The sequence below is a fragment of the Varanus komodoensis genome, unplaced genomic scaffold (assembly GCF_004798865.1).
Source record: "Varanus komodoensis strain SLA01 unplaced genomic scaffold, ASM479886v1 scaffold1, whole genome shotgun sequence".
NCBI lineage: Eukaryota > Metazoa > Chordata > Lepidosauria > Squamata > Varanidae > Varanus > Varanus komodoensis.
In genome coordinates, this window is record NW_025335268.1 from 106,659,033 (window position 1) to 106,803,211 (window position 144,179).

At 40.3% G+C, this 144,179-nt stretch overlaps 2 protein-coding genes across 2 annotated transcripts in view; one reads left to right on the forward strand and one right to left on the reverse strand.

The window, feature by feature from the left end:
- The window catches only part of SLC18A2 (solute carrier family 18 member A2), a 33,507-nt gene extending 26,885 nt beyond the window's left edge, over positions 1 to 6,622 (forward strand). The window contains exons 15-17 of the mRNA XM_044439641.1: positions 2,008 to 2,127; positions 3,431 to 3,564; positions 4,671 to 6,622. Coding sequence (XP_044295576.1) covers positions 2,008 to 2,127; positions 3,431 to 3,564; positions 4,671 to 4,778 — 362 coding nt within the window. The 3' untranslated portion in view covers positions 4,779 to 6,622. The remainder of the gene's footprint in view (positions 1 to 2,007; positions 2,128 to 3,430; positions 3,565 to 4,670) is intronic.
- Positions 6,623 to 9,369: 2,747 nt separating this feature from the next.
- On the reverse strand, positions 9,370 to 67,420 carry PDZD8 (PDZ domain containing 8). Its single transcript, XM_044439627.1, has 5 exons — positions 66,171 to 67,420; positions 50,192 to 50,314; positions 45,481 to 45,583; positions 25,437 to 25,599; positions 9,370 to 14,113 (listed from the first exon to the last, which is right to left on the reverse strand). The coding sequence occupies exons 1-5, from the start codon at positions 67,031 to 67,033 to the stop codon at positions 11,787 to 11,789; spliced, it is 3,579 nt and encodes a 1,192-aa protein (XP_044295562.1). The 5' UTR covers positions 67,034 to 67,420; the 3' UTR covers positions 9,370 to 11,786.
- Between the last annotated feature and the right edge of the window lie 76,759 nt (positions 67,421 to 144,179).

A 144,179-nucleotide genomic window follows, 5' to 3' on the forward strand; every position in this document is an offset into this window, starting at 1 on the left:
ACTAACATGCAAAGCCCTAAACAGCTTGGGGCCAGGTCATCTGAAGCATCATCTGATCCCATATGTTTTCTGGGAAACGCCTTCTCTGGGAACTCCTTCCAAAGGCAGTGAGGTGGGTGGCTACCAGGGCAGGGCCTTTTCAGTTGTGGTGCCCCAGCTGTGGAATGAGCTCCCTAATGAAGGGCCCACAGCACATGCTTTGCATTCTTTCCAGTGCCAAGTGAAGACCTTTTAATTTTCCCAGCATTTCCCCCAGTTTAACTTTTAAACTTTATTTTTAATATTGTAATTTATTCTGTTCCACTGCTATGCTTCTAGGCTGCTTCACTTGCAATTGCTATTGAGGTATTGTTTTTTAAGTTAATTTTTGTTTGTAGGTTTTTTTTTTTTAAGTTTTGTTAACTGCCCAGAGAACCTCAGTATTCGGTAGTATAAAAATGAAATAAATAAAATATAAGAAACCCCGTATATATGTTTCCGGTTAGGGAGTTTAGAATGTGCTTACAACAATAAAGTTGAGCAAACGTTTTCATTATATAGTATCAGAGTTGACAGATGGTATAATAATTAGATATTCAGCTGGTATTCTGTAAAAACACAAAGACTTTTATTAGCTGCAGAAATTACATGCTGACATCCTGACACAGCAAATATCTTACAGGATTATATTTTGATAAATCACTTCATGTGGTTTTCTTTTTAATTACAAAGAAAATACACCTCACAAACAATTGATAATATCATACAATTACCCATATTAAACCTAGCACAAGTGGTTTTATTATGATGATTTATTATAATAAATAATCATTATGTATTTCATTTCTGTACTTCCCCATAGCCAAAGCTCTCTGGGCGGTTCACGACAATGTATAAAACAAAGCAACAAAATATGCTACATATTCCAAGTGCTCCTGCTGTCTGGCATAAATAGATGGCAGTAACGTATGGTTCCTGAGGGTTCTGGCAATACACATGCAAGAGGATTAGCATGAAATCCTATGCATGTTTAGACAGGACAGTGGCTGGGGAATGCTGCAAGTTTTGTTCCTGTCCCTGCTCGTTCACAAACATATTGAATGGTATATGATCTCACATGTTAATAAATTAATTTGGAAGTACAGGCAGTCCCAGCGTTATGCAATAAACTGTGGAACAAGAGACAAGAGAAGGAAGATCAACCATTAGCAGCTTAGCTGTAGCGACAAAACTCTAGTAGGGATATACCAGAAAGAAATGAAATGTGGAATGCATTTACAATGATAAATGTCTGAGTTAATTGCTGAGATAAAGGAGGAAAAACACTTGGTATCTTTTCCATCTGCATTGGCTTCTCTCATATTAAGTATTGGGCTGCAACTGTTAGAGAAGGGAATTTTGACCTTTGGATAGAATATTGTGTTTCAAGATTTATTGATTTCACTAAAGGTGGCAGAATGTTTGCATTCCATGATAATCCTAGGGCAAACATTTGTTAGAAACCGGTTTCCTTTACAATACTTGCAAACTATGGCTTGCATACATGTTGGCATATCACAATATAGATGTTTTCCAAATACTAATTATATTTGAAGTATTGTTGAACTGAAGTGTTCTTTCAAGTGTATACCTGTGGAAACCTTAAAGAGTTTTGTGACCATGGAAGTCTGGTGGGCAGTTTGCTAGCCACTCTGTACTAGCTAGAAATTATTGGAAACAATAATAGTTACCAATGGGGCCAGGATAAATTGTCTGGACTGCTCCAGGTTTTGAATGTATTAGGTGCCGAGAGGAGGGTTGTTTTGCGGCTCTTGGAGATTAAGACAGTAGCACCTTCACCTTCTTGAAATCAAAACCTGTTAGACAATGTAAGTTAATGTGAACATATTTTATACATTATAAAATGAATTGCTAATTCACTATTATCTGTTTATTCTCTATGCGTATGTTTAGGTTGTATTACAAAATGTGGAAAGAGAAAAATTGAATGTGTTTCTTACAATATTCTGTTTTCTGCTTTGTGATCAGGAATGGTTGATTCTTCAATGATGCCTATTATGGGATATCTTGTTGATCTGCGCCATGTTTCAGTCTATGGGAGTGTTTATGCAATTGCAGATGTTGCATTTTGCATGGGATTTGCTTTAGGTAAGGATTTACTTGAATTCAGTGAGTCTTACTCCTGAGTAAGATGTACCAAAGCCTAAAAGCTTTGCACTGTTTATCATCTGCTATTAGTTTTGCTGTCATTTTATCTAGTCATTGTTGTTTTATTTTGATTGTTAGGTTTTTATCCTTTATTTTAAAGGGATGGGAGAATAAGCAATGTTTGTGCTCATCAAGGTGTTTACTTTTCATCATGATGCTCATCCCTCTTTCTCTCAAGTCCAAGTATCTGTTTTTCTACCAAACAGGAAAGTCACATATTCTTAGCATGAATAACAAGCACTTTTCTGAGCGTGCCCCTAAAATCTGCACTTCCTCCCATTGGCTAAAGTATAAAAATATGTTTGGGGAGAATGTGCAGTTTTGCAAATGTGCACTTGCAGTCTCGTGCACTGTCACAAGTGTGCATTTTTGAATATGAATAGACTCAGGAAAGTGAAAAATTCTGTGTACTGATTTTTCTGCCTGTGCTCATATTTGTAAATGGAATGTTATGGCTTTAGCGAACTGAAACAAATTGTAGTTTGTTATTTTTATTCCATAAGATTACTGAAACGTTTTAAAATACAGTAAGTAACATGAACAAGCAGATATTGCAAAGGCCTTGGAGCAGGCATTAACAATGGCATCTGCCTGGCAAGCTGCAGAATTAATGTGCCAGCTGCAGGGAAGACGCCTGAGAGCCAGCATGGTATAGTCATTAAAGAGTGCAGGACAGGGACTCAGGAGTTCTGGGTTCTAGTCCCCACTTGGCCATGAAGCTCACTGGGCCGTCCTGGGCCAGTCACTCGTGAGATTAAATGGAAAGGAGGAGAACCTTATAAGCTGCCTTATGGAAGGAGAAAGGTGGAATGTAAAAGTGATGTAATCAGTATAATGTAGATATCGTTAATATTGGAGAAGAAAGCAAGGGACATCGTAGTTCCTCTCCTCTCCTCCTTGGTATTACTAGTTGTATTAGGCAGAGGCCCCAGTCATGCGATAGATATTTTCTGAGATAAAGCTTCAGGAAAAATTGCTGCCTTGCATTCCCTTCAGTTCCTGAAATTTTGGCAACCTTATCACCTGTCGGCTTGGTGAGACAATAAGGACATTGTATTTAAACTCAGTTGTTTTAAACGTATATTTAAGTAGCAGTGTCTCTATTGACTTCAAAGGCCACTTTTTGTAAGTAATTTATGTCTATGCATATCCTTTTAAGCATATATTAATTATGCTTATGCAATGTTATGTTTTTTCTTGTAAGTGCCCTTTGTATTTTGAAAAACAATCTGTATTTCCAAAGGTCCATCTGTTGGTGGTGCCATTGCAAAGGCCATCGGGTTCCCATGGCTCATGACCATTATAGGAATTATTGACATCCTCTTTGCTCCCCTGTGCTTGTTTCTGCGCAGTCCACCTGCCAGGGAAGAAAAAATGGTAAGGACAAGTATTTTCCTCCTCCTCCACTGGATATGATGTAGGGCTAATTTGTCTTTTACCTTTGTGGCAAAAGGGATTGGGTGAGAGGTTTATATCTTCCCTACCTTGCACAGTGGTCAATATCTATGTTTGTATAAAATTAAGGGAGCACATTCCTAAAATGAGACCTATGAATGGTATGCTTGACCCTACAGAGGGAGGGCTAAAAGTTAGGAAATAGCAGGCCAGATCAGACCACACATTCCCAAGTGCTGCCTCATCATAGGCTTCAAGCATTGTGGTGGACAAAGCCAAAGTGAGAACCAGTAGACAACCAAAGTGTTTCATTGCAGCTTCTAGTTGAAAGCTTTGTAAAATAAGAATACTGATAGCACAAACAAATGGTAGATATTCAAACCTTTTCCAGTAGACTGATACATGTTAGTACACCAGCAATTGGATAATGAAAGACTTCTGCATTATCACATGCATTCAGTACTTACATTAAGGAAAATAATTTGCTTGTATAAGACCCAGAAAATTACTGAACAGGCTTAACTTTGGAAAGCAGAAATGGCAATGGAAAAATGCAAGTAAGGGGAAACATGATAGAAGTGTTTAAAACTATGCATAGTGTATATTTTTCATCTCCTTCCATAATACTAGAACCATGGGTCATCCCATGAGGCTGATTGGGCATGGGCGATGGTGGGAGATTCCGCACAGAAGTACTTCTTCACACAGCACATAGTTAAACCGGGGAATTCATTGCTGCAGGTAGTAGTGATGGCTAGTCAGCTTTAAGAAGGGTGGGACAAATTTGTGGAGGAGGGGGCTATCCATGGCTACTAGTCTTGTGGGATATATGCTACCTTTGTTGCAAAAACCAAAATGCCTGCATCGAGCAGTTGCTGAGGAGCTTGGGGAGGCAGAGGTCTTGTTCCCATCCTGCTTGAGGGATCCTGTGGACAGAGAGTGAAAGGAGCTGAAGGAGCAGAGGTCTGACCCAGCATGGTTTTTCTTGTTTTACGTTCTGTTGATAGAGACAGCAATAGTGTGTGTCTGTGTGCGCGCATGTGCATGTGCGCATGTACATATTAATATACAGCTCTGTTCTTTTATAGGCAATACTTATGGACCACAACTACCACTTTAAAACCAAAATGTATACACAGAACAACATCCGGTCACATCCAGTAGGTGATGAAGAAGAATCAGAAAGTGATGAGTAATGTATAAACGCCGCCTCAAGTAGTATGTTGTGTAAAACAGTGTTTCCTGTGAAACAGCCCATCAAAACATTTTAGTTGCATTGTCCTTTTAATAGTGAAATAGTTCCGAGAAACCAAAGGTATATTTATGTATTGCCCATGATTATGAAGCACTGCCTTATAAAAGAAAGAAAACAGATTTTTATAGGAGTTTGTTATAGTGTTGAATCTTTGTGTATTTAATATTATGCACTATATTTTTGATTAAATAAGTAGAGTACATGTGTAAATCTAAGTGCAGTTCTATGCTTTTGAAATGGTAATTTGCAACCACTTTCCTTACTATTCCAGATTTTTAATTTACATGATCAGAAATGAGTGCCTGAAAGTAAAAATAATAACTATAAAACATTGTCAATATTTTTGCTTGAAATGCCAAACTTGATTTATCAAAGATGTATCTTTCAGTAAACAAAATTTACCCAATATTAAGAGAAAATACTTTATTGTAGGATGTGGTATTTGTGAAGAAAAACTTTGACAGAATTATTGGCTCATATTTTAGCTGGCACTAGTACAAATACTTATAAACAGAGGACAGGCATTACCCTTCAAAATGCTATCTGCTTTATTCAGTTAACCCATATCAGCTCTTGTTTGAGCATTGCTGATTAAAGCTTTTACCTTCAAATTCTGATGTACAGTCCATCATGTGATGATTCAGCTTCCAAGGAGGTGTTACTGGAGCTGCAAGCCATGCATTAAAGCTACATTTTGTAGGAGAAATCAGATGCTTTGCTTTACACCCTTTTTTGGACACATGGGAACAAATACTCCCCTAAATGGAGTTAAGACTATTCAAATATGCTAGAACCAGATTGGCCAAAGTTTGAGCCTCTTCACATAGATTTTAAAAGAAATTAGAACAGGAACTCAGAAGCTTTATTTTGAAATTTTATTTTTGGCCCATCTGATTTATTTTTAATGTTCAAGTCACAAATCATTTTAACATCTCCTAATAGCTTTTGCATTTCTACACAAAATACTATTCATTTGAGGTTTACCCATTAAGTTCTGCTCTCAGGCACAAGCTGCTTGGTTCATTTACTGGCCCATCCCAGAAGGGATCCCTGTCCTTGGGCAATGGTTATGCTTACTGAATGTTGAAATTCTAAACAACTGATGATCTCCCTTCTAGAGAGAAAGAAAATGCAGGATGGCGGTTTGGAGAGGGCTGTGTAGATTGCTTGATGGGAGGCATGCATCCTGCCCCTTCACTATTGTAACTAAATGGGCAACTCTGCAACTTGCTGAGCTCTTTGGCAGTGTTTGCCTATGGTGGGGAGCTGAAAACAAAAATCTAAATATTTTAGAAGCTAGACCACATGTAAAGATCAAGTATTTATGTAGTGTTGTGTATATGTCACTTTGCTTGAAAAAACTGATCTCTGTGCCTTCTTTCATGTATCAGCAGATGGTTTCTGTTTTAAACCAGATGCCTGTTTACATAGTTTTGTAAAGTGTGGGCTGGATCCAGATCTAGGCTGGTAAAGCAAACATTCTTGTTCCCTCCTTCATACAGCAGTACCTCAGGCCCCCAAAAATGCTACATATAAGGGTCAGGGGATTCTGCTGAACAGGGTAAGCTCCAGTACATAGGAGAGGGAAAGAGCCCTGAAAATTGATCCAAGTCAATCGGATCCTTTTTATTTATGGAAGACAAGATTCTGGTTCCAGCCCAATATATATTTATTTTGGTAAAGGTATGAAATGCTGTAGATAAACTGTTCTTGTTCTGTTAATAATTATACAGAAAAATAGGAACTGGAATGTCATTACATCTCGAATAAAAGGTAACAATTTGATGTTTTGCTATAATTTGTGTATAAAGTAACAGAAAGACCTGTCATTTTCAGCTGGAAAAAAGTAAGGCTATGTTTCATCATGTAACTACAGTGTTAGGACAATTCATTACCTTTATGATAAAGTACAGGAGGAACTTCTGCAGTTCATATTCATCACACATGTAACTTTGATAGGGAGGGAAACAAGCCTTTTTTCCCCTTGGCCCATGGCCTCACATCCTTAAGGGTCATCTGGTCAGCCCCATTTCTGTAGTGCAGGAGCATGTCTCCTGGAAGAACATAGTAGTGTCTGTGTGGGAGGAATGCAGTACCAGTGACAAGTCAGTGACTCCTCTGACCCATATATTTTGCAGATCTTTCCTTGACTTGTAGTGGCAAGTCTTGATACAAAGCTACTTAATGGCAGTACAAGATTTAGCTGCACACACATTACTGAGATTACTAGACTTCTAATAAATGGTTAAAGTACCTGATACTTGGCACACTGGCTCCTAATTATGGTGATCAGTAACACAACACTGCCTTATAATGCCATCCTCATTGAGCACTCAATGTACTTCTGCCCATTCTATTTGTCTGACACGAGGCCGTAAAAATAGTGTTTTGTGTTGTTTGCTGCAATCACTATTCCAATTACATATACACAGGACAGAATGTCACTTGCCATGGTGCAGAATTTTAACTGATGAAGTGTTTGATCCAAATTTACCCAAGTAAACTTCTTTCCCTGGCCCCTGAAATCACTACACAGCTGGAGACTCTGCTGAATGGGGTGAACTGTGTAGTGCATTGGATCTCCAAAAGGCAGGCAGAAGAACCTTCATCAAACTGAGCTTTTCTGCGTATGGATAGAGCCTGCCTCTATGGAATCTAAACCATTGCATTTTGGTTTCTGAGTAGGTATGTTTAATGTGGCTTGCCTATCAAGTTCTAGAAATCATTTTGCTTAATTAATTAGTTCTTTCCACAAAATATAATGTATATTGACAAGTGTTTCACTCATTATTGATATGGTTTTCCTTGTAGTTTTTTTCCCCAAAACAGAAGTTGGTTTGCTTGGGGATTTATATACCAAACTACTATCAAAAGGAACCAAGGCCAAAGGCCTTAACCTACATTTCAAATATTTCTTAAACTTTCAGCTGTACATGCAGCTTTCACTGTTTTGCTATTGATCTTCAAACCAAGATGACTACCATAGTGATGACATTTGTTCCAAGTTAATCTGAAAATGTCACAGTCAGCAAATACCTTTGGTATATATTTTAGAAAACATAACTGGAAATAGTTCCTTTAACTGGGGTGATTATAGCCAGCAATGGGGGAGCCAGGAAGGTTATTTCTTTGAAATATAGTACTAAATTTAAAACTACAATAGATGTAAAATCTTCCTATTAAAGAAAATTTTAAAACATTTTGATATACCTGCATGTTTTAGGCAGAATGCCATCCTGGTGCTTCCACTTTCACTGAAGTAGCGTATACATAGATTCACACCTGTACAAAGAACGATACATTTTGCTTTTGATTATGGCTGTATCTTTCTGAACCTTATATATATGTGTGTGTTGAAGTAACAAGTTCCAAGTTAACCATATTGGTCTAAAAGACACTGACTTGATTTGAATGACATATTTCACAGTTTTAGGGTTAACTCTCCAAGAACCATCACTGGCTGTTTTCGCCACTGACAGAGTAAGCTATGGCACCAGTCATAATGGTGACTGCAGCTCCTTAGAGGTAAACCAACACAAATGGGCTATCATATTGTATGAACTGACCCACCCTGACATTATCACAAGAATGCAGATCTATTTATATGAATTGTACTCCAATACAGAACTCAAATACCAAAGCATTGTATAGTAGGCTCCTGTACAACCTTCAGTACTTCCATTATCCAGTACTATGACTCCTCTAATTAAAAACCAAACTAAAGCAGGATTGAAAAATCAAAAGGAACACCAGATGTTTATGTAAACATGCTTAATAACACTGAGTATCTTTTTAGAAATGTGATTTTCAAACAAGCTCCTTGGAGGTTTATCAGGAATTTCTCAATCAAGGGATTAAGACTGGTGGACAATGGTCTTTGGAAGACATCTTGTTTATCACTGCCCATCTTCCCCAGAAGGTGTAGCCATGGGAAGTGTGCTTTTGGGCTCAGGTTTAGTCCACACAAAATGACAGTGAGGTGCAACAAATATAGGAGAAATAAGCATGCTATCTAGAGCATATTCACAACACCTCTTTAACATGTACAACTTCCATGATGGATGTGAGGAAAACCCTTGGTAGGGCCTCTATGGAAAGACATTTAAAAAGTTACTTTATACAATGATCCATCTATCTCACTGTTGTTTACACTTGGCTTCCCAACTTGTTAACACCAGGTACTTTGGGTGACAGCTCCCATCATGCCTGACAAAAGGATATGCTGGCTGACTCTGACGGGAGGTTTTAGTCCTTAACTACTGGAGGGCACCAAGTTGGGAAAGACATCTCTACACTGGCTGCTAGTGACTCTCGGGGGTTTCCAGCAAAAGTATTTCCCCATGGTACCTAGAGATGGCAGGAAAGGAATCATGCTCTTTACCACTAAACTGAAGCCGTTTTGCAAAGCCTCCCCAAAAGTTCACTGAGAAGCCACTACCTTAAATACCTTTGTCTAAATAGGATGAAATGATCACACCTTCAAATAGTACTGGATGTATCCTTCACGTATTGATATCTTGCAACAAAGAAACTGAAAATTTATAAAAAAGTTTTATTAAAGCTTGTTCTCATGATAAAATCATATCTGACAATCATTTCAAGCAGATTTCCATAAATATGTGCAAGTGTCAAGTAGTTACATACCACTACATCAAGATAGTCTTGCTTTCAGTGGTATTTTTATTTTCAGCTATGTATGGTAAAGCACAGAAGCAAAGAATATAATAGGAATGTATTAATACAGCTCGCTTCTCAGGATCAGTGTTTATTATAATCATGTTTTGTATGTTTTCCTTGTCACTACCATACAATTATTTTGCCACCATTCTCACGCAACATTTAGAATATTGCACTACATTTAATTTATATTATACAATCATAGTATTGATACCCAACTTTTCATGCCCATTTACTTAAACAGTAAACTTACCAGATATTATTTTGGGAAATCTAATGTCTACATTATTCCTGCAGCTGTTTCCTCATCAGCAAGTTTTAAAAGGCAGTATCTGGACACAAGCTAAACACTTACTGAAAATTGTCCCAGAACAGCTTTGTTTAGTAAGCAACACAAAGAATAAATACGGAGACAGAATTAATTTAACACCATGCTGAACTTCTTTGGTTCAGTTTGGGACATAGTTAAGTTACAATTTTCTGTTAAAAATGTGATTTTTTTTCATATGAACTGTGTTCTCAGTTTAGCAACTATGCAGTTTGGTTATGTATTTAAATAGTGACCTGGTTTGAATGGGTTGTTGCTGAATCATAGAATTGTTAGTGAGTTGTTCTTCAACTGTTATTATCTGCAAACTGCAAAACAGTTTAACTATTGATTATTAATGGTGAAAAATCCAGGAAGAGAACCCAGAGTTATGAACTCTACGTTGGTCATTGTAATAATCCATAGTTAAACCATCGTGCGGGATTTGCACACAGTGATAACCCATAATTCACTGACAGTCCATACTCAGGATTGTCATTATGTGTGAACCAGTTCAGTGGGAATGAATTATTTTTAAGGTCAAAATGTGTGAGAAATTGTTCACCTCTGTAGTAACAGCAAAGCAGATTTAATACATACAGTAGAATGCTTGCCAATCAAAATAAGATTAACGAAACCTGTAATCCTGTATCCATTTACTTGGGAATAAACTCTCTTGAACTCAGTGGAACTTCCTACTAAATAGAGAGGCATAGGACTGCACTATTAGTGCAGTATGCCAATTTTACTATTTCAGCAAAGGTTTTATTTAACAGCAAAGTGCTAATATAATGCTGAATATTGATGTGGTAAATGAAACCTTAAGACACAGATTTCAAACCTCAAAATAAGATCTTCCATGTCAGATCAGAAGATGCTTTTCAAAAGAGTGGGCAAGTTTATCTTAATTTTTGTTGGGTTCATAATCCAGTGAAAAACCTACATGCTATATTAAAATGTTGAGCATCTGCCATTTTATTTTGCGTGATGGCATCAAAACCAGTGGAAAGTGAAACATTTTAGCAGTCTTATTAAATGTTACCTTTTTAAACAGTAAATCTTTGAAGATACAGATTCTGTGGCAAAATCAATGCTTAAGTAAACTGAAGAAGATACAGCTCAACTTTATAGTTTCTCTAGCAGGTGTTTAAGCATTATTACAGTATAGAGTGATATGTTCTCTAAAGCGTTCCTCTATATTTAAATCAGCATGAAAATTTTGCTGGCACATTCCCAATAAATTGCTATGCAACATTGGTACAATTTAGGTTTAGATGAAATCTAATGCCCATGGTTTTTCAGGAAAAAAAAATGAGCACCTACTGAGGGCTACTTTAAGAGTTTTAGGAGTTCATCCTTATGATTCTGTTAAAACTAATGGATATTAATGTATAAACAGATCTAACTGTTCAAAATTTGCAGATGAACAAAATTATGGAAAGCAAGTATCCTGATATGTAATAACAATTATGCTGAATAACTGAAAAGAAAGCCACAGTGTTGGCTATGATCCATGACTGACAACCCCCCTCAACTCTCTGAACATTGTCTGCCCACAAATATATTAAATGTCAACTAATGAGACAGTTGAAATCTTCAGAAGCTGGTCCCTTCACAGCTGCTTTAATAGTCAGAATTTTAAAACTGAATAATGAAAAAATAAAACTGCCCACCTTAATAATATCAAACTTTAGAAAAAAATAGAGTAAATTAAACATATTCCAGTATAAACCCCAAAATGTCATTTAACACAAAATTTGGACCAGCTTCTTCAACAAAAAATGGTGGTATTGCACCAAGAAATAAAGCTCTAATTATAATGTTACACAGAATTCAAAAGAAAAACTGGAGAAGCAGCTTGTATGCATTATACTGGTGTTTAATTACATTTTGCTGTATCTGATGTGTTTTGATTAAGTGCAAAATAGTTTCCCAGTTCATCATTATCAAGGCTAAATCTGTAAATCAGTCTATTGATTCATCTTGTGTTTCAAGTCTTTCCTCTTCTTTTAGTAGGGTTTCAAGTACTGGTGTCATCATCAGAGTATTCTCATCTTCATTCTCCATTTCTTCTGTTAAGTTGTTGTCATCATCATATTTATCTTCTTTTCTAGACTCCAAGTCTAAAGCAGTATTTTCCAAAGCTTCAATATCTTCAATTCCTGCTTTGTAATGTATCATAAGGAGTGTTAGGGCTTGTAGTCGTTCTCCTGATTTAGCCAATGCAGCAGACAAAAGCATTTTTTTCTTTGTATCAGTTGTTTCATGCTTTTCTCTAATTAATGAATTATTGTTCTCCAGTTCCTGGTCTATTTCATTTTGCAGTTTTTCCAGCATAACCTCTAATTTCTGGATTCTTTCTTCTGTAGGCAAACTTCTGTAAAGGTCTCGACCAATTTCTTTAACAGCAATGAAAACACTATCATCAAGACCTCCTTCTTTCCTTGCTAATTTTATCCCTGTATGCTTTGATGGGCTACTTGGACCACCAGTTTCAGTGTCACTACCTTCATTATCAGAAGGATGGGGAGTGTGCTTTGGTGAAGGTTCTACTGCTTCAGATCCTTGCTCACTAACACGAACTTTAGGGACTTGCCGAAGATTTAAAAATCGGGTGCTTGTATTGATGATGTGTCTTGTCAAACCTGTTGTTTTGTTTGCAGTTTTCAAATCTGAATCAATACGGGATGCTGTTGTGGCCTGAGAATCTTGGTTTTCTAATTTAAAAGGGCGTATGGCTCGCTCAAGACGTCTTGTGGCTCCTAAACAAAATGGGGCCTCAGTCAGACATTTTTCTTGACATTTTTTGTGGCAGACATATGCGCAAACAACACATTGTGATGCTGCTTTTGTCCAAACTTTCTTTTTGCAGTAGTCACACCATGTTGGATTCTGAAACTGAGTGTCTTGAAAATTATGCTTGTTTTCAGTGTAAATAATTTGTCCATAATAAGGATCTTCTTTTGGAAGAACATGTGCTGTTACTTCTTCTGAAATAGACTCCTTTTCTTTTCCCAGTAGAAAACTTGAATCTTCCGGTTCACCTTCTCTTAAATATTTAAAATGTACAGTAATATCACCATAGCAAAACTTTTCATTGAAACCCTTGTGTGAGGTCAAAGTACGCAATGCAGTTCTACTTACTGTAGCTCTAGGTGCAGGAGGATTTAATCTAAATTGTCTAATGAATTCCATAGAGGATGTTACAATGCAATCTAATGCTATTTCTTCAAGTTTTATACTTTCATATCCTAAGCAGAGTAGTCCCCCAAGTTTGAAAGGGTCTCTACACCAAATGGCAACATTTAGGTACTTATGTTCTTTTTCTACTTCAAAAATGTAGGAAGAGGCTTTTATCCTTGCCCATTTACCTAATCGATTACGGTAAGGAATTTCTGGTGACTCCCACGAATGATGATTTTCCATTGTTGATCTAGAACTCTGTGCAGATTGTGAATATTCTGGAGATTCCTTTGGTACGTCTGATTTGCTTGGAAATGATTTGTTTACAGTTGCTTTAGAACCCTGTAGAACTTCTGGAGGTTCCTTTACTATTTCTACTTTGCTTGCAACCAGTTTATTTATAGCTGTTTTAGAATTCTGTGTGGAATCTGAAACTTCCTTTGTCAACTCTGGTTTGTTTGGAACTAATTTGGATCCTGAAGATTCTTCCCCTGCTGCATCACTGTTTTTTGTTAGCTTTTCTGAACTTTTGTCTCCATTACTTGCAGGAAGTAGCAGCCTGTCTAGTTTCTCCAAAGATAAATCACCAGTTTCTAATTTATTTTGAACTTCATTAGTAAGTGGAGTAACCTTAAGCTGTGGCCTGGGTGGTACAGGAGGTTTAGTTACATTTGTCTGTGACTGTTTGTTTATTAGTGGAGGTGTGTCTGGATTCTCAGAATTTTTGAGAACCACTTGTTTAGCTGCTTCTTTGAAAAGTGCCTTTGCAGATGACTGCTGACTCGCTAAATTTGACCTGCGATTTGGTACTGGTGATAAGGTTCCAGGTGGCTTAGCAGTAAGTGACAAAGAAGTGTGCTTGGGGCTTGTTGTTGAAGAATCATCTTTGAATTCGTTTGATTTTAGTTCATTTGCTAAGTCTTCAAATTCTAAATCCAGGTCTTTGTTATCAGTGTCTGTTGCTGAATTAAATATATCATCATCTGGAAACAATGGGTCTTCCAAATGTATAAGACTAGAGCCAACAGGTCTCTCATAATATAATGTGACTCTCTCACCAGCCTGTCTGATGAGCTTTAGCACCTGCACTGTTGATGTAATTCTAACTCCTGTTAAAAGACAAAACAAGAATCAACAATAAGCAAAGAACATTATAAAATGGCTGAAAGCAATGACAACTGTCCAAACTCAGAGTGCTGCACATATAAACATGGCACTAGATCTCAATATTGCACATTCAGAAATGCATATACAGTTTACATCCCTGAATTGAAAAGGGCATGCACAGTGCCAACTCAGCCTTCTGGTGAAATCTGAAGGCATTAATGATCTATTGGAGGAGAGAGAAAATTGAAACTGGGCATTTTGTACTGGGGTAGAGGGAGAATAAGTCTGAATTCAATTCCCATCCGTCAAAACTCGTAATTGGTCCTGCCAAAGGTGACACTGCAAACCATTTGGTCAGTGGCAGATCATGAGCACCATTTCTAAATCAAGACTATTACAATTATTAAAATCTATCACCCTTGCAGGAAGAGATGGTAACTATTAACAAAAAATAGAATTTTTTAATTGTTGTCATTCTAGGGATAGCATCACTGCACTCATTTACTCGAGATGTATGTCTGCTTTAGCAAGGAGAAAGAATCAGTAGCTGGAGAAGTTAAATTGCACTGAAGGTCCTGCTGCTGCCAAGGAAAACAAGGATACCGAACAATATTTTTTTAAAGGAACCCCTAAAAACATTTTCCAGGAAGTATTTCTACTCCACTAAAATCTCAAATCTCAATTCAACCCTCAAATCAAAGTAAAATAGTTTAGCACAGGAGTAGGTGACATGGTGTCTACAGGCATCAGTGTGTTCCTGGACATCTTCACTGGAGTTTACTGGGACATGCTACTCCTCTCACTTTTGAAATTATGTTTGTATTTTCTTCCTGGCAGGTAGAATTGTTTCAAGGAAAAATGAGAACCTCCAGCTGCTGCCACCTTAATTTTCCATGAATGTCCCTGGCCAGGTTACTTGTCCATTAAGACAAGCCATGCCCACTTGTAGGAGCCACTTTATGGACAATTCCTCAAATTTCCAAATGCGCCTATGGACTCAAAAGTTGCCTTCTTTTTGCACTGCTTTACATAGTAGCAGATGAAAAGAGTGGCACTGGCCTTGTTAGGATGTAGTAATCATGGATTAACTTGGGGTTGTTTAACCCATGAACACCAACTACTGTTCAGATCCCTTGAAAACAACCTAAGAATGATAATCTATAGAAAACTTAAGGAAAATAGAAGGAGTTCGTGTGAAGTGTACATCCCTGTAATTTATGGGTTAAATAACATACAAATCAACTACTACAACCATTTTACACGCTATTAAAGCACCTAAGACTGTATGAAGTTGTGTGTTGCCATGCAGATACACTGCTAAATAGTACAGAGTAAAAGTTATGAGCACATCAGCATCAGTGAATTTGAGAAATTTAGCCATAAGATCCTATAGACTGCGAAGCAGGGAAGCTGAAGGCCTGGTTCTCCATGATAACACTTGCAGAGATGCTATCTTTTCCAAGTGAAGGATCAGCTAAACAGGCATAGTTCTGGAATATCAGTGAGGAAAAGGCACAGATAAGAATGGCTTAGATTAGAAATGTTTTAAGATGAATCAAGTTATTCCTAGAAAAGATTCCAACCAGACCAACTGGATGCCAGGATCATTGAAGGTGAGATGACTTCCTTTTTAAAAGGGAAGTCTTGACCATATGCAGAGCAAAAAGAAGCAGCACAAACTCTGACAAAATAAATGTGTACCAAAAATAAGGTAAGGGGAAGAGGGATTGAAGAGACTATTGCTAAAAACATTGACAAGCAATAAAGACATTTAAATACATCTCAGGAGGAGGAAATAAAACTAGTACATGGGTAGATGATAGTGTAAAAAGTAATGCTGAAAGATCTGCCGTATGTCCCTAGGGGAAAAAGTGCAAAGAATCTTCTGCTTCGGCCTTCAGATCCATGTAGGAAGTTGAGCAGACATGCCAGTTCTGGTGCATGAATTCTGTCAGCTATTTTCCAAGACCCTGACATGAGAATCAAATTATGTGATAATTGGCCAGAAACTGAACAAATTCTTTCAGTCAATTTGCATTGCTTAAGATCTTGGGTATATGCCTAAACTAAGAGTTAGGATCTTGGTATAATTCACAAATTTAAAATTAATAAGTCACTAAGATGGCATGTATTCAAGAATTCTCAATTCAAATGTGAATGCTGACTTTCTAAGAAAAATAAACAACTTTTCCCTAAAATTGGCCTGCTTATGGCTGATTGGAAGGTAGCTTATACAATATTAAAAGAATAAATAAATGCAGGCCTGTTCTTCTAACATAGAGGAAAGCATGATTAAAACTAGAATTCCTAAATGCAGAAAAGAACACTTTTTTTTTATTAAATTCCACCATGTCTCCTGCAACACCAATTTGCACACGTCAACCCATGTGAATAAGGGTGATCCAGCAGACACTGGCTTGGATTCTACATTAAATTAATAAGGTTCAAAGAAGGAAAATTCCCCATTCCCATCATCCAGCAGCAGTTCGAGCTCTATCCTACAGTTTTCAGATGGGCCCCACACCCTTCCAGAGAAGTTTTTCAAGGAGGTGCATATCACTGCAGGGATGAAGAAGAGATAGAAGTGGTTAGTTTTTAGTAGCTTACAAGTTTGTGAGCTTTAAGACTGAAATTTAAAATTGCCCTTCATTGTGATGTGTTGATATTATAGTTTTACAAGGTTATTTTGGTTTTTAATATTTTGTTTAACCTAATTATAGCTGAAGGTGATTCATAACTTAAATTGAGATGGTGGAGGTTCCAATCAGTAATGTGGCAGGTAGAGGAAGATATGGTGCTGGGAGGGGGACTGGCCAAATAAAGGGAACATGGCCCAGACAGCTATCAGCTGTGTCGTATTCCATCCCTCCACCCATGGAAGTGATGGATGCCATGTCATGGGTCCCTCGATACTCCTTTTAAATGCCAGACTGGTACAAAATAAAACTTCCCTCATCTTTGATTTAACTGTGGAATGGATGGCCGATCTGGTATGTATAACAGAAACCTGGGATGCTGAACAGGGTGGAGTTAACTCTACCAGTTGTGCCTGCGAGGGGGTACTTGGTTCAGCATTCTCTCCATCCAATGACTCATCTGGAATGTTTGCACCTTGTGTTAGGGCAACAGGACAGACTGAGGATTCTGCTGGTGTACAACCCACTCTCCAACCCATTAATCTCCCTACTTAAGCTGAAGGAGGTGGTCTCAACCAGTGATGGTGAACCTTTTAGAGACCGAGTGCCCAAACTGCAACTCAGAACCCACTTATTTTTTGCAAAGTGCCAACACTGCAATAAAACCTGAATTTGCTGACCACCAGCAAAAGGGGGCAACATTCCACTGACCACCAGCTTTTGGCCTGCCCTGAAAAAGGCATCTGAGTATAATTCCTACCTGAATGTATTTCCTACCTTTCCTACCTTTTGCAAAAATCACAGCCAGTCCAAGCAAATCCCTGGCAGCTCACTGACTGGCCATGAGAAAGCTTGGCGAGTCACGGCTAATGTCTGGCGCCCTTAATCCTTCCAAATATGTGCATGGCTGCTGGGGTGATTGCATGCCGACAGAGAGGGCTCTATGTGCTCTCTCTCAGTCCTTTTGTCATGGTCAGATCATCACCTTCTGAGGTCTAGACTGATGGTGGCTTTTCCCCTCTGCAAGGGTGGGGGACCTAATAAGATGGTTCTCTCCTCAGAGGTTAACTGATCCAAATAGTTTCTAGAGGCTTTGGGGGATTTTCCAGCTGACATGGCTGATGTGCCTCTTGAAGTCCTAATTGCACTGTGGAATGCAGAAATTATCCAGGTAGTTGTCATGACTGCTCCTAAGCACCCTTTCTGTTGTAGAGCTCATATAGCTCCATGGTACATCTCGGAGCTGAGAGTGATGAAACAACTTAAGAGCTGGCTTGAGTGCAGATGGAGAAAAACTCCAGAAGAATGCAGTAGAAACCTGGTTATGTGCCTACAACTGGGTGTATTTTGAGGCAGTTATTGTGGCAAAGAAACAGTATCTCACTCTTCAATCTTCCCTTCGCTGCCCAGTGCAGTTTTTCAAGGTTGCTCTATTACATTCTGGTCCCAGAGCCTTCTTGGGACCACCTCAGGCAAGCTGTAATTTACTTGTTGGGTACTTCTAGGAAAAAAACAAACAAAACTTGCATCCACTGGGACTTGGACTCCAGCTTAATCTGTGGAGATATCTAGAGCATAGGCTGGTCTGGTTTTATTGGTTGAGTTTCAGATGGTTACAACTATAAGGTATGGACAAGGTGCTTGGTCAGGTTTGTACAACCGTCTCTGTATTAGATCCAAGCCTCTCTTGGCTTATAAAAAGCCAGCAAAGAAGGAACCAATGGCTGGGCCAGGGAGGTAATTAAGGTCTCTATACAAGAGGGAGTCGTCCCATGCTTCCTGAAAGAGTCAACAGTGAGATCTCTCTGAAAAAGTTCTCCCTTGACTTAAAAGGCCTTAATAACTTTAAGCTGACAGGCTGGCAGTCAACATACCTTTCCAGGGCAAGGTTCTAGAGAGGGTGCTTGCCAATCAACTTCAAGCACTCTCGGATGAAACTGATTATCTGGATCCATTTCTGTTGGGGTTCAAGTCTAGTTTTGGCATGGAAACAGCCCTGTATGATGACCTATGCTGAGAGAGAGACAACGGGAGTGTGACCCTGTTGATATTCCTGGACCTCTCAGCAGCTTTTGATACCATCCACCATGGAATCCTTCTGAGTTGGGAATTGGGAACACAACTGGGGAGTCTGTTCTGGAATGCACTGCCATTAGTATGCTGATGAAATGTGACTCTTAATTTCTCCTTTTCATCTTCAGTGGGGGAGGCTGTGAATGTGCTAAACTGGTGCCTAGCTGCGACAATGGACTGGATGAGGGCTAACAAACTAAAGCGTAATCCAGACAAGATTGAGATGCTGTTGGTGGGTGGTTCTCTTGACTGCATGGCAGATGTTCAACCTGTTCTAGATGGGGTGGCACTCTCCCTGAAGGAGAAGGATCATAGCTTGAGGATGCTCCTTGAACCATCTTTGTCACTTGAGGCTCAGGTGGCATCAGCAGCTTGAAGTGCCTTCTACGACCTTGGACCAGGTATGCTCCTATCTGGACAGAGATAGCCTGGATTCACTAATACATGCATGCTCTGGTAATCTTTAAATTAGATTACTGCAAAGCACCCTACATGGGGCTCCACTTGAAGATTATTTAGTAACTCCAGCTGGTGAAGAAAATGGCAGCTAAATTAATAACTGGGATTCACAGGTCTGAACACTTAAGACTGGTCCTAGCCTACCTGCATTGACTGTTTGTATGCTCCTGGGCCCAAGTCAAGGTGCTGGTTTTATCCTGTAAATCCTTACATGGCTTAGGCCCACAATAACTGTTGGCGTACCCTCCATCCGGCAATCTACTTGGACACTGTGTTCAACCTCTGGAGCCTTCCTTTGAGAGCAAACCCCACTGGAGGCCTGGAGGGTGGCAACAAAGGGGAGGACTCTTTTCATGGTGGCCCCTCATCTTTGGAAAAACCTCCCTGCTGTGGTCTACCCGGCACAAAACTTGTCATCTTTTCATCATCAGGTCAAGACAGCCCTTTATGCAGGGGCATTTGAAGATTTCCTTGGGTATCCAGGGGCCTGAGGGGATTATCAAGATGATTCTTTTCCTTTGCATGGTTTTTTTTAAACTGTATTTTAGCTATTTAAAATTCATTTTAACATTGCTGTTTTTATACTGTTTGTATTCTATTTTATTGTTTTTTTTCATACATTGCTGTAAACCACCCAGAGAGTCTCAGCTATGGAATGGTATATAAATGAAATAAATAGCAGCAACAACAATAACAACAAAATAAATACAAAACTTGGTGCTACATTAGGGTTGCATCCTCTGTTTTTCTAGTAGGTTTCTCATGTTTAACGGTTTAATGACAGGCAGATACAACATGACATTCTCCATGCTACAAATTGGTGGGGTAGAGAGGTGAGAATTTTATCCAGTTCATATTTGATAAGAAGTTACCAAAATTAACACATTTACTAACAGAATAAAAATTTTAAAGAGTGGGAAAAACAAAACTGTGTTTCATTTCTGCCTACTTAAGAGTTCCAAGAAATTCACGAAGAAGGGGGCAACAAAACAGCAAATACAATTCAAAGTTATGTTCTATTGTGTTGGGCTAATTTCAAAAGGAACATGCCAGAGACAAAATTATGAAGGAGCTACAGTACTTTTCTTATTAGAGAAGCTTAACTATTTGGTGTTAAGCATTTGGGACCTTTAGTTTAGCTTCATTTTTTAAATAGCAAAGGGGATATATGAGTAACTTTTATAAAATTATACTTGATAGATACTATTAGAACTCTGCAGCACACAATGAAACTGGCAGGCAGTACTGACCTTTTAAAAAGCTAGTATACATGTGATGTCAGTCACTGGCTTAGCTAGCAATGCTAGCTAAATGGAACCTCAATGTTCAGAGGCAGTGTTATTAGTAGGTGAGGGCTTATTGCCTTAGTTGTAGGACTCCCCTGGATGCATTTGTCTGGCTACTGTAAGAAATGAGATGCTGGATTACATGGAGCTTTGTATGATCAGCAGCACTTTTCCTGTGTTAAAGAGCTGTTAGAGGCCAGATAAATAAATAAAGTGGATAAGGCAAAGGTGAAATAGTAGATGACAATTTCCTTATGGTTAAAGCACCAGGAAACTTTCTAAAGATTAATCAGTATTTCACTGTGCTTGTAAAAATTCTAATACTAATTCCTGTAGTGCCATGAAATGTTCTGCAGTTACATTTTTGTAATCAAAGGGAAAACTGACACTTTGGCTGGAATTACATCTTCACAGATCTGATTTGAACATTATGGCGATAAATCATGGGTTAATTAGCCCATGATTTGTTGTGATTGCCCACTATCACTATTCTGAATATACAAGCCTCCAGTTAGTTGAATCAGAGTTGCTCTATGACATCTGTGCCTGGATATAGGCAAAGCATAAGATAAACAATCCAAAGCTGTTTAACCACATTTAACACATATGGACTTGGATGTCAAGGAGCAGCCTCTAATTCAGCTGACTGGAGGCTGCATATGCAAACTGATGGTGGCATGTGCTTTGAGAAATTGTGAGTTAAATTGTGTGTGATTTATTGCCCTTATGTGCAAGGTGATACATGGTGTGAGAACCAGGAAAAACAAATCAGAATAGGTGGGTTCAGATGTCACACCCTAAAATAAGTCAGAATGGGTCGGTTGTTCAATCACAAACTCATGATGCACCCAACTAGATGAATGTGCCTATTGGTGGGGATGGAAGCAATGGAGAATTATCAGCTTCTTAGCAATGTGATCCTCTTATTTTTAAGTGTTTAACTAAAACTAATCAATTCTCCAGCCTCAACTCTCCAGACACTCAAGAAAGAGGAGATCTTACCTCCCCCCACAACTTTCACTCCTTTCACAATCATTGCACATGTGTGAATGTCCCTTTTATGTGTTTCCCAGCCTTTAAATTTGTGCACATAGTTACAACAGTCTTTTACCTGAATGAATATATTGCAACTAATTCAGTGCTGGCACCAGGAGTTCTTGCATTGCCCCTACCAAGGGTCCTATTCACTCTGTCCTATACAGCCACCTTGTATCAGGGAGATGTGTCCATATCCAATGAAGCACAGTAAATGCTCCACAAAGGAGCCATAAAATTGGAGTGGGGGAGTTAATATTTCCCTCTTCTGGAATAGCTGGCAACTGGGGGAAGTGTTGAAAAGGTGGAGGACACTGAGATGTATCATTTCAACACTTAAAAATGAGAGGATCAAATGGTCATGGAGAAGGTATTAACCTCCCCACTCTTTTTGGTGCAGTCACTCCTCTGGTGCTTCTGAATTGTACTAATGGAGTGCTCCTTCACCTTACCAGTATTTCACCTCCATTCCTTTGCAACTGTGGGCAAATTAGCCCGTATCTAGCCATGTCTGGTCAATTCTCCTTGTATATTACCTGCTCTATTTTACTGTTGCCTTTGACACTTGAAACACAGCAGACTATATCAAATAGCCATTAAGTGAACTCTAGCACAGTTGTGAAAGACTGGCAAAATTTAAGTTAAAAATTACAACCCTATCTAATGTCATTTTAATGAACATTTTTTTACACATTGTGAACAAACTATGGTCCTTCCAATGAACGGAAGCATCAAAGGAAGGGCAGTCACTGACAATGGAGGCAGCACAGTGAGATTGCAAAGAAAAACATGGGCCTTTTTTGTCATTCTTACCAAGTGGCTCTGTAGCTGATCCCAGCAATCCAAAATAAATGGGCTTTCCTAGATCTGGATGATACAACAACCAATCAAGTATTCTCAGAGTGGCTTGTTTGCAAAACTTAAGCCACCCTGCAAATAACGTACTGCATTTCTATCCATGACAACCCACCACAGGGAGTGAGCCATGGAGGGTTGTCGTGATGTACAGTGGATGGGACACAGAATACAGAAGGAAAGAAACTGAAAAGTCTGGTGCAGATTATGTACTGAAGAAACAGAATCCTGAAGTTAGGGTATGTGAAGAGTGATTTAAAAGGCAAAGAAAGCAGGGAAATGCTTTGTTAAAGAAGTGGTTCTGAAGAAACAACTTGCTTGGAATCAGGAGGAACTATATTCTATGTGCAGAGAGACATGAATACAAGGAAGCAGGAGAGATGTTAGCTAAACAAAGCATAATAAACAGTTGGTGGCAATACGAAGGAAATAAGAAGAGATGGAGACACAGATCTGAAGATAGGAGTGTCATAGTTCTTCTTGAGGAGTTCTCTTCTGAAGAACAGCTTGACTTACCTGGTTACAGAGATGCTAGTCTTCTGAGAAGGCAGAACAAGGAACCTAAGAAGGAAACATGCTGGCAATGGATCAGCAGGAGATGCATGCAGATCTTCCCTCTCAGACAGTGTACCAGTTTGCACACCAGACTAGTATAATTAACTGAAGCTAGCAGCAAAGGTGTATGCAGCCTACTCCTAGATAAAAAGTTGACTAATATGCCAGTAGTCCTGTTGGAAATGTTTGATCTTGCTTCTGCACCTCAAAACTTGTTCCTGACTCCTTGCTCTTGTCATTCTGACCTTTCATGTACAGGGTTTATGGACAAATTCTGTTCCTGAAAATGTCCTTTAGTAAAATTTGTATGTAAGTTGGATCACATGAATAATGATCACATGATGTATGTTTGTTTCAGTATACGTATATATTTTACCTTTCTATGTATATAAAACACTTAAGAAACACTTCTATATTCATTAAAACATCTTAAACACAATACAACATTGTAATAATGATAATAATGCACTACTAATAAAGTAACTATAGGTACTGGAGAAAGAGATAGACATATGGGTATGCTCAAGCTGACACCCAGAAGGAAAAGCTGTGAATCTCTTGGGAACTAGGTTGCCAGTGATGATGCATCACCAAACTCATTGCCAAACTCATTGTATCACATAGTTCCCTAGAGAAAGCTGTGACTATCTCTAGCAAATCCCTGTCTCTAGTGAAAAACCATGAATATCTCTAATGAAAAGCTGTGACTAAGCAGCCACTGATGACACATCACCAATAATGTTGCATAGTTCCCTAGAGATAGTCACAGCTTTTCACTAGAGATATTCATATAGGGTTTACAGCAGTCCACATACACATAAGTACAGGTTGTTCGTAACCCAGACATTCAAAACCTGGGGGATACCTGTACAAGTTTATGCATTTTACCTTCTTGGAGGATGACCTACTACCACTGCCTATCTCCTGGGCCTTGGCCAAATCAAGTTGTATTTTTACTTCCTCTAAAAGGAAGTTCATTTACTGTTCATTTTTTATATACACGGGTGCTTCCTATTTGTTTCTCCCTTTACATCTTCCCTCTTGGGTTCCTGACTGAGGAGCCTCTACATATCATATCTTTTTCCTACATGGTGGAAAAAGGTCTGGAGTTGGCTGACAAGACTGTTGCCATCTTGCTACTAGCTGCTCAGTGATGTGCTTTTTCTTGCCATAAATCCCTTGGATTAGGTAAACAGCATACTCTCAAGTCTCCTTTTCATCCTCAACAGATGAATAAAAAGAAAGAGTCAAAGACATGAATTAACTGAAAAGACAGAAATATCAACTCCTTCTGCTCTTAAGAACTCAAGAATAGCTGTGCTGGTTCAGTGCAAAGGCCCTGACCTGCTTATATGGCTGGCTTCTATTAGTGTCTAGATGATAAGCCAAGAACTCAGCCAACTATTTCATAGTCAAGTATAAGTAACACAATTCTAAGAACAATCCAATAGATGAGATATGATGGAGCCATGTGGCTAATGGAGTGCGCTAAAAATCCAATGAGTGAATGAACAAATAAACAAATGGTTGCAATTACCAGAACCTTCCAACGTGTAAGCCAAAAACCTTTTTGTGCTGCAAAAGTTAATTAAGCCAGTCGGCAGTCCAAGAATTCAGCAAAGGTTCGGTCCAAGGCTGTTCACAAAAATCAAGTTAGTGCAACAAGGACAAGGAGTCAGGAACAAGGTGCAGAAGTTGTTCAACCTTGTTCTTAACCAGTCAGACTGTTCCTTGTTTCATACCAGTCAGGCTGTTATCCAAATCTGCTAAATACTCCTGGTTGCAGTTGATTATCCTGACCTGGTGCTCTGTCTGACAGGAAAGACCTGCATGCATCTCCTCTCATACACTGCCAGCATATTCCCCCTCATGGATTCCTGCTTCTGCTTCCTCCTCAGAAACCAGGCCATCCTTGCAGTCAGGGGAGTCAAGTTCTTCAGATGCGAAATTCTCAAGCATGACAAAGAGAAGTCAAGGAGAGAGTAGGACAGGGGCTATGTAGGAAGCAGGAGGGAAGTGAATGGTAAAGAAAAGAAGACAATGTTTTACATCAAGAAATCAAGAGCACAGGCATATAGAGAGAAATTTTGCAGTTGCTCCTTGAATTGTCATTATAGTATTGTGACTTGATAATCCAAAGGAGACAAATTAGGCCAAAGCAGTTAGGGTAAGGAGGGAAAACTGAATTTCACATAACAGTTTGTACTAATCAGCCAATTCATTAGCTGCAGAAGTCTCATCAAATCTGTTTACTAATGCTATATTGTGACCTAGAGGGTGATCAACTGTCCATCCGTCCTTTAGGAGTGGCAGGTAGGTTCCCTAAATTGGTGAGCCACTATATATGGCCGATGGGGTGAATATAGATTTCATTTGATTTTCATGTAGGCCTGATGCACACTCTTATAAGTAATTTCACAACTTACCTCCAATTGCTATAAGCCTGTCCCCCCTCTGAAGATCAGCAGCTGCAGCAGCTGAGTTTGGTACAACAGTCTCAACAACTACATGCCCTGTTTCACCTTCCTTAGCTTGTACTTGGCGGAGAGTGAGTCCAACACCTGGTGAATTTCCTTTTATTAGTTCTACCTGAGAAGAAAGATAAATGTAAACAATTTGTTGTTGTTACCATTGTCGTCATTATCATTATCATCAGCATCTCTATACCACGCAACACCCAAAGCTTGAGAAGGCCACAACATAAAACTACAAACCACAATTACAGAACTTCTCTTATCAACAGCATTCAATTCTATAATCTACAGAATAAAATGTGCATGCCATATTATTTTTAAATGAAATTTTAATTATTTTGCTAACTGACAGGGATAATTAACCTAGAAATTAAATAACTAATATTTGTAAGGCACAAAATATGTCTTGCAATATGTGATATGCCTTGCTGGAATTAACCAATACAATGCTAGCTTCAAGTTGCATCCTATTGTTTGAATAGTTTTAGAACTATTATCCCCATCACATTATGTTCATCAAAAAAAACAAAAACAAAAAACTTTACTTGAAAATATTTGTGACCAAGTTTGCATAATCAAAATAAACTACAGTAGCTTAAAGAAGCCTTGGCATGTGCCAGGTGCTATTTCCCTAATTATCCACCTGGATGTGGCTTGTCTTGAAACCCAGGCTGCATGTCTTGCTGGGGGCAGAAAACAGCTCTCAATGTCACAACAGCCCATTTGAAGGGTACCCCAGGTTTGGATGACCAGAAAAACTGCAAAGGCAGGCTATTAGGTAAATGGTGCCCAGCAAACACTAGGAATTAAAACAGACCTTTGCAGCTTGTTTAATCATGCAAAACTGTGAACAAAAGTATATTTCAACTTTGCAGAAAGATATGCAGTTCACAAACTTAACTAATCCAATTCACAGCAAATATTTAAGTTTCACAAATATCTTATGCTGTATTGAAAGTCATCAAATAGCCTGCTTGCTCCAGTATTCATAGCCTTGATTAGCAATAGAACACAGCTAGTTGACAGAGACTCAGGCAGAAAATCCCATTCAGAAAACAAAACCAAAAATAATGCAGTTTCAAAATAATGAATCATTTATTACTGTTTGCTGCACTATTTCCCATTTCTTTTTAAAAAGCCATGTTATGTACTTACACGTGTGTTTAGCCTTCAGCTTATTAAAAATGAAATTGCAAACAGTTCTGAGGGAGTGGATGAAGGTAGAGGGCAAATATAGTACAACTGCTATGAGAATCAGACTGTTTCCTATATTTTCAGATGAAAATGGGGTTGTTTAGTGTGTTCTAGCTTGAAACCCCACAGAAGAAGTTTGACCAAAGAGTCAGAAAAAGATGTATATTTATAGTGAGCAGTGATGGTGTTAGATACTGGCCTTCTGCTTTGTGTGGGATTAAGCCAGTCTATAAGACTTAGAAAAGATCAATTTGCATTTTGGACAATGAAATACTTTATTTTTACTATCAGGATATTACTCACCACCACCACCACAATCTAATGCAGGCTTCTCTGTATTTTGGACTACAAGTCCCATCAGTTTCCCAAGCATGGCTAATGACTAGAGATCATTAGAGTTGAAGTACAAAATAAAGAGGGCATCCAAAACTGGGTATGGGTATAATACTGCCGCTCCTACTTTTGTTACTCTTGTATATCTATAATGGACTCACATGGAACAAGATGTTCCAGAAGAGTGTTTAGATGGAAATAGTTTAATACCTTATCTAAGAACTGAACACTTTCACCACTGGGGCTGCGGGTAGGGGAAGTAATGAAACTTGGTTAACATGCAAAATAATCACTAGTAGTCATATATGATTCTATAGGATACTAAGTGCACATGTAAAATATCATAGGTAAATACCACAATACATACAGACAAATATGAAAGTTGAATACTAGTGTAGCATAGTGATCAAGGGCACAACTGATGACCTGCAGGTCCCTGTCAAATTTCATTTTAGCAGAATGCACTTGAAAGGCCAAGACATTGACTTGGTTCACATAACTTTCCATCAAGGGGTACATTACCTGCAAACACTAAAACATGTAGCCACGTGTCATTATGAATATGTAATCCTGCCAAGGAACTGCCATGTTGTGAGAATGTGGCTGGTGGTAACTAAGGGATAAACAACCCTTGTATAAGTCATGGTGGCTGGATTCACACAACACAAGCGAATGATTTCCACCCCTCCCTCCGTGTGTGTGTTTGTGAGTGTAGATACACCTTACAGACATTCAGGCTCGTTGTGGTAACTCTCCTTCATCCCACCATATCCTTTGTCTGCTTGCTTCAGAAATCCCCATCTTGTACATGAGCAAGTGGGAAGGGCAAGAAACAGCTGGACATTGCTACAAAAAGGAGTGGTGCTGACCAATCAATTCTTCCTCTATATGAGCCAGTGGGAAGCCCTGGTGCATGAGTGAGTGAGAGGGTCAAAAAATCAGCTGGATGGAGGTGCTGAATGGTGGGAACACCTTTCAGCTGATTCTGCACTCACCCCCCTCCCCCATTTCTCATTGCTACTTGCCAGAGAGGCCTCTTCAACCCAGCACCCATGAAGCTGCCCAACTGATTCTTGCCCCTCCTACCTGAGCACAAGAGGGATGGCAGAGGGAATCAGCTGAACTGTACAGGCCCCATCCAAATGCCACCACCCAGCTTACTCTCATCCCTTCTGCTTAAGTGTGAAGAGTGATGGGGGGAATCAACTGAGTGGTACTTCTCCTTTTCCAGTGCCAACCAGTTATCACCTGTTGCTGCCCCAAAGCAGATCTTTAGGCCAGAAAGAGATTGTTGCTTCTGTTTGTAGTTTCTAAAAACCATGCTGGACTGAAATACCATGATGGCGTTTGTAGGACATGGCAAACCAACTTGTCCAAATCATGTCACTTGCACCTGCCCAGTGAATTAAATGATTTTAAGCATGTGCAGCCAAATCTAATGAAGAGCACTTTAAATTTAACAGACATTGTCATTATTACTGTACCAAACCCATACGTTAAGAGTAAATGCAACTGTCTGGGTGCAGCTATAGTTACTTCTTGTCAAGTAAATATTCATTAATTCATTTTTTAAAACAATTTTGAATTGAGACTAACATATGTACAGTTGCAAGTACCTAAATGGATTTATCTTGGAATCTGGTTTTAACAAATCATCTATCAGGTAGTTCAGCAGAAGCCCAGTGCAGCTGCAGAATCTGTGCCTACATTACAGCTTACTTTCTGCATTAAAATACTATCAGCTAAGAGAGTACTGTCCATAATCTTTCCCCTGGGGATGAAAGACAACAGGAATATGGAAATAGGTAGTGGGCTTTGATCAATAGCCAAAAGAGCAACAGAACATACAGCTGCATGGTCCTATTTCCACTCCTTGTCACTTCTGATCAAGAGGTTTCATGAAAGAGCTTAGGAAAGAGCTATAGTTCCATCTGCTTTGTACGCAGATGATCTAGAGTTCAATTTATGGGATTTCAGTTATGATCTTGGAAAGCTTCTGTCACTTGTAGTAGATTCTGATCAGTTTAAGGCAGCTCCATTTGTACAAACAAAGGTTTTTATTTTCACACACACTATCTTGAGCATGCCGGAAATAGCCTGTGCTCATTTTAGGATTGCAAAGCAGTAATTTTTCAGACCACTCAGAAATAACCAGTTCTTGTGACATGCAAGAAAAAAACTCTCTAGCAATTAGAATGAATTGCCCAGGTATTCAGAGTAAGTGGCAATTACAGGGGCAGAACAGAGAAGATAGAAAGAATTGCAGCAACAGGCAATCAGCATTTAAGAGGACAAGATTTACACCAGGTGAAAAAAAAAAGCGGGGGAGGGAGACAGCAGTTTAGATGCAGTCCTGTGGCTGCTCTTCCAAACACAGCAATTTAGCAGAATGAGGGTGTAGTTTCTGTTGAATTATTCATATTCACTTTTAGTTCTTATTAAAATCAGTTGTGATATCTTCGTAAGTCTTGAACAAATGGGAAAGAATGACGTTCTCCCTTCAAGGCTGATTATCTATTGATAGAAAAGTTTCCTTAGAATGGCACTTGAGCATGGAACAGTTAGTAGAAAAAAATTAGAGCAAAGGTCTAACATTAGACAGTAGCTGAAATTTGATCTTTAAAAAAACACCTCTGAGATTCTTTTTAAGTCAGAGTGATATAGGACAAGCAGTTTATATAACCAGGCTATTGTATACTATTTCTCAAGACTTGTTTTACAAACAAGTTAAAGTAATAAAGTCTTTGAAAAGGGAAATCATTGTGTGTTCGATTTTTTGAAGATTATACAACCTCCTTTTAGTAAAAAATAATTAGATAATCTTTTTGCTTTTAGAAACTGCATACAAATTAAATGACTATTGTTGACTGCATAACTTTTGCTACATATTTAAACAATTTAGTAATATGTATATTTCCATTTTAAAACATAAGCTGCTGTAAAACAGTTCCTCTTTTAAGACTATCCTTTTAATTCGGCTGTGTTCTCTCTCTTAATTGAGCAATAAAGTTATTAATTTCAATTAATTAATTGATTGTCAGCAGTCCCATTTCTTCAATACAAGTTCTTCCTCAAAGGATTTCCACTTATGCATTTGGATTAATACTGTCTTCCCTTGCTTGAGAGCTAATCAACATTTGGGTTGCAAATACTACTCAAAAACACTATAGCAGAGACATGAAATAATGTGCATACCAGAAAGGAGGATAGGTAGCACAACGTTCAAGAGTCACCAGGGAGAAGAATGCTTGCTTAAAAAAAAAAAGGAAGTCTTACCCAAAGGGGGGGGGGGGGAGCACACAGAAGGGACTACAAACGTGCTGAAGAGAGATGCAAAAGCAGACTAAAAGCAAAGCACAGTTTGAGGAGCATATCATTAACAACATAACATCAAGGCCAACATAAAGAATTCTTTAACTATATCAGAAGAAAGAAACCAGCTAAAGAAGCACATGGACCACTGGATGATAATGGAATTACAAGAGCACTAAAGGGGGACAATGAGATTGCAGAGAAGCTGAATGATTTTTTTCCCCTCGGTCTTCACAGCATAGGATGCAGAGCACAGGATGCACAAGGGATACCTGTGCCTGAAGTTATGTATTCTGGAAGCCACAAGAGTTAAGGCAGATAGTAGTGACAAAAGATGACGTTTTCAACCTTAGTACTCTGAAAGTCAGTAAATCACTCGGCCTAGATGGTATCCATCCTAAAGTTCTTAAGGTACTCAAATATGAAATTGTTCACCTTACTACCAAATATTTAGTATGTCCCAAAAATCAGTGCTTTGTACCAGAGGGCTGGAAAATGGGCAATGTAGCACCAATTTTTGATCCAGAGACTCACAGGCCAGTTAGCTTAACATTTGTTCTGAATAAATTACTTGAAAATGTTCTTAAAAACTGAATCAGTAAAGCACACAGAGGGACAAGCCCTGTTGAAAAAAAAAATCAACATAGCTTCTACCAGGGAAAGTCTTGTCTCACTAACCTTGGGGCCCAGACCATGCCTGTCCTCTTTCGATAGCTCTTTGTACCCAAGTACCCAGCCACATTCTTTTTTGGGTCAAAAAAGAAAAACAGTAGTAACTACTGTGTGGTCAGCACATCACTGGGCAGGAACTGCCAGCAAACTGCAGCCAATCCATGTAGGGCCTTTTATAGATCTCTCCAAGTCTCAGAAAAATGACAGTCCCTAGGTAGTCAGTGCTAGACTAGGCGCTCCAGTTACTTTATCAAAGTAATAAATGCTTACAAGCTGCTTGTAATTTATGGGAGGAGTGTCAAATGATCCTTACCCAGGCACAAATTTTATTACCTGCAGAACATTTCTAGTCAGGACTATATGCCTTTGTTTTCCACCACCTTGAAACTATAATTTTTGCTACTCTTTCCTTTTCTTAACCTTTCAGAAATAAAGGGTTTACTCACTTGTTGCAACTAAATTTAGCCTAACCTATCCCAGGATTTTTGTGGGATGGGAAGGGGAACCAGGCAAGCCACCTTGAGTTCCTTGCAAACAGGAAAAAGGTGGGATATGTCTTTTTCTGTATGTCCAATGTCTGCTATGTGTATACATGAAGGCAAAATTGCTGTATACTGTTACAGTGAAAAATACATTAAAACATATTTATTAGTGCTTACTTATTAGTGCTCATATATCATTAACGTTAGCATAAAGTATACAGAATATTAAGCCATGTTCATGGACAAATTGAACTGTAATTCTTTTGTCCTTAAATTTTTGTATAACAAACATAATTGAAGGTAGAAGAGATTATTCCATGTAGTGTGCTGCCACTTCATCTTTTTATATGCAACTGAATATATGTGCTTTTGATTTCTAAGCAATTTATCTTTCATGTGAGCATTCCTAAAAATAAGAAAAAAGTGTTCAGGAAAATCTGCAAAAATCAAGGCTGTTCTGGAGATTCTGAAAAGACTGTCATATTTTTTGCCCTTTTTGTTTCTGCTTGTGAACAGAAAGGGATATATGTTTCCTTATCATTTCAAGATTACGCAGTTCTACCAATTTCCATAATGCATCAGTAAAGGATTTTTATTTCCTACTGAGGAAATTTGTTAGCTTTCAAATGTCAGCAGAAAATGTTGAAGACTAAACCTCTATTTTCATCACCAAACTCTTGCAGCTCATATCCTTTGACCTATATATTTTAATATCCTCTAAACAGCAGTGTGGTAAAATAATTAAAAGTGAAAAGATCAACAATATGTTGGCATTTAAATTATTTGATAGTTCAGAAAGACAAACACAAAGAAAGGAGTTTCTATGTTATTAAAATCAACCTATAGTATTTAGAATAAAATATAGAAAATGGGTTTAATTTATGGACTTCTTTTTGATGGCAGATTCACTTCAAGAATGATAAATTACTATAGTACAGAACCAGACATAAGGGCATAACATTGCCCCCCACCGAAAAAAGACAGAAAGAAAAATGGGGAAACATTTAGTACTTAGTACTTAAAATGGAGTTTGTTAAAGTCACACACACACACACACATTTTTGTAACTTTTCCCACTTTTTCTTTCTTCACAATTCATATGCTGGCTTAAGTCTTTCTTCAGTTTTAACTTTCTGTCCTAAAAGACAGTATTTTTTCTAACCAGGTAAGGAAACTGATGTTAATTTTGTGATCAGTTATAAAGGATGGTGCTATGCATTTTTTTAATTTCTAGAAGCAGAAAAAATTACCAACACCTCTTTTTTGAGAAAAGATCTATCAAAACAAAAACTAGAAAAAATGCAGGAACTGATCTGAACAAATTAGATGGGTTTACAATTTGCAAGGTTGAGAAAAATGATACGAAAAATATTTATTACAAATCTGTATTAAGATTATGAATAAACAATGATAAACAATGATTAAGGGAGCAATTTGGTGTTCTCTCCAGGGCTGATTGAGAGAGGTCTGCTGTCCTGGTGACAGACCTTTCTGGTATTATGTCTACCCCAGTAGATGTGCTCCATTGGCATTACAGTAAAATCCAAGCACTTTAGAGGTATGTACTCTAGTATCAATAGGAGGTGGGGATCCATACAATCTTAGGATTCCTCAACATATATCCAGAACAGGGCTGGAAATTATGCCAACCCAAGAACTAGTGTAGTAAATAACCACACAGTAGAGGCAATGCCAAGGTGATAAAATGGCCACTTCACCCATTCTGGGTGGTACGAACCAAGAAGGCTTAGAAATTCTGAGTAGTTACATCACAGTATAGCCCACTTGTAAGACGATTCTGCCCATGAAAAATGAATGGGTTCAAACTTTGCACCAGTACAGAAAATGACACTTTCTGATTACTCTGGACATTTCTGCAGCTTCCACTCCTCATTCCTGACTTCCTTGTGTACTGAACAGGGAGTAAGTGAAACCTCTTTCTCTCCCACGCAACACAGAAATGCAGCAGGGAAGTGTGATCCATTGGGAGCCACTGCCCTGAGAGTATTAACAGTTTATCCTCCCTACTTGTCAGTCCAACAGGAAAAGCAGGAGTGTTTTACAGGCTGCTACTTTAAGGCATTCAGAGTATGTGAACATGTGTAAGTGTGGGTTTCAATGACTGGGAGGTAGGTGTCTTGCTGGCTCTAGACCCAAGGGAACACAGCTCTGAGTGTCCACTGATGCCACCTGAGGTTTTTATTTCTTCAGTTTAATTGTCATGTAAGGACAATTTCCAAATATGATTGCACCTGGGGGAGGAAAGGATTGATCAACCCAACCTTATGTGGCTCCCATCCCTACCCCAAATTCATCATATAGCAGTTAAGGAAAAAAGCCTTTCTTTGGTGTCAATGGAACCTTTCCTCCTCTAGGCTTCAAGGGGAAGGTCGTTTCAAAGCATTCATTAAAAAACAAAAATACCAGGCACTTTCTTGGTATTTTTTTTACATAGCTACTGCAAATTAAAAAGCAAAGAAAACAAAATACTAATTCAGGATTAATCCTAATGGGTGGTTCTCCACCTACTCCTTTCTTTTGATAGGCTTGGAAAGTATGGACAATGTGGAAGGGGCTGAAAATTGTCAGGACAACAGTGAAAAACCAAAGAATCACATTGCTGAGGAGTTACATTTGTCACCCCCTTCAGGGCAAAACCCTCTTTACCACTTTGTTTTTCAATTAACAGCTCACCAATTGACAGCTGTCTGGCTTGGTCAATGCCAAAGAAGTTACGTATTATAATCTGATAGCAGTCACTAGGACATTGGCTAAGCAAGATTCCACATTTTGGGCAGTTGTTAAAGCACACTTAAAAAATAATTTCAATTGTACACATTTCTGTTACCCAAGTATAATAAGCTAGTGGTGGTAACTCCAAAGTGCCACTTGGGCATCAGTAAAGTGGCCGTCACCCGATACAGCTAAGAGCCACATGAGATTTTGCCATTCCCCACAATGGGAAATCAATGGGATCAATCCCCCGTGTCTGGATGCCACAACTACTCATAATGGGTTTAACTTCTAATGGGTTCAACATCCCCAACAACAGGTTTCAAGGTGGCTTGTTGCCCCAGAACAAGGAAACCTGAAAGAACTAGCTTCCATATGCATAACATGGCAATTCACCATAGCTACCTATCCAGGATGGGTTGCCATGTGGTGCAACCTAGTCAACAAAAACATAGCCCTTTTAGGGGGGAAAACGCCCAATTATTAAAAACAGCACCCACTGTAACAGACTCACTTGACAGGCTAAAGGGGGAGACTATAGCTCTGCACCATGGCAGGTTTGCCATGGGGTTCCGCTGGGCTCTCCTTTGTCCCTCATGCTCTTTAACATCTACATGAAACCACTGGGAGAGGTCATCAGAAGGTTTGGGCTGCGGAATCATCAGTACATTGCCGATACCCAGCTCTACCTCTCGTTTTCCACCAATCCAGGTGAGGCAGTGGCTGTACAGAACCAGTGCCTGGCTGAGGTAATGGGCTGGATGAGGGTCAATAAACTGAGTCTCAATTCAGGTAAGACAGAAGTCCTGTTGGTGGGTGGTTCAGGTTTTCAGGTAAGCGATTTTGACCTTGCCCTGGATAGGCTAGCACTCCCTCTAAAAGGCAGGGTCTGCAGCTTGGGGATATTCCTTGATACGGAGCTGCCACTGGAGACAGCTTCTAATGCCTTCTAATGTTCTTCCTTTAACTTTTAATGGACTGTTTACAGTGTTTCTTTCTGCAGTTGTTTTGATTAAATTGCATCTGATAAGTAAACAAAAGGAAGTTCACAAAAACAAAGTATTCTGTTCCTTATGGCCATCTGCAAAATTACCATGTTTATTGTTGATTAGCTGAAAAAGGTAAATGTGTATTGAAGGCTGAGCCAAAAATATTTGTTTTTTAAGTTTTTAAAGAAAGCACCCCCTTTAGATATTTGGGGGAGGGGGAAGGGGGTCATTTCAAAGATTCTATTCATGAATCTTTATCATAGGATAGCTGCCTTAAAGCAATCAAGACTATGTCCATGTTGAGTGATATTGGAGAAACTTCTTTTTTTTAACCAACTTGTGCTAGTTCATCAGCTGAGGCCCAACTTGGAGAAAATATATATGTATGCCTCAATCTGGTACACATGCACAGTTCACATCCAGATGAGACTACTGAATGTTCTCTAATGCAGCTACCCTTAAAATTGTTTGGAAATTTCAAGCAGCTGCCAACATTTTAGCAGAAGCTAAGCTACTTATTTACAGGTACATTTTAAAATGTTAGCATTAATTTTTACAGACTTTAACAGTTTGGTACCAGGTTATTAAAAGAACCACAGACAGACAGACAGACAGACAGACATTGACCTATCCAGATCTGAACACTTACTTCACAAGCCCTGCTCACTGACCTACTATTAGGGAAGACCTTGTGGTGATGGAGACTGAACCATTTCAATGTGGCCCCACATTTTTGGAACCACCTAGAGATCCTCAGCTATTAGGTGGTATAAAAAATAATTAATCAATCAGACTTCATCTCCTGATAACCCTTCCTTATTTTACTAAGTCTTTTCCTGATTTTTAATTCTACAAGTAGTCCCCAGGTTAAGAATGTGGTTAAGTTGAAATTGTATGTAAAGTCAGATCATGTAAGCCAGATGTTTGCCTTAGTACATAGAAACATACACACAGTTTCTCTCTCTTTTCCATACAGTACCTGCAATTACTGTATTATTATCATTAGTACAATGTTGTATAATGTTTAAGATATTTTATTGAATATGGAAATGCTTCTGAAGTGTTGTTTCTTAAGTGTTTTGTATGCACTGTAAAGTATATACAACAGCAGCAACAACGGAAGAGTAGGGAGAAGTCATCTGGGCACCTCTGCTTCTGCCCTTCCCAGAAACTGTTTTGCTGTGGTTCTGCTTCATCCTTGAAGCCTCCACATGCCCCAAAACACATGGGCTTGGGTACACTCAAGCTGATGACATGAACAAAATGTCATGCTGTATCTTTATGAAACTGCACAGCCACTCATCATGTGTCAGGCAGTTCATTAGAGATATTCACTAGAGATACTCATATAGGGTTTATGGCTGCCAGCACCTTAGTAACTATGGGTTATTCATAACCCAGACGTTCGTAACCCGGAGACAACCTGTATTTCTTTGTTGTTTTAACCTCATGTTGTTTTAGACTCCAACAAAAACAAAAAATGAAAATTTAGAGGGTTTGTTTGGGGTTTTTTGGTTTTGCTTTTGGGGTTGCTTTGGGGTTTGGGGTTTTTTTTGGGGGGGGGGGATTTCTTATGCTCTAAACTGCCTAGTGAGGTCTTAACTGTAAAAGGCATGATTAAAAGTCATCGGGTTTACACAGTATAACAACCTGTTGTAGGTTGTCTTATTGTACAAATCTGCAGTCCTTCGTGCAGGATGGCTTTTTTGTGGGCAAAAAGCCACCATACCAACCAATGGCTTGTTGTTGGACCCATGATGTGTGGCCAAACCCAGGCAAGTGATTCCATTGTAAGTTCAGGGAACTGAAAAGTGACTGCTAGACAAAAGAGGCAAAATCACTCTTGCTGTCTCTCTTGCTGAGCTCCCTGGGCCACTAACAGTGACAGGTGCCCCACCAAAGGACAAGGTTTAAAAGTTTAAAAGGACAAGGTTTAAAAGTTTAAAAGGACAAGGTTTAAAAGTGGAGCCACTGTCATTGACTTGGTGTCACCTACTCGTTACAGCTTCCCCTATCCTCCACTTTTCTTTCAGTAATCAGTAATCTCTGAACTCAGTAATCCCTGCGTCAACAGATAGTGACAGCTCCTCCAAAGTGTCCAAGTGGCTGTTTCTGGTTAGCAACCCCTTTTTTTGCCCCAGTATGTGCAAATATTCCTATATTTTTAAATATATATTTAGTCAGATATAAGTGCGTAGAATTGTACTTCAAGGGGCCCAGAAAGCAAAACCATGCCTAATTTCCTGGGGGTGTCTGCTGTCAAAGTACAGCAGGAATATACCATGGACATCGTTGCTTTGCTTTCTCCTGACAACTGTCAAAAAGAAAGCTATGTGTTATCTCTGATCATGGAAAGGGTGGCCGGTGGATCACCCTCTTCATGGCAAGACCCTCCCCCTGCCACTTTTTTGGCTGGACCTTCTCTATATGTTGCATTTTTTCTACCTTTTACTGAAACCAGATGATGGGAAAATGTGAGCCAGTTCCTTTTTTGGCTGTCAAAATTCCATTATTTTTTAAAACTTTTTTGACAGGACTATCCAGAAGGTTTTTGACAAACACATACACACATTCATGTGCCCATGTTAAAACATGACTAACCCTATCTCCCCCTTGGCAATGTGATTCTCTGGCTTTTAACAATGAAGTTACACTTATCACTTTTTCAGTTCTTTGACAACTCTCCAACTATCCCTGAAAGGAAAGATATTAATCCCCACCACCAACAACTTTTTGCAGCCTGTTTTTGACACCTTTAGTACTATGTTCACTGTGGTTTACTGACAGTTTTAAAACTATCTAAGGGTTTTGTTTAAACATGACTTTTCTATACATTTCTATTCATTTCTCATTCCCAAAAAATTGCATAGATATGCCCACCATTTTTTAAAATTCTTAGAGAGTTTAAAAACTGTTAGGAAACTGAGTAACTGCAGCAGTGAGTGCTCTGAAAAGATACTGTAAAAGTATGTGAGGGATGCAGAGGTTAATCTAGATTTCCTGGAATAGATGAAGGGTCTGCCAAGTGCTGAGAAGATAAGGAAAACTGATAAGTATCAACACTTTAAAAAAAATGAGCCCAACTGGCAAGAGAAAGGTAGTTGTCCACCACTGTTTGGTGCAGTTACACATTTAGCTTCTATCCCCACCCTGCTAGTTTTCGTGTTTCTTACTTACACTATTGAGTTGGTCTTTCCTTCACTATTATTTCTTCCCTGCTTCATCAAAGCTATGAGCAAAATAGTCAACAGGCTGCCTCAGCTTGCTATTTTTTTATGTTGCCTATTAAACAGCTACCTTTGACAGCTGAAACAGGAAAGGGAATTCACCAGGAAAGACTTCATGCACTAGTGAGCTCTAAAAGTGCACCTGCAAAGGACCACTAATAATAATTATCCAGTTGCACATTTTTGAAGCTCTAAAAAGTAACTAAGCAAAGTCCAGGTAATGGAAAGAGGCAGCAATCAGAGAAGGGAACCGACCAGAATGTGGACACAAGATGGGTTCTGCCATAAATTGGAAAAAAGAAATTGAAGCTAACTGATTTTCTAACTGAATCCCTTCCTGGATGGGAATCACCTGAAAGCAGTAGTGCACACACTGGTAACTTTGATGCTCGATTTCTGTAATGTACTTCTCATGGACTATCTTTATGACTGCTCTGGAAACTGCAACTGGTACATAATATAGCAACCAAATTGGTCTCTGAGATATCACAGAGAGACCATTTATCACAAATATAAATGTCTCTGCACAGGCTGCCAATGCACTTCTGCATGCAGTACAAGGTGTTGGTAATCAATCCGTGGCAAACCTGATGGTCTGTGTACCTTATTTTCAGGAGTGGCTTTGAATGATGTAAAAATCTACCATTTGCTTACTCTGAATGGCAGCAGTTCCCAGTATTTCAGAAATAGGTACGTCACATCATCTTCCAAATGGATCCTTTTAAATGGAAATGCCAGGAATTAAACATAAGGCTTCTGTGTGCAAAGCATGTGTTCTACCAATAAACTACAGTCCTTTCCCTAAAGTCTTTACTTCTAACTGACTGTGGCTAGGTGGTTTCATCACTTAGAATAAATAATCAGCTGAACAACAACAAAGTAACTATACAGAAGTAAGAAGTAACCATCATCTGAGTAATAAAAGAAGGGGGAAAAGTCCTTACCAGGAAAAACGCATGTGAAAGTAGTAGCAGTAAATGGAAGCATAACATCAAAAGGATTTTTTAAAGGATTTATTTTATTTTCACAAGGATTTGGGGCAGGGAATGACAATTCTTCTACTCTTCCTCTCATATGCATGACAAGATTATAGAATATTATCTAGTCCTCAGAATTATTTCCTACTCTTGTTACAAATACTAAGTTTTACAAATCTTTGTACTTTTATAAAAAGTGGCATTTTCATAAAGGTTATGTTCCTTCTCGCTCTTAATCTCAGTTCACTTCTTTGATGGATTAAAGACTGAAATGGCAGACTTCAGTAGACTAAATAAATTGCTAACAGTATGAGATATTTGAACCTTGCATTTTATTACTTTACCATTATTTCAAAGTTGGTGTTGCGTATTAAGCCACCACTTTTCATTTCAGATATGAACATACAGAGATACAGGTAAATTAAATATGACTATTGGAAGTGAAAATTTTTATTAAAGTTTTGAGAAAATCATTAGAGAATTTATCACCATATCTACTCTAATTACTTGTACAGAAAAGAAATTGATAGTTGAATAAGAATAGAGATCATGATAAGTGACATACCATCATCTTGGTACATCGTGAAGCGCAAAGTCATGACTATGGTGGAGTTGCTCACAGTCATTTATTAGTCAAACAACACAATAGCTAAGTTCAATAAGTCACAGTAGTTGGTTGCCATGTCCAACAGTGGGTTGGCTGGAGTTCAGCAGATGATTGAGCTCACTGTGGTTACTTCCCTCCTTCCTAACTTAATCTCACTTATGGGGCATCCTGTCCCTTTGAGGCCAGGCCTTAAGTGTTTGTACCTGGTGTTGGCAATCAAGACAAATTAGGGATTCTCCTGGTGTACCATGCATCCTCCTGCCCATCAGACTTCCTGCCTGAGCTGATAGAGACCGTCTTGGATCTGGTATTGAGGACTCCCAGGATGTTGGTCCTGGGGGACTTTAATTTCCATGCCAAGGCTGTTCTGTCTGGGACGGCTCAGGACTTCATGGCTTCCATGGCAGCCATGGGGCTGTCCCAGCATGTCATGGGGGACTGATGTGGGAGGGAGAGAGCCACCTATGATAAGCCTGATCATCTGTGGATTGCTCAGCAAACAACCAGTCCCCCATTGCGTATCTGCTGGGTGGCTTACCAAGACATGCAAACATGTCCTATGAGAAACACAAACATCTACCACATGGCTCCTCTTATGACTTCAAAAACTCACTAATTTTAAACTGTCTCCTTCCAGGCTACAGCAGACAGCTGGAAAATAACATCAACACCGAAAATCAGGGAAGAGGTGCTTTGGCTACCCTGAGAATTTGCTGGAAGACCAAGCTATATATCCCTGCAATAAATAATTGGCATCATGGATAGAGTATTTCTTGGGTACTTCAAAGTGGCCTTAAAGATACATTTGCCTTCAAATATTCAGATTTATTCTACCTATAATGGCTGGAAAGAACTTCCTGAGGCTTAGTTTTCCTGAAGGATGGGTTCAAGTTTTGTTCATGGTTTTTCCCCATCTTCTTAAAGTCCTTTTCCCTCTAACCTGGATTTGAAAAGAATAGGCTATGGCAACTTGACAAAGAATTTAGTCCTACTGGATTTACATGTCTGCTCAATCATTTTAGTTTTTTTCATTTTCTGGCTATTACTTTGGATGCTATGCAGCTAGGGTGCCCAAAATTAAGACAGTCTGATAAAGAAGGAAACATGAACAGAGGCATGCAATGCCATGGCACTTGAATCAAATTCATGTTTTAAACTGAACTCCAGCTGTCAGACCATAGAATACCAAGATTAATTACTGAATAAAGGAACTTCTGATAGAAAAGCAAAAGCAAGAAGGAGCAATAGCAGCACTGCGAAGAATGAAAAAGATTAAGATCCTTTGGCAGGTTATATAATTTACAAGCTGAATATGACTGGGTTTTTTACTCCTCTTCTGAGTAGTCCATCAAAGGTTGTAGGAGAGGGCTTTCCCAAGCAATTTGAGTCATTTATATAGAAATTCTGAAACACTAAGACATGAGTGTCACAGATCTTATTTTGTCCTTTTAAGGCTTATTTGCAAGATTTTTAAAACTTTTTCTGAGAGTATCAAAAAGACTAGGGACAAAGAACACCATCTAAAATTGCTACTTGGATGGGATCTCTGCCTGGTCACTTTCAGAGCCTTCTATGTCTTCCTCCGCTCCATCCTGGAAAAGACAACTTCAAGGGGAAGCATATTAACAATATGGGGAGCCTGGTTTTGGAACAGGCACATTAGGTACCTGAGCCCTAAGTCCCTTTCTTGTGATGAGGTTGTCAAGCCTAAACTTGCCTTCAGTCAACCCAGGGGGAATGATTCCATTAATCGCTTGATCCAGTTTAAGCATTTTGTGAACTTCAGTTCTGTAACAGCAAATGGAACTTTTATCACCTAATATTTTATAGATAACTTGCAAGTTAAGAAAAAAGATAATTATTTCTAAACACAGTTTTATCTTTTGTATTACTCTAATTTATGTACCTCAGTCTGGACCATATGAATAGCAATATTGCCACCTGGTGTTCAAATTATAAACCTACAGAATGCAAGAAACACACACACACGCAGGAAAAAAGTGAACCAAGATTTAAAAACTATCCAACTTGATTTTGGTCAGATGATGAAACATTTAGCAAAACTCTAGAAAAAAGTTACCCAAGAGCCATCTGCCATATTGAATGTATTTGATTAAACATGGTCATTTTTCTTTTACCCAAGTTTATGTCAATAGACCAGTTATGAATGTTTATTTTTATTTTCTCCCATCCTTCCTTACAGAAGCTCACAATTCTCCCCTTTTATTCTCACAACAACCATGTGCAACAGGTATGGATGAAATAGTGACCCCCCCCCACAAATTTCACTGGGTGAATGTTGAGAAGGAAAAAAGCATCAGAGTCTATGGAATGCTAGATGTTGTTGGACCAGGGTAGATAAAAAACAATGATTTAAAAAATAAAAATTTGGATTTTCTATTTAAATTGGATTTTTATTTTAAAAAATAAAATGCTTTTTGAGGAAATATGTACACTTCTAGAACTAACTTACCATTTGCTGCAGAGAGCATATCAAAGCCTCCAACAAATTAAAGCCCTAATAATACAAGCCAGGAAACATATATAAGGGGAAAGGGTGGCTTTTCTGCTATTTGTTTTTCTTCCTAGGACAACTGGTGCTGCTGCCACTTTTTCAACAAATTCCAGTAGGTGGTTACTGATTGACTCTAGTTCCAGGGCCAGCACAGATCAGCAAGCATGTTGAGATTATTTCTGGGTATCAGGATACCTCCCAGCATTGACCCTAGCTCACCTCAGGCCTTCTTTTTTCAAGAACAGAATCATGGAATAGTAGAGTTGCAAGGGGCCAAAAAGACAACTGGGTCAAACCCCCTGCTCTTACAGGTCACCAATTTATACCTTCTCACTCAATTGACAGTCTAGTTTGTTTTTGAATGTCTCTAGTGTGGGAGAGCCACTACTGTGGGTATGATTATGGCAGCTAGAAGGGGACATCCAAGACACCTGCCCAGGAACCACAACCGCAGAACCTTAGTTATTAATAAGTTGATAGGCAGATAATCAATTAATAATTCTACACAGTTGTCAATACTAAAAATAAGTAGTATGAAAAGTCAAAAGCAATCAAACCAGAGGGGAAATATTTTGCATTCTTATTAAACTGAAGTTGATGTTTGCAGTTTGTTTCCAAAACATCTAGCAGGAAGAATACAGAAGAAATCATTTGAATTTCTTCCTCTACATTGGGGTGACCATTTGGGGGGGGGGGGGGGGCTCCAGCGGCAGCACCACCACCATTGCACACTGCTAAATACTGGTGGTAGCTAAGACAGCTGACAGATTAATTTAATTTAATTTAAACATTTATAAGCCATCCTTTGCAGCAGCCTCAGGATGGCTTATAGAAGATAAAAATAATATAAATAACAGTACAGTACTATAAATATCATTAAAAACATTCAACAATAAAACAAATAAACAACAATATATCATTTCATAACTAAAGAAAAGAAAGAAAAAATGAAAAAGAAAATAAAAATGCAACTGTATAAAATTAATATTATTAAAATTAGTTATATTAATTATTAACATGGTTAAATACAAATATCTTTACCTGGTACCGGAAAGAGTAGAGTTTAGCAAGTATTGGTGGCAAATGGTGACTTAAATAGAGCAAATTTAGCTTTAAAATGAAATGTGAACCTTATCTTGCTAAATCTGGCATTTGGGGGCTACCATCATGGTTTGTCACTGATCTTTGGTAGACACTCACCAAGTCTTCTGCTAGCACAACTGCAACAAATTTTGTGACCCCAGGTATTGTACTTAAGGCCAGAAGGATGCATACAGACCATGGGGTGCACGTTGCTCACCCCGGTGCTACCTTATCAATATTCCAAATGTAAATGTTTATCTTATAATATCTGTTCATTGAACTTTCATGTCTTGACTATCTTTCATGTAGTTCCACTGCATTCTTTCCCAATTTGCATCTAATTAAAGCATACAGCTAACAGAATCTGAAGCTAGAATGACAAATGACTGATAGATCCATATTCCAATCTGTAAACAGGGCTTTTCTAGAACAAATAAATTATTTCCTATATAAAAAATCACTGTAATGAGTGTTTTAAAATGGTGTCACGATCCATCCCTAGGTCTTAGCTTTTGATGGCATAGCTACAGTGTGGCTGGACTGGGTCTAGGGCTGGGACTAGGGTTGCGACAATCTTCCCTAGATTGGCTCTCCCCTGTTCATTAGAGTTCTTTTCATACTTGGCCCTCACTTCAAAAATGAGTCAAATCAATAGGAAGTCCATGAATCACAGAAATCCAGCTGCACAAACACAACCTTATACCACAGTACATGCAACACAAACAAAGCTGTAAGTTACAAGAGGGATGCTGCTTGCCTAGTGTTCACACAGGCTGGTTTCCTGGCGGGCCCCTTACTGCTGGGCATGCTTGCCAGTGTGAGAGCCAGTGTGGTGTACTGGTTAAGAGCATGGGACTGGGACTCAGAGGATCTGGGTTCTAGTCCCCACTCAGCCATGGAGCCAACTGGGTGACTTTGGGCCAGTCACAGACTCTCAGCCCAACCCACCTCACAGGGTTGTTGTTGTGGGAATAAGATGGAGGAGGAGAGATGATGTAAGCTGCCTTGAGCCCTCTGTAGGAAAAAGGCAGGATATAAATTGCAATATAATAAAATAAAATAAATACTGCCAGAATGGATTCCTCACAGAAGGTTCAGTTCTGGGTTCTATTCTCCACTCTGCCATGAAGTTCACTGGGTAACTTTGGAGCAGTCCTTGACTCTCAGCCCAATCTATCTCACAGGGTTGTTGTTGTGAGGATAGAATGGAGAGGAAAAACTTGTAAGCTGCCTTGAGTTTTTTGCAAGAAGACTCAATAAATGTAATACATGAATGTATGTATTTAAATGTAAATGTAATACAACCACCACCACTACCACAATTGATGGGGGAGTTGGGGTGTCAGGGATGAATCACGTCCTCAGTATTTATATATGCTAGGGGATGGCCAAACCGAAGCTCAGGAGCTGCATGTGGCTCTCAGTTTATTTTGCAGCTTGCAGCTTGCTGCTGTGGGCACTTGCAGGTGCACATTTGTCTCTCACCTTCTACCACAGCAGCTGCCCATGGGCACCCACTGGCCACTTGCTATCGCTGCCTGTGGGCACTCGCTTGTAGCTCTCAAACATTTAACATTTACTGTGTGTGGCTCTTCTGCTGGCCACTCCAATATATGCTATGCTTACAATATACTATAGTATTAATAAATATCTGAACAAATGTATAGATCAAATAAAAGATTACACAGACATTGCGATAAGACATTCGCTAAGCTGCAAAAGTTTCCTTATGAACATTTTAATACCCTGGGGACAAGTGGGTACTTCATCTCTGATTCTATCTGAAGGCTAAATTATCATTTATTCAAATGAAACGGAATCAAATATGGTCAGTAAATAAAAGTGATACTAAGCAGCATGAATTTAATTTACCGTCTTAATAGTAGTTCTTTGTTTTTCTTCCCATACTTTATCACTCAGTTCAAATGTGCAATGAACAGTTACTTCTCTCTCATAGGATCCAAAAATAAGTAATCTGGAATAAAAATTATTAGCAGCCTTAAAACACATACATATTCAATAATTTACGTTATCATTATACTTTACTCAGATTAATTCAGTTGAATACATAATTATGTACTTGTACAATTTGAAGACAATATACGTAACAGCAGAAGTTGAATAAAGCATTTGCACCCTCTAGTGGGAAAAGATGAATGACTATGTTCAGATCCAGAATTTTGCCCTTTCTGAAACAGGAAATAATAACAGTCAGCAAGAACAATTACAACATAAAGTTAGTAGGGCACCTTGAACTGGAAACTTCCTCTAATAATGGTCAAACCTACACTATTAAGTATCATAGGGTCAATTTTGCATTTTTTCCATACCAAGGGAGGACACCTGATAGACCCAGCACTGAAGCTATTGAAGAGTAAAGTAGTTCCTCACCTCCTATACAGAGTTGAAATATGCGGATGGAACAAGGATATTCTATCTAGCCTGGAGGTAATCCAAAATCATTTTCTAAGGCATATCCTCACTCTCCCTAGGGGTACCTCGGCTGCCCTGTAGAGAGCTGAGACAGGGCTCTCCTCTCTTAGGACTTAAATACCTCTAGCAGTTATAAAACATGAAATAGAAACATCTCCTCTTGTCCCAATGTTTTAGGTCACAAATAATTTAATCTGTTATTATCAAAAGATTCTAAACATTCTGAGTTTTTTAATTCCATCATCCATAGATTATTCATCCCTGATGATCTTCTAGGGGCTACAGCTGACAACTCATACCTCAGGGATTGGATCTACTATTCAGACACCCTTATAGATCAATAATCAATTTTAAATTCTGAAGTAGCCACTTGGTATAAACTAGTTAAGCATGATCACTTTAGATCAAACTACTTACTTAACATCTCTAATTACAACCTTAGGCCATCTTTTACAGCCCTGCATTTTCAAACCGTGCATGCAGCTCTCCTCTTTGGCTGATATTCTCAAATTCCAATGAAGCACCATGTCTGTATCTGTGGATCCCTCAAAGTGGAGAACCTTCCTCATTACATTATGTATTGCTCTCTATATAGAGGGCCAAGATACAAATTTCTGACCGATATTTTATCTACTATAAATGCATGGACTGATTTTGAGAAAATAGTATTTCTTTTATCAGACTTTGACGCACATGTGTCATGCAGAGTCCCTTTCTTTGCCTTTGCAGCTAAGATAATATCAAGGGAGGTTTTGAAGGGGTTAGTTTCTTGATGCATGACCAATTCATTTTAATTTTTATCCCTTTTTAACTATTCTAGTTTTAATAAACTTGTCATATCAATTTTAAGGTTCTCCTTTGTTAAATTCTATGTTATGCCTCTGTAAATTTGTAATGGCCTATGGCTTAATACAATAAACTGCGTACCATAAGGTTCGCTGATAGTGGCTATTAATAGAATATTTCTGAAGGAAAATAAAAGCACATCTCCTTATTTTGACATGTGCAGCAGACATCATATCACAGTCATTCATTTCTGTGTGATAATATGTATCACCCATGCTTTTTAATTACTTGTATTAGAATAATGTTTTCTAAAAAATCTGCAGCATCTTTTAATCAAGACGGTTTAAATCAATCTAACCTGGAGATTCAGTAGGGTTGCTAAAGTTTATGTAAAGATTTTGCCTTGTATATTTATTAGGTTTCTATCCCACTCCTTTAGCCAAAATTGTTCTCAGGGTGGGTTACAAAATGTGCTAAAATATGTAAAAGTCTCTGGATTTGCTATTTAACAGCTTGACTAAAATCTTCCATTATTGGTACCGTTACATAAATCAGCAGGAGTAGACATATTGTAAAAATATGAAGGAAGCCTTGAAGGTCTTCTGTACCATGTATTCTGTCCTTTTTTGTGCACTCAGTGGGAATGTATAGTTCTAATTAAAACAAGAAAGCACTGGATTGATTTTTCCCTTATATAGCTTAACTGTAGCTATTCTTCAAGCAGTTTCCTTCTCTTTCCACCTATGGACAATAAAGTGGGTTTTCTGGGGAAAAAAGTTAAATTCCTTTAATTTGCATAGCATCATTCATACCAGAGTAATATTTTCACTTGCATTAGAAAAATCTTGCAATCACCTAGAGAAATCTAATTTAGCACATTGTTTTAGCACATTTATTTTACTTATTTAGTAAACAAAAAAGTTGAAAATGTACTCCATCTTAATTCTTGGTTCAATACACCAGAGGTATTTCACTTGAAATGTTTTAAGAATACATACAGATTTAGATAGCAATTCTACACTGATGCCAGAAGCCCCTGAAGAAGCTTAGAATAATCTACTACTGAATGGGAGGGCTGGTGGGAGTGATCTGCACTTTTTGGACCTCCACTTCCACATTTCCTTGACAGTGGTATCAAGGAGAACCTTGCACTTTTCCCATGTTTGGTCAAAAGTGTAGAATGTTTCCTGCTCTGTAGGACTCCTATCTGCTCTCCATGTGTTACCAAAATCAGTGCAACATAAGGAAGCATTCCTTTACTTTCAGAGGGGCAGAAACTATGATGCTGTGCTCCTGCCTAAGCAAAAGATGGACTTGTCAGCTGCAGGCTCATTTTGCAACAGTTGTCTTTCTCTCAAATTGCTTCATCGGTTCACATTTCCTAAAATTCTGAAGTTATTCTACAGAAATTACTATTTAACATGCATGATCAATTATATGCTCTAACCTTTTCCCAGAGTTTATATTTAGCTATCATGTGAAAATCCTCTTAATACTCAAAGGGATATATTAACAGCTGCTTGGGAAAGACTGGGTATATGATTAATCAGATAATGCACTAAGCACTGATCAATGCTAACTTTATGCAGACTATTTTTTCCTCTTTCTTCCAAGCTTCAAACTTAATTTACTGATGAAATCAAGACTATTACAAGCAACATATCCTAGGACCAACAGATCTTTGCAGGCAAACATGAGGCTCTCTAGCCTTTAAGAGCTTTGGCCTGTTTGTGCTATTTCATTTTCCTCTTTCAAAATTCCATTTAAAACTGGATTTATCATTGTTCCAAATCCATGGAGATGCATGGTGATATATGCTCCAATACCTCTTGATGTTTCTCCTTCCTTTTTTAAAAATCATGTGCACTTGCATTATCATGGGCCGCTGCCACTGTTACCGATAATATGTCCCTATATAACTATATAACGTTGAAACCTGAACACAGACACCTCTAAAAATGTAAATGCTACTTAGTACATATATTATGTAAATATATTTAGAACTTAGAGGTTATAGTATTTTAGTTCAGTCAATAGCCATCTAGATTCATGAACACTTCATATAATGATAAAGGTAAATTATCCAGCATCAGCAGCATCTGCTAGGGACTGTAGAATGCTCTTTTTCTGAATATAAGTATTAAATCTACTGATGCAAGAAATCTTTTGACTTTAGATATAGAATGGGATAATTACAAATAACTATCACTCTAATGTGATATTTCAAATTACCATGGTTAAGGTTCAAATCAGTGTACAACTTATGTGCCATTTTGTCATTTATACATGTATCAAGCTCGCCACTTCCATTTATTCTGGACTTTGTACCTATTAATGTTCTGAAATTAAAATATATGCATCTCAAGCATGGCTGAAGGAGCAACTGTTGAAGCAAAAGAAGCTGGAGAAATCTAGAGCATTCCTCAGCTGAAAAGCATGGTAAATATTAAAATGCAATAGTCAAGCCATAGATTGCTGTCCATTATTGTAAGGTTTTGCCTTGAATTTCAGTTCAAGAATATCACAGAATTCAGACATCAAGTAGAGGTTTCTGTAAATGTAACCAATTTTTCCATATAATAATTTGTTTTCAATTCACTGAATTAAAATAAAAAAATTGTTATAATCCTTTCAGGTTGTAGGTGTCACAGCCAACTAGTAATGTGAATTCTTTTCCATAATGCACTAAAAATTAATGATCTTCTACACTGTCCCCCAGCTAGCCTCAGATTTTAAGTCTTCAAACTTCAGGGAAATTCCTCCCCCAAGGGTGCATCATGTCAGCCATTGTAATTGACACAAGGTTTGAGGGCTGGTAACACATTTTGAGTTTAAGTTGCTGCATAAAAATCTACTTTATGAAGTTATGATCAGTTGTAAATATTCATGTTTGTTGAAAAACATGCTGGAACAGCATTCCAGTACAAAGTTACATGGCAATAAGCTCCACTGAATATAGCAGGACTTACTTCCGAGTAAGTAGACACTAATTTCTCTATTAATATTTAAATTTGAACATTGTTACATCAATTTTTATTTTACGACACCAACAAAATGAAAAGATTTTCATTTTGCATGTTACTGAAGGGATGTAGCATTAGTAAGAAGAAAAATTGGTAGCCATTATCAGTAGCTTATAAGAAATTCTGGAATAAACAGAATAAGAGTAAACATGCACTACAATACAAGCGGCCAAATGGAAAGGAAAACCAGTTTAAGAACTGGTTATATGTGTGCAGTCATTAGCAAAATTTATAGTATTTTAAGAGTTACAGGCTCAGTACACAATCCAGTTCAACAGCTCAAGTGCTTGAATTTAAGACACACAATGAAATTAGAAGCACAGCTAATACCAAGGACATACCTTGTACATTCTATTAAAGAAACCTTTAACCGTCCTTCTGTTAATGAGAAATCTTGTACCCTTAGACTCCGATCCATATATTCTTCAGGTGGGACAACTTGAAATGGAAAAAACGGCTTGAACCTAATAAGAAAAATAAGTACAAGTCACCTTTTTAGAACTATGATTTTAATAGCTCAATGTGCAATTACAAGAAGTAAAAGGATACAATGGTAAAATTACATGTGGAATACTAATTACCAAATGACAAGTATTACTACTAGCAATACTAGTACTATACTAGCATACTTGTATTATTCTATTTCTAATGGGTTCAAGGTTGGAAGCAGGAAAGAAAAGGAAGAGTCTTTCCACCCTTTGTCCTTCTCTGATGTGTCTCTTCAGCAGCCAGCTCTATGAGATGCTCCCACATCAGCATAAAGATCCAGAGGTTTCTATAGCTACATAAAACGACTGGATGATGTCATTCAAATGTTTGGGCTGAAGTGTTACCAATGGTCAGGAAGGTCAAGATGGCTCAGTTTTACTCCCAGAATTGCAAAACATATGATTTCCTTCTGCAAAGTGCTAGACCAAGGGCACACTTAAGACTCTGCTCATCCCATTATACACTATATATAGCATTTATTTATGTGCTCCTTCTCCCTCCCTCCCTCCCTCCCTCCCTCCCTCTCTATATAATTTACATATGCTATATATAAAGCATCCAACTTTATATGCTAAGTAAAAGTAATCCCTATTTTATCTCTCATCACAGTTTGCTTCCCCAAGTGCCTGGTGGCCTCCAAGCAACACAGCCTGAGGAGAGTCAGACCCTGAGGGTCTGATTAGGCTGCAAGTCAGAGGTTCTCCATCCTTGTTCTAAGTCAAAACAATTACTTTTTAAAAAAATCATTTTTCCCACTATAAGGCCAATAGTTCTTTCTGTCTTAAGGCTGGCAGTGAAGGAAATAAATCCTTCAAGCTCAGCTTTCAGGAATCCCCAGTTTGTGACCCCTGCATATGACCCCCTACTAGTTTCTCTCAACAAATTTAAATTAAAACACCATATTTTTCCCTCTATAAGACGCCCCCAAGTATAGGACGTCACCCCCTTTTCTTACCATCTCCAAGCAGCAAGCTGCTGCTGCGTGCGCGCACTCGCCGCCTCCCTGTGCACCCGCGCCTGCCTCCCCCCAGCACGCCCGTGATCGTGCTAATCTCCCCCCAAGCGTGCCTGCACTGTGCCAGTCTCCCCCCCACGAGCATGCCTGCAGTTATGATCTTGCCCCCCCCCCATGTATAAGATGCCCCTCCATTTTTAGGTAAGTATTTTAAAGAAAATGTATTGTCTTATACACAGAAAAATACGGTATTTTCCAACATATGCAAATTCCAGGAAGAACCATGAAAAAATCAAATGCCTTGCTTTTCAATGGCACAGTGACTAAATGTATACCAACCAGATCACAATGCTATATGGTCACCCTTTATCTCTTATCTCTATCATATAGCACATCAATCTCTTTATTCATAGTGGCCCTACTTTCACTCCTTTATGAAAGCCAATGCTCTTTAGAAATGTAAGATTCTAAGCTTAATATATTACATTAATTAAGCTTAGAAACTTAATTAATGCAATACGTATTGCATTAATTTAATGCATTAATTCTAGAAGTTGCAGAAAGCATAAAAGAAAAATGATGCTGTCAAAATAATTCATATATAAACCTCAACTAGTATGCCTAGCTTTGTAACTAGTCTCTGAAAAAATTAACAAAATGTTATTCCCATTTACAGTTTACCATGGTGTATGCTAGCTGTCAAGATTTACACAGCATAGCTTCTAAGTTTACCTGATGCATATAAAGGGATCTGCCCTTTTGATACTTATTCGATAAAGTCAACGTTAATCACAGTTAAGAGATGAAAATTTGTACTTTGGATTTTACTAGGATCAAAACACTAGAGAAAAAATAGCCAAGCCTATCATATCTAGATCTACAAACACTGGATACAATTGGTAAAACAATAAACTATGGATTACTATTACATGCCTAAATCTCAGGCTTTCACATTCTCCTTCTTAAGTACTCATGAGAAGTATGGAAGCTTTTGTTTCCATTTTCAGTTAACCATAGTTTACTATTGCATCAAAACCCTAAACTTTAGTAAGTTATATAGTATATTAAAACAATCCAATTTCATAAATCAAGGTTTGAAGTTCCCTTGTTTCAACAAATCCTAATTAAGACAATCCACAATTAATCTGCGTTAAGACATAATGCTAAATAGTGTTTAGTGAAAGAAATGGAAGGGAAAGCTTCAAATGACCCAACTACCACATCAGAGGAAAGATAACCCACAGTTTATCATTACATCCAAGTGCAACTAGTAAGTGCTGCTATGCAAGATATAATTACCTCTTATATGTAAATCATATATAAAACCTATAATTTATTAAAACACCCATGCTAATATTGTAACTGCTGAAGACAGCAGTAACAACATTGAAGCTATACTTTTCTAATGTAATCACTCCTAACACTTTCCAATCTCTGTCACTGTCAGTGTCATATCACTTAAGTCATCATCTTATGCATGTACTTTCACTGACCTCTGTGTCAAGGGGATCAAATGACAGGGTTTGGTTACAGGCCCCTACAATGAGAGTCAGAACAAATGTGTCCTCTTTAACATGGGATAGTATTTCTTCAAGGCCAATTTGTCTTGTAAATAAATTCAAAAGTTCCCCATAGTATTTTTTAATTATGTTTCTTACAAAAGCAGTAGGTTCATAGTAAGAACTTCCACAATGCCTCAATCACATTAGTAGATGTGACTACTGCAATGGATGAGGCCAACTTAATAACTGCCCAAAAGGCTGGATCTGTTGCAGAGCTGATGGATCCAGGAAGGCAAAAATTATGTCAGTTCTTCAATGCTCTCCTATAGCAAGGCATAACAGTGTTTGACTACATTTACACTGGAGATTATGTAAACTTATTAAGATGTTTCAGTATATATTATTAATGCTTAAAAATGAATGACAAGAGTGGAATTTGAAACATTTTTCAACAAAGAACTTCCAATAAGGAATGATCATTCCAGTGATAGTTTGTAAGTTTTACATTGCAAGTTCAATGTAAAATCATTTCCAAGCCTTGCATAATTTAAAACTGGATTTTCCAGAGGTGAGAGAAAGAGAAAAAAACAGCTTTAGTCAGATCCATTTCCCACCTAGCAAAAGAAATGTCGGTTATCTGAACTGTAATACTTAAACATCTTACAATGCGGTTCCTAAAAGTGTTTTCTCTTTTCACTAGCACAGCTCCTCAATAGGCTTCTGTTCCTCAAGTCTTGTCTACTTCCCTGTTGCCCAGGCTCACAATCTACTTGTCTATCACGATTATGTCACTTCTGCAACAAGACACAGTACTCCACTGCTTCATCCTTTTGCTGCTCATGAAGGCCTAGCAGCTTTGTTTCTATACTTCTGAACTTCAGGGAAGCACTGTAGCAAGGAACAGAACCTGCTTTTTCCCATTTCCCTTTCATACTGATCCAGCTTCACCTAGCTTCCACAGGAGGACCTGCAAGTATTCTATTTGGCTCAGGATACAGATGTCAAAGTGTGCACGCCCAAGCAGGCCTTTTGACAGGAGAACAAATAACAGGAGAATGGCTGTCCATGCTCTGTTATTCTCTGTTCCTTCTTGATAGGGCAGGCAGACAGTGGTCAGCCCTAATTATTTTGCTGGCCCTTTCCACCATAGCAGAAGGATCAGTCCTGGACTGAACTTGGAAGTATCATCCCAAGGCTATGGGCTTGAACACTGAGACATGAGTTTGGGGCCAAGAGGAAAAATGCATGCTTTTCACTGCCAAGACTCAAAGGCTAGTGTTGCAGGCCCACCACAATGCCAGACCATGTGGGAGTAAGGGCCATGGCTGGGTTCACAACCTGGTTTCCATATAAGTTTCAAAGACTCTACTAACTAGGGAAAGGCTACTCCCAGGGAAGGATCTTCCTTGGTTTCTTTCTTCCTATGAAAACAAAGGAAAGAAGGAATGCCATGGATTTACAGGGAGGTCTCTGGATTTACAGGGAGGTCTTTTCACAGCCATAAGCAGGACCAGCAATCCTTCTCCCACACATCAGCCTCTTAATCCCCATGAGGGCTCCCCTTTGGCATTCATCCTAAGGAGTTCAGTTACAAGCAAATAAATTATGTATAAAGATCCTGTATTCCTGTTCCACAATACATAGGACCCAGGCATCCAGTGTTATTACTTCTAATGAAGAAGAGGAGGAGGGCATTGGTGAACGACTGGGATATGGGAAGAAGTGCCTGCCCAGGGAGTTTGTCCTCATTTGTCAGTGACACAATGCCTATGTTGCTGGTGAAATCTTGGAGTGGCATCCCTAAGCCTGGGATAGGATGCAAACTGATGTTTAACTGAGTGATCTGTTTGTACCTGAGGTAGGTGAGGAGGGGGACTAGGACAGTTCTACTTACAGGATGGTCTGTATGGTCTAGATGGCAGCTATTGATTAAGTTCTTCCCTCAGACAGTTGTCCTGAGCCTCTGGATATAGGAAGCGACTGTTGGTAAGTGAGAGTTTACTCCCACAAAGGATGCCATTTCTAAATGGCAATTTGAATGCCACTGGGCAAGAAAGGAAGGAGATTTTTAAGGAGGAAGTATTAAGAAAAATGGGCACAGAACGAAGTGAAAGAAAGAACGGGACTTAAAAAAAATAAAGACGGTAGCATGGTAAAGGAAAAAATCACAAGGAGAGATAGAACTTCCTGAGGCACCACAATGACAGTTGAAGAAGAACTGAGGGAATGGGTGGGACCCCCCCCACATATATGTTGAAGATGTAGTATGGGTAACTACCAAAACTGTCTCAGCTGTACAGAACCTTCCTGACAACAGGCTCCAGTCAGGCCCAGAGACCACTGGCATGACGCAGAGAGATCACAAATAAGAAAACAGCTATGAGCACAATCCAATTTTCAAAAGAGTTGAATTGTCCTTAATGTATTATTATTAGCTTTAATTTTATTCATTTAGAGCACATGTCCACTAATGGTTTTTAAAGTGGCTTACATACAAATATTAGCATAATGCAATTATAAAACAAACTTTTATCAACAGCAGAACAGTGACATTCTAATTAAACAAAATGCATGAACCATGCAATAGTTATATCTTACCCAAAGCCCGGAACAACAGAGTAGTTTCTCCTCATGTGCAAATGAATAATAAGGTTGATGCCAGTCAAACGTGTCTGTTGAAAGCACTACATTACTAGAATCTCAAGACTAATCAAAAAAGGATATTTCCTAGTAGCCATTACACAAAAAAGGGAATATTTAATTTATAGCCTTGGTAGATGGGCAGGATCATGGGAAAGTAGATGGACCTTCAACTGCCAGATCATACACCACATAAAACTATACAGATAACATGTAGCACTTTGAACTGTACCTACAAACAAAATGGAAACCTTTAAATAGCAGCAAAGTGTAATCAACATGGTAAGCCCCATTGAAAAATCTGACCGCTATGTTCTAAGCCAAACTTTCTGAATTATTTTTATAGGCAGTCCAGTTTATCTGATCTAAATTACATACTTTGGGATGTTTGAAATCATAGTTCACATACTAATTAAAAACTGATAAAAAGTACTCAGAACCACAGATGGCACTTGGATACTGTAAAGCAGGGGTCTCAAACATGCGGCCCGCGGGCCAATTGTCGGGATGGGAGGGGCACGGGGGAGGGGAGGGGCCCTGCGGCCTTCAAAGAGCCGGTGGCGCCCGGGCCGGCGGCGGGATGAGCGGCCCACCACCACCGCGGTGGTGGAATACTTGATGTGGCCCAGCCTCACCCAGACTCTACTTCCAGCAGCCCGCAGGTAAGTTGAGTTTGAGACCCCTGCTGTAAAGCAACAAGCTGAGCATCCCAAAGCATCCCAAGCACCTTCCCTTCCCCTTTCTTTCCTTCTCCCAGAAATATTTATCAGCAACTTAAGAAAAAATATTACTGCAAGTAGAAGTGGCAGCATTACAATTTCCACATCAACTGCATCACCAGTCAACCACACCATCTTCTTATATAGAGCTTCATTTTATTTGAATTCACCCAACTTATTGCTGACATCATAAAAACTCTCTCAAATGCAAAGAATATAAACTATATTTGTGGCTTATTCTTTCTGTGCAATATACCAGCAATTTTTCCAAATGTGGTAAGGTACAAGATTAACATATCAATTCCAAAAATGGAATTAGGGGGGAGAGGGAGGGGGGAGGGAAGGAGAAAGTTTTTCAGTGATTAGCTTCTAATTTAAGAGGTACATGAACTACTGCAAAATCTTGCTAGTAATCATTATGTCAGCCCTGATAAAGAAGTACTCAACAGAGACAATATGTATGTAACTGCTCAGAATGAGCTTTCACATTCCTTCTTTCTGTAAAGCAGATTCTGTAAGTAGATAATTGCCCGATAAAACTGATATGGCACCCTAAGTAAAGACGCACACTGGCAATGACTCTAAGCATGGGTCACTAAAAAAAATTGAAGTAATAAAGCCATATAGCAAAACTGGCATACTTGAGTCTGAAGTACCATCCAGGCAATGTAAGAATCATAAAAGGGTTTTCCCCCATTTATGTAACATACTCAATGTCTTTAATATAGAGCACCCTCACTGATTTATCTGTGCTAAGCAGATTAGGTATCTAATGGATGAACTTGCAAGACCTTGAACTGGAAAACACAGCAGCTGTCAATTTTCTTATACTTCTAATATATAAATGTTTTTACAGAACTAGGTGTAAATGTGAACTAAGACCAGTAATCAATTCCTAAATTGTAAAATGCTTTTTTTGTCAACTGCTTGTAGCTGGTGTCAAGGGTTAAGGTAGGGCAGAAATTAGAGTAACTGCATGGGAGCTCTAGACCACACAGCCAAGAAGACAAATGTTGCAAAATTTTCCACATTAACTTGAAACAAAAAAGGCACACCTACATGTTTTAACAAACTACAACATATTTATTTACAGATGTATTTATAGGTTGCCTATAACTGTGGAGGCCTTCCTAGGAGGCTTACAATGCATAAAACATATTAACAAAATAAAACACATTAAAACCAATAGAAACACAACAAATTAAAACATAAATGAAAGCAATATAAAAAGGGCCACAGCATTCAGGCTAAGTGTTAAAAAAAACTTCCTAAAAAGGTATGTCTTCATCTGGCACTGAAAGGAAAATAAAGACCACGCAAGGTGACTATCCCTAGGGAGAGAGTTCCAAAGACCTTCTAACATATTTAGAAAAAAGTTCAATTCATTTCACTGGATGTCTGTAGGTTTAAAAGCCTGCTGCTCAACAACCAATTCCATGCATATATTACAAGGAAATAAATTATGTAGAAAGAAAAATTACACACTAGGATTTTGTTTCAGAAAACTTCCAACTTGTATTCTTGCTATTTAGCTAGCATGTAATTACTGAGGTTGCAAAAATAGTGTTGAAGTGAGGATTTGTTTTTTAGAAAATCCTGCTGAAAAGTTTCCAAGAATAGTTTTTGTTTTGTTTTGTCAATTTTTAAAAATTAAAAAAGCTGAATTTTGCTTCAGATCTCTCCATGATTTTTGCCAGGGAATTCATATGGGCATTGAAGAAACATTAAATTCCACAGCAAAGTAACAGAATAAAGTCACAGGAAACCAGATTCAGGCTACATACCAGGAATAATTTCCTTACTCTCAGAGCAGTCCAACAATGGAACCTATTAGCTAGAGCAGTTGTGAACTTTCCCACAGTAGAGGCATTCAAGAAGTGACTGGACAGTCATCTCAGTAGGATGGTGCAACTTAGTGTCCTGAACCAGCAGGGGTTGGACATGGTGGTCTTCTCTGCCCCTCTGGCTCTTTCCAGCTGTCCTATACTATGATTCTATCTGATTGCCCACTCTGATAAAGAGAATGCTGGATTAGAGATCACAGTATGATTTTGCAAGACTCAACTAAATTCCTAACTGTTGCTTTCACAGCATTATATCCATCCAGTAATTTCTTTGCACAGCTTTTTATAACAGTCTCCCAAACACAGGAAACTGGAGGTGCACAATAAAATAGCTCAAAATTAACATTGTTAGAGTATCTCTTTAGTTAGCACTACTTACACATTACTACAAGAAAAAGCAGCATGTAGCCCCCTGACACTGCACTGTTGAATTACATTTATTGAACATGTACATTCACAAAACAGGTTTTAACAAGTAAAATCTTGCCTGTCGTCTTTAATACAAAAGATGCTTGCCTGAGAACATATGCCCTAATTAAAAGAACCTTCCACTTTTGCAAGATCATTGTTCCATTTTTCCTGGTAATCTATTTAAGTGTTAATTAGTGTTTCCTCAGTCAAAACACTTAAGATGTGATGCAGTCCTTAGTAAATTACAGTAAACAAAACCCATACAAAGTATGCTGAAAGGCAATTTCAGTTTTTTATGTCAATACTTACTAGCTGTTGGAGAACTGAAGGCAGAACTACATACAAAGACAACTGATCACTTAAGGTAATATGTCTGAAGGTGAGGAATTTGAGCCTCTCCCCCGAACTTGTCCTGGCAATGGGTTTGGACTAGGCCAAAGTGACCTCAAGGCAGAGGCTGTTAGACATTGAATGACAAGAGGACATTAGCAGAACTTCAAAGTTTCTAGCTGCAGAGAATGTTAGGAATGTTGTAGCACCAGCTGCCCATCTCTTATTACTTGAGCCCCCGAGGCATAGAAGGGCTTACTTTCTTGATGGAGAGTGCTTCCTTCCACTGTTACTGAAGCCCATTACAGAAGGATATCTATGTTAGAAAGGTTTAGCCCCTGTAGTTCAGGAGAAGTGGAAACAATAGAGAACTCCCTGTGTTACTGCTTGCTCTACCAGGAACCACGTATAAAGTTTATCCACTTGCTGATCAGAAAATTCGCAGGCCATTTGGTTGGGTTTTTTTTTTTAAACATGTATCATACCTGTCCAGGTTTTGGATTTTAGATCTTAATACTAACCTTTTGTAACATATAACACCTGGGATTTTAATTCTCTTGATTATGTTAGTCATTGATTGATTGACAACTGAACATTTATTGTTCCATTATCATAATCCACCTACAATCAGTATGTGTGCAATCTTCTATGATTAGGTGAAAGTTGCTATGCCTTTTTAGACAGAAAAAGTTCTACAACTCCTAGCATGCCCCAGCCAGTAAACTGAGGAATCTTGGGGCTTGTAGGACTTTTTTTCTAAGATGCATAGGATAGCTGCTATTTTAATCTCCACCAAAGCAACCTTTTTAAAAGGAAGTCATTGTGTATCTGATTTTCCTCAGCTTTCCACATTAAACGTATGTTTAATAGTAAACATAGAACACATAGCTTCCTACTGTTATCTTTTCATTCCCTAAATCACATTTTCTTTATGCATGAGGAATAGACAAATTTGCAAGTAATATATTAAGTTTTTATACCCTACATTCATCCTTTTCAGAACTTCCAAGTCTTCTGACATTTTAATACTTTCTTAAAAGAAGGCCCACATTTCAAGTTTTCCTTGTGTAATGTCATTAATTCTACTACTTTCCTTCTGGGTATTCAATATGCAAGTAACTGCTACACCAGTTGTCTTCCATTATAGTAATATCTAAATAGACTACCTATTATTATTCCCTCTGTCCTTAAGTAATACCTTTGTAGTATCATAGAATCACAGAATACTAGATTTGGAAGAGGCTTATGAGGCCATCAAATCCAATGTCTTTGTGACATGCTGGTTTTCAAGGTACAGAAAATAAGGCTGCATTATTTAATCAAGTAAGTAATCATTCTGACAGGAAGTAAAGGTTATTCTGATCAATTTGGCAGGTTTTTATATGCACACATAGTACCTGCAAAGGCAAGAATCACTTAGGAGATAATTTCCTCCATTTAAAGAGACAATCTGAAACCACCTTACACATTACACCTTAAACAATCAAGAAAAACATCAACATTTACTCTATAGCAACCTCTACTCAAAATCAGCCCTCAAGTGTGGAACCAAGATCTCTACTTTTTAAAGTCACCAGAAAAATAGGAAGTATTATAAAGAAAAAAAATGACTACTATTTTCTTCAATGTTCATTCTTCTAAACAGGTAATGCAACTATGAGGATGGAAGTAGAACAAGTACATGTCTTGTAAGATTCGTTGCTTTCAGTTCTTCACAATCAAAATTTTAAACTTTAAGGGAATCTTTCTGATCTGTCCCCAATCTAGCACACTAACCACCATGCCAGCATGGCTGAAAGGTTTAGAAGACATTGCCATAACTATTGCAATTTATGCTTCATAATTTTCTTCACAGCTATATCTACTAAATCTGCTAATTCCTTTCTCAGCCATGAGCCTCAAAATATTTTATACATTGTTACATTTTTTTCTTGAAACACATTAACAAGCTTAAAGTTTGTTAGCCAGGGGGAGCCATAAAGCATGCTTTTTCTATTATTATATCAACTGCTCTGCAAATTGCACTTCTAAAATATTTGGACAGCTTCTTCCTTCATAAAGTCATGAAATGTAAGATACATTGTGTTGTGTGGTAAGGAAGCCTGATGGAGGATATTTATATATTGAAGTCTTATAACACCAAATAGCTGAGACTTTCTTGGCAGTTCACAACAGGAATTCCTATCAAATAATTATTTACTTCTATGGCAGAAGCAAGTGAACTTGAGTCTTGAACTGTTACTGTTTGAGGGATTTTTTATATGTTTGTTTACAAGCCCATGGTCCACGTAGATATAATTAATAAGTATTAAACTTGAAACTGATGCTCACAAACAATTCTAAGAAGTGGCTCAAATCAAGGGCAGCTCATCCAGGACACTCTGAAAGAATCCCAGGAATGATAAGCACTGAGTGGTCCACCAGGAACCAAACAGTTGCACAGTGGGCCTTCTGACTATTTTGTTCCTAGGGAGCAGGCAGATAGAGGGACTATTCAACATTGTTCCCTTAGATCTAAACAGAACAAAACAGAAACAAATGGATTATGATTGAGGTAAGTTCCTGTTGCTATTTATGGCACAGAGGAGCTTGGAACTATGTCCAACAGGCAAAAGTAATTTCCACATACATTTGAACAATGGCCAAGTTTCAGAGATTTATACAAGCATACACAAAGCACTACTGCGGGGATCTGAATTTTTATTTCTAGCAGCAAACTTTCACAACTCATGTTATCCTCTTTTAGAGGACCTTCAATAAATTAGGGATTGGACTCCTAGAGAGTATCACCAGCATTTCAGAATGAAATGATCTTTGTGCCATACACTATTGTCTAAACCTGTAAAGCCAAACTTGAATGTGATTCACCAGAATTCTTGTGCAGTAGCCCAAAAGATTTTGTCTAACTTTCTTTTTTTACAGAAAGAGACTGGTTATAATTTTTATGGGGCTTCAGTGGAAATAATTCATTGTGAATCATGTATTCACAGAGAAATGTACTAAAACAAATAGAGAATAGCAAAATAATGGCATCATAGTTTGTTTTTACTCAGAGAACCTAAAATCACTCACTTTTTAATCAAGGCCACACACATGCATACACACATGCATATGTAGCAGATGTGCTAGCAACCAGATCCTTCCCTTCTTCTAAAACACCACAGCTATGTTGCATGAACCATACATTCTCCACCCATGCCTGGCCTCCCCATCAGGCTGGTATGTGTCCCCATTGAGGCTCCTTCCCAAGTCCTATACCTACGGACAACGGAAAGGAAGCAGAAGAGCAACTCCCTGAGGCACCATTTAGTCAGCTTCACTTACCTCTTGTCCATTTCATCAAGAAAAGTAAAGGATGAACAAAGCCAGCTCAGAGCTACTATTTCTGACATTTTAAAACTAGCTCCAAAAGGACAAGTGAAGCTGGCTTGGTGTGTACGTGAAGGTGGTGGGGGGGGGGGGGTGTCTAGGTATGCATGTCAGAAGGTTACATGCTAGCACTGGGCATGGTTCCAGCCACTGCTGGCATATGTTCCTCAATATGTTTGGATAGGGTTAATCATGCCCCTGGGCTAAAACTGGTTCCAGACAGCTAGTATAACAGCATGGATTTAAGTGAATAAATTTACACTCAGTCCAGGCAAGATAGAGGTCCAGTTGGTCAGCAGACAGGCCACACAAGGACTAGGAGTACAACCTGCTAACCTGCTCTAGATAAAGCTCCACTCTTTTCTGAAGGATCAGATTCACAGCTTGGGGGTTCTCTTGGATCTTGCTTCAGGATGGCCAAGTGGCTGCAGTGGTCAGGAATGCCTTCGCCCAACTTCAGTCTCTGAGCCAGCTATGTTCCTTCCTAAAGAAGGTAGTTCTGGCTACAGTGATCCATTCTTTAATCTCCTTAAGGTCAGATTACCGTTACATACTCTATGTGAGGCTAGAAACTACAGCTAGTACTAAATGCAGGAGGCAGATTTTTCTCTGGTATGCATATTTTTAACAAAATATTATCATTAGCTTTGAAGCAAATTCACCAGCATCCTGTTTCTGAGCCCTGTTCAAAATTTTTGGTACTGATCTATAAAGCCCTAAACAGTCTGTAAGGATTCTACCATTAAAGTGGCCTAGAACTAGATAGACAGAAGATATGTTGTGGTTCTAAGGACACTTTTTAGCATAGTATGAGAAAAACTAGCCAGCTTTTCTCTGTATCTTGTACAGTAGCTACTGATGCATTCAGAGTTTACAGCTAATACCAAAGATTATGTCTAAATAATTTTTTTACTGTCTTAATAATAAATCAATATACTATATTAGTATAAAGTTCTGAAAACAGTATTTGGGCTTGGCTCTTTGGTGGCTGCACCTTCGTTTACAAAGAAGGAAAGCCTTACGTGTTCAGTAATAGCTTTCCAGAAGCTAGTAAAAACTCACCTGTTTAGGAAGGGAAATTTAATGTTTTTAATCTCTGATTAAAAGGGAGGCATCAGATTTCAATTATGTTATATTCCGCTGATGTTTTAAGATTTAGGGTGCAATCTAATTAGGGTGGCATAATCCTCCAAACTCAGAGAAATACAGGCATCATCTACAGAAGAAACATTTTGCAGTTCACCTCCACATCCCCCCCCCCTTCAAGTCTGCTAGAAGACTGATTTTGGCCATCTAGGTTTGGTTTCTTGGAAAGAGAGGGGAGGCTGAGGCACCACCATTGTACTTTGCTGGCATTAGTCTCTTGCCCTCCTTGTTCCTGGGAATGGCCCCCAAAGTCATTTTCTCAGGTCAGTCTTGCAACCTTGAAAACGCAGCTGGCACGGTTCTTTCCACACCTGCTGCAGGATGTGGAGGCCTGGCACTCCTTTTCCAAGCTATGACATTACAGCACTTTTCTGAAGCTGGCAATCCAAGCAATTCTATGGCAGTCTACCAGCTACAGCATTGCTATGCCCATGTTTATATTGTAGACTGAAAGTTGTTTTTAATAATTAAAGTGTTGCTTTATTATTATTATGTTACCTCCCATGAACTCCCAGGAGAAAAGGCAAATTAAGTTGTTAAATAAAAGAAAATTGTTGTTTTTGAAACCCAAGAGCACATATCAATAAGATAACATTAAGTAACAACTTAATACTGCTAGATTTTGTACTACTAATATTCAGGATGGTACAGGGAGGCAGAATGGTAGGGAACACCAGGGAAATCCCTCTTCAATAGAACTTATGGGTGAAGAAGAATTTACAATCTTTGTTAGTGATTAACAGCATATTCCTATATATATCTGCAGATCTTTAAGTCCCACTGAGTTCACCTGGATTTATTCTCAAGTAAGTGGTAGAGGACTGCAGACTGCAACTGCCAGGAACAGCTGATCTGAACTATGTACTACCAGAATACAAGGATAGTATTATTTGAATATAGTATAAATGTACAAATAGGATTATTGTTTTAAATGTTAGAAGTAAACAGTCAGGTATATGAGCAGCTGACCTTAGACAGGCAGTAATTCTTTCCTTATTTACTTTATAAAATACCACACATAACAAAAGGGTATCATAACCATCTCTCTTAAACATTCTAACAAGTTCCTAATGTTGCTACTTTTTTGCCCCCTTGTAATTTGTAACCATTGTTCCATAAATCCTCTCCACTCAAGCAACTCTCCCCCACACACTAAGCACAAAAGTTAGCTTCCCTGAGTTGTCCATAAATTGAGGAAGATCTATGGAATAGCAACAGACAGTTGTGTCCTTTCCTCAGAGCTCTGCGGTTCACTAAGTGTACAGGGGTCATTTTTCTCACTTTCACGGGATGGAGCATAGCACTGACGGCTGTCAGCACTTCTTGCAAAAGAAAGACACTTATTCTTTCCTCTTCAGTAATCTGGGAATTGGGGGGGTGGGGTGCTCCTTTTCTGCAGGACTTTTGCAGAACTAAAGAATCAAAATTGTAAGGGACTGGTAGGCCACAAGTAAATCCTTTCTCTCCACCCTGCCCCCCAGTAAAGAGCTAGTATCCTCAACAGATAGCTGTCCAGCCTCTGTTCAAATACCTACAAGAAAAGAAAAAGCCTGCCCCTAGTAATTGGTTCCATGGTGAAACTGCTCTTATCCTAAAGTTCACCTGAAATCTCTTTTGTAACTTAAAAACATTAGATTTCTTCCTGCTTTCTGTGGCAGCAGAAAACAAGCCTGTGCTCTAAGTGACTACCCTTTATTCTTGACAAATCCAAGCTGGTTTCTACAACTCTCTGTATTGTTTATCAAAGCACTTAAAGAATGACCTCTCGGATTCATTCTCGTAAATTCTCTAATATAAAAATTATATTGACTGCTCTTTAGTTTCCCCAATTCTCTCCTACCCTGCTTTTTGAAGATGGGCCTTTTGCCTGTCTCCAGTTCCATGGCACCTTATCAGTTCTCAACGATTCCTCAAGGATGATAAACTGAAGTTGAGACATCAGCACATTCTTTTAGTACTTTAGGATGTAATTCATCTGGCCCTGAAGACTGGAACTCATTTAAGGTAGCTAGTTATTTCCGGATCAATTTCTTATTGATCTTGAGCTGTAATTCTGACCCCTCACCAGTTGCACTACTTTGTGAGACTGCATACAATTCTTCCCTTTTGGAAAGAGCTCTTCCCTTTTGGGAACAGCCAGAAACAAAACAGAAGCTGGGCAGATTTTTCTTTTTTACCCATCAACATTACATCATCCTTACCAAAAAGTAACTCTACACTTTCTTCCCTCTTCCTTAAAACAGACCTGAAAAGGTCCTTTTTGCTGATCTTGTTATCTTAAGCCATCTTCAGCTTATTTTTAGCTTTAGCTTTCCTCACAACCACCTCTACAAGTCTCAGCTACTTATCTGTACTTGTTCTTTGTGACCTGTCCTTCCATTTCTTGTATGTCTGCTTTCATCACATCACTAAGCTTCCCATGCAGACACATTGGTGTTTTTATTTTCTCTCACTAGAATTATCTGCAATCCTGCCAATAGTAATTCCTCTTCTGGTACTCCCACACTTCTTGGGCTTATTGTCTCACTTGTATATCTAGCTATGAATGATACCTAGCATTTTTCTGGGAAAATGAAGGTACTATTTGGCTATGTTCACATTGTTTCCCATAAGATCAAAAGCCCAGACAACTGCCAAAAGCAGCAGTGATGCACTGCTCCAGCTTTCACAAGTCCAGTATGAGCAATTAAATGGGTCAACAATACAACTTGATGTCTGGCTAATAAGCCAAAGCAAGAATAATTGTGGATCTTTGTATGTGGATGCAAATCCCACTCACCTTTCTCCGTATCAGCACTTTCTGAAGGCATTTTTGTGTATGCTCCAATTGTCCTTACCATGACTAAGTCAACAGAAGTTTATGTTCCCCTCTTCCCACCAGCATGTGCCTTATGTGTATCTTCTTTTCACCTTACCTGATTTTATAATGAGGTAAAGTATGCTTGCGCCTAATAACTTTCTTGAATTGACTGACAATGATGGAAGTAAGTTGTGGCAAGGGTCTTCCTTCAAACTGTGACTTGACTTCAAGGTCAATCACAGGTTCATCAACAAAGGTAAAGGACCAGTGTGTGAAGGGTAACCGGGTGAAGACCAGCCTCAGCCGACCCACCACTCTAGAGATCTTGGCAAAGAGATATGCTGATTTGCCAAAGACAAGGTCAGCATCAATGGCCAAATGGAAGCCCCCGTTGTATTCAACATCAACCTCAAAGTCCAGCTCCTCAGGGCAGCCTTCCTCACTGCAGGTCACTGGCCTCAGGATCTTGATGTTTTTAAAAAACGGAATGACGTTACCCAAGGAGACATCCCGCAGGCTAAGTCCCTCCAGCACCTTCCCAGTCATCTTGGTCTGAAGCAATTCCTCAAATTCCACCTTAATCTTTTTCGTGACCCACTGTCTGAGAAGCGAAGTGTCCTTGAGCTCCCTGAAGAGAAAAAGGCAAACAGCATTGAGCCAGTAGAGGGTCTCCTCAGTACTTTCCACAAAGCAAGAGAGAGAATCCTGCGGTGAGGGCAGCGAGCTCTTGGAGGTCTGCTCGCTTTTAGAGGGGGACTGGCTAAGAGTCGCCTCCTGCCCAGCGCCAACGGAGCCAGCGAAGTACTCCTTCAGGCAGGAGTCGGGAACTACCCTGGTGGCGAAGGCGCTGTTGCTCGGCGTCTGGGACGGCCCCTCGGGGGCTTCGGTCTTCCTCCGGTAGAAAAGCAGGACCTGGAACAGCAGCGTGAGGAAGGAGCCGAGCAGAGCCGACAGCAGTATTCCATACACCGACAGCATCGCCTCGCCTCAGCGCCCCTCGCCGCCTCAGACAAACGCACCGCGACTCCTGCTAGCCCTGCGTCGTCGTCCGCCGCTGCCGCCGCCTCACGCCGCACCCGACGGCGCCGCCGCCGCCGCCAGCGCCAGGGCCAGCCCTGCCACCTCCATCTTGCGGGCAGCGACCTGAGGAAAACGGCCACCGCTCTCCGTCAGCACAAGGTCTCTCGGTCACCCCCTCAAGCCTGCCCCCGCAAGCTGCTGCCGTGGCAAGCACAACTCCTTCCTTCGGTGGCCCGCTCCGCCTCACATAGTAGCAGGAGCGGCGGCGGCAGCAGCAACGGGAGCGGCGGCGGCATCCGGGTCTTTTCTCTTTTCCCTTCCTTCCTCCTTTCCCTTCCGTCGCCCCCCTTCCCAAACAACAGAGACCAACTGCTACTTCTTTCCCTTTGCTCCCCCCTCCCCCCTTATGTCTGGATTGGAGGAACTTGGGAGGGCCGGAGGGTTACGTCACAGGGCACGCCGTCCCGCGCGCTGACCTCATAATACTGCGGAGGGAGGGAGGAAAAAAAGGAGAAAAATGTGGAATATGCGCGTGCGTCTCTCTCCCTCTCCCCCTCCCCCTCCCCATTTCGTTGCTGGTGCGCACAGTTCAAGCCTGGCCGAGCGTGTGATGCTTGTGGCCTGACGAAGGGCGTTCGCGAGCGTTAAGTTCGGCAGGAAGGTTGTTTCGTCGAAGTCTGCAACAAGGACAGGCTGACTCTGTCCACCATAACATACCGTTTCTAGCTGTACATTGAGGCGGCTTGTTCGTTATCGACATACAGTGCAAAATAAACATGGCAATAACAGCACAAGCTCTGGAGCCGAGCCTCCCCCGCCACCACCCCTTGGCAGGCCCGCTGTCCCAGCAGAATGACTGCAGCGGGCACTTTTATTTTGCACCCTCCCACCCGCATCGTTGACTGTCCATACTGAAAACTGCTCCCTTTTGCTTTGGATGAGGCAGTTGGCCAATTAGCCAAGAGAAAAGAGATGACACAGATTTTAGGCAAAATATTGTGGCGTGCAAGTCACACTTCACTGAACATACCCGTTTTAAGCAGTTAATAGATGATTCCGGGAAAGTTGCTGTGATGATGGCCTATGCAATCAACACAAGGATTGGCTTTTCTAATGGTTAATTCAAGAAAGCTTTTTGTTTCCATTCATTAAACAGATGCAAAAGGAAAACATAAAGGAGGCATTCAAGCTTATTGGGTGTGCCATAGGCCCCTAAGAATACGACAAAAAGCCAAATCAAAACCTAGTGGATATGAGGAAAATGTCAAGACAGTGTGCAATTGCTGTGAAATGGGCAGATTCTGTGTTAGGAAAGGAAGTGAGAATAAAACTGGCAGTATCATTCTGTCCTCATACAAATCTACAGTGTGACCAGTGCAGATGGGGGTGACAGTTTTGGTCACCCCATCTAAAAAGGACATTGTAGAATTGGAAAAGGTGCAGAAAGGGGTAACTAAAATGACAAGGACAAGATTGATTCCTCTCTGTGGAAAGGTTATAATGTGTAGGACTATTTTAGAAAAAGAGTCAGGTAAGGGGATACATAAAAGAAGAGTTCAGAATTATGCATGACGTGGACAAAGAGGAAAGGGAGACACCTGAATATAGCAAAACTTGGGATAATCCCATGAAGCTGATTTGTGGGAGATTCAGGACAGATAACAGGAAGTACTTTGCACACCACACAGTGGAATTCACTACCACAAGCTGTATCAATGACCACCAATTTGGATTACTATAAAAGAGGGGAGAAGACTGTCAGTGGCTACTAGTTAAGAATAGAGCTATATGCTGACTCCAGTATCAGAGGCAGTTTGTCTACATACAGCAGTTGTTGGAGAACAGGATCAGCTGGGTGCTATTGCACTCATGTCCTACTTGTGGGTTTTCCACAGGCAGATTGTTGACCAGTTTGTGAAGCTAGAGTAGGTGGCCCTTTGGTCACTTCCAGCATGGCTCATTTTACGGCCTTACAATGCAGAATTAAAAACAGGGTTCTTCCAAACAAGGCTTTTATGGTACCATCATCCTGCCACATTCACAGAAGTTTACCTAGGCAGTGAGGCGTCCAGACAATGCCATCTTCTACACTGAACCATTCCGTATTTTTAAACCATATCTGCCAACTTTTCCTTAATGCAGAAAATCATTTAAAGAGAAGAGGATGGAACAGCTGCACAGTCTGAGTGCTGGGGCTAAGAGCACTCCATCTGGAAACACCTAAGCCAGCAATCCAATCCATCCTTACTGAGAGATTGAACTCCCATTGAACTCGCTGAATGAGAATGTAAGAAAAACCATTCTGGATCATGGCTTTTGCTTCATCCAGTCCAGCATTCTGTTCAAATGGTGGCCAACCAGTTGCCCACAGGATTCCTCAAACAGGCCATGAGTACAACACCATGATCCTGCCCAAGTACCCCAACAGCTGGTGTACATAGGCATATTGCCTCAGATACGAGAAGTAGCACAGAGCCATCAAGACTAGTAGCCATTGCTAGCTTTCTTCTGTATTAATTCGCCCAATCCAATTTTAAAGCTGTCTAAATTGGTGGTTATTGCTACTCTCTGTGGCAGTGCATTCCATAGTTTAACTTTTGACTGTGTGAAAAGGTACTTCCTTTTATCTGTCCTGAATCAACCATTCATGGGATGACCATAAGTTTTAGTGTTACAAGAGATGGAGAAAAATATCTCCCTCTCCACTATCTCAACACCATGCATAATTTTGAATTCCTCTATCAAGTCTCCCCTTACTCATAGTTTTCTAAATTAAATAATCCTAGATGTTGTATCTGATCCATGTATAGGAGTTGCTCCACGCTTTGGTCATTTTAGTTGTCCTCTGCACTTTTTCCAACTCAATATCTTTTATCAGGTGCATTGATCAGAACTGTACACAATATTTTAAGTGTGGTTACACCATAGGTTTGTATGAGAGGAGTATGATCTTGGTGGTTTTATTTTCAGTTCCTTTCTTAATTATGACTACCATGGTGTTTGCTTTTTTCAGAGCAGCCATGCACTGGATCAACTTTTCATCAGGAGGCCAACCATAATCGCAAGATCCCTTGCTTGGTCAGTCACTGCTAGCTCAGATCCAATCAGCTTATACTTGAAGTTTGGATTTTTTTTGTCCCAACCTTTACATTTGCTTATCCTGAACCAGATTTGCCATTTTGATGCCATTGTCTCAACTCTGAGAGATCACTTTGCCACACTTCACAATATCCTTTTTTAATCACCTAAATAGTTTCATATCATCAGCAAACTTGGCCAATTCACTACTTACTTCTAATTCCAGATTGTTTATGACTAGTCTGAGAAGCATTGTCCTAATACAGAACCCTGTGAAAATGCATTGTTTGCATCCCTCCATTGAGAGAGATTAGCATTTATTGCCACTCTGCTTTCTGTTCTCTAACCATAAGAGAACCTCCTTTCTTTCTCTATGACTTCTAAGTTTGTTCAGGAGTCTTTGGTGAGAAATTTTGTCAAAACTCTTTTAGAAGTCCAAGTAAACATTGTCTACCAGATTACCCCTGCCCACATGTCTATTGAAATTCTTGAAGAACTCCAAAAGGTTAGCAAAGCAGGACTTACCTTTGCTGAAGCCATGTCAATTCTTTTCCAGCAGGTCTTATCCCTCTGCGTGTTTGCTGATTCTCTCTTTAATAACCCTTTCAGCCAAGTTACCCAAAACAGGTGTTAAGCTGTCTGTTTTAGAGCCTTGCTAAAGTAAAATAGAACAAGCTTTTTGGATCCCAAGAACAAACATTCCCATGAGGAAGAAAGAATTAGTCCATGTGGCTTTTGAAAATGCTTCAACCATGTACTTAGGCCATTGTGGGGAATCCAATTCAGCTAATGCTCAATTGTAGAATTTTTTAACCTAATACTTTATCCAGCCTTTCAACTTTACTACTGGATTATTAACAGCTATGCCTTAATTCTTATAGGAAAGAGTGAGAATATGTCTTATCTCCATAAGAAAGGGTTTGGTATGAGCTGCTCTACAACCAGTAAAATGTTCTCTGGAATAATTTCAATTGATTCAACAGGAAGTATAATATTATGGACATATGTACAGTCCCATTTCAGAATTCACTTAATGGTTGTGAAAAGGTTTTTGAAGTCTGTTTCCAATACTCTCCACTGCCCTTTTCTAGATATGACAGAACAGAGTATATCAACGATATTGAAACAGACATTGGCTTCTGAGGAGCAGAAAGGAAGCAATTAATCAGACATTGCTCTCCTACCAGCCAGAAATAGGGATGGCCCTGCTTCCCTCCTCACTTGTGAAGCCCACCTTTCCTTCCCACCTATGAAGGTTGCACCTGGAACAGTGCTCCTCCATGCCTCTGTGGCTGTTGTTATTGGTCGGCAGGGAGGGTGTGAGGCAAGGCTTAGAGATGTGAAGGACTCTGGGCGTGGGAGAAAACTGGGAGAGAAAAAAACAGAAAAAAAGGAAAAATGGATTCTGTTTTTTACCTAGCATAATTTTCTCCTGAGAAGTTGAACTACTCAGAATTTCATAATTATGAATAAACTGTTTCAGGAAAAGTAAGGGTTACTCCCACCAATTGGTTTCCACAAATGACATACTAGGGAGATTTTTATGAAAATACTCAATATGTAATATTTATAGAAATGCCCAGCATAGTTATTAAATCCAATTTTTATTAGAGTTGTTGATCTAATTTCTATTTTAGCGGTAGACGTTTACAGATGCTTCAAGTCATGCTCAGTTTCCCAAAATGTAAGTAGAGTCACCAGAGTATAAGATGAGAAGAGACTCTCTATATTCAGTAGAGTCCTGCATTGCTAGACTTGTTTTAGTCCAGTGTCCACTAGATACTGTAGCAGCCAGTGGATGTAGAGCTGAAGCTTTCCTGTAAGAGAAACACTGCACATTATCCCATCTTTCACTCTCACACCTGTCCAGTGCTCTCCTGGCCAGTTTCCACCAGCATGAGAGGAGTGGAGGAGAAGACTCTCCAGTCCTTTGGTTTCATTATCCTCTGGATGGGCCTCTGACACTCTTCCAGAGGAGGCCTGGAGCTGGAATACTGGATTCTCCATGTCCTGGCCTTTCCTCTCCCCTCCACACACTGGAATTCTGACCTCCACCTTCAGCTATTGCTGTGTCTTCTGGGTGCTATATCATTCATTCATTCATTCATTAGATGTGTTTGATTTATTAGATGTTTCTCAGTTTAAACATTTTCAATTTTAATGATTTTTCTTTCCCCCTCAAAAACCATGGTTTAAAATAGTGGTTTTTTTCCATGGCTTCAAGATGTATGGACCATGTTATATCTCTTGAAGGGCTGGTTCTGGTCTTTAGGATCTGTACCTCTTCACAGAAAATGGCAAACCTATAAGCAGCAATTACAAAGTTGTCTTCTCTGAAGTTTCTATAAACATACACTTTTGTTGTGATATATTTTCATGATGCTGACCAATATATATGCTAAATCATCATCAAATTTGTATGGTAATTGTCTTCTTTGTTCTGGAATCTTCAGGAGTTAATTCCATTTTTCTCGAAACATTTGGTACTCTTTTCTGAAACTGACACCCCATACATCATAAAATGTCCATTTACCTCCCTAAGGACATTTTCCCAGATATTTCTTACTGTCCAAATAGTTTTCATTATTTCCTGTAATACATTTAAACTGTAATTACCCTGAGATCAATAAGTCTTAGATGTTCCACAACCTCAGATGTATTTTCCATACTTGGCACTCTTCCTGGATTGGTGCTGAAGAGTCTAGAACTGATGTTAGATGTCCAGCAAACTGTGGACGCACAAATGAAATCTGCTTTTGCACTACAGCAGCTTTCTCTAATGTGCTATTTTCCTTTGCAACAGGTGGAATATTGTGGAATAAAAAAATGCTCTCATTTTTTATTCTTAGGGTGCCAATAAAGATCCTAAGAAATATTGCATTTTTTTTTGTAAAAAACTTATTACACATGTGGAAATGATACTGGAAGTTTCCAGAAGTTGTAGCTCCGTGTACACAAGTATGCACAGAGCTTTGTATTAGGCACAATAAGCAAAGTACCAGGGTGGTGTAGTCGTAGGACCGGGACTTAGGCAATCTAGGTTCTAGTGCTCAGTCAGCCATGGAGCTAACTGCGTGATTTTGGGCCAGTCACAGGCTCTCAGTCAAACCCACTTCCGTGGGTTATTGTTGTGGGAATAAGATTGAGAACAGGAGGCAGCGAATTATGTAAGCTGCTTTTTCTTGAAAAGGGAAGGGAAGGGAAGGGAAGGGATCTAATCTAATAAATTAATAATAAGACAAATCCTGCCTTACTAACCCTTTTGACTTCTTTGAGAGCATCAACAAGCATGGGGGTGGCAGTGGTCCAGCAGACATTATTCAGAAGTGCAACAGACTTTTGAAGGTTTTGTGTCTTCACTGAGAACTTCTTAGCAAATTTAGCAATCATGGGATAAGAGGCAAAGTCCTTTTAAAAAGCACCAGTCCCAGTAAGATCCTTGGGGATTCTACCGTTTATATTCTTTCACAGTTAGACCTGACCTTTTCTTTTACTCTCTGCTTTCTATTCTTTAATCAGTTATCATTATTTTGGCTCACAGATCAATAAGGCTGTTGGTTTATCTTACCAACAGCATGAATGCTTACAGCAGGGAGCTCCTGCATAAACAAAGTGAAGTCTATGCATACTCCATGCATGAAACATGCTGACAAGTGGAAGGAATACTTGTGGTTCACTTGATGACCTGTGTGCTATAAATTCACAAAACAAGTGTGTATTCACAATCTTTCAACAGTTAATTAATTAAGCATAATTAAGGGATGTTAAGGACATAAGGAGAGCCTTGCTGCATCAATCTAAAGGCATGTCTAGCCTAGCATTCTGTTCCCTCAGTGTCAAATCAGATGACTGGGAAGTCCTTAAGCAAGACGTAAGAGAAATGGCACCCTTCTGTGCATGCTGTCCAGTGGCTGGTAAAATGAAAAGAATTGCTTCTCTGATACCAAAGGTAACATATAATAACCATGAAAAATAGCTACACAGGGCACTGTGTGCGCCATTCTGGGCCATTGGCTGTTCAACAGCCATCCATCCTTGGCTTCTGACCTTGTACCAGTCATTGACCACAATATTTCAAGCCCATGTTCACATCCTTAGGGACTAGGGACTTTTCTAAATGAAAGCTGAGATACACAGGACATGAAATGATATGCCTAGTACTGAATTTTTTCCTGGTGCAGTGCAGTTACAATACTGTACCACACAACATAATTCAGCCATATAAAACTAAAAAAAGGCACTGAGGCTTTTCTTTTGTTGTTGTCCTTAGTGCTGATATAATTGTTCTGTTGACCACCTTAAGAACATGCTCTGGAATTATCAAAAGCAGTCATTATGCATGCCTAGAAAACTGTCCCCTGGCTATCTAGGAGCAATTATTAGCCTGATGCTTTCCACATTGGCCTACAGCATACTTATGCAAAGGTTCTTCTCTGAAAACATCCATTGATACCAATCTAAAGTATATGATGGTCTGAAATTTATATACTTACATTTATATTAACTCATAAGTGCTGCAAGGGGAGCTGAAGCGCAGTTTATTTGCATTACGCTGTCATTCTGTTTCATAAAATAGTTGCTCCAATTATCTAAAATTCTGTGTCTGTTGGTGCGATTAACACTTACTCATCTCCATGTTCCTGGTGATTTAATAATTGTTTATGTTGCCTGCCAAGTTCCCTGCTCACCAGAGAACCATATTTAAATTGTAGCAAAATCAAAGAATGTGTTTTGTGTTTTTGTCTGTCACACAGTTCTTAGGTACTTGCAATACACAGAGCACACTCTTCAAAATATTTGCTCTATGCTAGTCATAGATTTCAGCAAAATGCTACAAGAAAATTGCATCCAAATCCCTTTGCTCTCTTTTACAGACCATGCAACAGTTTCACAAACAAACAAAAGTGTATTTGCTGCTAATGTATTAATCCAAGACAATATCCTCACAAATTAAGATCAGACCAAGAGTTTATCTAATTAAGAGATCTGCAGATCTACTGGTTCTTCAATAGATATTTTGCATGGATCAACAAGAGTTTCTGGCTCTGAATTATTTAACAAAGGTGATCCCCTCTACCATTCTCTAGGCTGTGCAAGCTCAGATGTAGTTTTGTACCTACATACGGAGTGCATCAGCACATGGCTCATTAGCAAGAGTAGATAACTGTTTCTGCCTTTTGAGTTACCATTTTGTAATTGGCTCTACTTGTACTTGGCTCGATTTCATACTTTGTTCTAGTGGTGAGTCTGCTCCCAGTAGATCCCAGAAATTTGGTCTACCTGTACCTGATCTGATCAAACAATGGCCAGGCAAAATCTTTTGGGAAACCCACAAGCAGAGCTGGAAGGCAGCCACACAATCCTAGTTTGCTGTCATCAGCTGGTAATCAAATACTAGTTACCATTGCTAGTCTTTGGACAAACCATAAATTCCTTGAATCCCATCTAAACCACTGATGATCACCACATCTTGCATTTAGTTCAGGATTGCTACCTAATCTCTATTTTAAAGCTGTCCTTTGTTTTAGTTGCTCACTTGAAAGGGTCAATATCTTCTTTATTTTTTAATTTGGGGTCCACTCTCTTGATGGCACTTCATTTGTGAATGGACTTCCTGGAGCACATACATTTTGTGGAATTTTCAGCCTTAGGTGAACATTTTTTTTCTTTTACATTTTCCCAGGCTTTAAAAAAGGCTCTTAGACCTATTGCTTGTAATGAACACTATCCAATGCTTCCTTAATGTCAGGAGACCCACCACTAGCACAAAAAGAAGTAAGCAGTTGTTGAAATACTCGGGGGCAAGAAAACTGTGCTCACAAAAGCAGCTGCTCCATTTCGGAATTGTGTGTCCCTGCTTATTTCCAGAGCTCTTCTAGGAAGCACTAGTTCCTGGTAGTCCTGCGGACTCAATGGCATGAGAAGAGACAATGGCAACACTGGATGTAGCCCATTATTTTCAGTGATACATTTTGGAATTAGACTTTCCTGTGTTTTAGCTGCTTGAATATTTATCTCTGTTTAAAAATTGTTTGTGGCTACTTTTGCATTATTATGATATATCTCACCATCAGTTTTATTGTATTTGCTGTGTGTGTCACCCTGAGGGTGTTGACTATGGGTTGACTCATAACTAAATGAAAAACTATGGGGCAGACACACTTTGATTACCTACCTAAAAGAACACACAACCCTTAGATTTCTGAGTTGTCGTATTTATGAGATTAATGTTCAGGGCCATTAGCATGAATTATGTTTGTACACTGCTCAGCAGTAGTGTGAGTATATCTGCTACCCAAGGAACCCATATATTTATCTATTATTAATAATAGATAAATACAAGTTAATGGGATGGGGAGGCAGCCATGTTAATTGACATTCTAAACTACTAATCTGTGGCTCATTAGCTTTAAACATAGGCCTTGCAATGCTATGCCATGTAGAAATAATGTACTTTAGCTGGAAACACGGCACAGGAAATGCAGCATGGTATTCATCCATTATTCAGTTTATAAATATACCCACCCATCTATTTGTTCTCCGGAGGGTTTTAGGAAGCAGGATAGAGACAAAAGAAGAGAGTTCTGAAGATAAACACGCATAATAAAAGGCTGGGTAGGAAGAAAGAGCTGGCATTAACTATACTGGGAGAACTGATGCCTAGCTACATTTTACAGCAGAATAAAATGCATCCAAGCCAGTCTTTTTCAATCTGGTGCTGTCCCAGTGTATCAGACTACAATTCCCACCATTCAGCCAGAATAATCATGCTGGATAAAAATGACAGACGTTAAAGTCCAACACATCTTGATAGCAGCAGGTTTGGAAAGGCTGACCTAAGCCAAAGAGGAGATTCAAATTCAGAGGGTCCAGAACCCACTGAGGGCTGCAAATACACGGCACGGCCAAAACCCACATCTTTTTGCCTTGTTTAGTGTAGGCCTTGTTTTAATGCAAAGCTGCACTCCTGAAGCTCAGCTAATGGTGAAGAATACTGCAGTGATCGGTTTTCAAGGATGAGAATGTCTGGATGGTCTTGTGGTGCTGTGGTGCCCAGGGGTGCAAGGCCTGGTGCAGCACAGCCAGTTGGTACCAGCCAGTTGGTACCCGCTGTTGCCATTGAGAGTAAAACACACCTAATCACCTAACGGTTGAAATGCCCTCAGTCCCTTGATGACAACTGTCCAAGGATCCCTCTCTGGTCTCATGTGTTGGGCTTCTTTGCAGCCCTCTTGTGTCCTTAAGGGACTCCTCTAAGCTTACAGGTTTTCCTCAGCATATTGCATGCAACTTGATAGCTAAATCAGCATCAGTTTGACAAGTAACATGGTGCACCTCCCCGTGAGCCTCCCCACTTATGGCAAGTCAATGGCAAATGACAACAAAAAGGGGGAAAACACACATGCCATCTAGCTATTCACAGCATGGCATTAAGCTGCCCACCTGGTTGTTGGAAGACCCACGGTCTCTGGGGTGCAAATCCCATGGTGCTTGTGCCAGGCCCTCCCTCTTTTCAGGGAAACTACACACAAGCTCCTGTACCAAGGAGACCCCTTTCCACACATACACTTCATTTCCCAGTGGAGTATTTCTTTTTCGGCCCCTTCCCAGTTGGGTGGAGGGTCCCCAGAAGATCCTGTGTTTTGGTCTGGCTGATGCTCTGCACAATGCTCACTTTCACTCCACAGATGAGTTCTCAAAGATTCCTCAGTACGAACACGCTGAGATCCACCTTAGAGCATTTTGTCTGAATGAATATGGAGTATAGCTGAGTGTTTAGATTCTCGGTAAGCTTCATGTTTGTGTTAGAGAAACCTGGATCCCCGTGCATCCTCAGGGGGCTGAAAATAGCCCACTTTTTCAAACAGTCTAAAGCTTCATTGCTTTCTTTCTGCATGTTGTCTGAATCTATAAGGATTCTATTTGAGTGCCTGGGCTGGGATTAAGCTTTGGGTTAGGGTTAGGGAAACCTGGATCCATGCATGTCCAAGGGCCTGGAAATATACTTGATTATATAGAAAATATGACTGGTCAAGAACACTGTAAGTGCTGCCTTTGTGCATGCTGCCTGAATTCACAGGGGCCATTCCTAGTTTTTCCAGCTGAGGTTATGCTTCTCATGAGGATTAGAGTTTGTGAAACATGTATTCCTCTGCTTGTCCAGTGGGCTGGAAATAGGCTGTTTAAAGAAAATTAGTGATCAATGCCCTGAGTACTGCCATTGTGCATATTTCCTGGATGTATAGTAATTGTACTCTGGTGTTAGAATTTGGGTTGAGCTTCAGGTTAGTTAAAATCTTGGGTCTCTGTGCATGTCCAGGGGTCTCAAAATAGCTGTATAATAGATATTCATTCAGAAGCCAAAGTGTTCTAGTTGACTGCTCACTCTCTCTGCTTAAGTGAGACTAGTTTCAAGCCCCTGGACCTGCCCAGGGACCCTGGTTTTCCTAACCCTTACTCTACATGAAGCTTAACACCAGTGTAAACACTCAAGTACAGTTCCTTTATTTTTGACAAACTGCAGAAAAACTGCACTCAGAGTGGTCACCACTCACTCTTTCTGTCCAGACTATTTCTGGCCCCAGGAAATGCACATAAACCCACATTTTCCAAACTCTAACCCACACTTGGAGCATAACCCAGATAGATACCAATTCATTGTTATGCAAGCTGAGTCAGTTCACAGGCTTCCACCTGCAGAACAGACTACATTGTACCCTTTTGCTTAACTGCTATTGAAATGTGTGCAAATTAGTACCTGCAAAATATATGGCCCGCCTGTCATTTGTGCTGAATCAGCAAATCCATGCAAATCACGAATTGCACAAATTATGTTTTTATGCAAATTGGCCCATTCTGCATAAATCACATGAGAGTCATATGATTACTAGGTGTTTGTGCAAATTTGATTAACAGTTTAAAATGTCCATTTATCATGGTCTATCTTAGAGATTGAAGTCTGTGGGGTGCAAATACCTTTATTTGGCTGACTTCTAATCACTGAGCCAATTTCCCTGTTTCAGTGCATCCCTAGGCATAGGGTTTCCAAATTCTGTCTCCAAGCACTACTGCTTTCCCAGAATAATGCAGTAAAGTAATCCAACTAGGAGGTTACTAGAATGTGGTAACCAGCTGAATATGCTATTTACCTTCTTAGTCTAAAAGGCTCATCTGAGAATGTTGACAAACATAATACTGCCAGTCAAATCCTTGTATGACCTCACACTGGATATAGATAGATTAAAGAGCATAAAAGTATAGGAGATATCTTTACATGGAAGCAGAACATGGGTCCATCTAATCTAGTACTGTCAAATGCAAGTGTCCGTGCAGGTCCAGGGTTTCGGGTAGCAATCCTTCCAGCTCTACTAGGGGATGCTGAGGACTAAACCATGTAATCATGTGCTCTACCACTTAGCTACAGTTCGCCATCCCTGCAGCGTGGGGGATGTGATGGAAGCTTGTCAGGTTCTACAGCTCAGATGCCATGAATCACCATCCCTTCCCCACCTGCTATGAAATCTATCCCACGTGTATGAGTGGAACCACCATAGCACTGTGATCTAATACCCAAACCCACATAATCAGTCTAACATAATGCCATGTATGGTGGTATTTAAAGCCACTGAGATATCAAGGACAATCAATGAGGCTGTACTCTCCTTGTCTTTCTGTCTCTCTCTATAGACAAGTAGGCATCTTGCCCAAAAAGCAGATATTCATGACTGCGTGATAATAATGGCACTCATCTGGGAGTGCCAGGGAAGGTTTTTAAATAAATGGCCGCCTTTGAGGCAACCAGGACCACTCACTTGCTAACCTCTGGGACTCACCCAGTCAATCCTCTTCAGCTTGCTTTAACTAGATAAGATGGGCAAAAGTCCAGAATACATGTGGTTGGATGACCCTCTCCAAATGACTTGTCTGTATCTCCCTGGCATAGCAGTTAAAAGTGATTGCGGAAAACCAGACCAGACAGTGCTCAGGACATTTCCACAGGAACTGTATCAATGAACAATCTGTTCTTAAGGTACTCTCCTGCTCTTAATTCTGTTGTTGATGGTGCTTGAAAATTTAAACATTGTTTTAAAAATGTTCAAATTGTTTGGAAGTTTCAAATACATGAAAAGCTCTTTTAGTACCTCGAATTTTAACTTTATGTCCCATTGAAGTGCCTTTGTGGAATGAAACCCATACATTTAGAAATAATAAATAAATCTGTAATGGTGTCAAAGCCAGAGTGAATACAAGAGCCTCTATCTTCAAAATGCCTAGCAAATTTATCAATAGGGGCCTTTTGGGTTCCATCATAACCTTCCTGGGATCTAGATGCCATGCTGCTGGCTTTTATCCTGGTTACTGCTTTGGTTTCATTCTGCCTTTAATTCTGTTTTACTATGTTATTGTATTTTATGGTCTGTGCTTTGTCTTGTGAACTACCCAGGGAAATTTAAATAACGGGCACTGCAGAAGAACAAAACATGAGAACATCCTATGGCCCCTCAATCGTTTCTGAACAGCCATAGGATATTTCATATTGCCATCTCAAAGGTTGGAGACAGTGCTCCATCCCTGAAGCGAGGGACCAGAGCTCTTCCCCCTCCCACTCAGAGCCAGGGTAGAAAAGACTGCTCCAGTTGCTCTCCAATGTTGAGAAACCTCAGAGACAGGGGAAAGGGTGTGTCCTGGAGAGCAGAGGAGACCACAGAGGCCAGGATATAAACTATCCTGAAGCCCCTCCAACCTCCTCCCCCCTTTCCCCTTCCCTCCCCTTCCCTTAGCAAAAAAGCCTGAGGATGGGGAGGTGAAGACTGCTTCCATCACACCTTCCTCCCTGCTAAGAGTGTAAGCTTTCTATTTCAGGGCTTATGAGAATATCAGTAGGATTGTACACTAAATAAAGAATAGTCTCATTACCATTCAAAATCATTTACTTAGTTTTAAGTGGACAGGACTGCAGGACTGCAATCCTTCTAGAAATGGATTTATTTCTAGAAGATCTGATTTTTGCAGAATGCATAGGCCAATGTAGACAAATAATGATATTTCTATCTTCACTTCTGAAAATATGACCCTTTTATCTAATATAGAACAGATTAACATTTTAAAGCAAAAGACAAACCCTCCTCTTTATATCTTATTGCATGTGTCATTTCAACAAATAATATCCTCCATCTTTAATTTACCAGTCCTATAAACTTATACTTATATGTCCAATGGAGTGAAGCCTTAAGAAAGTGAAAGCAGGGAATAAACTGTAACCATAAATATTTCATGAAATCTTTGGTAATCTTAATACAGTGACATGGCTGGTGGTTCCTGTGCTATCAGCCAAGAGCTCTCAAGTTTCATTGTTTAAAATACTGAAATCTATTCTGAAACATGAACAAAGCCACTCAAATATTAGCAAACAACTCATCTTCCTAAATGCTACTATTGCAACCAAAGTTATTCTGTCAACATCACCCACATTTGATGGCAAACATTAAAGCTTTTGGATTTGCTTCCAAACAGATTCATCCATTTTGTTCTGTCTTTCAAAAATAGTTTACATTTGTACTAGATAACTGTAAAATAAATTAAAATTTTCTATAGGCAATTAACACAGTTTTGCATGAACAATTGTTATTGCAGTTGAGAAAGCGTCATTTTAACAATATATAATGATTTCTAAAAACTTAGCCTTCCCCATGTCAAAAGTTCTGTTTCGTATAATGAAATGGATTACTTTTGCTACTGACACCTAGTTCATAGCAATTTCCAAATGTTCAGTGCTAGTTTTTGTAAAACTAATGGCATATGCTGGTCAAGAAGAGCCTCTGGGCTATTGGGAAGTATAAAATGTATTTAGTAAATAAAAATAAATAAGAAGTCTTTAATTTGATAATCTAAAATATATCAATAACAATTGATTAGAAGTAGAAATAGTATTCCAAAATACTGAAAGGTACTAGTTTGGTGTCCTCCCTCTCCCTCTCCCTCTCCCTCTACGTGTGTGTTTGTGTGTGTGTGTTTGTGTGTGTGAAATGCAGCAAAATATTGCAATTTTAATCATCTGGAAATTGACAGAATGGATCTTTTCCTTGCATCATTTAAATTAATTGCTTTACTGCATAATGACAACACCACTATATTATGTGCATATACTACCTTCTTGATAGCAATCAAGACTGTAAGGGATGGAAAATAGACTAGCATCTTCCATTCTCCCACAACATTACTGATACACAGATGTTAAAAGAAATGGAAGAGGAAGACATTCCTGTGTGATCCCATGTATTACAGGTAGTGGATCTGAAAGTGGTCTTTTAATCCTTATATAGATATGCAAAATGTTTTGAAATTGCCCACTTTGAAGCAAAACAGAAAGCTGGCAATCTGCATAAGCTTGCTCCTTCCTCTTTTTTAATTGAATCAACTGTCTGAGTGAGATATATAGAAAGGTTGATTTAAGAACAAAGGCAGAAAGAACAAAGGGAGCCTTGGGGCTGGTTAGCGAGCAATATAAAACATGTCATAAATGTTAAATGGTGGTGGTGGTATTTTTATTTACACATCAGAATAGAAAGGCACAGAAGGCCGGGGTTTGTTCAGATGTGTTTCTGTTTCTACAATTGCTACCATCTTTACTTCAGTTTAAAAGTCCACCACTTAATTTGAAAACCAATATATAGCTGTCCGGAAATAATACTTTTGCCTTTTGTCCCACATCCAAATATGTGGTTAAATTATAAAAACACAGAAGGCCAGAGGATACTGTGCACACTCTTGACTTATGAAGGCAGCAGATGGGTTTTAAACTTTGCTACATTCCCCTTAAAATATACAGCAATGGGATGCTGATTCATTGACATTCAGCACCTCTGTGTCATTTAAAGGGGAAAATACATGTCCAGAATGACAAGCATGTCCAGCGACCTCTCCCCACCCGCACCCGCTTTGCAGATACTTGTACGAGCAGCAGCAAGGTTTAGTCTGCTGCTTCCCCCACTTCGTCCAACCTTCGCTGCAAAATTAGTCCAGAGGAACTTGCATAAGCCACCATGCAAGAGGCAATCCGAGCTTACAGTTGAAACCATACACTGAGCTCTGAAGCAGAGCAGCTGAGTTAAGCAAGGAAGTCCCCGAGAACTAGATTGTGCTCTTCTCATGTCTTTGCTCAACCTAAAACCAGGATTGTTGTTTGGAGACATGACAGCAATGGGATAAATCCTTTGGAGTGAACAGAGGTTAGGCTAATCCATTTCATGCCTTTGCACCTATATCCCTTCTTAAACACTGTCCAGATCACCTACACCTTTGATTCAATTTGGATAGGTGTTTCTCAGTCAGTGCAGAAGGTTCACTGTTGTGCAATACCTCATATGAACAGTGTTGGGTTGTTGCCAATAATAATAACCCCCAAATTATCCGTTGGGCTTTAGTGTCATTCAGTATAGCAGTCCTGAAATCCTAAATATAGTCAGGAAGGCTCTGGAAAGGCTGCACCTCCTCATACACATCCTGACTAATATTCTGGAGATTGCTAATTGCAAGGTAATTGCCTGTGTTTAATTTTAGATTAGATATTTGTATATTTTTGAAAATCGTTTTATCTCAGAATGGTTTAATGTCCTATGAGAGGGATGACCAGGACATCCCCTGCTTTGTTTTCTTTTCAGCAGAACTAGGCATTTATAGACTCCCTTCAAGTGCTCGAACAGCTGCACGGGTACAGGTATTCTACTGTACTGCTTGGGAGCTGAGGCTGAGAAAATAGCTGCAACTGATAAAGAACTGCTCAGTGTGCTTATGACTGAGGTGAGATGGCAATAAGGGACAACCTGGTACATATTTTCGCTTGTTTTGCTACACCAGCCCAGAGAAGTTTGCATGGGCAGTGTGAATTTGCATGTTTTATTTATGTTGCATGTTGACATATTTACGCATTAAATGATATTATTCAATATTTGCTTCTATACATCACCCAATAGCAAGGCTGGTACAACCCATATTTCCTATTGTCATGGACTGTCAAGAAAGCTTCAGCTATTGGGTAGTATTTAAAAGCAGTGCCTTTAGGGCCATTATACTAATTTCCCATGCAAATCAAGTGATGCTCAAAGTGTTGCAACGAAGAATTTGATCCTATAGGGAGTAAGAAAGGTTTGACACTCAAAGGTATGTTATATCATATCACAAATATATGCTAATTGCTCAAATACACCACAGAATTTCAGAAGACAAACAGTGCATGCTTTAGAGACTTCAGCAAGGCCTTTGCCAGTGTGGATTATAGGGATATGTGAAGGATGCATCTGGGGGTGGGGATTTGTTGGATTCCTGGGCATGGCTCCCTGGACTCCAGTCTGTTTTGTTGCAGCCATCAGTGTGAGTTTCTAGCAAGCAGCATTCAGCAGGAATTGTCCGCAAGTGGCTTTCCTCCTTCCCACGCTGTAGCCTTTGTTTGTGCTGCTGCACATGATACAGAAGAAAACGGTTGCTTGCACAGCCATGATTCTGCAAGCATCTGAAGACTTCCTCTTTGCTCAGTACACTTTTTAAGAATGGGCTGAGCATGAGAAGAAGTCCCTGAACTCTAGAGGAACAGATTCCAAGGAGATTCATTGCAACAGTAGTGGAGCATGAGAAATTATGGATGGTCCCGAAAAATATGAAGGCGCCTCAGCACTCGATTGTCCTGATGTGTAACCGGTATTGTGGACACGAAACTACTGTTGGGACAGAATATGGAGAAAAATAATGGTTTCCTATAGATAAAAGCATAAGACAAGTGCTTTTGTCTTATGCTTTCAAGACATTCTGTTTGCAGAACATATAAGGAAAGGTAAATTAGGATCAGAGGTAGCAAGAGTTAAATGGTGGAAGATACATCAATAATTTAAGTTACTTAGATGATACCATATTACTGGCAGAAAGCAGCAGCACATTGAAATGACTCTGAATGAAAATGAAAGAACAAAGTGCAAAAGCAGAGGACTGTAGTTGAATATTAAAAAAACCAAAATCAGGATTACAGAAGACAACTTGACAAAACTTTAATGTCAGCAATGAAGGAACTGAAATTATGAAAGATCTTTATGCCTTGGATCAGCCATCAATTGAAAGGGCAGCATTAGAGGTCTTCGGAAAGATCATCATGTGTAAGGATCTTTCGTTGGAGACGAAGGCCAGGATCATCAATGCTGATCACTGTGTACGGATGTAAAAGGTGGACAGTGAAGAAAGGTGGTAGAAGAAAATTGATGTGTTAGAAAAATGGTGCTGGAGGAGAGCTTTGCTAATATGTGTGTTGTTGTTATGGTTTTGTTCTTGTTTTTCTCTTCCTTATAGGCCATCCAGAGACCTTTTTTTTTAGTAATGGACAGCATAGGAAAAAATTAATAAATAAATATTCTGGGCTGGCAAATGGACAAACCAGTAGGTCTGAGATCAACTCAAACAAGAACTTTCCTTTGAAGCAAAAATGACAAAACTGAAGCTGTCGTACTTTAGGCAATCCTGAGAGGACAAAACTCAGTGAGGAAGACAATCATGCTAGGGAAAGTTGAAAGAAGACCAAATATGAGATGGAGCAATTCCATATATGAGACCACAGCCTTAAGTTTAGGGCTGTCAAGGGCAGGACATTTTGCTGAGCATTCTTTCATGCACAGAATCGCCATAAGTCAGAGACAATATGGCAGCATGTCACATCAACTTATTTTGTGGTTGCCTGGCTACATTGTACCTGATGAGGCAATCTAGAAAGAAAGAAATAACTTTAGTTTGCTCAAAAGGGACTCTTGCCACCTATGACGTGGGGAATCAAGGTGGTGATCCAGAGAGGAGCTAAAAATAATTCTCATACTAGAGTCTGAGTCAACACTGACTGGCCATCACTGGAATGAACTGGGATACAGTCTGATGCTAGGGACAGAAATTACATTTCCTTCTATTTTCTGGGAAAGTTTTTTTCCCACCTTAGGTTAATATATGGTAACCTATACTTTTCTAAATTAACATTATTTTTGTTATAATCTTATTTTTAAATGGTAATTGTTCATGAACAGGTGGGGTTCACTTGGTTCAACATTGGGGTACACAAGCTGCTGCTTAGCTTGTGGCTGTGGAAGGGAAGCTGCAGAATAATAATGTCTGAAAGCATTATTGCTTGTCCGTCCTACCCCTGCTCTACCTAAAAGTAAAGATCAAACTGTACCCATTATCATTGGTTATGAGACCTGAGGTTACAAGATGGTATCACATTCATTTCAGAGATTTCTGATGCAGAAATTTACTCTTGGCCAGCCAAAAAATTTGGGCGTAAGTAGAAAGTCATCATCCGAAAGGCTGGGCTATATGCAAGTAAGGCCTATTACTCTTATGTTGGGACTCTCAGCTTTGATTAACCATTGAAATAACATGGACAGATTTCTAGTTTTGGAAGCATATTTGAGGATTGTTTGTTAATGTATTAAGGGAGGACGGGAAGGAGGAGGAAGCGGAGGAGAAATGCAATGTCCTGTGGTTGTAAGCATATTTCCTTCCCTTGTGGCTTTATTGCTCATTTCCTTGTTAGCATATTTACAGTACTGGGCTGGGGCAAGGTTATATTTCAGTGCAGAGTATAAACTTTATATGCAGCCCTCCCTAACCTGGTGCTCTCCAGATATTTGAGACTTCACCTCCCATCAGCCCCAGCCAACATGGCCAAGGATGCATCCGAGTTGTGGTTCAAAATACCTGAGGGGCACCAGATCAAGGGAATGCTACAGTGGGGCCCATGTTCAATCATTGGCATCTCCTGGAAAGCCTCCTGCTGGAAGAGCCAAAGAACTTCTTCCCACCAATGAAGGCTACACTGGGTTAGCCATACTAGCAGCTTGATTTACAGTTTCTTCCTATGTTCTAAATCAGCAGAGTGGGCTTTTAAAATGCCCGCTTGCTTCACTATGAATACAAGGATCCTTTGACAGCATTCCGGATGTGGAATATGCACAGAGTAGAATCTACATCCTGAAAAAGTTCCTCTCTCTCAAATTAACACTCATCTATACCACAGAACTACTCCCATGTTTGTGTCTGTATGTCCCAAGTGGAACCACTATTTTTCTTTCAAGTGCAACATTTTGCTGCCCTACAGAATTTGTGAGCTTAGCTGGATAAATGATCGGATTGGATGAAATGAAACCACATGATACATGTCTGCTCAGAAGTAATCCTGGATGGGCTCATAGAACAGATCTGACATTACAGTTTACTTTGCAGTTGGTAAAATATACATCATGTCACAGTATCACCATTCCATAGTGTAGAACACAGTATCTGAGGCAAGAATGAAGGATATCAGGCAACATCCATGGAAGACTGAGGGAAAAATCCACAGGTTTAATTCTGAGAGCACCTCCCATGTTCCTGGTACAGTTTCTGTGTTCCTTTGCTGCCAAATACTGAGCCAAGGAAACAGTGGGAAGCAGAGCAGCTTCTCGGAGGTGGGTCATGATGAAGTCCAGAGGATGTATCAGTGCAGCCTGTGCACCTCTTTGGCAACCTTCCAGCTTTTCCTGAAAGTGCATTTATGTATATGTCCACCAATTACACACACAGGAGAAACCTATGGGAGTCTTTAATACAGGGGTCATCAGCAGGTGGATCTTGAGAAGTTTTGAACCTTAACTTCCAGAAGACCCTGCCAACATCACCAATGGTCAGGAATGCTGCAAGTTGATATGCAGAGGGATCTGGAGGTCTACTATATGCTGCTATTTGCCTTAGCAGATACTTTCTTTCCTCCCTAATTCATAAGTCTTTTGTTATGTACGTGAGAAGTTTGCTTTGTTTTGGTAAATAAAACTCAGAAAACAGAAAAGGGTGAAGGGAAGCTTATCCTCTATGAATTTGTATAATCTTCCTTTAAGGATCCAAATGACTTACCATCATGGCATCCTGTGGTAGCAAATTGCATAGCTCGAACTATGTGTTGTGTGCAGAAGTTTTATCCTGAACCTGCCATCAATCAGTTTCGTAAGATAGCCTCAGACTCTGGTATGAGACAGAGAGAAACATATTTCTCTATCCACTTTATTTACAAAATGCATAATTTTGTACAACTCTATCATGCCTCCTGTTACTCTTTTTTCCCATTTGTGAAGCCCCAGATGTTGTAAACTTCTCTCATTGTGGAGTTTCTTCATCTCCTTGATAAATTTGTCTTTTTTGCATTTTTTTTGTTTGTCCTTTCTGCATTTTTCCAACTGTATAATATTTCTCAGGCACAGTGATTAGAACTGTACACAGACTTGATTTATATGAAGACTGTACGATATTGACAGATTTATTCTCAGTTTCTTTCCCAAGTGTGTCTGATGTGGAATTTGCCTTTTTCAAAGCAGCTACATGCTGGCTTGACCTTTCATTCAGTTGCCTATCACATCCCCAAGATTCGTGGTCATTCACTGCTAGCTCAGATCCCATCAACATATATGTGAAAGTTGGATTTTTTTATTTTTTTGCCTTGACAAGCCTCACTCTAGACTTGCTTACATTACATCACACTGAGCCATTCTGATCTCTTTTCCCCAATTTGGAGAGATCCTTTTGGCACCATCACCAAAGCTGGCCACTTTCCCTGTTAGTCCTAAATCTAGACTATTATGAACAAGCTGAAAAACATCGATCACAATGAAGATCACTGGAGGAGTGGAGACATTCCTCCACTGGGAAAATTTACATTTTTTTCCAACTTTCTGTTTTTAGAGTCCCAATGTTTGGAATGCAGGAAGAACCATGCAAAGGCCAAGAATCTACCATACAAACAGTAGTTGGGGAAAGTGTGTAAGGCCAGGAAAGGGCTTATGGGCATTTGGCGAAGCCCTGAGATTTGAATTGGAATACTGGGCAGGGTGGATTTGGTTTGTTGGCCTTAGGTTCTCCATCCCCGCTTTCAGGTTGGGGTGTTTTAAAAAGAACTCCTATTCCCACTTTTGTGAGCAATTTGCTGTATTCCTCGCTGTGTGCATTACATGACTGCATTACACATTTGCTCAACTGATTTTCACTGATCATCCAAGCTGCAAAGCTGAAGGGAAGACATATTCCTGCCACAGTTTTGGAATCCAACACAAGTGCTCCCCTCACTTTCTTTTGAATATATTGCATGTGTTTTTACCCTCCTGATGACAGGCCTCTTGAAATAAATATCTCAGGGCACAATCTCATGAAAATTTAGATCAAGAAAGCTTACAATTCCCAGCCTGCCCCAGATATGCCTAAACTTGCATAAGGATGTGCACTTCATCATTTCGAAGAATGGAATTAAACTGGTTTGACTAGTTTAAATACAAGTGCGTGTGCCAGGAGAGATTAAAATGAGAAAGAGAATGAGAAAAAAGGAATGGAGAAAGAGAAACAATTTCCATGTTCTGGGGACTAGCTGGAGTGGCACTGTCCAAGGGATGCTGAATTGATGCTGCTTTAGAATTAGGAATGTTATTTGCTCTTCACCTTCTCAAAAAGTACAGTGCCTTGCAGAACTATTTACCCTGGTTTGACTGATTCACATTTTGTTGTGCTGCGACCTGGAACTGAAGTGGGTTTAACTGGCATTGTTATAATTTGATATATACAAAATAGTATACACAGTGAAGATGCAACATATTTTTATTGTGGCAGAAAAGTAAAACAAAAACGTCAAACTGGCAGTTGTAGTTTGCATAGGTATCTGCCCCCTTTGCTGTGATATACCTAACTAACCCAGTGTCTCCAAATGTCGGGGAACATAGTTCCCTGGAGTCCATCTGTGGCAATTCCCAGATCTCAAAATGCAGCTGTTTCTAGAAATGTTTGAACAGCCTATTTAAACAAATAGCATCATAAAGACCAAGAAGCTATGAAAGCAACTCCAGCATAAAGAATCTGAGGAAAGACCTGAAAGTTGCTTTGCGCCAATAGGCCCCATCCTGGCTGGCAGAGCAGAAGCAGTTTTGTAGGATCCAGATGCACAAACCTGACAGAGACTTATCTGAGAAGACACACACCTGTAATTCTGTAAATGCTGGTAGAGGTATTTCTACCAAATATTAGCTTGGTATTCTTTTAAGTGGATACGTATGCAACTAACAAATCTCCACTTTTAAATGGATATTTATGTAACCGCCTTTTCTGGTTTGTTTTTTCACTTAACTTTTGTACCACTGGAAAAACTATTGTGGACATTCACTGCACTGAATTTCTTGCATACATCAAGTGGTAACAATGGCAAGTACATCCATTTCTGTTTCACATTTTAACACAACAAAATGTGGAAAAAATAAAAAGGGTGTAACTATTTCAACAAGGCACTGTATATTTGTAAGGAGTTTTTGGATAGTCTCCTGTGTTCCTGAAGATGCTGAGCCTGCCCCATGACATCCCAACAATCAGGAACTGTCACATGAAAAGCAATAGCTAAAATAGTACTCTTTTAAAAAATTTCACACATTACTCATTAGTACATATCTATCTGTACATCAGTTTGTCTTCCCCCACACTTCTTTCCTTGTTCATAAGGTTGCCAATCATCCAAGGGCACTTAATAAAACATGCTTTAGTTACAGCCCGTTTCTCAAGTTTTAAAAGCATCTAGCCATAAAAGCTCTTTTCTTTATTTGGCCATGCATTAGAAATTCTGAGCAAGGGTATTAATGGAATCCTGTGCCAGTGTGAGGCTGGCAAGAGAGAGTTCTAAAATAAATATAAAATGCCTTCGCACGCCCTCGATTGATTACCAGGAAGAGCAGTGACACAAAGCTGAGCAACACGGAAGGAAAAGCACTCCACTTCAGGAGGACATGGGGAAGCCGCACCCATTGCTCTTAAAATAAGTGTTTCATTGATTTTGATTATTTGCTCTGTCTTCAGGTTTCTAGTAAGCCTGGAGAAATACTCCAGGGCATTGCAAATTGCCTCCATGTTTAACCACAGAATAAGATAGCTCCAGCACAAAATTTCCTGTTCTTAGGGTGTCAGTAACATTAGTAACCACAATCCAGCAATTGCAGAAGTATATACAATGAGTGACATTTTTTTTCTCCTTAAGAAGCACAGTGAGAATGCCAGGATACTCTGACATGGCCAGAAGTGATTGTACCAGAAGGGGTAAATTAGACACTGATCTAGTATGTCACGTGCATTGTTTAATTATGCAGAAAAGACGTGCAAACACATAGATTGCAGATGGGTGATGAAGGAATTGAAAGCTGAAATGGAGAAATTTGGACTAATTGCCTCTGTGATGGACTAAATCCTTCCTGGATATATTCTGATGGACTAATTAGCTATTTTCCACTGGGTAGTAATCATACATATCTAATAGATTTATCAAAGCATGAGTGCTATTCCTGAAACCTACCTTGCTTCAACTATGAGTTTTTTATCTGAAATATCTGAAAAAGAGTACCCATGGTTTGTTATACGTTGTGAAATGGTAATGACAATCCACCATTCAACAACCCATGATTCAACAAACCTGCTTATATGCAAACCGAGTTACTATTTCCAGGTATGTACAAAGGAATGGTCCATGTGTTTGGCTTAGTCTGCAATAAATAAAGTCTGGAAATGCAGGAGATGCAAGTACAATTGGCTAGAGTAAATAATGTCTCATGCAAATTAAAGACATTATTTAATTATCTGCCTCATGCAAATTAGACCGGGATCAGAAAATGGACAGAAGGAAGGAAATTACCCTGCCTCTCCAAACAACCCTTTGTTCTTGAGTTAAGTCAAGATATACTTTGCCGCAGGCATGTTACAATTTACAGCTAACCAATCAATGTGTCATATGTATATGGTAGAGTATAAAAACACAGGACATGCGCCAAAGCGATGCAGCGTGGTGCAGCCCAGTTCATTGCTGCAGCCAGCCAGCCATGCCTTTCCCAAGGATATCCCATCCCATCCCATGCCCACTGTCATTGGGCTCTCTTCCTCCACTCCATTTAGGTTTTCTTCCCCACATCCAAACTGGTTTTTGCACATGCTTCTGCAAAACTTGGGGTCCCCTCAATCCTCCTGATACTCTGTTGGGTGACTTACCAGTGCAATCTTATACAGGCCTATTCAGAACTAAGCCCTATTGATTCCTAGGTATGTAAGTAGAGGGTTACAACAGGAAGGATTCATATTCAGAGAAGGTTGGCTATTAGTACAATGAGATTCTTCTACAGGAGGCATTTATTGTGCACTGCTGATTCCTTAACATGGTTGTTAATGGGTCCTTTAGTTGTTGTCTGTTTTTAAGAGCACTTTATTTTGTCTTTCTTTTTAGAATAGAGAAAATGGGATATTTTTTATGGCAAATGAAAAGCTGTCGTCTTTCATGCATATTGGTGATATTCTGTCATGTTACAGCACCACCTAGAGGTTATGTAGTGGAAAAGCTCTTTGTGTAATGCATGAATCTCAATTCTGTGACTGAGATGAAGCAATCAGCGGTCTCCCATAGGAAAGCTCTCCCGGCTCTGTTCACTTTGACTTTAAGGAGAAGAATGAATCCAGTCATTACTCACTAGAGTTAGCAAGCATTCTGTTCTGACTGCAGCTGATCTAAGAGCCTTTGGGAGCAGGGGGACTGGGAAGCATCTTTGAGATAATAGGAGTTTTACTATGTGTGGAATTTATTGTGTCCCTGTCATTTCTATTTGTGATTGCTTATGGGTTCTTCAGGTGATCTTGTGACTGTCTTCAGTTGTTTTTTTTTTTTCTTTCTTTATTTGTTTTTCAGAGCAGGGAAAACCCGGCATTTAATTGCGAAAACAAAAGAAAGTGCCATTTTCTCTTGTGCATTGGTGCTATTCCACTATCCCATGGTGCCACCTAAAGATTATTTAGTGGAAAAGCAGGGAGGGAAATGTTTTTCTGTGTATTGCTCAGATCTCAATTCTGCCACAAAACTGAAAGCAAATTCAGTGGATTAACAGCTTCATGAGGAAAAGCCTTTTGTCCTCTGAACAGATGAGACTTTCTTTTGAATAGTCTAATTGAAATAGTTTCACAGCAACAGACCCAAGCTTCTGGATCTATGGCTGCCTAATCTGAACACTTGATCAGCTACTGAAAAATGCTACTTTTCTGTGAAGAGTTGCTTTATGCAGCTGCAGAGGGGAGCCTGCAGGTAGGAGAACTATTATTGTTTCTCTGTGTGTCACACACAGTCCTTTCCCCTTTCTAGCATATGCAGTAGGTCTTTGTGATCAACTCCCACATTTCAAGAGCTGGCAGACAAGAACAAGAGTCCTTTGGTCCCCTAAAGGCTAGCCAGCTCGCTAAGGCACCCTTCCGCAGGCTGGCATTCTCCAGGTGCGTTGGACTGCAGCCTCCAGCATGCCTTCTATTGGCTGTGCTGGATGCGACTGAGGCAAACTGAGGTCAAACAAATCAGGAGGGAGGGAGGGGGGATGGTGAGGGCTCTCTTTTGAAATGGGCTTTCGTGTGCCACAGCTCCCTTGGTCAGATTCATCCTATGGGGACTCTAACAACAAAGTCTCATGCTGTGATATATGTGCAACCATAATGAGTAGCTTGTTTTTGCTGCTCCCTTCGAAGGAGAGTGGTTGTGTCCACAGAGCAGTGCCCTTAAAATCACCTTTTTTGTTTATTTGCTCATTTGTTTTGCCATTTGTGCACGAGGCCCCAAAGTCCATCACACAGGCAACCAATTGCTCTGGGTTTCATATATCCTGGTAGATATTTGGGAATCTTTTGCAAACTTCCGGCTATTCAGAAGGTTCCAAGTCCTCTGTGAGTTGTAGCATATCACTGTACCCTGAACTTCCTCAGACAGAACATTTTGCTGCAAGGACAGAATGACCCAAGCACCAGCAGCCAGGAAGGAATTCCCACCTCTCCTGTTCTCTGGTCTGAACAACCCTCCCATCAGGAACTTATTTCTCCTGCCTAGTTTGCTTCTTGCTGACCCCCCCCCCCCAACCCACCGGCAGCCTCCTCTAGCTCTTGCAGCCCAGTTCTCATTCTGCTACAGGGTCACTCTCAAGCCACCTTGAGTGCCTTCTTGGGAAATGAACTCTGATGATGTTCCGTGTCCTGATCATCCTCTAGTCAGGTCAAAGGATAGAAGAGGAACTGCTGGCTAATTTGCGGGGTTCCCACAAGACCTGTCTCTCTGCGCTGGCAGTTGTAGTTCTCCCAGAACTGGAAGGAGAGGGACTGGAGGGGATACCTGTGGTGGGAGGCAGCAGACTCTTGCAGCACCTTGCTAGTACAAACAGGCACTGGCTGTGGGTTGCAGGGAGATGCTGGCATATATTACTGTGTTGATCTATGTTGGCTTCCTGTCCTTTTCTGATGGTTGCAGTCTTTCAAAGGTCAAAGGTTACAGAGAGAGAGAGAGAGAGAGAGGCAATTGCCTTTCTTGAGTGATAGATACAGCTGGAAGGTGGGGTGCATTTGATTCAGAAATGAAAGGTAGGGGGAGTTTTTCCAATAGGAATTCTAATTCTAGTTTCCATTTAATTAACTTACTTAGATGCCCTATCAATGTAAAAGGCATGGCTTTGGAGTTACTCAGAAGATGGTCTCCCTGTATGTCCACCAAATTAGGACTACCAGCTTTAAAATTGTCATTACCACCTACCTCTAGCTTGTTTTCAGTCTCTTTATCTGAAGTCTGTGGACATGGGTGTTGCAGATCGAGTTAAGATCACATTCCATGATTCCTACCAGGGCTTCGAACAGCTGCGTGCACTAACCCTGGGTGAACAAAATATTTCTGCACATATTTGGCTTTATTCGGGAGTAAAAGTTACTTAAAGCATTTGCTAAAACACACTGCTGGGTTTATAAGTGAATAGGAAAAACTGGGACACCAGAGCCTGTGGAAGTGAGATGCTAACCTGCCTTTCCATTGGAGAGGATTCCCTCTGTTTTTTGCACCCAGCATTTCCTCCACCCTGCCAGTGGCTTCTTAAAGGTCCCCTGCATGCAGTTGCAGGCTAGCATGCTATCTATGTGCTACCAATTTAAGCAGAGCTCTTGTTTTTAAAGACGTGGTTTAGGTTGCATATCCTTTTCACAGAAGAAAACCACCAGTACTTTTATGTACTTGTTGATGACTCCGTTCTCACACTGTGGAGCATGGCCCAAGTACACACTTGCTTTTCCTATGCAGTGTTGCATTCAGGATATAGTATCTTGGACTGAATGGGAGGGCTCCCAGACCTGAGATCACATTGTAAGTAGTATAATACATATTACCGCTGAAGGGCAACTTCTAGGACCGTTTAAAGCAAGTTTAAAGCTAGCTAACTCTTCCACTGCTTTTGCAACTCACGTCAGGGTGGCTTTTCATAGAGTTCAGCTCTCTTTTGGAAGGGTTGTCCCATCCAGGTATGGATTAACGATAAAGGACTCTAAGAAGAGAGAGCAATACATCACACTTAAACAGGGAGTCAGTTCCATTGAACTCAGTGGGACTTATTTCCCAGTAAGCATACACAGGATTTATTAAAAATGAGGACAACAAGCTAAGAATGTTTAATAGCATAAATGCTTTGCTAGCTCGGCATGTTTTCTCAGAAGCAATTTTGCAAGGATTGCAGCTTTCAGTAAAACAGGAGATATTTCATTCCAGGATAAGTAGTCATAGCTGCAATTTCATGCACACTTCCTTTGGACTACAGGCCATACTAGATGAGACAACAGATGCACAAGTACCTTTGCTTGCTTGCTTCCTTGTTTTAAGTAATGAGCAGTTAATCGTCAGGTTTACCTGCCCCCACTTCAAATCCCATGGCAATCCTGCCCCTTGACGCTACTATTAGCCCTGCAAGATAAATTTGAATTGGCATCCTCCTACATAGCAATCTAGTGGAGCCAGGGCCTTCCAGGATACAGCACCTGCACATATTTTTAATTAGGAGGGACACTGATACCATTTTCCAGCCCCTGTTCCCCCTGCAATCCTCCCAGAAAACGGGGAAAATGAATTGTCCAAGCAACAATATATTATGCCTTGTTGTAATAGGAAGTATTTTGTGGGGGGAGGCTTTGTTGTGAATAGGCAATTGACATTCATTTGCTTTAGAAAGATCTGCTCTGGGTAGATGAACTTTATTAGAATTGGGTTGTGGATGTCCATCAGGGCTGTCTCCTTGCCCACCTGGCTATGGGGATGGCAATGGCAGGTCCTGTGCTTCAAAACTTACCACTGTGGCTTAAGGGAGGAATGAGATGAAGACTTGTATTGGGACTATTATGGGTCTCGTGCTTCATGGTCTCGATCCTAGTCTCCCCTTCTGGAGGAACTAACTGGATGTGCTAAATGCATTTAATGTCACATCTAGTTTGGTCCTGGCCCTAGGTACCAGTGAATCCAGTGAAATTATTTCTCTCGAAAAGATGATTATCACAACAGTGACAATAATTTACCAGGGAGCAGTCCCAAAACCAGTTCCTAAGAAACAGGAACAAGTTAAGCCAAGGATTACGTGGACTCTACAGCTGTGATTCCCTCTGCAGGTCTTTTACCCCCGTCTGAAGATTATTCGTATGGTAACTGAACTTCCTGTGCTTTGTGGACCACGTCCCTTCAAGGATACTCTAGGGCATGATGTGGGTTGTAGTCTGACACATATGGAGAACACAAGGTTGGGGGAGGCTAGTGTGGACAACATTAAGCAAACAGACTCAGTATAAGGCCTGTTTCTATCCCAGTATATTTTAAATCAAGGCATTTAATTACTTAAATAGGCCAATAAAGTAATGCATGTGTTGTTTTGATTTTGAAATTATATATGTTGGCCATTGATCCAGCACCTTTGTGCTCATTGGCCATACTAGTAGAAGGTAGGAAGCAGCAGCTTTACTTAATATTGAGCAATAGGATAGAATATGGACTTGCAAATTTTCCTTTTTTTCTAAGGTCACAATCCTGTGTATGTTTAGGCTTAGCTCCTCTCTTTCTGACAAGGCCTCCAGCTCTTCTCTTTCACTAATGCCTTCCGCTGGCCAGTGGCCCCCTTTCAACAGAAATCTCTGCAAAGCTAAATGTTGCACATTGTAAAATTTGGGGCACTATATGAGAAGGCAAGACTCACTGGAGAAGACAATCACTCTTGGGAAAGTTGAAGGCAGAAGTAAATGGAGGTGAAAAACAAGATGGATTTACTCCATAAAGGAAGCCACAGTCTTGAATTTACAGGATGTGAGCAGGGCTGTGAAAGACAGAACATTTTGCAGGGCGTTCATCCATTCACTGGGCAACCATAAGTCAGAGACGACTTGATGGCACAGAACAACAAGTAGCATTTTCCTTTTGCCATATTTAAAAGGTTTATATTTCATCATGGAGACATAAGGTATTTTGCTTGTGGTTTCATGGTGTCCACCTATATTTTCATTTATTTTTATTTTTCATTTATCCCCTGTTGTTCCCTAATGAGTGATAGGCTTTCTCTTCTTATTATATTGGATTTATATTATTGAATAGTATTATATTTATAATAAAACTGTCCAGTAAAAACATTTCATATAAAACACATAGAAAAGCAATATATAAATGGTGGAAACATATAAATATACGGGTGTTAAAAGAAGTGAGAATATCACTCTTTTTAATGGCCAAATCCAGCAGAAGAAATCTGCACTTTATACTTGTTGCCTCAAGATGGCACTATTCATCCATTCTGTGTAAAAAGTTACAAACGTAGAAACTTCTCGCTCGCTCGCTCGCTCGCTCTGTGTGTGTGTGCGCGCACGCAAGGAGAAAACTTAAATACTGCCTTACAGTAATGTTGCTTAGATCACAGCACTTCTACATGACCAAAAGCCCCCAAAATGTGTCTCTATCTGGTATTAAAATAGCTAGCAATGCCTATGAACAAATATTTAATTCCTGTCCCTGACAGCTCCTCCTCTGGAATGCAAAAAGCTCATGACATTTTGCTGTCTGACTAGCATATGATGCTCTCCAGCCACAAATTCAAAGTGCATAGTTTCCATATTATTTTGGCACCCGAAGGAGAAAATCCCATAGGCACTTGCCTTTACTGATGTCTAAAATAGTTTACATAGCCCAGTAGCAGAAGCTCTTCGTCTTCATACTGGGTGGTAAAAATGCTGCAACAACTTAAGGCAGAATCCTATGCAAATGGGGAAAAATGCAAGCAGCTTCCTACATGCTGAAGCCAGGGTGACAGGCTAGGGAATGATGGGGGTTGTAGGACTTTTGTCCGCCTAAATATGTATAGGGTTGCACATGTACTCATTTGGAAGAATGGTATGATGTGTGTGCCAGAGAGCTTAAAATGAGAAGGAGAACAAGGAAATGTACCAGAGAAAGGGGAACAATTGCTATTTTCTGGGAACTAGCTGGAGAGACATTTTTTGGGGGCCAGAGGCAGGCTGGACTGAAGTTGCTTTGCAATTAGCAGCGTCTGCTCTTCCCCTTTCTAAAATTCTTATTTGTAAATATTACAGATAGTCTCCTCCAGTGCTTCCAAACAAACCAAGCCTGCAACACATCATTCCATCAGCCAGGGAAAAATGGAGTGCAAAATATGTGCAAAATAGTACTTTTTTTTTTGAGAAAAAAGTATTTATTTAAAAGTATATATAGATTTGTTTTTCTTTTACTTGTTTTGGAGCTTGTTTGTAAGGGGTTGTCAATAAAACATGCTTCAGCCACACAGACTGTTTCTCAGGGTTTAAAAGGTTCCAGCCATAAAAGCATGCTGGAGTTGTAGTCCCGTCTTTGTCTCTATTTGCATAGGATTGCACTTGTAAATAGCTAACAGGTGCCTTCCATTCAGAATAAGCTACCTGTGGCGGTCCTCTCACTCCGCCTGATGAGAGGAGCCAGGCAGGACCACTCTGGATTTCACCCCTGGGGATGTCATCATGTTGAACCTCTTTTCTCGCAGATGCAGTTGGCCACATCACTCCAAACGACTCCGACAAGCCCGTGTGACGCCCGTCTACAAACAAAAGCCTGGATGTCTGCAATTTTGTTATCTTCTTTGATCACAGTTTCATGATGCTGCTCCGTTCATCCCAGCACAGCAAGGGTGCTGGCGAAGGTAGAAAACAAGAGGCCGTTACTTCTGGGAAGACAGAGGATGGTATTATATGTTCCAGGCAGGCTGGGGTGTGTGAAGAGCTTATGGAGGCAGAAGACAAAGCATGGAGCTTAGAGGGGGCTGGAACATGAGATGACCGAAGACCAGTGTGAAGCTTCTTGGGGATACCTCTGGTGATGCAATCCTCCACGGAGGTCTTCTTGGAGTGGAAGCTGCCCTTCCAGGATAAACTGGGCTGGTTGGCCTGACCATTGCAGCTGCTCAATGAGCCACCGTGGGTTGCAGTGCATGCTGGTGGCCATTTTGTATACTCAAGCAGTGGCAGGCTGGCACTGTGGTTTCTTGTGCCATGTGAACCCAGTGCAAGTGGCTTATGTTAACAATTCAATGATCCTAAAACAACCCATGAGTCATGCAAGGGTAGTTTAAGCCTCATAGAAGGCATCCTCCCCGGGTTCACACCACATGATAACCCAGGCTGACAGCCCAGCCCGCTCTGGCATGCAGGCAGCACATGCCACAGTCCACCCTGGCTTGACCAGGGGTCCTAGAGACAGGACACAGCCCTCTGCTTGCCAGGCAGCCCCTATTTCACAGGCTGTCCAGTGCAAGCGCCAGAGAACTGTAAGAAGGAAGGAAGAGGATGAATTAGCAACAGGTATTTGTGCAGCAGTCAGCTGGGCAGTCTTTCTGCTTTACCCAGATGTACTGAATTTCTATTTAAATTATACCCATTATTTCTAAATGTTCGACAACACATATCGGTTACAGATGCAACTGCTATGCAAATTGGCTCCATTTTGTGGTGATGCGCATTTCCTGTTTTGGTGATATGCATCACCAAAACAGTTTTGGTGTTTTGGTGTTTTGGTGATGCATATGCAGCCACACTATCCATCAGCCTAGAGGGGTAATGTGAGTTGTTGAAATACCCTCCCCCCTCACCCCCCACCCCATCATTCCTTCCTTCCATCCTTTTATGGGTCCTAAAGATTTAGAAAGATTCTGGGAAGTACTCTGTTTACATTTTGTTTGGAGGACAATGCTGATTGATATTCCTCATCAAATCACCCCAAATAGCAAAAGCACAGCACACAGATTAACTGCTATTAAATTAAGAGTTAAAGCAGAGCTTGTACTGGGACCGCACAGTTCAATTTGCCCTTGGCTCATTAGGTCCTGTTGCGAGCTCCCCTTTTAACTGTTGGCCTCCTACATCATTTCCTTCCCTTGAGGCAAGAGGACATATCTGAGATTCACTTTCAGATATTATTCTGAACTCTCTGGTTGAGCCCAAAGTCTGGGGTTTAGAAACATCAAATGAGCACTGTAATATAGGGTTTAAGTTAGCTGTACCCTCTTCATCAGTAATGTAATGTAACTTTGCATCTCAGCAGATGCAGATGAAAGAAAGCCGGAGGTATTTAGTCCTTCTCACAGTACTGTTAACATATAATCTATAAACAAACCCCTCCAGCTCAAAGCTCCCTTACTGTGGCAACTTTTCATTACACATCTCTCAGTTATCCTGCAGACAAAATTATTCTGACTTTAAAGGCTGAGCAGGTTATCCCTTTTCATGCAGGTTACCACAAACCATCTGATAGTTTAGCATTTGGGACGGCTTCAGCCCATAGAGATTCAATTAATTTTTCATATGCCCAGAAACAGATTCAAGATGTTCCCTCTCAACTTGGACCGAAAGATCTCAGCCCCTATCTAAGTTCTAGATCAGCAAGCAGCTGCCTTCAGATGTGCCAAAGTCATAATTGCCATCATGTGTGCTCACTGATACAGACGGACTGGAATCTGGCGAAAACAAGCCCTTGACCCCCTTCAGTGTGCAAGCATCATGTCCATGTTGGCCCGCTGCAGGGAGGCATCTTCAGAGCTTGCCTGCATCCCTGTTATAAGTGGGTATCTTACAAAGGAAGCATGGCTGGGTCCTCTGTAACACTAACATTGTGGCAATTCCTAGCAGTGTGGTGGTTTTGTTCCACAAGCACAGGCCTAAGTTCCGTGAACCTTAACTGTCACGCAATGTACCTTAGTCATTGGCTTAAATGCACAACTGGCTTGTGGGACCACCTCTTGTGTATCACTCCTCCAACTCTGGCCATATTTCAGGCTGAGCCTCCAATGCAGCATGAGACTCCTTGGGCAGGAAGAGTAACCACAGAAGCCCCAAGGCACATGTGGAAAGCTGCTAGCATGTGGGACAGCTGTGTGTCCTGCTTTACACAGGAGAGTCCTGTTTCGCAAACAGGCAGCCTCTAGTCCGTGAGCCTAATCTGGCCCATGGAAAAGTAGATTCCTTCAGGGGTCCTTCCATGCCCTCCATGTAGGCTACCAGGGCCTTTGGGAGGTGGCAGGAGAAGAACCCCGTGTTATCTTCAATCCTGTCCGTGTTGGGAAGGCAAGTGGCAAGCAAAGTCAGGAACTTCCATGAGTGCACGTGGAGATTCTCCATGTGGTCCTGCCCCGTGACTTCATTCAACCTGCAGAAACCATTCATGCCCTGCTCTAGCGGATTCTACTGGCCGTCAAGGCCAAATCCAGTCCCAAGATTTAAAAACCATGCAAAGCGAGGGAAGTGTGCATCATCCGTGGGCAGCAGGCACAGAGGGCAGAGTCGAGTCTCTCCCTCCATTGTGAATTGTATTATATTTCAATTTAAATTATATCAATTATTTCTGTGCTCACATCGCCCAAGCATATCAATGAGCATAAACAAATGTTATGCCACATCCTTCCCTCTCTTTTGGTGATGCGCAAGCAGCCACCTTCACACACAAGCTCAAAGTACCTTTGGACTGTAAATCTGATGACATAACCACAAACGCATGCGAAATCAAATCATGGGCTCTGGACTCTCACATCTCAATGAGCAACAAATGATATTGTGCTCCACATGCACTCCAGATTCCCTGTTATTCCTGATAGTCTTTTTATTAAAACAACAACAAATAATGATCCATTTATAGATTAACGGCTGCCTTTGGCTTGTTCCCATCACAGGGCACCCCCACATGTTTTATTCTCACATTCACCACAGGGGATTTTTATGTAGCCACTGCTAAACAATTGAATAAACAGGCATCCATGTGTGTTGTTAATAGTGTCCAACTATGATCATTTACTATTGGAAGTTGAGACACTGTAGTATAAACTGCCTGCATATTTGCTTGTCTTTTGTGCTAGCTTGTTCAAACAGCCTTGGACAGGTACCTCAATCTCACCCCCCCCCCCCGATAAGTTAGTTTCATGTACATACTTGTTAAATCTGTTATTTCCTAGAATCAAGGAATAAATATGATATATTTAATCAATGGTATTCAAAGGGTTAGAAAATACCTTTTTTGGTGAGATATATTTATAAATCACTTGCCACACATATTGAAGGAGTCTTTGCAATTTAACATGTACTTTTGCAATTCTCCTTTAGTTGAGTAACCCCTCCACAATGGATTCTGCCATTCTAAAGTTTCAAATTTCTACCACAACTTTTACTATTAAAAAAACAATTATATGCCAATTACTTGAAAGTGGCCATCCATGCTTTGCCCAATGAGGTGTTCAGATCTGGAAAAGACAAATTAACAGAACAGTCCCATGGGCTCTAGGCAGCAACTAGGCCATAGAAATGTTTGGATTCCCACATCTGAGCTTGGAAAAAAGCTCTGACCTCAGAGCCTGGACTCCTACTTGGATCCCCCCCCCCAGCGACAACTAGAGTTGGAAGAACCACAGCACCTGTGCTTCTCGGGAAAAAGAGTAAAAAGCACATTCCTGTGAACAGGAAGGGGAAGAGACCAGCCTCCATGTCAATCATGGGGCTGTCCCAACAAGCAATTGGCCCAATGCATGTAGCAGGACACACTCTAGATTGCTTTTTCCAGCGAGGCATGGGGACTTTGAATTGGTCCCTTTACCATGGTCAGTTCACTGATTCCTGAGATGTAGATCAAGAGCATCTTTCCCCCTCTGCAGGGGTGAGAGACCTATTAAGATCGTTCTCCTCAGGAGGCTGATGATTCATGAGTTTCATGAGGGCTCTTGAAATTTCCGGCTGATATGGATGGTGGCCCTGTTGAATCTCTTGTTGATGTCTATAATACAGGGGTGATCTGGGCAGTTGACACTATTGTTCCTGAGTGCCCTCTCTGTAAAAGAGCTCATATGGCTCCCTGGTGCACCCCAGAGCTCATAGCAATGAAATGAAACAGGAGATGGCTTGAGTGCAGACAGAGAAAAACTCCTAGCAGAGTCAATCAAGCCCTGGTATGTGCCTATATTCATGTATGCTAGGAGCTAGTGAGAGACGCAAAGCAAGAATATCACACTACCTCTATTCAGTTCTCTCTTTGCTATCCAGCAGAGTTTCTAGGGTCATTCAGGACCTACTACATGATGGTCCCATGGACATCTTAGGACCTTCTGAGGTCCACTGCAATACATTTGCAGATAAAATCTCTTGCATCCACTGGGACTTAGACTCCAGTCTTATAACAGTTGACTCAGGCAAGATATCCAGAGTGCAGCCTGATCAACTTCAGTTGGATGAGTTCCAATTAGGACAGCTCAAGGATATTGACAACGTACTTGTCAATTACGTCAAGGATATTGACAAGTTCATGCAAGTCTGTACTGATCCTTGCCCCTCTTACTAATAAAAGCTAACAGGGAGGGAAGAGCTGGCTGAGAGGCGATTAATGCATCTTTATGGAAGACATGGTCCCATGTCACCGGAAGCAGATGGTGGTGAGACAACCCCTGAAGAAACCTTCTCTGGCCCCAGAAGACCTCAATAATTTTAGGCCAGTGGTAAATATCCCCTTCCTGCGCAAGGTTCTCAAGCAGATAGCAGCCAACCAGTTCCAGGCACTTTTGGATGAAACTGATCATTTGGATCTATTTCAGTCAAGGTTCAGGTCACCTTTTGCCATGGAAACAAACTGACTGTTTCCCTCCTACTTGAATGGCAAGCTCCAGAAGGTGTTGTTTGCCCCCCTTGGATTCTCCAGTATGGAGTTCCTCAGGGTCAGGCTTGTCCCCCATGCTATTTAACACGTACCTGAAACCACTGAGTAGGGTTGTCTGGAATTTGAAAAACATTGTCATCATTATGCTGATGACACACAGCTCTATTTCTCCTTTTCATCTTCCACTGGTGAGGTGTAGGTTGTGACAATGGATTGGATGAGGACTAAATGAAGCTCAGTCTGGACAGAACTGAAATTCTGCTAGTGGGTGGTTTTTCTGACCAGATGAGGTTGCTTCCCTCTTAAAGGAGCAGGTTCTTAGATGGTAAGTGCTCTTTGAGTCATTTTTGTTACTCAAAGCCCAAGTGACCTCAGTGGCATGGAGTGCCTTATCCCAGCTTTGGCTGGAGGCCCTATTATGCTCCTATTTGGATGGGGATAGCCTGGTTTCAGTAATCTATGCTCTGGTAATCTATAAACTAGAAGTACTGCAATATGCCCCGTGTGGAGCTGCCTTTAAAGAAGCTCCGGCCTATGCAAAATGCAGCAGCCAAACAGAAGGTCTGAACCGATTCTGGTTTCCCAATTCTGGCCTGCAACATTTCTGGCCTGCTTGTCTTAGCTGCCTATTTGCTTCCAAGGCCAATTTCATGTGCCGAATTAACCTATAAAGCCCTATATGGCTTGGGAGCACAATACCTGACAGGACGCTCCTCCCAACTACAGTCTACTGGGGCTAGCCTGCATTTGCCACCTGCAAGAAGGCTTGGTTGGTGGCAACAAGAGAAGGGCCTTGTTGCCCTGTTGATGGAATAGTGCCAGCCCACTATTTATGGAACCAGCTCCCTACAGAGGTCTGCTCGGAGCCAATTCTAACACCTTTTCAGCTCCAGGTTAAAACTGTCCTCTACGATAGAACATTTAATTAGTTTTATATTACACTGCAGCATTAACTGCTTCATGGGTCTTTTGATTTATTTGTGCATTTAAATGTGGCTTTTATATTTTGTATTTACGTTAAGAATTTAAATCGTTTTTACCTCTTATATTGTACTTTACTGTAGGTTATCTGCCACAGATTGCTTTGGCTATTGGGCAGTATAGAAATATAATTACTGCCACTGCCACTAAAGCTATTCATGCTGTGACAAGTATAGGAGTTTTTTGCCAGGTGGAGTCGCAGCCTCCCTCAACTTTCCAATGTGTTGGACTATAATTTGGAGGGCACCAGGTTGAGGAAGGCTGGCCTCTCACATCAGGCAATCCTCTCTAGCCCTTATAAGCAGTGAACTTAGGAAGGCTACAAGGTCAATGACGATGAGATCTTTAATTCATAATTATCTTATCCTTCATTTCCTGCTTCTGTATACATTTCTAAGATAACAGGATGTGACCCCAGCTCATTTTTTCTCATAGCCCTTCATAATTTGGCAGTTGTCATATATTACTCTGATCCATCAGACAAATCTAGGGGAAAATCAGCTCAATATATTTCACTCATATATCTCTATGGTTGTAAATGGAAATTTTAATACATATTTCAAAGAAAGGAAGGAAGGAAGTTTTGACATTATCCAAATAAATAAATGACACAGTGATATATTATTCTTGTTAAGAAAACTACAAAAAAAAATTCTAAACACTACCCAGCTTCCTTTCGAGCTATTTACCTTCTTGGATAATTGTTTGCTAGTTACTTTAGGAGTTCTCATTCCATTCTGAGTGCACAAAGTTACAGTATATAGTGTATGTATTCTAGTTCAAACGTCTGGAATTCACATTCAAAGCCCTAAATGGCTTGGGACCAACTTATCTGAAGAGTCATTTCTTCCCATATACCGTGTTTCCCCGAAAATAAGACACTCCTATACTTTTTTTAAGGCTCACAAAAACACAGTAGGTCACAGTAGTATTTTTGGGGTAGGTCTTTTTTTTAATGTGTACAACAATCCACACTTATTCATGTACAAAAGAATGAATACATGTACATTTGGAACATTTGGTATCACTCCGCCTGTGACAGGAGCTGGCGCTATAGAGGAAGCATCGGCTTATGCGGCTCTGCTCCCTCCGCAGGGAGTGGAGGGAGCAGAGCTGCATATCATGTTTCCTCCACACTGTGCATTAAGTTAAAGTTAAGTTAAAAATAAAGTTTAAAAAAGCTCTTTATGTTCCCCACTGGCCCTGGGAATAAACACAGCTAGGTCTTATTTTCGGGGTAGGTCTTATATTTTAGCAAGTACCAAAAATAGTACTAGGTCTTATTTTCGGGATAGGTCCTATTTTCGGGGAAACATGGTACCTGCCCAGACACTGAGACAATGCTCAGTGGTCCTGAAGGAGATGAGGTGGGTGATTACTAAGAAGGCGGCCTTTTCTGTTCTGGCACCCTGATTATGGAATGAACTTCCCCGGGGAGGTGTGCCTGGCACCTACACTGTACTCTTTCCTGCACCAGACAAAGTGCTTATTTCCCCAAGAATTCTCCCAGGAATGTTAGTTTCAGACTGTTTTACATTCAGCATTTTAAATCTTTGTACTGCAGTTAGGTTTTACTTCAGTTTTCAATTTTATTTTATATTGTAGTCATAACTACTTAAATTTTATACTGCATTTTATAGTATGACCCATCCAGAGAGCTTCAACTATTGGGTAGTATAAAAATGTAATAAACAAACAAGCCATGCAGTAGGCTACATCCAAAAAAGAGTAAAATGCATTCCACATCAACCATCAAACATTATGGGAAGTATTTAAAATGGAATAAAACAATGTTGTGATACTAATCAATCAATCAGTCAATGGGCCCCATTTGCAAGAAAAAACATTTAAGATTATGGTTCGGGTAACCCACTGAACTCAGTGCCAAGCACAGGATATAACATCGATCTTTCAAGCAAGGGTTCATGCTATCAGAAATAAAGCATAACCTTTCGCTTAGTGCCAACCCTTCAAGTCCATGAAGAGTGCCATTGTAGCAGTCCTCAGTGTCTTCTCTTCTCAAAGTTAAACATGCCTAGTTCTTTCAACGCTGGGAACAATAGATGGCAAAAGAAGAAGGGGACAGCAAAGGATGAGGTGGCTGGATGGAGTCACTGAAGCAGTCGGTGTGAGGTTAAGTGGACTCCGGGGGATGGTGGAGGGGAAGAGCAGAAGGCCTGGAGGAATGTTGTCCATGGGGTCGCGATGGGTCGGACACGACTTCGCGACTAACAACAACAACAACAAGTTGTTTCAATCTCTCCTCACAAATTTCTGTTTCAAGTCTCTGGGTCATCCTTGCTGTTTTCCTCTGAACCCTTCCTCTTAAACTGTGCCACCCAGAACTGGAACAGTACTCCAGTGCTAAGTAAACTAACCACTGCTGAGTAAGGGGGAACTGCTACTTCATGTTATTTGGAAGTGAGGCTTCTGTTAATGCAGCCTAAAATAGCATTCGCCCTTTGTGCAGCCACATCACATCATTGACTCATATTCAGTTTGCAATCTACAACAATTCCAAGATACTTCTCACTTGCAGTATTGTTGAGCCAATGAAGCCATATCTTGTGGCAATGCGTTCAGTTCCTTTTTCTGGGATACAAAACTTGGCATCTGTCCCTACTGAATTTCATTCTGCTTTTTTCAGCCCGGTGCTCCAACCCATCAAGATCATCTTGGATTGTGTTTCTGTCTTCCAGGCTATCAACTATCCCACCCAGTTTTGTGTCATCTGCACATTTGATAATTGTTCTCTGCACTTCCTTATCCAAATCATTAATAAAAATATTGATGAGCACTGGGCCCAGGACTGAACCCTGCAATAGCCCATTTGTTGCTTCAGGGGAGTAGCAGGGGAATTCCAAGTTGAGGAAGGCTGCTTTTCACAGTTACTTTGGAATAGGTCCTTGGAGTAAGACTCCAGGGGAACTTACATCAGAGTAGACATGTGTGGGATTGTGCTGGAAACTCAAAGTGTCATTATCTCCTGTGTGTAGCAGAAGCCTATAGAAAGCCACATGAGAGTTCTGGAAAAGGAGGCAGTAGGACAAGAGGGTCCCACTGAATTGCTGAGATCACGGCCATCAGTATTTAATGCTACACAACTTGAAATTAACTTCTTGATGGAAACCAATTTCTTGATGGAAAATAACTTCACTAATTCTGTGCCCAATGATGACTCACACCAGAAGATCCTACTGTCTGCCTTGACAACATCAATAAGAGTGCAGTCCAATCTTTCAGGAGCTTCCAAGCTCCCTCCTCACATCTGAGTCTCCAGTCCACCTGCTCGTTTCCCTTCTGTTCTCTCTTAGAGGGATGCTATGCCTAGGAGCAATGTGAGGAAGGAATGAGGGATATTATCACTTCCATCCCCTTCCAGCAGTAGAAGGGGCTGCTACATAAGGTAGCAAGCACGGTACCCTTTTCAAAGAATTGCCAGAGGACTGCCCTTGGTTTTGAAGGGCTGTCCAGACCAAGTCTAGTATGAAGATCAAGAACCACCAGAAAGAAGAGCTGGGCCTTGAGGTTGTCCATTAACAGCAGACAAAGCAGCAGATTGCTGGTTACAGTCTGAACACCAGTGCTATTTTTGTAAAAAAAAAAAAAAAGTGCCGGAACTCACGTCACCGCCGGCAGTAAGCACTCAGCGTGCGACCACACACACCAATCCCAAGCCGAGCAGTGTTCCGCAGACACAAAAGCACTATGTTAATTATGTTTGCTGCTGACCTGCTATGCCCACAGGCGATTCAAAATCACTTCATAAAATCCATTGGAGAAAAAGGTGCCGGAAGACCGTTCCGGTGCGTTCTATGACAAAAAAGCCCTGCTTAACACACTACAGTAAGTTGTAGTGTATTTCTAGTTAAATTGGCATGATTTTAACATTTGCTTCACTGTGTATAAATTAACAGATACGAATGTTATGCTATCATTGTCCTTTCGTGTTCTCTTCCTGGGCAATGCATGTCCTTGTTTTTGCTGACTCCTAAGTGACCACCAGACTGCTGCAGTAGTTACCTAGTCACCAGTAGTGGAAATGTAGAAATCAACCCTCTCATCCTGTAAAGAAAAAACCAGTATATCATGTTGAAGTAATTTTCAAGGTCATCAATGATCCCTACTTGCAAGACATGTTTTTAGCTCCAAGGAGTACTGTAGTTTCACTGCTTATGCTGGAGGAGCAGCCTGTTGGGGCTGCTACACTCCATGGGCAGAGCTGGGCCTGTGCATCATAAGCCTCAGATTTGTAGCCTCCCTCCCTCCCTGCTACACTGCAGGATTCAAGGACCTCCTCCTTGCTCTGTGTGTTTATTTGGGATGTGCATTCCACTGGCAAATACTTGTTATGGAAACTGAGCCTGCCCATTGTTTGCTCAGAACAGCAGAGAGCAATACAGTCCCCAAGCAATCACCTTTCATTTCCAGGAAATCTTGGAGTGGGGGAAGAAGATGCAAGGCAACAAGCTTTCATTTTAGAGTTTGCAAGAGGCAGGCTTGTAAAACTCTACCTGTTAGAGGAGAGATACTACTCGGTTTCACAAGGTTAAAAACAACCAACCACCTGGTGGGGTGGGAGATGAATGGATGAACTGAGTCCGTTAATGGTTTTGATCAAGGGCAAAATATATGCAGGAGTGTCAAGTTGCTTTTATTGTGCTGTTCTATTCTGGCACACCACTTTGTGGTCGTGGCCATCACTGTGCTATAGGGCTGGCAGTGCAGTCTGCTGAAGTACATTTGAGGTTTTGCTAGTGTTAGGGAACCTCCAGCAGAAAAGATAATGGCTTTTGCAAGAAGGTACTTCAGGTATTGTAAAAAGGTGCTTTGTATTTAAAACAAAGGGTTGAGGCATTGAATAGGACTATGAAGAACTCCTGCAGGATGCAGTCCTATGCATGGCTACTCAGAAATGTGTCCAGTGGACTTCCCTGCATGGAAGTATGTATAGGATTGCAGCTTTGGACTCAATCCTGTGGCGTCTCAACATCATGTGGGAGGCCATAGGATTCTCTGGAGGCCTGCTACCTCAGAGCTGGGATTCTGAAGGCCATACTCCCACCCTGCTGCCTCTGTAGCTGGCATGGAAAGAACTGTGTTGGCTTCCTTCCCCCTCTCCAAATTCCCAAGTGGACCTCAGAGAGGCCATACCAGAGTGGACGGGTGAAGAGGGGTAGAGGCTGGGGCCACAGACTCATGCTGATTCCAATCAGTGTCTCAGCCTCCTTCCTTCCGTGTTCCTGAATCTAGATGGCAGACATGGCAAATATCGCCTAGAAATACATGACTGCGCCTGCCAACTCAGTCTTAGGATGCGGCTTTGCTTTGTGTCTGAGCACCAGCTGAGATTGCAAAGGACAAGAATTCTTCGTTATGGCATCCATGCTTTGGAATGCTCCAACCCATGACGTCAGGCTAGCTTCGTCTCTGCTCATCTAACACCTTTAAAAACTGTTTTACTCCATCCTGCTAAATAAGCAAGACTTATATGTTGTGTTAATTACATTTTTAAATAGCAGGCTTTGGAGTGGCCACAACTCTTTCATAACAAAAAGCAACCATCAAAAGCAGGACCATGTCATTCTTTAGCTTCTCTGAAGCGGCTATTCACTACTAAAAGTGCTGGGTGTAGCAGCTGGTACATTTTGTGCAACTTAGCACTGAAATAACACTGTGGTATGTATTTACTTCCAGTGACTTTCTAATTGACACTTTTATGCTATTCCATTATTTTATTGATTTTTAATTGATATTATCTACATTGGTAGTCACTCTGTGGCAAAATCAGCAGGCTATTAATATTTTAGAAGATAATGCATTGCTTGTCTTGAGAAGCATGTGATTGTCTATGAAACTTTCAGTCATTGTTCAAAGGAGAGCTAACAAAGTGATTAAAGAACTTTGACTTGATTAATCACATCTTTTAACTAGATACCCTGGCTTCCCCCAGCTTGGTGCCTTCCAGAAGTTTTGAACTGTACCTCCCATCATCCCCTGCCAGCCTGACCAATAATCAGAGGTTATGGGAGATAGAGTCCAAAGTGGTTGGAGGGCATCAAGCTGAGAAAAGCTGAGTTAATTAGTTAATAAATATATTACTTACAGATGCATTTGCAGATAAATACAAAAACTGTGTGCCTTTTTGATATATCGAAGGAAGAAAAATGTACTATTTAATAAAGGAAAGCTACCATTTATTGCTAGAAGGAAATGGCATCTGTAATTTTTTATCTTTCATCCATTGCCTTGGTCCCCTGCTGATTAATCAACTGAAGGTTTTGTCTTCTAGTGATTAAGCTAATGCAGTTTTGCTGCCCTATTGGTGAAAAGTTTGATTGCTGACTGGGTGGAAATGTGATCCACTATTTAACTAGTAGAAATACAAAAGAAATATGAAAATAAGCAAAATCTGTCAGTGCAGAAGAAATGTTTCTACATTTTACTAAGTGTCTGTGTGCCATAAAAGTTAATAGAAACCAGTCACACTGATAAAATCTGAAGTTACCATCTTAAATAGGAGGAATTTGGGAGTTCTTGTGGTAGAAATAAAGAGTGGAATTTAAATTCTAAGGATTTCCCTCATTGCTTATGAGCTTTTGCCCCCTCCCCTAACAACTACTGTAGAAAGAGTTGGAAAATCCACATTTCAGTGAAGCAGAAAACTGAAGACAAAACAGCATATTGAATTTAGATCAGAAAGAAACATCCAGAGCAAAACCAGAAGACAAGTGAGACTTACTGATAGAAAGGCTAAAGCAGCATGCTTTAGGTTAAACAAAAATCCTTCATGGTATTTGCAGTTGAATAAAGATGGCGGGGGGGAGGCAGAAAGGAAAAATCAAGGGTAGGTATAATAGCACAGAAAGAGAATAACAGCTAGGAGAAGGGGGAGCTGAATAGAAGGAATCCTAATATTTGCTTGGCTACAGACAACATATATAGCCAAGACTAGTGGGGGCTAAAAAGAGAGAGAAAGAAAAGAAATTCTTAAAGAGTAAAAATGTTGAAATTCTCAAATTAGTGGCAAGTCTGAAGAAAGGCATAAGATGTAATTCTCAGTATCACCATTGTGTGCATTTATCCCATTTTGAATTAAAAGAGATGGAAGGAAAACAGTTAATAGATATGCATCATTCCTGGATCATGATAACTTCACTAATGGATGGCTGAACATCATGAAAGCAAATAGGTTACAACTTTGAAGAACATTTCCAACCATCAGACATACAAAAGAATAGCTTTCCTTGGAAGAGAAGAAAACACTCAAACCAGCTCATTAATTAAGAAAAAATCTAAAGCTGAGCCAAAATTTCAGTTCAGTTTTTTTGTCTGTGAAAAAAGGCGGGAGGTAGAGGGCGAAAGGAAGGGTGGGAGAAATTCCATAAAACATTTAATCTTGGACGAAGCCTTTGGACAGAAGTTTGTCATGGCAGCGGAAGTAGCATTTTTTTTTCATTTGCTTACCTAGTAGTTCTACCCAGCAGCACTACCATTAATAGCATATGTACAGTATGGGCAACCTGATTAGAAAGGTGGGCATCCAGTAATGTCACAGGTAGGCAATGTGGGACCCAGGAGTGCCCACATGCCTTTGGCTGTGCTTCTTTGTACCTGCCAAGTGCCTTATCCTTCCCTGCCCCTCCCCCCGCCCCGGTAATGAAGTGCCATACTGGCAGCTTGGATCACTTCAAAGTGAAGTGAGGGCCTCTAACTTTTCCCATGAATACCTCTGGATATCACTTGTGGGGCTCAGAGACATTCTTAGGAAACAAAAATGGCAGGAGCTTTTCTTTGTATAATTTGAGCTAAGTTGTATTTTGTATTTCCTATGGATGTTTTACAGTATTTTACAGACTATATTGCTACTATTGTACCTTTTGTTGTACAATTTAAACCACATTTAATAATTGTTATGCTATTTTATCAACCTCACCATTTTATTGCTGCCAGATGCGCATAAGATTTCTATTTTGTCCTGCTCTCTCATTCTTATTTAGCTCTGTGGTGAACCCTTTTTGTGGAGGTATCCAGGTCAATTTCGGGCCCTCAAAGGTCACCTGTTCCAGAACTGAGCCCTCTCAATGATGGAACTACTCCACTCAACAGAATGGGGAAGGGGCTATTTCCTCCCTTCCTGCCTTCCAGGCTCTGACACACTCTGAGCTCAAAACCTGCCCCAGAGCCTTAGGGGACACACAGAAGGCTACAAGGAGAAGGGGTGGAGAAAAACCAGACATCTGCTTGAATGACGGCATGGATGGCTTTAGACTGAGTTGTGCTAAAGTCCCAATGAAGTCAAGATGAGAAGTTAAGGATATAAATCCAAGTGATTTCACTGTCAAGTATGTAAAGATTGCAGTCCTGTAATCACAGAGTAGACACCTGTAAAATTGTGCTGAAAACTAGACTGCAACTAATTCATAATATTTTCTGTGGGCTATTATAATAATATTCATTTTCCTCCTTTACTTTTTTTCTTCTCGTGGATATACCAAATACTAATGTATAAATACATACACTTACATTCGGAGACAAGACAGAGAGGGGAAAGGGTTCCAGAGAGCAACCTTTACCAAAACCAATCAGTTTAGCCTGCATGATATGCGTTCAGGTCTTTCTTTGTTAATTTATCCAATGATGTTGAAGTGAATGCATCCATCTTGCCCTAAATTAAAACCATAGTAAACTCTTTTTCTATCCCAACCGCCTGCTGATTCGCTGAGGGTGAGATCATTGGAGATCATTTAATCTGAAGAGGAAAATCCTCTTAGCTATTTTCCTAAAGACTTGCTGAGTGGGCTAAGTACAGGCATTCATGCTGGAAGGAACAGAAGGGAATAGCCATACACATTTCACAAGCAATAATTTGCCAGGGAACCACACATTCTTGTTCTTTTTGTTTGTTTGTTTTTTTAAACCTCTTATTATACAGAAGAAGCTTTTAAGGTCATTCTATGCATGCGACTAATTTTAATTGGTGCTACTTTTATAATCATACTGTACCCAGCAAAGACTCTACACTAGTGATTACCAATCCTATCATTAATTTTACTTTGGGACAGCAACCTCCGTTCATGGGATACATGGACCAGGAATATCATACAGGGCTGCATTAACTCTTTGCTCTACCTATTTTACAGAATGGAGTCTAAATTCTGTTGCACATGGAACCCCAGCGTGATTCAATTATCTGATATTTTCCTTCATGTGACTAGCATTTCCTTTCATTTTCCCATACTTTTCTCCAAAATTCCTTGCAAACGCACAGAGAATTTGTTCCAAAAGTGTTCTTAAGCAAAGCTTGGAAATGATGGCCATGTTCTCAGCTTGATGTATGTTTAGATTAAATGTGCACAAGTGGCCAGTATGAGCAACAGGATCTGCTTTATACTGTATAAGAATTTAGTGACTGACTGGGGTGATGAACATTGTCATATATGTGTCCTGCCTAATTTTTTGTTTGTGCTTATTAGCCATTTTCTGTTCTACCTATAACTATGTATTTAATAGGGCAGACATATATTCTGCTTTGTAAAGGACAGTCCTCCATATGAAGAAGCCCTTTCTTTGAAGGATTGTTCACCCTGAGTCCACTTTAAAAATAACATTCCATAAAAAGAGAAAACAGGATCTTTGAAGTTGCCTATCTTACCAAACTAATCAGGCCCACTGGTAACCTGATTATAGTCTTCCCCACTGTTATGAGATGCATTGCATTTCAATTCACACTATAGTAATCTCTATCCAAATTATACTGTTTAAAGGGTTTAACTTATACATTAGCATGTGCCAATGTTATTCAAATTTATATCCTTTTATCTTCAGAGGGAGGGCAGCGACCACCCTATATTTATGCCTAGCATCTTACATAGGGACATAGGAATCTGCCTTATACCAAGCCAGACCATAGGTGCATGGTCCCAAGTTGTCAACACTATGTAGTAATGGCTGTCTGGGGTCTCAGGCAAAAGTTCCTCTGGTCCTACCTGGAGATGCCAAGGATCCAACCTGGGACTTTTTGTCTGTATCCTACCACTCAGCTTTACCTGGATCCTTAACCTCACACTCATACCACCCAAAGCTAATTCTACTGAATGCTTGCAAAAGTACATGCTTGGTTCACAGGATATATGGTACTATGAACAAGAAACAGCACTGCATAGTATAAAAGTGGAGCCAGAGGGTTATACTGAACTTCACAGAATGAGAATCTGTTTCCAACAAGTAGGGCTGTACTCAGAGATGAAATCCATTACCCTTCCGTGGAGACCATTAGGATCAGGTTCTAAATGTACCTAGTTGCACCACTGTCTGTCTTTATATGACCTCACAGAAGAGCAAATTCCTGTTCTAATTCTATGCATAATGTTCACAATGTAGTGCCAATGCTTCCCCACATATTGTCATCAGCACATTTCCAGATGAGCATGGACCGTAGGGGCTCTCTTCACCCGCCTCATACAGCAGAATGTTATTCTAGCCTAAACTAGCATTGTCCCCTGCTCTCCTCATGCATCCACAACACGTGGTGTGGCCCTGAGCAGAATCCTGTGCTCTCTCACTCTCTCTTACACCTAAGAATGCAACACACCTAATTATGCAGCCTCCATTCTCTCTAGTTCACATTTTCCCCAAGAGTCCATTTTTCATTTTATGTTATATTCTCCCTTCTCTCATACACACTTGTTCATGATGATGTTGTGTAAGGTCTCATTAGATTATCTGTGTAATTTGGACCAGAGACTCCTCAGAGGAGGAACCTTGTGTTTGGTCTAATTCATAATACTTCATCATGTTGTTAGATAGGTCTTCTGGGACTTCATTAAATAAGAGTAGTATATTATTAAGGGGAAAGCATCTGGCAGCTTCTGACACCTGGGGTCTGTTCTGATGTGGCATCAACAAAGTACAGTCAAGTATTCTTAATCAGTCTTGCCTTTTAAAACAAGGCCAGTTTTGTCATCTTATTTCTGGTGCAATTTTCGTATAAGAGGCATTCACATGACATTCCTGCCCCAGCACACAAGGCTGGAAGAACAGCAGTACAGACTAACCTTGCCTCCTCCATTTATGCAGATCATGGCCAAGCGTGCAACCACAGGAACATGTTCTCCATTAGCGTGCTCCGTCTGCATGGAAATGGCTCTGTGCATGTCACAATGTCTGCAAGTGGAGTTCCTTCACACAGTGGGACGGCTAGTCGGGACTTAATAGCCTTATGCTTCCTCTCTTTAGATGGCCATCTGCATTACTTCAAACATGAAACAACACACTATCTTCATTTCCCGCTTCCATGCTTTAAAGCGGCTTCTGTATCCCTGATGTGATAGAATAACAACATGATTTGCCAACCCTGATTTTACAGAAAGTATGCCGAGCTTACGCACTTTAGCGTTTTGAACATACTACACTAGCCAAAAGCAGAGGCAGTGGGCCTGGCCACAGAGCATCGGCCATGGAGAGCAAGGCCAGCTGGTGGAGCACCATGCATTCTTTCAGTGTCTTGAGGAAGCATCATATGGACCTCCCTATGTGACATTCAGCGTGTCCCACTTGAAGGCATCTATGCAAATACCATTGACTCCTCAGCTTCTTGTCTTGATCCTTCCCATTTCCATATCCCAGGGTTTATGCAAGCAGGCTTTGGAGATGACTCTGAATATTTTTATTTATTTATTTATTAAAACATTTTTATGCCGCCGCATTCGCCGGAGCCTCGGGGCGGCTCACATCATTAAGTTAAAATAATTATAATATAAATTAAAAATATAAATATTAAATTAAAATACAACAATACAGTATAAAATAAGCCGCCCTGGCCAGATAAAACCAATAATGTTAACAGTTAAAATGCCGCCAATGAAAAATGGGTGAATGCATAGCTCCAGTAGCACAGCCAAGAAGCCTGTAACTGCCAAGATGAACATGTCTTGTCCAGTTTAATGATTAAAAAACCCCCTACATTCACGTGGTCCCCAAGTCCAGGGCATGGCCTGAGGGCTCATGATGGAACTAGCTTCCTAAAGCCAAGTAGGTCTGGGTATGGTCCATTCCTGGAGCTGATAGTCCTTGGGACTCCCCTTTTAAGCTGCCTTCAGTTCCATGATGAAAGGAAGAGACATTATAAACATACTGAATCAACAATCAAAAATAACCTTCTTTCCTTAGTTCTCATTTCATGTTGGAGGTATATAAAATTGTTGATTGTTAGCAGACCTGCTCTCCCTCTCTATCCTTTCCTTACCCCTCACCCCACATATGGTGGGTTCACACATCATAACAAACAACCCTGCGTGGATACCACAGTTTGCATTTTTTTTTACCTTGCTGTACCTGGCAGACGATCAGGCTCGTGGTGGCAACTCTCCTGCCTCCTGCCATTTCCTTCCCTCTCAGTCCTCCAGGCAGTATCCAGGGAGACAGAGTGGGGAGGAAAGAGGCTGCTCTCTTTGACAGCCACAGTCGTGAGTGCAGTCCAGCACACTACAGCTGTCGAGCAGTCTGTTGTGCAAGCGGCGCCCATGCCGTGAAGTGCAGTGTAGCGGATGAGGGCCTCGTCAGGCATCCTCGCCTCCTGCTGCAGGAGGCGCTGCTGAAGCAGCTGGAGGGTGACTGACCCATGCCCAGGCAAAAGGGGCAGCGGGGGGGGAACCAGTTTGGCAGTGCTGCAGAGGGGAGCCGATTGTCCCCTCCGCATGCACCTGAAGGACGCCCCTCACATGTGTGTGCAGGAGGGGAGAGAATTGGCTGGGCCTCTCCTGAGAAGACCTCTGAAACTGAATTCAACCTTCATGCTTAAAGGCATCAACTCCCCCTAGAGAGTTTGGAGGGATGGATGGATGGGCAGGTAGGCTGGCTTTCTAGAATGTTAACGTATACATCACACATGATGGATCACCAGCCTCCCCACTCAGCCCGCCCTTCTTGAATCCTTTGACCCGGGGTGGCTCCTGCTCACCCTTCCCTGTTCCATCATCAGCTGGCCCTGCTGGCAGCAGGAGGCATTTCAGGAACCAGCCAGGGAGCCAGGCCTGCACTGCCTGCTCCACTCCATTTGGAAATAAAGCTGTGTTTGACCTCACATGGAGCAGTAGTGACTGAGGGCTTGCTTTCCTGAAGACAGTCCTCTGTTAAAGGGTATCAGAAGGAAGCCTCCACTTGAAGGGCTGCCTGGTCTGATTCTGTTTGGAGGGTGAAGCCTTCGAAAGGGCAGGTCGGAAGCCTTGATGCTACTCATCAACACTTAGCACCTGGGCAGCAGATGGAGCAGCCACATGGTTTGCCTGGTTCCCACCCTGCCCACTGCAGTGTGATGCATTGCATTTCTATTTAAAGTATAGCCATTAGTGCTAAAAATATAATGCACTATAATGTACCTTTACTTCTAAAACAGCACATGCAAATTTTATGCAAATTGGTATTCTCTTGCCTGCTTTTCAGTGATGCAGGACTGCATCCTACTTTTCTTACATCTAATTACACAGAATGTTGTTGTTGTTTTATGCTCATTGTTAAAATTCTTATCCTTTTTTTAAAGGAAGAAAACTTTTTCAGAACTGTGTGGAGAATATCTAAAATGGCCTGTACATAAAATTTTCTGATACTTGTGAATTTGTTACCGTACCAAAGCCATCTGGAGAATGAAAAACAAAGTAAGTTTTAACTGTTCTGAGACGTATTTTAATTTCAGCCATTCCCTGTTTCGGGGCTCCTTTGGTATTCTGAATCTAGTCCAAGACACACACCACTCAGATGCTCAGTACATCTGAAAGTCCTGATTTAACATGGAGTCCAGGGCAAGGGGAAAAAGGGTGCTTACAAGTGACCAGTTATCCAAAGAAGTACTAAAGCTGGCTTGGCACATAAAAAGAGACTTATCTAAGTCAAGGGGAATTTGTGAAAGCTGCCTCTTGAAAAGATTGGATTGTTTTGCCATTTACTTATTTTGTTTTATCCACCCCTTATTTTCTCATGGCTTCTCTGAGCATCTTACATCTGGTTTCAAGGTGGCCTCCCACCCAGGCTGCTTACATGGCCAAACCTGCCTGTTTTTCATGATGGAACGGCTTCATGGGTCTTTAGAGCATTCCCCGGCTTTACCTTTGCTTGCAAGTTCCTTTACTCACAGTAGATGGCAGCCTATGAACATGGAAAGGTGATCACTACAAAGGGAGAGGTCTAGGGAAGAAAAGAGCAGGGTTGGGATATGGAACACATTTTGGGTAGAATAAGCGTACTTGGGTCTAACAGGATAAAAGGAGGATGAATTGATAAGCTGATAACACATATGAAATTACCAAACTACACAGCAATGGCCATATGAGCAAATAAAGTTTGCTTTCACTGTGATGATCACAACTATGAACAAAAATATTCAGAGAACTATAAGTGTATTTCAGTTATTATTCTAGAGCAGGAGGGAGACATTCCCCCCCCCCTTTCATAAAAATCAAGGCCCTGAGATCTACCAACTAGAATCATTTACACAATGGCAACATGTGCTCACCTACCTGTGAGTAGACATTGGTTAATATAGTGAGACTTACTTCTGAGTAAACACACAAAATGGCAGCTTGGGCTGAAGTCAGTCACAACAATCTTCTATAAAGCAAAACTCTGCAAGTTTCTGAGCAGGCCTCGCACCGTCTGAAATGATAGGGGGACCCTATAAAATCTGCTGAGTCTCCTGCTTTTAAAATTTGCCAAGTCCCATGGAAAAACTTTTCCTAAAGCTCTTGTGGGAAAAATTATCCCACAGAATTCTTTGGACCATCTCTAGGAAAATATGTGCTGTGAGAAATGGCTTGAATTTGTTCATATTTGTTCACTGCTGAATGAATGTGTTCATATTTATTATTTAAATATTGACTGGACACCTTTAAGGACTAAATTGTCTTTCAAGGGCGCTTCCAAGATAAAAATGTGGATATGAATAAATGAAAGCATAGCAATGTTAATTAAAGCAAAATACAGCCCCAAATATACTAGAATACAATAAATAATTACAGATAAATATCAGCAGGAGTATGATAAAGCACATCTGATCAGAAAATCACCAAAAACAAATCTTTAAGATTTTTCTAAAGGCCTGTAATGACCAGGTCTGACATACCCAGCTGGCAACAGAATGCATTGGGCTGAGCTAGGCCCAATTTGGACTGTTTGAAATCCCTGTAATTTTTCTGTGGTTACACTCTGTTCTAAAATATGTACCCTACTTTATGAATCAGAGATGTCACAACAGAAATAGTTTTTATATTCAAGCAAAGGAGTTGTAAACACATTTTCATCATACTAAAGAGACAGTGTAATGTATGTAATGTTAAAAGTTTGGAACTCCCAGAATATGTTTCCACCTGAAGCTCTTTCAAGTGATTATCACTTGCGTTACCATCACATTTCTGGGCTAAGCATGTGATAAAACCTCCAGTACCACTTAGTGGGATGCTAACTAGCCTCAGCTCAGCCCAAGATAGTTTGGAGACATTTTGCTGCCTGAGGCTAAAGGCGAGACAGTGTCTCACCTTAACCCATTTGTAAAACTGAAGCTTATCTCAACACTTATAGAAGTACCCACACACACACCCAAGGCAGCAGACCAGTTTAGGGGTCTTGAATGGGGTATGTGGCATACATATTTCTGTTCCCCATTGGGAAACAATAGTGCAGAAGTTCAGGAGGAACAGCTGGAATGCTCCTGCTGTCCCCCAATATCTGCCACCTGCGGTGGTCGCCTCACTTTGCCTCATGGTAGGGCTGGCCTTGTTCGCTCACACACATTTCTTGGAATATATCAGAATAAATCTTAGTGAATGTTGAATTCTTTACAGTAGCACAACACACAGATTTTAACTTCTTTTCTATCCTGGGACTAGACACTAAAATGGTTGTAACTTCATAGATTTGGCCAGATGCAAAAAAAGAAAAAAATAAACCAGCTATGAACTTACTAACTTTGGGAGAGCTAGGTCAGTTTACATTGGCTGGAAATTGGGTTCTTTGCTTTCAGATAGTCTTGATTCTCTAATGATAATATTTTAGTTGTATCCATGAAACAGATGAGTCTACAGATCCCAGGCATACTATGTATGTATAAACAATAATAGACACGGAGTTTTCTTGCCTTGCAAAAACACACCATTTATATTTTTCAGCTTAATGAGCAAGAGAAGGGTTGCCAAGGTACAATTACACAAAATATATACTGTGCTGATTAGGGATTCTCGTTCTTTAATGTTCAGAAGAAAGCTTTGAGTTCACATTAAATCTTTCTCTCTCCCTCTCTAATGAGATATGCTTTATTTGACTCAGGGCACAGAAAAGATACAATTAGCTTGGGAAAAGCCATGGTTTCATCAGTAAGGAAAGAATGCTTCTTACAAAAGCACTTATGAAAGTCTTGATTCTGCTACAGCTCCCTCAAGAGGCCCGATGCACTTGACTGGCAAGCCGCACCATGAACGGAGCTAATCGCTTGGAGATTCCTGAGCAGGGTTGTGCAACGTCCTGGACATAGTGGTGGCAGCTACCCCTTAGTGGGCACCGGGCCGGTTGTGTTGAGATGCACAAGCAGTGTCGCCAAAGAATAACTCCCTGGGCATGCTGACTCCAGTACAACCAACTAAACGAAAAAGGAATAGTCGAGATAAGCAGTGACGATGCAGTGGAAGGAAGGCAGGCTGGGTTGGCAGCTTTTCGTCCTGAAGGTGGCCAGGTAAGAGACTCACAGTGAATCTGACCTTCTGAAGTGAGTCTGGAAAAGTGGCTTCTAACTGCCTGGCCAGGTGGAGATATGGCTGGACTCTGAAGACTGGTCCACACTGCTAGGATGACTAATCTTTTTGGAAAATTTGAAGGTTACAATCAGATGCAAAGAAGAAGTACTGGCATGGGCAGTACCCTGATGAGTCATCCATTCCTTGTGTTTATGTTGCTAGAACTTGACTGGAGACATTCTGATTTAGCTGTGAGGATGGGGCCACAATATCACCCCAGGAATAAACAAACAGGACCTAAGTATATAAAAGCCAATGCACCCTGCTTAGGAGTCTGAATATATTAAGCAGTATAGAAATATTTTAATAAATAAAATGCTGTACCCTTTTTCTTCATGTCTTTGTGTCCCTCTATGTTTTTGTATCACGTGACACAGGAGTTATGGCCACAACAAACTGCCATATACCAAAATAAACCTTTGGGAATGCTTATAGACCACTTAACAGGTGACTCCAGTACTAACACATACAATTAACACCCAGCACACTCTTAGAACTAAACTGATGCATATATTTAATGCATAAGCCCATTTGCACATCTTTAATTAATGATCTTTTTAGATCAGGGCAGGACGAAGAATGAATAGCGTTTCCCCTCAGCGCTGCCTACTCCAGGACAGTCAAGCTCCAGAGCTGCTACTTGTGCTGACAGGTGTTCCTTCACAGGACAGATAGCAGTGCAAGCTCCTGTTGCTAACAGGCAAAAGGCATCCTGCGGCTTTGCTGCATTTTTGTCCTTAATAGGTCTTCCTGGTAAGACTGAAGATTGAAACAGGAAACTTCTTCAGGCTAGCATGAACTTTACCACTGAGCTAAAACCCTGCACTTGATAAAAGCCTTGTTTAGAAGTCATCTAGGACCTGCTGCATTACAGAATGGAGCTAACATCTCACCTTCTGAAACCTTACCAGTTTGACTCTTCCACCCTAATCCATAACACAACCGTATTCATGATGTGGAGCTAGAGATAGAGGATTTCTGGAATTGTGAAGACAAGGGAAAGTGTATTATTTTCTGGAAGTTTTTGAGCAAAAATTGAAAAACAAGGCATGTTTCTTTCTTTTAGCACTCTAAAACCACTTTTCTGCTTTAAGACAGTATTTCCTAACCTGATGCCCTCCAGATATTTTGGAGTTCAGTTCCCATCAGCCTCAAGCAATGTGGCGAAGGGTCAGGAGTATTGGGAGGTACAGACTAAAAATGTGGCAGGTACCAGCTTGAAAAATGAAAATATAAAATGCTATAATAAATTATTATAAATAATCACTATATAATTAATACAAGTATTATTTCAAGTAAAGTTTGTTAGTGTATTTGTAATGACTGTCTCAAGGTTTTCTTTAGCTAGAAAATATTCCACTTAGTAATGGTAAGCAACTATATTTAATTCGACAACCTTTTAAAAAGATCAATTTGTTATTTGAAACGGGATGTTTTATTCAGTTTTGCAAATAATTTGTTAATGAGCAACTTTTGTTGTTTACAATCATTTCAAAAGGTTTTCTCAAGTGTTGGTGCCTGTCCCGTATATGCACTACCAGTGACCAGGCTACTGAGTACTTTTCTTCTTCTCTTTTTAAGGTACAGAGGGGCTTATTCTAGTGGCAGCAGTCAAAATGTTGCATACCTAAGACAGCATTTCCTAGTGGTGAGGTCTACTTAACAACTTTATTAAAAGCTGTGGCAAAGTTATTTTGTTGCATCTGATGACAGAGCAACAGTTTTTTTAAACCTGTGTTTTTTACATCTTAACTACACTACTTGAGTGGTAGGACATCTAACCAGAACAATCCCAACCAAAAGCATGAAGTTTGAGAACGAAGCCAAAAAGCCAAGAATGCACATTTTCTTTCTTGTTATGATTTGTTGAAACCACTCACATGTTGGGAAGCTAAGCATGACGTGGATCATCCCTAAATGTCTATCAGTAAAACATACATTAGATCAATACTTTTACTAAGAAATGAAAGAAATAACTGTGCTGGGTATCTTTTTGTGGAGCACACAGACTCTTAATAACATATAAGCAATGTCTCTTAAATTGTAAAAGAAACTATTTCTTAATCCAGAGCCATTCAATTTTTTTTTTTTTTTTTTTGCGGGGCGGGGAGATCGTCCCCTCACAGCCGCTGGAGGGAACTGCTCCATTCTCTTTCATATTATTACATTATTTCCCTGGACTTTCACATCTCCGAATGGAGCAAATGCTGTGGTTTCCCTTGTAAATAGTTGCTTTTGGCTCCCATTGAGAGAGCTCTTTGGGTATTTATTTATTTATTTATTTATTTATTTCATTTTTATGTCACCCAATAGCCAAAAGGCCCACAGGGTGGCTACAAAGTTTAAAAGAGCATATAAACCAAAGAACAGAAGCACCATACCATGATAAAACAATAGAACTAGAAAACAAATCAAAAATGACAATAATCATAATCAACTCATATTAAACCCACAGCAACTGTAATCAAGTTGGCACATAGGTACAGCAGCAATATATGCTAAAGTACAATAATAAAGCTAAAAAGTTAACTGTTAAAATACCTGGAAAATAATAGTAATAATAAAAAAGAGTAGGCACCAGGCATACCCCTTTGGGTTCATGGAGTTAATGCTGCTCCTTAATGGCCTAGAGAGTTTTACTCTTGCTGGTGACACAATTGGCTTGCTTAGCAAGAGTCAGATTGGGAGGTTCATTGGCTAATACAAATAAGCAGAAGAGTTGATTGCAGAGGCATGGAAAGTGAAAGTTAATAATCAGGTAAGTCAGACTGGATTCCCCCCACTCCCCCTTGCAACAGAAGCATTCACTGAAAAGGAAACTCTACCAGAGCCAGTTTTTACAAACTACTAGTGTTTTTAGAAAATACTGGCCTGGCTGGCTATTTATTCAAAGGCCGCCACTAATGGTTTGACAATTTGCTAGGAGAATTCTTTTTTGCATACAACAAAACCCTTTTTATGGTTCACAGAGTGCTTATAATGAAAGACTGTCTTTGATTCTGGAGGGGTTGAGGTTGATCACTTTAAATATGCCAAAGTGGAGGCATTTTTAACAAACTCACACAAGTTCCTGAGTATGATTGGCATGTAGAAATTGCAAGTAAAGCCTGCACATACACAATGCATTGTTTTCCTTACAACCTCACAAATACCCTGATTATGAAATTTGATTTTACAGTCACAACAGGTGAATGCTGTTAAATGGGAAGCATTATTTAAGGATAAGACTGGCTGCTGAACTGTCACACCATCATTTAAATCTACAGATCCACCATCATGTGTACCTTTTAAAATGTTAAATGAATGGCTTCATTCACTTCTTGAGGCATCTTGACTTGCACTTACTCCTTGAAATTAAAGCATTTGTCCCAACCCAAATCCAACTTTTCTTCAGAAGATTTAGCACTTTAGTAGCATCAGCAAACTATTTCAGTTTCCATTTCAGTTAAGAATACACTTCTGCAGCTAATAATTCACTCATCAGTACTATTCAGGTGCTTGTCTGCACTTAAAATATGTGTCTTAATTTCTGTTTGATATATTGTTTCATTAACTTCAGAATAAAATGGTAAAATATTACATCCCAATTTCATTGATTTTCATAGGGCTTGCTTCCTTGTAAATAGACCCAGTTTAATATTGTAACATTTATCATTCTAGAGCTGCATCTGTGCAGAATAGAAGATCATTTAGAAATGGGAAATCATTTAGAAGTGATATATTTCTTTTTAGAAAAAAGAATTCTGTATCACTCACATATCACTGAGCTTTGTGTTAAAGTTTATTTTAATTAGTTATTTAATTGATTAATTGGATAAAGGCAAGCATTTTTAATGAAGAACAATCTTAAATTGATTGATTGTAAAAGAATACTTTTGATCATTTGGGAAAATGTAACATATTGTTCACAAGGGTACTTCCAAAGCCAGCTGCACCAAAAGGATAATTCATTGGGGAATCTTAATGATATTGCATGCAGTGATCCAGGACCACAACTATTTCCATATTTCAGCATAATAGAATTGTTTCAGAAAAACTAGAGAGGACTTTCAAGTTTAGGAACTGGTTGCAAGCCAAGGGCATGGAACATAAATCTAGTCCCTGGGATATCATTAAAAAACTCTGGCTATTGAACAATTGAATAATGAAACACATTATGTGTGATGGTGTTGAAGGCAATTGCACACATATCTTAGAGGGCAAGCTTTAGTGACCCCTTTCCTCCCTTTCCCATCTCTCTCTCTCTCTCTCTCTCTCTCTCTCTCTCTCTCTCTCTCTCTCTGTGTGTGTGTGTGTATTCTTATTTACCCTGCAAATATCATTGGTCTTCTGCTTGAAGACAGCTGTTGCACTGTAGCAGGAAAGCATGGGCCATTCTCTTTTCAGCTGGTGAAAGAAATAATTTGCTATAAATTTTCTGCCTTCAGAACTCATCCTGCATCAACTGCCTTGAAAGTCTTCATCCAGTAACTTCACCCTCTCCCCTATGTACATGCTATTATTCTCATTCCTCTTTACTGAGTTTATTAACATTTTTTCCTTTCTACAATAGTTCTTCCTGATCTACTGATTTGTTTTTGTCTCTTTTGAAGAGCGAATCACCACTGCACAAAATTCTATAATCTTCTGCACAATTATGATATTATTATGGTGTTTAACATTCCCTTAAGACTTGGACAAGAGGTGTGTCTTCTGAAACTATGATTTCCAGCTAGACCCAGTGCTGAGCGGATGGGGGCAGTGCTTTCTTCTGGGAATGGCTTCAGTCAATCCTTTTGGATGTTATTTGTATCCATTTCTTACCAGGATGATACGTTAGCACAGGACTGGCATCAAGGATAGGGCCCAGCCAGGAAGGCCAGCTTACCAGAACCACCTGGTATTCATTGCTCCTCTTCTTCACCACTACAACCAGACTGTTCATCTGCCTCTTGCCCTGGCCGGACAACTGCAGGGGTGAGACAGTGAAGCAGTAGATGCCACTGCTTACTTGCTCACTGGCCTACTTGTTGAGCAAGCAAGTGGTAGCAACAAGGAGAAAGAGGATGAGGAACAACAGCAGCTGATGACAAAGACAGTAAGAAGGGAGGGGACCCACTGAAGATGTCTTCCCCGAGGGCCCTCAAAAGCTAGAGCCGGCATTGTATTGAACTGTGGGCTCAGAGGCTCTCATATGATTTCAGTGCAAGGACAAAACCATAGCATTTTTGTCATTTTACTTACTTGATTGAGTAACCTTTAAACACATTTTCTTTCCTAATTAATCTGCTTTCCCTTTTAAAATGTTTAACAATGAAATAAAATGCTGAGAGACAAAGCTGTGCAGAAACAGAACACAGAAATCCAAATGCAACTGTGACAAAAGCCCTGATCTTGTGTGTGGAGCTCTCATTCCTTCTCATCCAGTTCTCTCTCTCAGTTGGATCCAGCTTATTTTGGGACCTGAGTTATAACATTGGATATAACCCTCTATTTGACTCATTTGCTCCCTTATCATGTAAGGTTGAATCCTATGAATATTCACCTGGGAGTAGGATCCACTGGATATAGGTGGGGTTACTTGATACTTATTTTGATAGCTCTGTGCCCTGCCTTTCCTCCAAGAAGGCCAGAGCAGCATCCAGAATGCTTTTCCTCTGCCCCATTTTATTCTTTCAACAACCCTGTGATGTAGGTTAGGCTGGGAATCAGTGACTGGCTCAGAATCACACAGAGGGCTTCATGGCTGAGTGAGGACTAGAACCCAGGTCTCCTGACTGCTACGTCTTGCTTTTTGACCTTTATGTTACACTGAATTCTGAGTGAGTGGCCCATTCTGGCAATGGGCCTGCTGGTATGGCTGCACATTTTCTGGCCCATTTACTTCTCCATGTTGTGGCCTTTCCTCTGGGAACATAATTTGGCATGTCTGCAGGGGTGGGTAAAAGATGTGGACAGAGACATGGGGATCACTTTGGTTTGGTAATCTGCCTCTCCTTTGCTTTCCTTCCAAAGATCAAGTAAAAAATCAGAGGATGGAAACTTTGCAACTCAGCACAGTCTTAATGAAAAGCCAGAAGGAAAGCTTAGGTAGTAGGCAGACAGAGGAAGATCTGATCTGTCATCAACAGGAATTGATGTAGGAATAAGCCTCAATTTCTCAGTTCAATAAGCATTACAACATTAAAGAAGTGGGACTAATTCCCATCATTAACCATTAGGATTCCTTGTACTGTGGAAAGCTCCCCACCTGCTCCTTCCAATCAGCATAAGTGAAGCAAAGCAAACAGTTCCCATTTGTCTGTGCTGCACATGTCTTTTTTTCAGCCTTAATAGTTCCTCCATGAGGAAGAGTGTGCCAATATGATTGCTAAACTACTCTTGAGTCCTCTATTTCTCTTTGTTTACTCTCACTCTCCCAGGTGGTTTATTCTTAAGGTAAAGGTAAAGGTTTCCCCTTGACATTAAGTCCAGTCATGTCTGACTCTTGGGAGCGGTGCTCATCTCCATTTCCTAGCCGAGGGAGCCAGGGTTGTCTGCAGACATTCTCTGTGGTCATGTGGCCAGCATGACCAAACACCGAAGTGCACGGAACGCTGTTACCTTCCCACCAAAGTGGTACCTTTTTATCTACTTGCATTTGCATTCTTTCGAACTGCATGGTTGACAGGAGCTGGGATGGAGCAACGGGAACTCACCCCGTTGTGCAGATTTGAACCGGTGACCTTTTGATTAACCATCCCAGCAGCACAGCAATTTAAACCACTGCACCACCTGCATCCCCTTGTTTATTCTTACATGTATCCAATTGGGAACCTTGTTTAAAACCATTTGCCCTATCCACTGGACAGCAATGAGCACGTGAATCCAGAAATCACAGATCTGCCATTGTAGATAGAGAGATGCACCAGTGTTCACCACTTGATAATATGGACAAAAGATTCCATGATTGAAATTGCTTCCATGTGTTGATGCTGTTGGCTATGATCTAAGAATTTTCCATAATATTTAGTGCAGTATTCAGACAGCAAGACAAACAAGTAGTTTATTGATCAACTCAAGGCAGAACTTTCCCTGGAAACAAAAATGATAAAACTGAAACTGTTGTATTTTGGGCACATCATGAAAAGACAAAACTCAATGGAGGAGCCAATGATGCTAGGGAAAGTTGATATAAGAAGAATAAAAGGAAGATCTACTATGAGATGGATCAATTCCATAAAGGAACCACAGTCCTGATTTTACAAGAGCTGAGCAAGGTTGTGAAGGGAAGGACATTTTGAAGGGCTGCCATAAATTAGAAACAACTTGAGTGCAACCCTGTACCCATTCACTGAGAAGACAGTTCGGCTGCATTCAATGGGATATATTGAAATTATAAGGGTAAGGAAAGCTATATAGGTTTATTAGGATTCCTCAGGAAAGTGTTTTAGTATAACACTTCCATCTATTCTTAAAGTTATTTTGACCCCACCTTTTAGGAGTCAAGTCTTCCTAAGCTGCTTTGCAAAATACGACATTAGAATTAAATCTTTCAAAATATGAACAGATTAACTATTGCGAGCCAATGGTCGGAAGGGATTAAAAACCACAACATATTTTCAAGATCCTAGAACTATGCTTCTAGCATTATTCTTTTAATCTAGATGAGGTATCCGGAAAAATAAGATTGGGCTTTGTTCAAAGCCACAAACTGAGATTACACTTTTATGTTAGTGATCCATGGCAGATTCTCAGCTGACTTCAGATGGACTGTGAAACACTGACAAAATTTCCATATGGATTGAATGTGGTAGTCACAGGTTGTTGTTGAACAATTGGTTGTTATGCTATCTGAATTCAATGGAGATAACAAACTGTGGTGAACAATCCACAGTTCACAACCCAACAACAAATGATGGGTTCTCTGGTTAAAAACACATGTTTTATTGGCACATCTGGATTCTGAGGATATGACACATCTAGATTTCAGCTGCCCACAATTCAGTGGCAACTCACACTCAACCTACTGTATACTCAATCTCTGACTATGGATTATTGTGTTGTCTGAACACAGTCACTATCTCATTATCAGGACAATGATTAAATACACACACATACAGGAATATCCTCAGAACTCTATGATGTTCTGTGCCTTTTAATTAATATATAGACTGCTTATAATCACTGCAGACTAAATTAATGGCATCACAAATGTAGTTCAGATGTAACAGTAAATCATGGCTTCCTGCTATAAGAATGAACTTCTGCTAGTCTCAAACTTCTATGTGTTCCTTTTGCCATTTTTCCTCTCTTGCACATGTGAGCTGAGAAGCTTCTGCCTCTACTAGTAATAAAATCAAGTTTTTAATAAACAAACAAATAAATAATAAATCACATATCTTTATGACAGCCAAATGCAGGGACATGTGGTCTGCTTAACTTATAGTTTGATGCTGGCTTGTTCTTAGCATCTATAGTTTAACAAACCACAGTTCTTTGAGTTTATGTGTAACAGAACTATGGTTAGTTTAAAATAAGAAGTAAAATTTCCAGTGCTCTCATGCTTCATAAGAATAGAAAGGAAGGGCTAGTGCTCAAGTTCACAGCTCACTATGGCTCATTCATGTAGAGTACTTAAGGGTCTTGATCATTTTTCATGACCCCCCTCCCCCCCCCCCCCCCCACACACACCCTTTGCCCAACTGATCTTGACTGTCCTGGTGGGGCAGGAAATTGTTGACTATTCTTACTGTATCTTTGCTGCCAGGGAAGGGGAGAGGGACTTGTGCATTTCCATACATCAGGTGACAATATAACATGGCCAAGCTTGAATGTTTTGTATCTTGACTTGGGGAGAAATATCATTTGTTGCTGTATCTCAGGTAGCAAAATATTATAAGCCCAAGCATTAATCACTTGGATAGCAGGGGGGAAATGCATGATGAGATTGCTTATTTTCCATTACATGCCTTACCCTGCCACTGCTCAGCTGACTGACACTCCAAACCTCAGAGGGATGCACCAATCTACAAAGTCCTCAGTTGTTCCCAGCACCAACTAGTTGGAGAGCAGGGATGGGGGAAGCACAATAAGATCTTAATGAACTGGGAGGAGAGGCTTAAATCTTTCCATTCCCATGTACTAAGATGGATGAAAGGGTGTGTGGATATCTGTGTGTGGCATTCCCATGATGTCTGAACTGGGTGACAGAGTGGCAAACAGCTTGAGGAAATGTATTATTTAAAAGCCAGTTACAGGTAGTCCCAAAATTTTGATAATTAATGTGCATAGCTCATTAGCCTGTAATCCTACACACATTTACCTGGGAGCAAGCTCCCCTGGAAAAAAAAGTGTGACTTACTTCTGAATGTGGGATTTCAGAATTAGTTCTTACTCTTCTCCATGACATTCCATTGTGAACATTGCACTCAGCATCACCTAGATCCTTTTGTTTTCTGCCAGACTTCAATACAGAAAGCATTCAGCGTTATTTTTAAATGTGTTAATAATAGAAACGGAGAAAGAAAGAAAGAAAGAAAGAAAGAAAGAAAGAAAGAAAGAAAGACTCGGCAACATAAATTGGACACAGGAGGACAGCTGTAGACTGAACAGGAAGTGCTGGCCCAAGGCTAAATGAAACAGCTGTTGCTATTGTTCTGGATAGAAAGTGCCTTTGCAAATTCCACACAGCCCAGGATCAGAAAGCAGATGTTAGTAATTACAACACATGAAAAGAAGGGCACAGGATCAGGCAAGTGACGAAAAAGCAGGGGGACCCAATAGATTTATAACTCACTGCTGCAGTCCAGTAACTACCAAAGAACATGTAACTATTGTCAGTGTTTATCTCTCATTCTTCCCGTAAAGTTCACACCAGGGGGTGCCATCACTCACTGTCTCCCCCACATAGAGTTTGCAAGTCAATAACCAAATGATCTGAATACTGAATAAGTGGACAATAAAATAACACTATCATTTATCCAACTCCCCCCCCACACACACACAAAACACCCTACCTTATTCCTCTCTCAGTAAATAAAAACTGCCTTTCTCCTAAGTTGTTTTTAGACTAGGAAATATGAACATTATTGCATGCATGGAAGCTCCCAATCCCAGCAAATTATAAATGCATGAGTCATTCCTAATAAATTTGATTTTAAAATAGAAGTGTTGCTTGCTACTTGTGCAAATGAAACCCACTATTCAGAACTCTGAGTAAGCTCAAACTTTCAAACCTAACTGGGTTCGGCATGCATGATTCACTTTCAGATTCTGTACTATGTTGAACTGAAGGGGTTTTCAAAAGGGTCATAGTGAAAAGCAGGCTGATGTTCTCATGCATCACTTCCATGGTAGTTTTATGACAGGACTAACTGCACTCCCACCAGACTCTCCCACAACGTTCCTGGGAATGTTGCTACTGTCCTACCATTTCACAAACTTCAGGCTTGGGTGTAATCCTTGGAAAGAGACTCCAGGGAAAAGGCTGGAAAGACATGCATGGACACTGGGGGTGAAACAATGGGATAGCCAGTGATTAGGCATTCAGCATGAGCCACCAGAGTGCTCTCTCGTCTCTCCCGTCCAACCGTGTTCCCCCCAGTGTGCTTGTGGAAGCTTGATTTCAAATGCTGCTTATTTTCCAATAGGCCACCAATAATTCTAGATTCACACACTAGGGTGGCAATTTCTGTGTTGCCAGAAAAGAGGAAATGAATCACCAAAACAATTGAGGGTAGTAATTGGCACAATAGTTCCATATGCTAAAGTGTAGATGAACATTAGAAAGAATGGCTACTATTTAAATACAAATATAATACATTTCATCCTGGGGTGTGGGGAACTTGTTCGTTCAGCTGTTCAGGGTGATGGGGTAACATCAAGGCCTCTGCTTTCCCTTTTTAATAGTGTTCCTTATCTACAAACTGAATTCTTTAAACATGGGACTCCTTCAAACAGAGGACAGTGCTCTGTAAGACATGTGGCCACCCTCATGCACGCATGCATTTTCCACAAGCCAGCTGCCCAGTTCCTCTGGTGGAGTGGGAGACAGGAGGACATTTTCTGTTGGAGCCAATCCCATCATCCTAGTCAGGGCTTCAGTGGCAAGGCTGAACCGGAGGCCAGTGGCCAGTCTGACTGGCAGAGCAGAGTCAAGGTGGTCAACGTGGAAGAGCCAAGGGGCCAGCTGACATGAAGTAGTCTTTGAATCCTCAACAGTTAGCAACCCACACCACAGAATGAGAAAAGTGGGGCACAGTGTTCAAAGGGCAGCAGGGGACAACACATAACCACACAGAATTACTTCTTTGGACTCACACTGTCCTGTTCCAGCAACAACGCCCTTCAACAGAGACCCAGGCGTCTCTAAGGTGATGAGTGGGAGGGGAGACTCCACACAACTGTAACAACAGTGATAAGGCTAGCAGTGGTGAGAGTCAGTGTGTTGCGGTAATTAGAGTGTTGGACTGGGGACCCAGGAGATACTGTGTCCAACCCTCAGTAGCCCATGAAGCTTGCTGGGTGGCTTTGGGCCAGTCACTCACATGCAGCCTAAGTTTCCTCACAGGGTTGTTGTTCTGAAGACAGAATAGAGTGGAGGAAGCCCATGCAAGCCACTTTGGGTTCCTTACAAGAGGCGAAAGGGCAAGATGTAGATGTAATGTGGTATCAGTTATCATTAACTGAAATTAATATTTCAGTTATCATTAACTGAAATAAAATGTGATATCCTCCAGGCTGCACAGAGAAGTAACCGTTGGAACACAGGAACAAGTTTTGAAAGCATCCAGAAGCCTCTGTAGATCCATGACACAGAATCCATCTTGGTTGCCATAAAGTTGCAGTAAGGTGGGAAGAAGCCATCTTGTACTGGCATGGCTCACCTTTGTCCTTTTGCACCAGGGATCTAAGGGCAGTATTACATCAACATGCAGTTACTTCCATCGAATATCTTCAAACTTCCTGATCCGGGGAGAGATTTGGAGTGATCTTGTCCCTGTCTTGTAGGTGTAACTAGAGGATATGATCACAATTTCAAGAGTTTCACAGGCTGTCCGAAAATCAATGGTACTTCATCAAGGTCATGCTAGTTGAATTACCCATTTTGGAGTAAATGGGTGAGTGAAGTAAAATTTAAAACAAGTGAAGACAATTTCACATAATACTTTGTGAAGAACAGTTAGGAAATAAACATTTGCAAACAACAGAATTTGAATAAAGCTGCCTATATAAATCATACTAGAATCTCCATACTGGAAACAATATGCAGTATTAAAGCTTGTTAGTATTTCTCTGCAACTAGAATCTGGGCTGGCATAATCAACTTTCTGGGTAAGAAATGGATGAACTCCACTGGCTCCAGAGTCTAGAATGAATTTCAACCTACTGGTTAACTGTTAGAGTTTCATTCTGAGTAACTGACTTGTTATTCTGCAGTCTTAGTTATTTCCTTACTGCTTCATAGCCAGGTGTGGTGTCCTACTATCTGTGCATCACTGATGGGCAGGTGGGCACCAGACCTCTGCACAACCCTAACAAGGACCAGCATGAGGCAGGCTTTCTGAGATTATTCTACATCTGCAGCACATTCTAGAAATTCCATCCTTTCCCTTTCCTAGGATTTCTTCGCCAAATATTCAGGGGTGAATTTCAGAATTCAGATGTTGGGTAACTCTGACTCCTGGTGGAAAGTCTTTGGCTTAGTCAAGATGAAAATACAGCTGAAATTCCAGATGGTCTAAGTTCTGCATCACTTGACACTAGCCTCTCCCTCTAGTTGGTGTCTGCTAGTTACGTTGGACTACATCTCCAGTGATTGACAAAAAGTCATTGATCAAGTGTTTGTTCAACACATCTGGAGGCATCAGGTCAGTGAATGCTGTTTTACACACAGCAGAGAAATGGTAAGAAGGAAGCTTAAGCCACCCCACAAGCACTGCTACCAGGCAGGTGAAAAGGAGAGAAAAGCACATTCTGTAGCTCCATAGACAGCTAGTGCATCGCAGAACTGTGGGAAAGGAAACAAGCTTGTTATTCATGCATCCTCTCTTCCTTCTTCTTTGGAACATGTAAAGGAGTTATTAGAAAGCAGATGTAAGCATTATGAGTCAGGAAAAGAAGAGCATAGGAGGAGATTCACTTTCCCTTGTGGAAGTATGGCTCAGGAAGACATATTCTGCCATTCTCAAGTGGAGTCTATACAGGTGAGGGTCAATTGTATTTTGCACAGAAAAGCCAGAAAACACAACCACTGGTCATAGTATGTGGTTGTGTATCAGAATATCAGAATAATGTGAAGTACATCAAGCCGCTAAAGGTCTTGCTAAAAATAGCTCTGAGAAAATATCAGAGGATGGATGAGAGAGTGATGAGAGAGGTCTTTATCCACATCAAGGCTATGCAACTTGGTGCCTTCCAGATGTTTTAGACTATAGCTGTCTTAACTTATCTGGGGCTGATAGGATTGGAGTAAAAAACTGCTAGAGGCATCAGGTTGCTTACTCCTGAAGCAGCTGGAGAAGTTTGAGGGTGTCAGGCCTTGTGATTCTTCACCCTCACACCTGCAAGGCAAAGAAGGAAAAGGTACAGGGTGCTCCAGATGGGCAACCTTGACTCGTCTAGATGTTCTGGATTACACCTCCCATGAGCTCCATCAGGTATAGCCAGTGGTCAACTTTATGGGAGCTGCAGTTCAAAACATCTGGAGTGTGCCAGATGTTCATGTACTACAATGAAGGTTACCATCCGAATGAAAGTTTCTTTGTTTTGCTGACTGTGCATTGCCCCACTTGAAAATATGGGAATTAACTCTGAGCTAATTGTCACCTACTGTTCCTCTTTGAATGGGGGCGGGGGGGGGGGAGAATGTAGAGATGATGTAAGCCTCAGGTGATTTTTCATGCAAGTTTTGTGGCCTCCAGATATTTTGAATGCATCTTTTGGGAAGCATCTTCAACACACACACATATCAGAAAAGAGTTCCCCCCAGAGCGAGGAGCAGAGACTATAAGAAAGGTTAGTCAAAAGGTAAGCCATGTGTTTGCCATCTTTGCTCCCGATATGGAAACCATATGCTTAAATATACCAGAAAGCATACTTAATAGAACAGTCTTTTTTATTAAATCTGGTTTTATAAAAGCTATCCACCACCCTCTCTGTTAGTGACTTCCAGAGAGGTCACCATATTCCTCATTGCAACTATCATTATGTATTTATAGTAAATTAGACTGCCAGATAGACTGGCTCTGATTATTGCTGCAAAGGAGCAAGAGGGCATCTTATTTTTCTCCCCTGCCTCTGATAAATTAAAAGGACTGTAATGGCTGATTTTTGCAACCTGCAAAAGGGCAAGCCCATCTGTGACTCATTTAGCATTGCTTTAAAGAAGATTTATTTGATTAATTTGGGCAGAAAAGAGAGTGAATCTAGATTCCCCCTCCTTTATAGTCCTACTGCTTATGAGTGGGAGAAGAGAAGGAAAACCCAGCCTAGCAAAGACATTTCAGGAATGAAAAATTGCCAGCATGTTATTATTATAGGAGAAAAGTTTGCTGCCTCGGTGGTGAGATAGTGGATTGTTGCTTGGCCAACTGGAGGAACTCAGCTCAGGAATGGCTTTAATATCCTATAGGCCCTATGCCACCACGAAAGCATCTACAAGAAGAAACACCACAAAGAATAAAAGGTCTATTTACCCCACTTGGTGGACAATCAAAGGCACCACCTGCAAAATCCCATTATTCTATTTCAGATTAGCTGGTATAAATCCCATGCCCCAACATGTTTCCAAGTTCAGTAACAAAGATCTCAATCATTTACCTCCCCACTTTGGGCTTATTTTAATCCATACGCAAGAAGGTATATAATGCAGGCTTGTTTAAATACATGCATTCCTCTACCTCCTCCTTCCCACCTGATAGCTTCCAGATTTTTCAGATGATTTCTCCAGGATTCCTGACCATTGGCCAAGCTAGCCAGGGCTGATGGGAGCTTATGTCCAGAGTACCCCATGGACAGTAGACTGAAGGAGGCTGCATTGTTTTCTCATGGGATTCTGCCGATTAAAATGTGATGCAGAAATTCTTTTCTTCCACCACACCACGATTTTTTCCATGAATGTGGATTGAACTTTTCTGCTTCGTCACTACATTTTCTTTTAGTTGTGGATTAATCAACAGAAGTTCTTCTTGCAGTCAGCAGTGCAGAATCACTGCAGGGAAACCTCCCACCATTAAGTAAGGTGAGGGCAATACATGACCCGTGGATAATACACCTCCCATTCTCTGGGGCAGCCTGCTGGAGTGTCATCCCCACAAATTGACAGGTTGCTGCTGAAATGTTCAGGTTTAAGAAGGACACAATTAGCTTGAAAACAATTTTAGCTTTGGCATCAAGCCACCAATATTTTCACTGTCGCCCTGGGAATTTCAGCAGTGTAACAATCACTTTATGAGTATAGCCCATGACGTGGGAGGATCCAAGGATGGAAAGTAGCTCCTGGTACCCTGAAGTTGCCGATCCTTACCTTAAACGCTCCCTTGGGAGAATGGTGTGTGCTTGCTACTCTGCAGCTTTTTCCTCCACAATAATGCAAGAAAAACAGATGCAAGGTCACTAGCAGAAGTAACTGAAGAAAAAGGTTTCATAGATTGAACAAAAGCAGTTGGTTGGCTGCTATCATGGTGAATCTGCGAGCCAGCTTTTAGGCAACAGGGCTGTACAACATCCTACTGATCAGAGGCATCCTCTAATTGGCTTAAGGCAGCCTTCCCCCAACCTAGTGCTCTCCAGATGTGTTCAGCCATAACTCCCAGCATGGTGCTAGGAGTTATAGTCCAACACATCTGGAAGTCACCGGGTTAGGGAAAGCTGCCTTGAGAATTAAGTTCTGAAGCAGGAATAGACCTCCAGATGTTTTGATTACAAAACCCATAATCCCTGGCCATTAGTTGTGGATGAAAGAAACTGCACTCCAGAGCTACTGGGAAAACACTGGGTTGCCTGCCCCTCTCCTAGAAGGTCTGAAGTACACTTTTGAGGCAAGTTTTAAATGGAACACTGAACAACAACTACAGGAAGAACAACAGTAATAAAAATTGTGTTCTGAAAATGTATTTGTACCTATGACCCGTAACATCTAACTGGCCATGACTGTCCTAACTCACAAGTGTCATCTTTCCTCATAATATGTTTTACAGCCAGAACTCTGGAGATGGCATCTGCTAGGCCTCAGAAAACGCAGCAATCATAGTTGAGTGGCATCACAATGCAGTGTGTAACTCTGCACCAACCTTGGTGTGGGGCTGTGATATAGGAAAGAGAGCTGGTCAACTCATAACATTCATGGTTCTTCAGACCACATAACAGTTCTGACTTGGAGCCTTCAATGGTGGACTGAGGCATGGTGCAGGCTCTGCCACATGTTCTACCCTGGCCTGTTGAAGTTTGACAGGTTATCATCCCAGAGATTTAAAAATGGGAGAAAAGGTACTAAGGAGCCACAGAGCTGAATTTGCAGTACTTGGCTGAAAGTTGTCAACAGCTCACTATGGCTGCAGGAGGGATGTCACTGAACTCCTGCATGTAGGTGGCAAAGATCTACACGTCTGACATTGGCCGCTAGAAGGGCAGTTTAGTAATACCAGCAGTTCTAAGGACTGTGTATGTCCTGGTCATCTTGTAGTTTCTTCCGTTAGCTGCTATGTAGGTTGCTGGTGCATTGGCTGAATTGCAGCTTATCAACTGCCAGGTTCAAGCTCCATCTAATGCAGGATTGGGTCCTTAATGCATGCAGTGTGATTCATGCAGTACAGCATTTCCATAGGGGAATGGAGGCCTTTTCCCTGTTGCTTAAGGAGAGCTTTCTGTGTAGCAAGGAGTGGAGTTAACCCAGAACTCCACTACCTTTATCTCTCCTGACAAGCCGGAAGAATGAATGAAGAAGATCAAAAGCAAATGAAAATCAATAGGATTAAGGTACTGAAATTCTTCTGTTTTGCCACAGGCTGTCACTCTAACTCCACATAATTTGCAGCTGGACAAGATTTCTCTTGGGAAGGAAACAGATGAAACCAGAAGCAGCCAGAGTCATTCAGAAATTTGCTCCTCCTCTTCTTTTCTTTCTGGTTTCTTGAAATATAACCTCCCCTGAAGATTTATCTAGCAGTCTAAAGCCATACACATTTAGTTAAGAAGTGGAGGACGCAATATTCATCTTGATAACATACATGGAGTTCTGAAGGGATGTTGCTTTGGTTGGCAGGCTGAGTGTGTCTAAAAAGGAGACTGTAATGACTGCTTTATGTTGTAGGGATCTGCATGTGTAGGCTATTTCTAGGGGGGGCAGGCATGAATATAGTGAAAAATGTGTGGCCATGCTGAGTGTCACTGGACTCATCTGCCCACCAAGGAAAAGGTTTGAGTGTACATCTCAACTAAGAATGTACAGGTTCTGTTAGATCCATTCTATTTGTGTTTTCCTTCATCCACAGATTGACAGAATCAGACTTTTTAACCAGAATTTCATTCCACCTGGGCTAACTCCAATGTACGCTGATGCAGCTGCTCAAATGTGTATTAGGTAATAGAAATTAATACAATTGGGAACGAGCACTAATGCAAATCAGCACAAATCCTCCCATCCCCCACTGAAGTGAAAAACTGTTCTTGCAATCCTGCGGAAATTCACATGACTGGGAAAAAGCCAGTCCACTGTGGAATAAGCAAGCTGGATACATAGAAATGGAACCATCTTTGAACCCACTGCAACTTTCTTTGGTATCTTTCGCCTCAGTGGAAACCATGATGCATTTCCATTCAGAAAAACAGGCCAATGGTAGACAATTACCCAGACCACAGGAGTCTTCGTATCACATAGCAATGGGTACACTTTCCCCTACATAGATAATATAATTGGTGGTCTGTCCTGTTTGAACAGTTATCCATGCAATAGGAGTCTTCGTGTGATGGCAGAACTGACATGCTCCTCCTCTAGGAATGAAGGGCAAATGTGCTTGGTTTGCATTTTAGTGCAAGCTTACTAACTTTTGTAGTTTTAAACCTATGTGTGAATCAAAATTCAATTACTGTGCCAGATTTTCACTTCTCTAAATTTGGGATGGAGTTTGCCAATAAAATGCACCCCCCCATGTGTACACTGGGGAAAGTGTGACAAAAATTCTTACATTCATGAAAATAATATGCCAAACTGTGTTATAGGGAGGGAAGATTCCTTGCAAAAATCCATACATTAGGGGAAATTGTATATAAACAAGCGTGAACTGGAATTTTTCATAAAACTGTTTATGCATTTTCATGAGGTAGAAGTAGAGTGAACTGGAGATTGGAAAATGAGAAACAGAAACCAAAACTGACAGATTTGTTCGTCCCTCTGTTCCTCTCTTCTATGATGCAGAAATACTTTGCTTACGATGTGGGCACGCCTTGGAGATAATCATAGCTGGACATTTATAAGACCCTCTATTTAGCATTACCCCAGTTGTTGAATGCCCTCCCCAGAGAGACCAGGTTCAACTGCTCCTAACTGTTCTTTGGAAAGAGATAATATTGTTTTGGCAAGTTTTAAATGGTCAATGCTCCTCTCTGTTCTTAAAATTAATCTTGAAATATGATATCTTTAACCTTTGTAGTTTTAGTGCAGAGAGCCTCAAGTGCTCATTGAGAGAAAGGGCAATCCAAGGATATTATAAATAAATAATGTGAATGAATAAATAAATATCTGATTTACAGGGTACTTTTCTCCAGTAAAGTGAAGAGGCTGGGTGTTTGAATGAAGCACTGGGACTATGCACTTTTGTCGCTACTGGACAGGTGTACATAGGCGAGTGTATCATGTGAAGATGTTTGCTGCCCAGAAAAGTGTCTGAACCTGTGCAACCAGCCTGAAGCATGGTCAAGATGGCTGGTCAATGCACCTTGGTCTCCCTTGCCTCTGTTTCTAAAGTTGCTTGTTGGGCCAAAGCAGAAAGGAGAGTAAAGATGATTGTGCCAATCCAGTGAGGTGGCAGAGATTAATTATCCATGCCCACCATTGCATTTGAGATTTTAGAGAAATCCTCAGTGGATTGATTTATCATATTTTGACTAAGCTGAAGTTCTCTGGGTGGTTCACAACTGAGTCATTTGAGGTCAGATTTTTATGAATTCAAGTTGCACTCATTCTGTAGACTTCCAGAACAATTTTTCACTTTCCTTTTTTGTGGGGAAGGATTTATGCCAATGCATACTGACACAAGAGGCATTCGTACCAATGTGCCTTGATTCTAATAGAAATTAGCAGAAGCAGAATGAAATTCTTGTTTTCAAAAAGTGAAATTCCATCAGTGAGCAAATGACAGAGCCTATAGTGTAGTCATAGGACTTACAGCACCACTAGTCACAACCTTTCAGAATGAACAACACCAAAGAGGAGTTCATTGATGGAAATTATTTACAAAAGTGAATGCAATAACATTCTTCAAATAATTGGTTGAGATTGCTTAAAGAGTCTTAAATTAAATGTGGTTGTTTGCTGTTCCTAAAATGAATATTTCCCAGCTATATAAAACCTCATTAGCTTTTCCTTTGGATCAGATTTTCCTAAACTGTGCCCCACAAACAGGAATAAATTTATGAATATCCCTAAACTTCCTTACAAAAAAGAACAAATGCTGCACTTTATCTAGCACTGCACCAATTATTTCCATCCATTTAGTTCTGGCCATTTGTTATGGGAGAAGCAAAAATCAATTTTAGTCCTAAATTGAGGGAAGGAGTGAGATTTTTTTTGGAGAAATTTCAGGGATGCAGGCTTCAGTTCTTACTTTACTGGAAGGAAGTGGTTGGGGGTGGGGGCGGTCTTCTTTTTCCATCCCCCAAGCCCATGCTGTCCTTACAGCTTCTCTACCTGCCTGGACTTGGAAACTCCTCACAGAACCAAACCAGGGTGCCTCCCTCCGGCTTCCCTACCCTGCTGCCTGCAGAGTGCCTGAGGCATATGTACTTGGTTCCCTTTTTTGTTATAATTGTATTTGTTCTATTGTATTTCAATGTATCTTATTGTGTTGTAAGCCACCCCGAGGCTTCGGCAAGGGGCAGCATAGAAATGTTAATAATAATAATAATAATAATAATAATAATAATAATAATAATAATAATGAGGAAGAGGAAGAGGAAGAGGAAGAGGAAGAAGAAGGCCTTCTCAATACCAAATGGTAAAAAGAAGAGTTTACAATGAATGGGCCTTCTTGACCCATCTCCATCTTCGCCTTCTTTACAAAAGGGAAGGACTGAAGCCCTGCGTCATTTTTCTGCAATTCTCAGAAGAAGCAGAAAACAATTGTCTCTTTGGCAGGGAAACAAAAGGGTTGTGAAAAGGCAGTCGGGGGTTCGGTACAGTGCTTTTTTTTTTTTTTTTTTGTTAAAGAACCTCTCTCTGTATAGGAAAATAAACTGCAGCGAATTTGTGTTCAGTGCTTCTGTGTGCCGTGCAAAGAAGATGTGCTCAAGCAAACACATGCAAGATCAGAAGAGAAGGAAAGAGCAGTTGGAATGCTCAGGTTATCAGAATTATGAAGCTGTTGGAAAAGAAAACCAGAAGACACAGTTCTCATAACATCCATAGAATTGGCGAGGAGGAGATTATTTTATGCCTAACAGAACAGCAGGCCCTTAAATGAGGTAGCACCTTACCCAGAACAGTACTGAATGTGAGTCACTGTTCTGCATATTGGATTTTATGTCTGCCAGAGAGAAGTGTTTCTGTGGTGATCTGACTTGGCCAACATTATCTCCAAAATGCATCCAAAACCCCCATGGTGCTACAAAGTATTCTACGGCCTACTTTGTTCTTACAGGGGGAATAGCAGATCACAAAAAGGTGCATGCCAGAAAACACTGAAGGAGATTGTGGGCATCTTACATGCAGTTTGCACAAAGTGGAGACTGTCTTGAACTATCATTATTTTTACACATGTAAAAATATTTTATTTAATTTTACACGTTAATGGTTTTATAGTTTCGCATCTGTGGTTTGTAATGCTTGTGAGCTGCCCAAAGAACTTTGTGGCTGAGCAGTACAGAAACCAATCAATCAATCAATCAAAGTGGGGCCTGGGTTCAGATGCAGGGTTTCCCAGGGGGCCATGCTCCGTTCTGCTTGTCCTGTCCCCAAAGCCTAGTCATTGGTTATTTGGTCATTTCCTGGATCTAGCACAGTTGTGTTCTTGTCCCTTCTTTCATGCATCTCCTAAGGCTCAGTTACTCACAGTATGAGTTCTAACCAAATAATGTTTTGGGTTTTTGTTGCCACTTTTTTCACCTTTGCTTTGCTCCTTTTGGCCAAACCATCACTTGAATGCATCTCTCAAGAGCTCCTCTGAAATGGAACTTGGCTTTCAGACTGAAAGAGCTTCGGCACCTCCTTCCATCATGCTTCACTTCTATGCTGACAGCACCATGAACACAAATTGAGGGTCCTCTACAACGTTTACAGGAAGTTTTGACTCCAATAGTTTAGACATGGTTCTTTTCTCCAGGTTTCACCCACACAGGTATCTCCTAAGCTTCTCTAATGCTGAAAAATGACTGTGCAAAAGCCTATAAAAGAAAATGTCCATAGGTCTCTGGCAAATCGTGTACTTGTATAAGGTGCTGTGTGGTATCTCCAGCTAAAGTTGTTCAGGCAGCCAGACTGGGGAAAACACTGCTTGATAAAAATGAAGCACGGTTATTTGTTGACAATAATAGGAGTATATTCTTAATTCCCTTACAATGTCATGAGCAGAGCTGGCTGGAGCTGGAGGTCAGACTAGATGGCCAAGGAGACCCCTTCTGACTAGCTCTGTCTCTATGCTTCTAATGCTTGACAAACAAGAAGCAATCTGCAAGACTCACTTGCTTGATACAAGCATAGTGTAGCTTTTGATGACATCTATCATCAAACAGCTTTTATTTGCTGCTGAGAAGTTTGCTGACATTGTAGCTGAATCTGTTTAAGAGGCTTTGCCATTTTAACAGTGCATGAGTCTACGAATCAAAGCATCGAAAGGATCCCCAAAAGCATTCTGGTCCATCCCGCTGAGGAGGTCAAGCCTGGCTTGGCTGGGGTTACTTTGAGACCATTTCATGCATTGTGACGTTCACTGACCACCAACTTGTTCAACCTTTGCTCATTTGAAAAATCACAATCTGAAGCCCACTTGTGTTTTCTCTGTATGGAAAAACTCCCTGTATATGTCCAAGATGAAGTTAATGCAGATAGAAATGCATA

Excerpts from the sequence above, each read along its gene's own strand:
- PDZD8 (XM_044439627.1), bottom strand. The coding sequence starts at position 67,033 with ATGCTGTCGGTGTATGGAATACTGCTGTCGGCTCTGCTCGGCTCCTTC. Across the intron at positions 25,600-45,480 it reads AAAGAACTACTATTAAGACG|GTAGAACTAATAAAAGGAAA; the intron begins GTAAATTAAATT and ends CTTTCTTCTCAG. Across the intron at positions 14,114-25,436 it reads CAGGCTTATAGCAATTGGAG|GAGTTAGAATTACATCAACA; the intron begins GTAAGTTGTGAA and ends GTCTTTTAACAG.